A 107,355-nucleotide genomic window follows, 5' to 3' on the forward strand; every position below is an offset into this window, starting at 1 on the left:
ATGATGTGGCGATCTGGCAAATTGGATAAAAAGAGCAACCTTCCCAAACCATGGACAACAATAGAGCTGGCTGTGCAATTAATCGAAATTCAATTACGATTTCGATTATTACACTCCACAATTACAAAATTGGCATAATCGTAAAAAAACGATTATTAATACTAATTTTGAGTTGTTTCGAGGCATGCGCACGCGAGTTACTCCGCCGCGCCGCCCTCTCCAAGCTAGCTAGCTTTTGGACACTAGCCAGCCAGCCAGCTTGCACCCCGCAAGTCACACTGCACACGCTCCTACTCAACGTTTTAACAGAGTAACAGACCTAAAAATGGCACAAGACCTGCCACAGGAACGACTTGTAAACAAGCAAGGCAAGTCGAAATCGCTTATTTGGTTACATTTTGGGTTTGCCGTGGAAGACGGCGAGCAAAGATGTATAAAGTGCAAGTTGTCTCTGCATCCACCGGCAACACAACAAATCTATTCAACCATCGTTTGGTTTACGATGATGTTATGATACACCAAAGGAAGAAAACACAGAGTTAGATCTGGCGTAGTCTGCAACGCAAATCTCTTTATTTTACATACACTACTTTTACTAGCACAAAAATAGAAACCATGCTAAACATTATTACTGTGACTTTAGTTAAATTTCTTGTGTAGTCTATAATATGAAGTCAATTTTTTTTGTGTTCATTTTTGTTTCAAATTGCTTCAAATGCAATTTGCAAACATATTATTGGTCATTTTATTGTCATACAGTTTATATATGGCCTACTGTAATTTAGAAGTATTGCATAGATTAATTACCAGTATGTAACAGTCAACATTTAAATTAGTTTGACCCAATCAGCATATTAAATTGATAATTTATCAGAAACAAATGACTTTAACTTTGTTCACTATGTGTAAATATTACTTTAAAAACAAAACAAAAAGACTCCAGACAAAAATCTAAATGTATAGATGAATAGCATGTCTGTTCCCTCATTTTGAATGCCTTTGACCGGTATCAAAAACAGTCATCACGTTCTAAAAGATCAATATCTTTTGGGCTCAGAAGCACATTGTCAGTTCACACAGTTCGTCACTACGTCAACAAATACAAGTTAAAACTGTACCATGCAAAGTGAAAGCCATGGCTTCTATAGATCCTAACACGGCGCAAACCTTTTAAAATGATTTTTGAAAATCATGGACATTATGTCCTTTGGGCTGAAAAGGGAAAGAACCATCCGAATTGTGAAGGCAACATGAATGCTGCAAGATATATACAGGTATTGGAGCAGCATATGCTTCCATCCGAGCAATGTTTTATTTATTTATTTATTTATTTTTACAGGGACATCCCTGCTTATTTCAGCAAGACAATAACAAGCCACATTCCGCATGTGTTACAACAGCGTGGGACTATTGAGCAACTTAAGTTATTCATCAAGCAAGGATGGGAAAGAATTCCACATACAAAGCTTCAACAATTATTGTCCTCACTTTCCAAAATTGTATTGAATGTTGTTAAAAGAACAGGTACCACAGTAGTAAACATGCCCCTGTCCCAGCTTTTTTGGAATGTGTTGCTGGCATTGAATTCATAATGAGTGAATATATGCAAAAACAAAGTTGATCAGTTTAAACAACATATACATTGTCTCTGGGCTGTATTTAAATAAATATAGGTTGAATAGAATTTGCACATTATTGTTTTTTGTTTTTATTTACATTTTACACAACGTCCCAACCTTGGATTTTTAATTTTTTTTTAGAAAATCTCCACATGCAGCCAGGCTAAGTCTGACAGACCACGGATAGTTCGGGCTGGGTGTGAATAATCCATTACTCATTTTTTGATCATGTCAAATTTGATTGAATTAAGATTTAAGAGATTTTGCTACTTGGTGGGGTAGCAGGCTGATGTTGCTTGAATTGATTGGAATGTAGTTTGATTTTTGCCCTGTGATTGGTTGCCGACCAGTCCACGTTGTACTACGCCTCTCAACCGAAATCAGCTGATATAGGCTTTAGCCAACTCTTGATCCTAATAAAGGGTTACGGTTAGGCTCGTGTCGAGATTGTCGTAAATCAGATTAGCGCAGATGTGGCTGTCGTAAATTAAAAAATAAATAAGTGAATAAAACAGCCCAGCCAATGTTCCTCCTCAGTGCCACACAGGCACCTTGGCACTCTGTACTTGTGTGGGCTTGAAATAATGTGTGGACATGTAAAAGAAGCAAGCACAGAATTTTCATGTTGGGGCCTGGAGCACAGAGGTGTCTCCTCACATTTGCTACTCCGCGACGTGAGCAGTGCAATGATTTCACAAAGACAGCTGTTAGATTAGGCTGCAGAAATAGGAGGCCACCAGATGCAGATTCTAATCTTTTATTAGGATGTGATGAAGAACAGTCAGGGGAAATGGGCAGAAAAAAAATTAGGCACTCAATATAATGTGGTGGTAATTTTATTTTTTATAAGCATCTCCAGGGGAAGTCAACGCAAACATTTTTTTTTTCAAGAATATGTTCTATGCAAGCCCATAGAACAAAAATATTGCGTTTGTGGAATAAGTGTTAATCCACCCATTTTTAGCCATCTGTGGGGGCGGCCATTTTGTCTTCTGTCAACTGAAAATAAATGACATCACAACTGCTCACAATGACCAATCACGGCTCAGATTTAGAAAACAGGTCAGCCGTGATTCGTCGTTGTGAGCAGTTGTGATGTCATTTATTTTCAGTTGACAGAAGACAAAATGGCCGAGCCCAGAGATAGCTAAAAACAAGTGCATGTTGCTGCTTATCTTATATTCCACAAACACAAAATTAATCATAATGCCGTGTTTCAACGAGTGGGCCTGCTGGGAACATATACTTGAAAAAAAAAATTGTTTGGGTTGATTTCCGCTTAAAGTAAAGCAATTAGAAATGTTCAGTTTTGATTACATTTTACTAAAAGATATTCATGTACTGATGCTTCCTTTCTATTTTTGACCAGGTTGTTTGCATTGTGATGGCGCTTATGTGCAGGCGAGGGACAGGCAAACTGCTGTTGTGCTGAGATCAGTGACATAATGGGAACTAGTGAGTAAGGCAGAAGTGTCAATAGGGAGAGGTTCACAGGGTTATATTTAGCGCTGGCATCTACTTGAACGAGTCTGGGGATTACCAAATTATTTATCAATTTGGCACAATTTACCTCATGATGCACAAGATGAAATTCTCACACGCTGAATACAGGCAAACATTTTTGCCAACACATCGCCTTCAAGAAACTATAGCTAAAACCATTGTCAAAAGGAGAGATTATGGTACATGTTTTTTTTTTTGGGGGGGGGGGGGGGGGTTACACAGCACCAAGTGAAACTTGAGTGATATTTAAGTAAGTAAAATAACTGTTGCTGTAACTAACTCTTGAAAGGTTCAACGTCACCGCTAGTCATCACAGGGTATGATAACTTTTTGGTGTGAATTCAAGTCAGACTGAAATGACAGTGTGAATGAATGCTCACCCTGCGGGAGTGCGAATACGCAGTGAGTAAGAGAGATGAGCTGGATGTACCTGTCGCTGGGCAGAAGCAGCCAACTGTATCTGGCAAAATTTCACAGCCTGGTCCAGAGCCACATCCTCATCAACCTGAAGCAACAAGAGCAACAATAGCCATATTAGAGCAGTGTAAGATGCACTTAGGCTTCTTCTTCTTCACAAATCTCTTTCAATGTACTCTTTCTTGCATGTGTCAAATGTACAAAATACAAAACAACTATGGATTTCCAGTTCTGTATAAGAGTGACAATAGTGGATCGATCGGAGATTCACTGGGGTTCCGCACTGTTTGCAGTGGTTGCTCTGAGTGGATGCTAAGCAGCAAAACATGGCGCAATTAGCCGTAATGGTGATCAAACTGCTATAATGTTCCTTTCAGCAGGCTGTTGGATATAGCAGATGTTTTTTTGGGGTTGTTTGATGTTCCCAATACTTTCCACGCCTCACTGAGTATGTACCCCTAGTAAATAGTTTCAAACTTGCTTACATACCTCAGAGAGTGGGTGGCTGGTCATACTATATGGTATATATAATCAAAAGTGGCTGTTCTAAATAATGGGCACATGTGGAACTACTGTAAGGTGCTGCTTGCTGTGCCCACTCGAGTTTGTGTGAGAGAGAAAATCTTGCTGAAGTTAGTTGTTCTCAACATCATCTCACTCTCCCTTCTGGCTACTGCCTTCCCACTCCAGTGCTGTGGCAATGGCGCAATAATTTCTGCGGGGCCAACATTGATCTGCAGCTCAATAAGCTTGTTCTGCAGCCACAGTATTGCACAGTCAGACAACTGTTACAGTCAAACGTGATGCAGTACATCCTTTGCTGGATGGGTGCAGTTAATATTAGGCAGAATTTATATTTGTTATTCTTTATAAAACACTCCATCAGTTTCTGTCCATGACTACACCATACATTTGGGCCATCCCACTTCCATCCATCAATTATCTACGCCGCTTGTCCCTAGAGTCGCAGATGAGCTGATGTCTATCCCAAAGTCACAAGGCCATTGAACTTGCATCAGCAGGAACAACAATAACAAATCCAAATGTATTAAATTGGGTGAAGAGAGAGCAACCACTGAGTATTTTCCATTCAAACCTGTTACATTGTTCAAAAACTGTCAATTGGAACATATTTTATAGAGGTTGTCAACAAGAAGAGGAGTTTGTGAGGAGTAATTTAATCAAAGAGGAGGTCATAAAAGCTTACATGACTTTGGAGAATCAGAAAGAATTATAGCAGAAGCCACACGCTGAATGTGTGAGCAGAGGGAATGTTTTTGTGTGGCACATTTACCTGTTTGATGAGCATGTATGTCTCTGACATTATCTTTTCAATGCGACCTAGGTCATAGGTCATAACTTTCTGCCCTTGTTGCCAAACTCTGTAGGCGTCAAGTAGCAGGGTTTTCCCAGACTCGACATCCTCTAAAAGTTTCCTTTTTCTACAAGGTCTTCGTAGTAAGCCTTGATCAGCGCTGCTCGCTGCCAAAGTGACCTTGCTGGCCGAAGATTGGAGCTGCTGCTGCCTGGAACTAATACTCAGCTCCTCCAGAGACAGCTCTGACGTCCGACTGTTGTCAGTGACTTTTTGCTGGGGCTCTATGACACCCAGCGAGATCTGTGCCTCTTGAGTTTCTGTGGTTGTCGATGGTCTCCTCCAATGTGCAGATTCCAAATCCATTGGCTCCTCTGGCCCTGTTCTGTGCCCCTCACTCCCAGCGGGTTCCAACTTCCCAGGTTGATTGTCGACCTTGCCACCTTTATCTGCAGATGGTGCAAGTGGAGGAATTTGTGGTAGGGAGCCTTCCTTGCGTCCTGTGTCAGTGGTACAAGTCCCCTCTGTGAGCACCGGCCTCTTGGGCTGTGCATGTTTGCTGTCCTCTGAACTTGGCCTGCTGGATGCGGCCGTCGTGGTCATCTCCCCCATGGAGGGGGTCGCCGCTTTGGGAAGCTGCACCTGAAAGACAAAAGAACTACAGTCACAACCAGCAAAAGGAGGTTGTGCTTTTAAGGAAATATAGTAACGTGATGTGTGATTTCTTACCCCACTGAGACTGTTTAGATTGTCCTCCAGGACTTTTACATTGAGGAAAAATGCTCTCTTGGCCAAAACCTGGCGATCAACATCGCGTAAATATTTTCTTGATGGATTTAAGGAGGAGAGAAGGAAGTGAGTGGGAGAGAGAGATGACAGAAGAAATACATAAATGCATAAAGTCAAAAGCAAACACAGGAAATTGGCCCTTACTTTCCCTGGTCAGGGGTTCTCTGCAGCATGAAAGACACTTTGAGCAAGGTGTCGTGATCTTTAAGCTGTGATAGCACCTCCAGCAAGAGGACAATGGATCGGTTCATATGAGATGCAAAACTTCCTGGGCGATCAATCTCATCTACTGGAATACGCCAGATGCCCTGGGGGTGGAAAGGAAATTGAAACAAGGAGCAGAAAGAGCAGTAATTTGTGACTGTGCTACAAATAACTGTTTTGTATGACAAACTGCAGCTTTAATGAAAACACATTGGACATAAACAAGGGGGAAATGGTGTTTAGAGGGAGGTCCCTTGATGCAACTAGTGGCTTTAGTGAGTTGCCTTGTGTTAGAAATGTGCTAGATAAATAAAACTGCCTTGCCTTGCTTGCCTTTATAACCGTAGATGTAAGAAAACCAAAAGACTTTGCGGGGTATGTAGAGTGTAAGCAAACAATCAGCAAGGAAAATATTTGATAGGAAAGACGCAACAGAGCAGAAAGGAACAGAATTAAGCGTGAGTGAAAAACATGGCATTCAAAGAAGCACTAATGAGGGATGGAAAGGCTGCAGGGGAGATCTTGCAGACTGCCTGGACATGTAGGAGGTGGGAGGGAGGCATCGAGAGTGTTTTCTCTGGGCACACATGATAGGAAGCCTCATTAGTTCTCAGTTGTGGCCAAGCAGTGCAACACAGCTACAGAGTGGCGGCCAACAAACATAGGCCATTCCCTGCAGAAGGCGTTGACGTGTCTCTTGCTGGACGAATGCACCTTGTCAGCAAGCATGTGTCTGCTTGGCAGGCTGAATGGCCCTACTTCTATCTAACCTACCGTTTTTTAAATCAATGTAAGTGCAAATGGCGGCCTCGGTTACAGTCAGGAAGCACGCTGCGCAGAGTGCGTATTCTGGCGGCCGAAAATGTGCACGAGGCAAAACAAAGACGATCGTGTGAGGGTGGACCACAACAAATGAGATCTATCAGCTCATGAAGCCCTTGAGAGCCTGTTGGTCCTCTGAACGGACAACTCCAGATGGTCAGTTGGCATTTTCCACGATTCTGGAGGGATATGAAGCGGGAAAGCGCAACGAGGGAAACCTATCAAACGATAATACATATCTAAAGACAAACTTCTACAAAGTAAAGCAGCCACCACCAAAAATGCACAATGTATGAATGTGTTTTGAAAACGTATCATATGTAGTAGCTCTCACCAGTAGCTGTGAATTTTATGCCTGATTTAATCTTCACACATTCTTTGGTGCGTCGACTAATCATAGGATTGAATCTGCAGTGCCAACAATGTTTCCGAAGGCTGAACTCACTGTACGTACATCAGGAAGTATGATGGGCATAGTAAAGTTTTCCCTGCTCAGATTACAAGCACGCAGGAAAAGTATGCTAAGGATACTTTGAACAGCACGGACGAGGATTGTTCAGAGAACCATCAAACCATCATCAACGCAAATCTGTTTTGGGGAATGCAAAGCCATGGCTTTACGAAGATTATTCTGGAGCACAACAGCTAAAGCAGATTTGTAAGACTGAAATGATTTTAAGCATCTTTTTCAGGAGAAAATATAACCAGCGCCAGTGGAGGGACAGCTCTGTTGTGGTGAAGATACCACAGAAAACAATGAGACGGGCAGAGACTGAAGAAAGCAGTGTGTAGAACATGTTCAGAAAAGTATATTTTAAAAGCAAATGCATTGATAGGTCACTGTCTGAGCGTGACAAAAATGAAAACACAGCAAGCTCCCGTCAAGCTTTGCGCATGTGTGTGTCAAATGCAAAAACTTTGCATGTCTTGTCACATGTCTCCAAATGAATAACGTAGTAGCACAAACTCAAAACATTAGCTGGTACAACAAGGGAAAAGTTGGGTGGTCATGTAACTGATAGCAACCAGTGGCAATTGCTGCCGTTAAGCAATCCCGACGACAGCATTCTGCCAGACAGCTATGTGTAAATTGAGGAAGGAGCTATGTTTTTAAACCAAGCTGGTTGTAACCTGCCAATGCTACAAACAATTGTCTGACGCGTGGTACCATTTGTCATCTTGAGCCTTACAAGAAAGAATGACGATTTTTAGATATATTTGCTTTGCATCTGCGCTCACTAATCCCAACTCCAAAGTCTCACAAAACCCCACAACTAAGACTCAGTGTTTCCAAAAGTCTGACAGAAAGCAACTCACCATCCCCAAAGAAGGCTAGTCCTCGTTTCCTATGCTGGTATTTTTTGGAAGGATTCTTGCAGGCGGTAGCAGCGGCAGCATCCCTGGCAGCGCCTCCACCCTAATAGAAGCTCATGTTCGGAGAGCAAGGGGTGGGCTGCATTTGGGTGCGAGGGCAGCGAGAGCTGCAGAGGAGGAAAAGCGGGAAGCTCAGCTACACACGGCAGAACCGACAGAAGAAGAAAGGTAGAACGGTAGCTGCCTTGTCAAGAGGAGAGCCAGCACTGAAGTCAGGGCCTTTGAGCTCAGGACACCGCTGACAGACCAGGAGACTCGGTCCTCTCCTGCCATCTCAAAACAAAAACACCCACGCACTCCAATCTCGACTCTCCCCTGACCCAAGCCTGCTGGAGTTCTCTCCCACCCCCCATGCCCCCCCTCCTCCTCCTGTGCTTTCTCCTGCACTATACACAGTGTACAGCCAGCCCTTGTAGGTCTGTGCCAGCCAATCACATAGGTGGGAGCGGAAAGTCCCGCCTATTACTGCACACCCACACAAACAGAGGAGTGAGAGAGTAATGAGGAAGCAGAACAAGAGCAACACAGAGAGAAGATGAGTGGAGCGAATAACAGCCAAGTGGGAGGGGTAGAGCATGATCATGCTGAAGTCAGAGCAACAGGAAAAGAACATGAGAACATAAACTGGCTGAAAAAGGAACTGAGTGCTACAACAGCAATGCACAAGTGCACACTGCAAAGCTTGGCACACCATGAAAGGCAGAAAACTGGTTTGTATAAACAAACTCCTTATTAACCATGTGAAACAAAACATACGGAACAGTCTTGCCTGAACAGGCAAGAATTCACAGCAGACATCATATTTCCTCGGCCAAGAGCCCTCACCTGCTCCCTTTCAACACTGGCTGTGTCTCTCCAGATGGCCACCGTAAACATACTACACATGCAGAACCTCGTTTATCCTGTTTCCTGTGCGAGCACAGAGGGAAAAAGTGCTGGAAAAGGTCAAGCTGAATCGCAGACAGCCAAGAGAGGCACTGGAATCCCTACTGAGAGCGAGGGCTAGCCCGCTAACATGCAAATCAAAACATTAGAAAAATGTTTTCACTGCTCGATTACCGCTCCCTCAAGAAAGAAAAAAAAAAAAAAACACGGTTCTCCTGGGTGGAGCTCCACCTACGAACACCACACTGCGCAACTGAACACACAAATGTTTGAGTCATACGTCAAGCTGAGGAAAGTATTTCAAGAGTAACTGCTACATGGAACACTGTCGTAGTATTTTACAATAAGGTTCTCCTATTAGGAAAGTTTAAGTGAAGCTGTCATAATCCAAAACCTGTACTAAAGAGATGCTATCAGATTGACATTGGTGTTCAAAATGGGGGTGGAAAGAGACACGCTTTATTTGGTGTTTCAGAGAGGGTAAATGCTCATGAGGGTGGGCTATACAAACTGTGTGTGCGCGTGTGTAAGCATAAAGGGTTGCGTGGTGGTGGGGATGGGTTAAAAACTTGACACCACCGAATCAAATGTGAGCAGGCAGGGCTGATGACTCAATATCACCAAAGCGGAACTATTGTGAGGACAACAAACATTTCATCAATGATGTCTGAGTAAACGACAAAAACACACTGATGGTATGATAGAGCCACTTAAGAGAAGTGAGAGGGCCCACCAACAAGCGATGCACTTCAATCAAATCAATCTGTCACAATTTGGTAGAAGCTCATAAGCAAAGTATTTGGCGAACCTTATTCATATCAAAATGCACGGACAATTACAACCACACCTACGGAGATTATGCCACCAACATACTTTTGAAACAGAACTTGTTCGTATATTCAGAGTCACATTAGTGCAGCAGTGATAAAAATGGGGCAGGCTGGCCTAAATTGGGAACAGACATGTCACCTCACCTTGGCAACGTCATATTTTGTGCATCATGTAGAATTCGTAAATTTGTGGCAGTAGTTGCACGTTACCTTGATGTTTCTGTCAGTTTTCTAGAACAAAAATGTTGTATTAAAACAAAAACACATATGGACTTGTAAGGATGTCAGTAACCATGCTGACTTGCTAGCCGCTCCACAATGCTGACGACTACTCCCATATCAACAAGGCAAAAAAAGTCAGTGCTGGGTAATGACTTGTAATCCTACTTTTGCACAAATTCCATATCCCTCACGACAGTGAGGAAAAGAAATGCTTTGAGAAAGGTGAGGTTACTCTTACCGGTCGATTCAGTGATTCAAGAAAACACATTTGCAATGATTTACTCATTACGTGCTTGCTTTCAGATACACACTAAAGCCTTGACAGTTGGCACAACAGGATGCCAGATTTGCTTCCAAAAGGGGCTCTGCGAGAACCCAAAGGGAGCGAGCTCACTGCAGAGTTCCTGTTCAGCCGTGGCCCACATCGCCTGTGCAATCTGTTACCAGAAAAGGTTTGAGATCTACAGCACATACTACTATATGCAGGATAATATAAATCTCCCCAAAAATCAGACACAAGTGATGGGTATGAGACACAGACGTTTGAGCTTGCATTCTTCTTGCGTTCTCTGAGGAAATAAGTACGCAAGAACAAAATCCAAACCTGAGTTGTTTCTGCACCTCTTTCAATTCAGCGGAAGAGCTGTAAGAACAGACAATAGCTGCAAACTGCATGGGAAGCCAACACAAGCCTTGTGAAGACAGATCATTCACCAATCACCTACTGAGAAATTCCATTTATAGAGCTGCCTATGATCTGTTTTCAGGCCAGATTTCTGAGCAGCCAACTGAATTATGTGAGCCACGGGTGTAAAAAAGGGTAACCCTAATGATATGCCAATACTGTGCTCCACTCACAGCAAACACATGAGCACATCATTAGGAACAAATCACAAGGACACACATCAGTGCTTCACAAGCTCGTCCCTTGAGATTGCGACATAGCTGCAAACATGAGTTACATTCATCCGATGCTGCATTCGACACACCGGCACAACATAATGAGCTCTAATACCAGAGCTGCACGAAGAAATTTCGACTTAATATCAAGATAACTACAACGGTGCTCAATCTGCCCGCCTTGCTTAATTGAAAAAGAAAAAAAATTCTGCCCGGCAGTTCACTACAGCGCCATCTGCTCGATCTGGTGGATCACTGAGCCCACTTGGCGAATATGCAAGTGGACTGTACACCCTTCCACAAGGTTTCACAGTAATCTGTTGTGTAGTTTTTGTGACACTTGCTAACGAACATACAAACTGGTTAACCAGCAAATAGTAATCTACAGATAACCTAGATAGTGGATAGAAGTCTACATAGGCCTGTTAAAATGCCAGGTTTTTGTGATATAAACACAGGTTGACCCATCTTAAAAAAAAAAAAACCCAACAATTTACCACTTGCAATGTGACCTAAAACATCGCTTTTCGAGAGGGGAAACAAAAACAAACAACTGATATAATGTGATTGCACTTGCATCTGTGCACACCGATTCAAAACTGGGGACGTGGCTGTGCTCAGAGTTAATCAAATTCAAACTCAGGTTAAATGGCAGTCAGGAGTCAGGACATACCTGCCACAATTTAAAGTGCCTTTGATTAACCTGGAATAAAGGTTAGATGTTCTAGTAATCTTTTCCTGACATTTTTACTTTTTAGCAGAATGAAGGTTTTGTGCTAATATGAATTGAAACTTCTCCTGATTCCTCAGCCCGAGCTGAAGAAAAACAACAACAGTATTTCAGTTTATTTTTACTTCCCCTCTTGAAAAGACTTCTTTTTTCCCCAGTTGAGTTGTACACGTTCAAGGTCACATTAATGATGAAAAAGTTTGGAAATTATCTAAACATTTTTTTCTAATATCACAAAAAAAAAAAGGCATTTGAACATGGGGGTGTAGACTTTCTATCCAATGAAGCAATTTCAAACTTGGCAAGCTTGGTAAAGGTAATTACTTTTGTTTTACCTTGTCAGAGAGATATTCATTCATTCAGACATTTAACAGTGTGACTGTTGCTTACATCAGGTTGACAAATGTTTCTAGAATTTGCCCTTTTTGTGTAGCAAAATAAACCAAAATAAAAAATGCATGTCTCATGAAGAGTCAGTGCTGTTACATCAATCTTTCTCTGTAGCAGTTAAAAGTGAGCAAGATTATACTCCATTTCTTTTGAGTCTTATGACCATAAATTAAGCCTGCCATTTATATAGATGAATGTTAAATGAGTCAGTGATAAGTGTTATTTACAAAAAGCTAGTAAGAAATGTGCAGTGATGAAATGACACGTGAAAAACAACATAAAATGAACTGTGGACTGAACTTACATTGAACAGGTTTGTCTTGTTTCTTTCACAGAAGAGTCCTTGTGCAGGCATGTGCTTCTGTTGTTGCCATGGGACACTGCTTCCTAGCAACACATCTCGGGCCCACTGTAGATTCTGTGGTAATAAATAAATTAATAAAAAACATGTCTCCATTTAAATAAACACAACATTCAACTACCATCATGTGGATCGCATTCCATCATTACAATAACGTGACGTGATGAATAAACATTTTGCTTGCTGACGTGTTGTGTAAACATCTGCTAAAATCTAAACGCTGCTCATTTACAATCAGGAAAGCCCACACCATCTTCCACAACCTTGAAACCTAAGATGCAGAGAGCTAGGAAAAGCTAAGGTAAAATACCCTCTGAATACCCTAACCCTGAACATTTCAAAGTGTTATAATAATAATAATAATAAAAAAATGTGTATTAGTGGAGTTTTATCTCCATTACAATGGATCAAAGAACAGACAGAAAGGTGCCCCTACAGTATAGCTGAGTACAGCATCTCTGTGCCAAACTGGCTGAAAAAGCATGGTTGTCAACCCACGCATACCTCTACCCACAGAGATTTGGAGCTCACATAGTCTTCTTCAGCAACTAATGTGCAATGAATGAAATCTAATGCAAATCAGAACAGTTGACAGGAAAATGAGGCGGCCATTGCCGCTGATATTGTTACCGATTCTGATTACCTGTAGTCTATAGATAGCTGAGGGTTAAGTTTAATTGTATACTGTGCTGGTAGCACACAATGGGCAGCAGTCATTAGTTAACAAGTTAACAGAGGTGGACTGACCTGGTGGGTTTTGCTGTTGGTGTAAAAGAAAGCCAGGCGGTAGAGACTCTTGTAGTGTTGAGGAAACCGCCCAAGGCAGAGGAAAAGAGAGCGGACGCACATTTCCACCAGCATTTTTTTCTGGTCAGCATGTTCTTCAGGCAGGGCCTTGGGTACCTCGATTACCTCAGCGGGAGGCTCCGGCTTCTTTTTGCCTTCGCTGGCTGGGGTTTGGGAAGCGGACTGTTGAGAGGAAGCTGCTTTTGGAGGAGTGGCTGGTACAAGCACAGGCGGAAGGCAGACATCTGCAGAGATTTTGGGAGTTGAAGCCTCAGGGAGGGTCACCACTACCATTTCCACTATTTCCTCAACCACATTTTCCTCTGTCTGGGGGACAGTCTGATCTCCATGTGACTCTGATGTAGGAAACAGCAAATACAACACTTAGAAGAATGCCCCGTAACACCCCGATTCAGGGTGACTACAGTGGTGAAATGGAAGGAGAATTATTAAAAAAAATAAAGTAGTGTGAACCAAATGAGCATTTCAATACGTGTACACGCATAGTGAGACCATACTGTTAATTTTCAGACATTTTTTTCAGGCTACAAATAGTGAGTCCTAGTATACCTGCGTCCTCGGACGCAGGTTGTCCTTCCTTCACAGGCGTCGTGCTCTCTGAAGACGACGAACTGACTTTCCCGCAGGCAGGTTTGTGGCTACTGTCTTGTGAGCTGGTGGGATCTGTGAAAGCATCCTGGGTGGAGTTGGAGTCAGAAAGCATCACCACCTCGCTGTCCTGACTGCGTTCTGCCCAAAAAAACAACACAAGTCATTTCACCAGTTGAATGGCTATGGATCTATGGAAAATCATGAAAGAGCATTTCAAGTTAATTTTGCCTAACAATTAGCTATATATGGGTCTTTAGTTCAAGTGTGCTATACTGTACATGTTTTCAAGATATTGATGACCTAAAGTCCAAAGTGAGTCACACAGACTTTAAGTAATCACAATAACAAGGAGGTTGTAACACAATGGGTGTTAGGTAGGGTGGGCAGGGTTGGACAGTTTGGAAAACTATGTCAGAGTTCCCCTAAATTGTTATTAGAGATATGGAGAATCATTGGCAGAGAACTGTATATAACCAAATGAGGAGTGGAGGATAACACACACACGGGAATTTTCAAAAGATTCACAGTCATGAGTAAACAGCAAACATCTTATGGCACTGTAGGTGAGTAATTGAAGTTAGAACTGTGCAAATGGGTGCCTCTGTTAAGAATGCACTTCATTACAGAGCTGTTTTCTGACTGAAGACATAGCCTCTGAGAGAGTTTGGTGGGTTTGGAGAGCAGTACCATTCAGGGAAGCCAGCCACATTGAAGACCTGGGCAAGCAGTAATCATGGTCAAACTCTGGTGAGGCTGTTGAAGATATGGGGAGCTGGTTTTACAACAATATCAAGCAGAACTGTACCTCTGAATGCATTTTATACATTACATTTAAAATGCAGACTGGTTATAAAAAAAAAAAAAAACCAAAAAAACAAAACATACATTTTTGACAAATGGGGGCATAAAAGCCAATCCCCTTGTAGAACCCAATTCAGACAATATATTATTTTTTTTTCCCATTTCTTTGCAACAATGACAATAAAGACATTCATATTCTCAGGCAATAATGTTTCTCTATTACACTACACGTAACTTTACCTTTTGCCTTGTGAGCCTGAATCGAGATTGACAATATCATTAAGTGGTCAGTGTGAGCTGAGATCTCACGATTAATAGGACATCTAAGATAAAGCTACGATTGTCTATCAATGTGTTGACACAGACTAAAGAGAAAATAACTGTGGAAAGACAGAGGACAATCATCATGAAGACTAGATGTCTGAATCAGGCCTTACACTCTTATCGCCGGAATGTGCTTTAAGCAGAAAGATTGGCTAATACGTGCATGGTGCCACATTTCCATAACTTCGGTTTCAGTTCTTTGCCAACAACAGACCACCCACTGTTTTTTGAGTTTGCTCATTTGCACTAATTGGATAGCATTTCCAAATATGTCCTATTAGTGCGATGAACACATGAATCACACAGGACAACTCCAGGGAGTCCGGATTTTTAGTCAAGTTAAGCCCACACTGAAATCTAACAAAACACAACTACGTGAAGCACCAGACAATAAGGTGAAGTGTGTTAAGGTTTTGAGTTTACTTAGTACTGAAGACAGCGACCCCATTGGAACTACATGCATATAAATGGCAAAGCAGGTGGTAAAAGCAGGCAGGCAAAAGAGGTAGCAGGCAGGTAGGTAGGGAGGAAGGAAAAAAATCTGGAAAAGGGGGACAAAACTGGCAACATGGGCAATATGGCTGCATTATAAGCACATTCAAGCTTAAAGTGGAACATGGAATTCGTGGTAAGACAGTTTTTTATTCAGTAAAATGATCAGGTCTCCGCCCCCACAGTTTTCCTTGTGGACAAGACCCTTTCAAATATTTGAGACAAATTTTCCTTTAATTACATTGCTTACCTGCTTAAACTATGTATTCCATATAGAAACAAAAATATCTATGCATTGTAATATCTGGATGGCATAATTAGAGTCGACAAATCTTTAAAAAAAAAAGTAAATATAAAGACCATACATAAAGAGTTAGGGTCTTGTAAGCTTGTCAAGTGTATTACTTTTCTTAGAGTGTTTCACAAAAAAACATTTGCATGTGGTTTATTTGTACACACCCTTACACTAAGTGGATAACTTATTGCAACACTAAGATTTTGGACCGTGGCAACCTTTGTCTATTCAACCAGAAGATCGTTTGTGGGGTCAGAGAATATTAATGTCAAAGCAAAAAACGCCCTTTCCTAAACTATCAGACAAAACAAAAGTCAGGAGAAATCAAGGGCCCAAACCCCAAACAATTGATTTGTAAGGTTAAAAGGGAAACTAAACCCAGAAAAGGTTTAAGCAAGAATCATTTCTGTGTGTTGATATTTGTAAAAACACGGTACTCTAATATTGCATTTGTGGAATAAGACTTAAACAGAATAATTAATCAATGAAAGAGGGTGCCATGTTGGGCAGAATAATTATCAGCTCCACACCGGAAGTGAAGACAAAATTACACTAGCACGTTACCTGCTAATATAGCCGGCCATTTACCTGTGCCAGCTGACAGACTTTTGAGAATGATGGATTTAATCATTTGATCTTGTGTAGACCATGGCTAACATGCAAAACGTGCAGCGGTCATCAGAGGAAGTGTAGCCAAGAGTCAAAGCATTGTACATCAACTTCTTGATAAGGAAGGGATCAGGATCAGCTTACAACTCAGTAAGTACATGTAGATGATGATTATGTTTATGATCATGGCTTACTATGAGAATTTTGCACACGGAATCAAGTGAATGTTGGCTGTGATTTCAGAATATTTACTGCCGGTAACTCTATCGTTTTAAGTAAAGTAAAAGTAAAGTTAGAAAAGTGGGCAGGGATTGGCTCAAGTACATCACATTCCTGTGAATTCACAATGCGAGAGTGAAAAGACCTTCAAATGGCAGACCCTAAAAGTTAATAGATTTGGCTTCCCCTTTAAATATCATATTTATTTATTCATCCAGTTTAATTTCCTATTCATTGTGGAAGTGATGAAATGGCCGCCCCAGCTGGGATGGTTAAAAACGGGTGGATTTTGCTGCTTAACTCATATTCCACAAACACAACATTAATAACAATGCCATGTTTAAACTACCGGTACTGAAGAAACATAGAACATCTTATTCCAAAGAATTTAGATGGGTGGGGGTTCAGTCAGTCTAATGAATTTGTTATATATGGTTAAGAAACGATTTCTTTCTTCATGCTTGCCATTTTTAATTTATTACAGTATTTGAATTATTCCTTAACATTTATCTCATTTATTGCATTTTGATGTACTAATCTCAGTCAATTCTATGCTCTTATTAAACATTATTACATTATATTCGTAATGACTCTTAATGTATAGGTTTTTTGTAACCATCTGTTTCTGTATTTGTCCGTTTATTGTCTATGAGCTGCTTCAAATCAAGTGCCTCTTGAACCAATTAAATTGTTCGAACTGAAATTGTGGTTGTAAGCATCGATGGACCAACTATATTAGGAGAAGCAAACTGACAAACTTTTAAAGGAAAGCAAAAAGGAAAAAGCTGTGGCAAGCCACACGCAGGCTTGTGCACATTCCGGCCAGTGTGCCCTCAAAAAGCGCAATATACCGCTGTTTCGGTAATGCAATGTAGGTAGTCAAGTAGACTATAGCCATATTGCCCATTTCACCACATCCCTATCATCCAGTGCAAAGGGTCCATTGTAACTCAAGCCAAGGCCACACAACATGGTGATTATCAAACTGAGAACTCCTCAGTGGACCTCCTGGCCCAGTGCAAAAAGGGCAAAGGGCCCAAGCCCAGAGACAGTGCCTAGGACTGTGACTGTACCATCAGCCTGCTGTTCCTCATGCCGCTGCTGCTGCCACTGCTGCCGTCGGAGAGTTTTGCGTTTGGCGTAATCGTGGTCAAACGGCGTGGCCACGTAGAGCGGGGATGTCACACCTGGAGTGGCACCTGATGGAAGCGAAGAGCTGAGGATGTTGCCTATGCCTACCGAAGAACTATTAAAGTCTTCATCTATCACAGAGGTAGATTTCTCCCTGAAACGAATGAGGAAACATTATTTTTACAATGAAATTTTTACAATGAAAGATTTAATCATGACTGTAGGGTGAGCATCTATGGCAGGCATGGACAAACTAACGCCCACGGGCCGGGGCTTTTTAATCCGGACCGCCGAACTTGTCCAACTAAAAAAAAATAAATCAGAAACATTCAATGATTTCATCTTGTCCCTGCAGCGCCCGTGTTTCCCCAGTAGATGGCGGACTTGACCTTTGTGGCCGGGAGTGCAGTGTGTCTGGCAAGCCACATGCACTGTCTTTCTGCACAAAAGAAATGGGCCTTATCTAGCGATGACATCATTAAGCCACGCAGGGCGCAGGCCATCGCACCCGCTAAGAATACATTTGCGGGTCTGGAACCGAGCGAGATTTGCCTGCCGCCACGCCAAATGAATCCACTTTGTGAAGTGAATTGTAACGATGGTGAAGCCTCGCACTTTCTGGCATGCTTTGGTTGAGCGTGAAGGGGAAGACTTTTTGGCTGCCTCTACCTGGCGCAGACACTACGAGGGCCGTCTTCCCCAAATGAATCAAGTCATGCTGGAAGGTGCGTGGCGTTGCCAGTTACAGTTACATAGATGTTGGGTTATCCAACAATGCTTAGCCATGACCACATTCAGAGTTTCAAATGGGTCAAAATAGCAAAAGCTTGTGGCCCAAATAGTGACAATTGCGTGTCGGGTACATTCAAATAATGAATTGGATCCCAACTATTCTCTTTGTTCTTGTTTGTGTCCTACACTCATTTCATAGTGAAAAATAATAGTTTAATTGAAATTTTTTTGCAGATGTTATCGTTCAATAAATGAACATTTATTGCCACCAATAGAAAAAAAGTACGTAAACATTTGTGATGATTGAGCTTTTGGGCATGGAGTCACTGAAGGGGACAACGCGAGGAGAGGACTTGTATGAACAGGTGTGTAAACGCCGCATCTTGAATATTCATTGACCCAAACGTACTTCCTGCATGAGAGCTTTTTTGCACCTTTGAAAGGTGCAGCCCTCAGTGCAAATTGGTCGTCAATCGGCTTGTTCCTTTGGTGGCGTGTGCTTACCAACGCTTTGGATGCAATGTTCTTGGCCCAGCCACCTGTCAAATTTTAGATCCCAATGTGGCCCGCAAGTCCAAAAGTTTGCCCATGCCTGATCTATAAGATTACTTACTTTTCATTAGACCTGGGTATGCTGGGCATACTCTTTTCTTCCCCTATGGCAAAGGGCCCTGTAGCAGCCTCAACCAGCAAACTGAACAAGACTTCATGGTCCAGATTGGGCTCATTAGCCTGTAGTAGCTTTAAGATGGTGGCGCTGAGGCGAAAGTGCAACTGGAAGAAATAAAGTTAAGTCATCACCATTAAATGGGAGTGTTTTCAAACAACAAAATTGAATACCTCATAATTCAGAACTGCTGGATTAAGCACTCGGGCTGAAATATCAGTATGAACGTGATTTACCTCCAGGGCCTCCATAGCCAGGTCAGGTGGATTGTGATAATGGATTTTACGAGGATACCTGGCAGCCTCTTCATGCAGAAAGTGTGCTGCCTTCAAATCCAAACAGATGACACTCAACAAACCACAAAGTGTGATGTTACGATATAAATAGGTGAAATGGCAGGAAGGGTTCTAGTATGGAAGAGCAAAGTTATGTATATAATGGCTGTGATACAAATTCACTATGCTTGCATAGCAAGCCAGCAAGTTCCTCCCCAATATGCTCCTTACCACCACGACATTGTGTTTGAAATTTCAAAGTTCACCTGCCTCCAACGATTTCATCATAACAACAGTGCCATGACTAATGCTGTATGTTTTTTATCTCTTGGGATAACACACACACACACACGCACAGAAAAAGAACATCTTTTGAGGGGAGGGAAGCAGTAATCTTTCTTTCTGTAGGTGGATTATAAAACAATCTCCTCAAGAGTGCATCCAGTTTAAAAGAATAATTTCAACACTTACTTTCATTTACCTTGTTTTTCTAGTAATACAAACTCTGTGAAATTATTCTACAAATATTATGATAGAATACTATAGAACAAGTATTGTTCATCAAATGAGTGTAGATCAAACTGGAACAATACTATTATTTTTACAAATACTATTCACTATAGTTGACCCTAGCAATCTTAAAAACATTTTTCAAAAAACGCAGATAGACATTGAAAAAATATGTATTCCCTGAAAAAATTTTGATTTTTAATTCTTTTTTTTTTTTTTTTTTTTATCTGTGAATATGCGAATCCGCGAGTGCCGAACAGCAAGTATGTGTGGGTCCTTGGATATAAGCAGGAGCAGTGAAACTCTACAAGTGAGGCTTCCAGAGCTGCTTACCTTTTTGTAAAGCTTCAGATATTCCACAGGCGTCTGTTTGCGTTTCTCTGCTATCTTGCCCAGCATGTAGTGGATGAGCCACTCTTCTTCATCACTGTCCCCCTCACAACGAGAAGCTCCTTGGAAACACTGCGATGCAGTCTCTAACATGGATTCTCTCCTTTCGACCATCTGAAAATAAAGACAGAGCAGAGCTTTAAAAAGTAAATTGGCTCATTACCATAGTTCTCTACAAGGCCTTCATATGAAGAAGCAGATCCAAGTGACATCTCCGTTGTAAAACTGTAAAAATGACAAGAGCTTGTTAACATGCGCCTCACCTGTTTTACCACCTCTGGTGGAAGCTCATCACGCCACTGCTTTAGTTGACGTGAAGCAAAGGAGTGCAAAGCATATGATATGGTTCCATACTCGATCCAGAGTGACAGGTTGGAGCTGTCTATCTCCAGGGCCCGCTTAAAGCAGTTGAGCACAGCCTGTGAGTGTTTCCATATGGGTACATCGCTTTTTAGCTCATTGGAGTTGAGTTTCTCCTGAATACGACTGGCCCGAGCTAAGGCCATTCCTGCCCAGGAATCAAACCTATCCACAAATACACACTGAGCATCACTGCAAGCAAAAGATGAAAAAAAGCAGCAACTACAAAAGTCATCACATTCGGTTTAGAACATTTACTCTAAAATCTTAAAACAATTAAACTTAAAATAACTGACAGCAGCAAAACTACCTACCTGTTCGGACACACACAGATGTCATGCATATAAAACTTCATGGCTTTTGACTGCTCCTTGTTTTTGAAGTGGTAATCAGCCAGCAAGTAGTAGACCTCATTAATGATTGGGGGGGCTGGAGGACTACCCTCAGGAAGGCATGGGGTCTTAAAAAGCAACAAATTCAAAACATGAGAGGAAACTATTCATCCATCCATTCTTTGCACTGCTTATCCCCACTATGGTCGCGGGTGTGCTAGAGCGTATCCCAGTGTGGGGTACAACCTGAACTGGTCGCCATCTAATCACAGGTCACATCAAAGGTGGGCATTCTATCTGACTGACCGACCGGTCCGTCTGAAGAAGAAGAAGAAGAAGAAGAGGAAAAAGAGGAAGAAGAGGAAGAAGAGGAGGAAGACGAAGAAGACGAAGACGAAGAAGAACAAGAAGAGACGAAGAGGGAGACGAAGAAGACCACGAAGAAGATGATGACGACGTCGAAGTCTAAGATAAGGTTTACACGTACAACTTTTAAAAGGTTTTAAGCGGCAGCAGGTTCCCACTTAACAGTTCAATAGACTGGCAAATAAGCGTAGGCAATGTGAAATGTCAAATGTATGTGAGTGTAAAACTGTTTGAGGAGCAAGCTGACACAGTATGCTGTAGATAGTGCACTCCATTTACCATTTTAATCAAATCGGTTCAGATAATGACGACTGGATGGATTTTTCATGTTAAGACTTTTTTTCCCCCGGATTGACGATTGACGGATTGGTGGACCTTTGACATTTACTGAAGGAAGCGTGGTTAAAATAAAATGACGGACTGACCGACAGATGATTACAGTTTGGTTCAGTTTGAAAAAATGACAGATTGACAGATGACAGATGCACCCAGGTTGCTGACGGACCGGCAAATTTCAGTAAAATGCCCACCTCTGGGGCACAAATAGACAAAACAACCATTCACACTCACATTCACCTACAGACAATTTAGAGTCTTCAATGAATCTACCAAGCATGTTTTTGGAATGTGGGAGGAAAACAGAGTACCTTGAGAAAACACATGCAGGCAGAGGGAGAACATGCAAACCCAACACAGGAAGGGTGAAGCCTGGATTTGAACCCACGACCTCAGAACTGTGAGGTTGATGTTCTAACCGGTGGTAGAGGTTTTCTTTTTCAAATACTTTAATTTCGATAATGATTTCATTTTGGAAATGTTGTAGAAATTTTTATACACCATCATTTTAAATGTTTCACATTACACCATTTTATGTTCCATAAATTCAGATAATTTATATAAACAAACTGACCTTTTTTGTCATGCCCTCAATGTATGCTGCAACCTCATCCATGGTGAGGGTGGGAGTTTCACTTGAGGGGGCGATTCCTGCAAACCTCCTCAGCAGATTAGCTAAATCTGCAGATACGGTGCTTGTTTTGTAGCTGTCAAACTCAGGCAGTGACTTTGGTTTAAAATACTGGAACATGAAAAGGGCGTCACTCCACAGCAGCTCAACCTGCAACACATGTATTAGTTCAAAGGACCAGATTAATGTATTCTATTCAATATTTTGAGCTATTCTATTACACCTGACACTGGCAACGCATATTTAATGTGCTGTAACCTTTTGCACATGCGAATATCATATTATGAACAGTTCATTCAAATGTTTCAATTAATCGCATTGCTATACCCAATGGCACCTCCCAGTGGCCTAGCACGCAAATTACAACATTACAACTAAAGACATCCTGGCCAAATTAACATTTATCTCGGTTGGTAGAAACTAATTTAGCTCAGCTGGGAAAAGTGCCTCAAAACTGGAAAAATGTGCCACTATATTGATTTATTGCACTTTTACAGCAACATTTTCACCAAATGGGGGCATCTATATAGGCTACTTATCATAGACGTGACATTACGAGTGTGTCATGCTGGTCCGTTAATCTTTTCAAACACAGACTTTGGTAACGCCAACTTAATTTGGTCTATAAGCATTTTGATGTCACTCCTGACCATACATTTGCATGTCTTAGTTTAGGATTAGAATCTGACCTGTGGAGAGGAGTGGTCTTCAAGAAAGCGGGCTTTGCTCTTCTTACTAGGATAGGCATATAGGCAGAAAAAGCACTGTTCCAAAGCCATTTCCAACTCCTCTTTGTAAGGATGACATATATTACTGGCGGTGCCAGTGGTTGCAAACTCCTTTTCCAAAACTCGAACCTATGGTAAATATGAAACTGCTGTCAAACCCATTCAAATGAATTCACACAGACAGTTAGATTATGTGAAGTCTAGAAGAGTTTTTTTGAAGGTATGCCCAAGCTTACGAAAAACTTGAGCAGTGAACCATCTGAACAGCAACACATGGAGCGGCGTCCAAGATACTCGTGAGCGGTGTTCAGCAGCATAAGGGAGGATGGCAGCATCGGAGAGTCTGAGTCATCTAAAAGTCATGTCAATGCTGTCAAGTCATTGCAACGGCAATGTTAAGAAGGCACAAGCATGAAATCAAAGAATCGGCAAACCTTCATCATCTCCTATAGACATATGTTGTTGAAGCATAGCGTTAAAAGCAGCTTCTTCGTGTTTGATGATGTGATACAAACTAATCCATGGCAGCACAGAGAAGAAGTAAGGCTCTTTGGGATCGTCGGAAACTGTCATGCTAAGGTCGATGAGCTGAAAACACAACCACAAAAATACATTAAAAACCCATACAGACTCATGCCTCTTACTATTAATGTGTCTGAAATGTAATAATGAGTAGTCAAGTCAGTAATCTTCTAACCTGAATAAGATTGTTTGCCAGTCGAGCCATACTGGAGAAGTGGGTGATGTTGCTAAGGAGCTCGCAGTCTTTGGTAAAGCAGACGTCGATGCCCTCCAACAGCTTCGTAATGGCACTGACCCATTCTTCCTTCACAGGTGGGGAGCTGCTTGTAGAAGAGTTGAGCTGCTGCAGAGCTTCATTCAGAGCCACCTCACTTGTCTCTAAACATTGCTGGTAGTCTTGGAGCCTCAACAGCGAATTCTGTGGCAAAATTACACATATCAGAATGGTATCATGTCTCAGCATCCCATGAAGAAGTTTTTTGTTTTTTTGTTGTTGACTCTTGAGTTGCAGCATTATCTGACCTGCAGCAGCAGAAGCTGAGCAGGACGTTCTGGTGCTGAGCTGACAAACTCCAAATGCTTACTCCTGCTGCCGTAATTAAGAGTAGGCTGCAACAAGCGCACAACCGATTCAAAGTCTGCAGATTCAAAGAGACGCTGGATTTCCTCCAATGACTGACAGCGCTCCAGAGACTTCAGTCTTTTGTCAATCTGACCATGGGAAAAACAAAAACCAAAAAATGGAATGAAAGAAACAAGGAGTTTATTGATAAAGAAAAACATATTTTGAGTAATAAAACAGTACACTGACCTCCTCAACAGAGATTGCTGCATCTACCCTTAAATTAGGCAGTTTGATGGTATAATATCTCCCTTCAATAGGCTTGGGTTTGCTCTTCAACAGCCCTGTACAGACATCATAGCTTTCTTGAGCCAATTCCATGTCTCCCTAGAAAGAGAGACAAACTTCCTGTTCATATCTGGTTAAGGCTGAGTTGAAAAAAACGATATACCGGTAGTCTAGAACAGCGGTTTTCAATTTTTTTCACCAATAGTGCTACTCCTGCGAAATATTGTTTTTCAGCAATGTACACCCAAGCCAGCGCAAATTATTTTGGGATGGTGGGAGACTTAAAACATAAGTGCTATGCCATCAGTGTCTGATGTATTACTTTGGAATTCCATTTGTAGTTGTATCGCGAGACTATATGTAAATAAAAAGATTTAACTAAAGAAAGAATTAACCCAATTATACATAAAATAGTGTGTAAAAATGTGTGTACAAAAAAATAAAAATAAAAATGTGTGTACATAAAAATAATTATGAACAGAGTATGTCCTTTGATTTCATAGTAAGGAGCTGTTCTCAAAAAGAAACCATTAACATCATTATAAATAAAAAAACAGATGTGCTAAAAAAAAAAATCTTAAAATGTCTTAAAATATTTATTTAACTCATTCACTGCCATTGGCAAATTGATTTGTCTTTTTACAGTCCAGCCATTTAATTCCAGGAATTTATTTATATATTTTTTCAAATGTTATAGTGTAATAAAGGGTCTGAAAATGTCTGGCAGTGAATGAGTTGATAATTAAAAAAGAAGACTGATAACATTACCTACTGTCAACGCTGAAGATTACATAGTTGCACTGAACTAAGTCTTTGCATTTAGTGAGACACTTGGGCTTGAGCTTCACTGAGGATCTTTGTCATTCTTGGTGGCATGGAGGCAGTTGCTGTGATCAAGCTCTTTTGCATTGATGCTACTTTTTAAATATATTTTTAAATCTCACGTACCCCATGATGTGCCTTCAAGTACCCCCAGCGGTACTCATACCCCCATTTGAGAGCCACTAGTCTAGACCACAACAACAACGTGTACTTACCTGGAGTGCAAGGGATCTAGCCTTCAGCCAGTAGACACGCACCGTGACATCTAACCACTTGTCCTCAAACAGATCTTTTTGGGATGAACCTAAAGCCAGGAGCAAGACATCAGCCTGGAAATGTTGCCCAGGGAATTCATTTTCAGCCGTGTCGTTGCAGGAGCCTGTGCTTCTTCTAGAAGTCACTAAAGAAGAAATAAAACAGTATGTGAAAACGGGCAGTTCCCCGCAACTTCCCATAAGGAAATCACTGAGCTACAGTATGATACCAACTGGACACTAAAATCGTTATACGGTATTTATTTGCAAGGACAATTTTGACAAACCATCCGAAAATCGTCAATATCAGATTTTTTCTTGGGCTGCATGAGTGAGCTGCAAGTAGCTGGTACCTCGCTTGCCGAAAGTAATCTGTTCCATCACCACGTTCGGACAACCCCTTTATCATATGCACAACAGCATGCCCATATGTGAAAGTGCTGACGTTGCAGCCGACCGGGAAGTAAAAAGTGAGGCTTTTCCCACTGGAAAAAAGCCCCATCTTTGCTCATTTAAAAAAGGAAAATCAAGAGGAGACAAGATGTATCTTTAAGTGTTACTATAATAAATGCACTTTATTTATCAAGGCTTCCCCCATTGTCTTCATTCCGTTACTTGTAAAGTTCGCCAAAACAGCAGTGAATCACTTGCCAACCCTTCTCCTATTGGAAAAACTTTCTGATGTCATGACAGCACCCCGTAAAGTAGAATATGTTTCAATCGGAGGGGATTTGTTGCCGTGGCAGATGTCCGAGCATGCACAGCGCTGCCCAGCAACGTTCCATTCTGTGGTGCCGCCCCTCCACATACACAATGAATGGGGTTGACAACCGCGCGCTACAAGTTCACAGTGAAAAGGGCTTTTAGAGCCGCATGAAACCGGGCAAAGAAGAGGCGCATGCGACCCAAGAGCCGCGGGTGGCCAGGCCTGATTATAACGCCTCTATTGTGAAGAATGCTGCAACTTCAGTTAAAATACGTTGCTGGCGCAGACATATCAGCAATATCAATCGCTAGGCTGGAGGTGGGCAACAAATTAGCTGGAGGTGGCCTCCTCGCAATTTTGAATGCAGGAAAAACCCTGAATATAAACATAAGACATTTTACAATACTGTACAATTTAATATTTTAAACCAAAAACGTTTCAAACGTAATGCTTCATTAATGGGTGTTCCAGGTACCCACCAGTCTTGCCTTTGTTGTGCAACCACTGCTCCAACTGCAATTCCATACATGCCAAGCTCATTTCCAACATCTCCTGTACATAAAGAGGCAAAGTATTCACAGATTACAATGTATTCATTGTGCATCGAAAATTATGCATTCAACCATGTTTATGAGTGAGATTAAAGAAATTCTACTGTGCCTGCCTTGGTTCAAAATTAGCCTCACAGTATTTCCAAAGCAAAATTCTCAACTAAAATTTAACAGTGAGATGAATGGAATGATGATGGATGGAAAGAAATGGAGGACAAAAACAAAAGATAACAATGAGAACTTGTAGCTGTATGCAATAATGTATTGTTTTCATTATTTGATTTGTAGCAATTAATTCCTCTTTTGTCATTTACCCGGATGTGCTGGTTACTGCAGTTTCGAAACAAAGGGTTTGGAAGGCCACAGCTGTGCTTTCTCCAAGCCTGGTAGACCTCCAGTACCACAGCAGTCATACCTGGAGGCCACTCTTCCATGAACTTCTGACCCACTGCTTTCAGATAGCACAACATCAGGTCCAGTATTCCTCCATTGTTCATATTTCTAAGAAGGAAGTTATGAACATCCTGTTGCTCTATAACAACAAAAACAAAACAATGAAAAAACATTTTTGTTCTTGAGAAAGATGTCAAGAACATAACAATCCATGAAGGACTAAGTGTACCAGATTCCATGTAATCAACTGCATCAACTGGAACGCAGCTCCCAAGCAGAGGCTTCATGTCATCCTTCCCATCATGCTGTGTCTCAAGATTACTCAGACTCTCATCTTCATTATCAGGATCAAACTTCCTTAGCCTACAAGAAGGGGAACGATTTCATGAATCTGTACAAAAAAAGCAAACCGTTGGCCTATCTATCTTGTACACTGCTTATCCTCACTGGGGTTGCAGCTGTGCTGGAGCCTATCCCAGCTGAGCAAGAGGCGGGGTGCACCCTGGACTGGTAGCCAGCCACATAACCATTCACATTAATAAAACGACATGAAATACAACAGCAGCACATATACGCGATGTGAAAAATAACAGCAATTGTGGTTACCTTGAAGGAAGGTACTTAAATAGCAATTCCTGAAAATCAATCTTCTCTTCCTTTTTGCATTTAGTGTTCCGAACCCGTGCTGAACGTCTCTTGGCGGTTTCAACATTATCTTCTGCTGCACGTTTTCTTTTAGGTGCTTTCTTTGCCTTGTCCATCAGAGAAATGTCCATAGATGTAACTGTGGATGGTGAGGAAATAATTATAATTCACTGTATATTTTTGTAAAAAAAAAAAAAAATCGAAAAAATAATTTTCTTTAGTAAATCATTATTACAAACTTTTTAACTTGGTTTTACAACTGACCGACAGAAGGAGAGGATGTGGGTATTTCCACAATGGTAATTTGGGTTTGGATGGCAGGTTGTGAGAGCGCTGATGGCTCAGGAAGAACAGTCGGTGGCAGAGATGAGCTGGGGCTGCTGCTCAACACCGTCGTCTGGACTGTGCTGATCGGACTGCTGGGTTCAGGCAGGTTTTGGGTGTAGCTTCGGTCACGGTATACAGATAAGTCAATCCTGCGCCCAAGACTTAGACGTGGCGGCCCACATGTGGTTTGATATCTATACATTGCAATTAGGCTTTCACCTACATGTTTCCACCTGTGTTCAGAAAATAGTCCCGTGTCAAATCAAGTTATACAACCTTGTATTAGAGCTGAAATGTTTTACAGAACCAAGGATATGATGAAATTCACTAAAGGGACAAAAGTATTGAGAGTATTGTGACACACCTTTTTTAATGACCAATTTAATGAGAGTTTGGTACTATTAATAGTCTCAAAATATTCAATTGCTGTATGCACTCATTAACCTACGTGTGTGTGTGTGGTAGTCAAATTACAGGGACCGGTATTATTTGAAATAATTTACAAACACTGTTAGGAGTACTCACGAAAGACACCGGATAGGCTTAATCAAGACAAGATCAGGGGCTGGTTCCGTGTAAGAGAGAGCCTGTCTGCGTTTTCGTAAATCCAGAGCCTCTTCCACAATCGATTTGCGTTCCTCTTCCTCCACTTCCACATAGTGGACAGACATGTCGCTGCAAACACCCCAGAGCAAAAAAACGTTTGCAAGTGGCAAGCTACTGAGAGCACTTCCCAAAGAATTTATATACATAAAGTCAGTGCTGGGCATCCTGTCCCGGGGGCGGAATGGTCTGTCCCTCCATCCCGGACGGACGCAGATTTTTGTGACAGAGGACGGGGGATGACACGTTTTAAAAAAGGGATGGACTAAGCACGGGCAGAGGTGGATTTTAGTCGGACCCACTAATCGTCCCTCATGCGTGTGACGTCGTCGCGAGGCGGCCAAAAGTTCATCTCAACCTATTCGGCCAAATGGGCAAACGACAAAAATTGCCTCAGAACGCTTCAAACGCACCACTCGTTACCCAACTGCGCGTACTTTCTTGCATTGGGAACTCCCCGGCGGGAAAGCTGTGTACAGCACACATTCGGTCTGCACGGATAGGAGACTAAAAGGAAGAATGAGAACAAGAATGAGATGAAGAAAAAGAAGGAGCACTAGCGTTTGACCGCGGGAAATTTGAAACCTGAATGCCGCAGCCACTTCATCCGCACACATCGGAGAGGGGCTTTGCTTGGCAGTACGACAACCAAAACAAAAGACGACCGGCAAAACAGAAACTGACCTCTCTCACGTCCACTGCATTGACATAGAAACAATGACCACGGTTAAATAAAGCAGTTATATTACAGCTCTCGACTCGCTCACTTCGTCTCCATACACAAATACAAAGTGTGGTTTGTCAAACCGTTAACCTAGAAGTGGGTGCACATAATAAATAAACCGCCGTTAGCATCCCTCCCGTAGCATCTCTCCCGCGTTTTTTTTTTTTTTTTTGCTGGGTGGAGACGGACGTAAGAACGGAATCGCTTTAAAAGGATGAGAACAGACGGGGTCGGAGGACAATCATTTTTATGAATAAGCACGGATGGACGAGGCTGGAAGGGTACCATCCAGGTAGCGGACGGAGGACAGACCGGCAAAAAAGGGTCAAGTGCCCAGCTCTGCATAAAGTGAAAGACAGAAAAATAAGAGCAGTCACCATCTCTTGAACATCTGCATCGTGTCCCTTTTAAGACTGGCCTGTTCCTCAAAGATTTTCTCCTTCAGCACCAAGCCTTTTGTGTAACAATGATCCTTTTCAAGGGCTTTACTGATGAAGTACAAACACCCTGGAAATATTTATGCAAACAATCATTACTTTAAGGCTTGTATTGTGAGACAATAGACAGCAAACCAGTACTGGCAATGTTTAACATACAGGTATAGTCACAGAGTGTGTAGAGAATAGTGATTAGGTTGTCCAGGCAGGGCCAGTGGTCCGGGTTACACTGCAATCCCTCCTCAAAGGCATGCCGGGCCAAAGGAATGCGCAGCAGTCGCACAGCCACTTGTCCAATTTTGTACCACATGTTCACATCAGTGGAATCCAGCAAAACAGCCTACACGAAGAATGGAAAGAACTATTAACAGAGTTTTTATCCTTTGTCCATACAGATGATTTTTTTGCTGCACAAAGTAATATGTAGCATTCTTTTATTGTTTGACCTCTAAGTAAAACTCCATCGCTGTCTCCAGGTCATCTCGTGATGCAGCCATACTAGCCAGGTTTTTAAACGTGGAATACTTCAACATCAGTCCGGGATGCTTGAGACCCAAGCTCTGATCCTCTGAGGGCATGGCCTTAAATAAAAGACACTGAAATAAGGTACTTCAAAGTCCATTCTAAGAATTTGTTTTTAAAAAGCAAACTAAATTGGAATATTTTCTTTTTATCAAAATCAGATAAAAAAAAAGTCTTGCTTATATTGTTTCTCACATTATAGCAGACATTTCCAGAATTATATGATGATATATTATGGCAGTGTCACAGCAGCTCCTTAGCTCTATATAGACTAAATTGGAAATATTACTACAGTTATGTGAAAGTAGGGCTGTGAAAAAATATCCTATCACGATGTATCGTGATACTATTTATGCCGATACCAAGTATTGATACGCTGATGAAGTATCGATACTTTCGGTACCTTATATTAAGTTTTGCACGTTCTATAACATACTTTTGGAACATTTGAGGTCCCTAAATTGAGCTTTGTGAATGGAGTTTGCTTTATTGCACTCCTGTGTATTAGGAACAGTTACTGGAACAGTTTATGCACTTTTCAATCGTGACACTTGAATGAATGTCAAATGACATTTGAAGTAAAACTCTGAAGACACATGCCTCTGTTTTTAAAAAAAATATCTTTTTATAATATTTAAGTATCGCAATTCGCATCGGATCGCACCCAAATATCGGGATCTCTATTGGATTCGGTCAAAAGTGTATCGTCCCAGCCCTATGTGAAAGCATAAATTACGACCAAGGACTGACAGGGTTCCTACTGTATAGGGCAAGTAAAATTCAAGACATTTTAATTCCATTTGAAATTAAATTTAAGTAAAACATTAAAATGTTCCCATTGCCCCATGTTGTCCAAAGTTGCTCCAGTAAATAATACAATAAAATACGATACAATTTTATTCATATAGCGCATTTCATAACAGCTAGGGCTGTAACAAAGCACTTAACAATACAATAAATAAAACAAAAACAATAAAAAGCTGTGGTACGTGTATTGATAAATATAGACATAAATAATATAGAAAATATAAATATATACAATCATAAAATTATACTTCATGTGTTAAAACATTTCTAAGACTTTTGAAAGATTGATTCAAGACGTTTTTATGCCAATTAAGGCTTTTGACTTATGGATTCAATGCTGTATAAGACGTTTCAAGGATCCGCGGGAACCGTGACCCTACAATAAGTGATGACACTGATGATGTATGTAGCGTACCTCTTTGAGGAGTGGCGTTTTAAGCAACTCATGATATGCCTCAGAAGACTCCTCAAAATTGTCATGTTTCTGCAGATCTAAAGCTTTATGATACAAAGCAAAAGCCTCTGCTTCCTACACAGAAAAAACAAAAGTAAATATCAGCACGGAAGTGTTGGCAGTGGAGGATAAGCAATGTATAGATTCAATGCACCTGAGCCTCCTTTGTTCTACTTTTTTTACTTCTCAACGGGTCTTGAGACTCATCTGCAGCTGTCGATGCAGCGTTTAATGCAGCAATTCGAATCTATGAAAATAAAAGAAACAAGCCAGAAAACAGGACAATCTCACACATAGTTAACTCTGTTATTTCAAGTACCACTTGATTGGTTGACAAAGCATGTTAATGGGGTGTAACAGTTACTTTAGACCACCATACCATTTTTTCTATCAGGGATGATGTGGTATTTGATAACAGACCATCCACCTTTTGGGTTCATCAGCTCCTGATCGGATCTATTGGTAAGTATAACAGCAGAAAAGGACAACAACTGGCAAGGTCAAGTGACAGGTGAGTAATGAGACTACCGTTATAAAGAAGGTGTGCTGGCAGGGGTATATTACAGACGTTGGGGCTTGTTTTCATCAAATATGATCATTTAGAAGTTAGCACATTGCCAATAAGGTTATCTTAACCTTACTCAGAATGCCAGAAGTTTAGCATAGTTAGCTTAGCTTCGCCACGGGATACAGTCGGATTAAAAAGAAAAACACAAACTGTAAATATATCAGATAGAGTAGTAGTTCTATAACTTCATGGGCTGTTAAATGTCTAACGTAATCAGAGTGACAAACCTAAAATGTCCGTAATGTGGGCATACGTGAGTTGGATGTGCTACTGCTTCATTCACTAGAGGAGCCGATCGATGCAAAGCGACTGAGACTTACCATTCATTTCCAGCTCGACGGGAACTATAACAATGTTATTGAACCAAGAGCAGTGCACTCTGAAAACTCTACATGAGAGTCAATATCGCGTACTATTTCAGTTTTGAACTTCATCAATTCATCAGCCTTTGTTGTTGTTCGCGTAAGAAGTGCCACAGCTCGACGTGGGCTACTCACCAGTAAACTCGTCCCTCATTGGCCAATAACGTATTCGCATGGCCAATCACATATTTGCATATTAAACAACCAAGTTTTCATAAATTCTCCGATATGTTTGTAGCAGTCAGGTGTCATTTTTCATAAAGAAATGTGAATTTGTTAACGCCTCTTAATGAATTCATTTGAGTTATTGTCCAAGTGCTATCAACATTCTAAACTGCTGGTTTTGATTACGTTGAGGAATTTATTTAATAAAATATAGATTTCAATAAAGATCTGCTAAAAACTAATAATGCGTCTGCCCTCAAAGGGATCCAAACTGCAAAGTAAACAAACATCCACTAGAGGGCAAACATTGACTGTAATATTTCAAAGAGACTTAAAAGACAGTACAGTGCACCTTATTTGGGATGTACAGATAATTATTTTAATGCAAAATCTTGACGCTTCAACTGCATCCATCATCAGCGCATTTAGTTGCATTTAATGAAGGAATAACCATGTCATTAATAACTACTTTATGTTACTTTCACCTAAACACTCTTTTGCGTGGTATAATAACGTGACAGATACTGAAATAATGTATGATACAACTTGCAGGTTGAGGAGTACCATGTGGTGGTGTGCGATGGGAGGAATTGCACTCAGTGACCCTGCTTGTTGCAGTGCCCCTGCCACTCAACATATTGAACATCCTCACCCCACCTCTCGCTCTTGGCTGAGACTGGCTTGCTGGCTCCATTATCAATTCCTTTTGTCAGCATGCCTGCAAAAAGCAGCTTACGTCACGGTCATTACAGGCTCTATAAAAGCCAGTGTAATGCAGAATCACTGCGCAGTTGACACAGCTACATCACAAGACTCAGAGCAGGTTACCTTGTATCATGACTTCCACCGGCTTTGACTTTTATTTTCCTTCTACTTACAAGAGGAGAACCGTTGTGCGTAGTGCAGGGTATGGATCCAGTGGAGGTATAGAATCAAGGGCTGCATATTCGAGCCACTCTGCCCCAACACCTTATGCATCGTCGTACAGAAGTTTTCCAACCCACAGTCGAGCCACCTCCAGCTCTTTCCTGCTTTCCGCTCCAGCGTATACAGCTGCCACCGAGCTACGCCTTGACCAAGCGGCACAGGTCACCTCTGAATTCAAACGATTAAGGACCCAGGAGAAGGCTGAGCTTCAAGACCTAAATGACCGCTTTGCAAGCTTCATAGATAGGGTTCATGAACTGGAGCAACAAAACAAGTTACTGGAGACTGAACGCCTGTTACTCAGGCAGCGCCAAACGGAGCCATCCAACCTCCGGGCTCAATATGAGCATGAGATCCGCCAGCTAAATGCTGCTGTGGAGGAGGCCCGTTTTGAGAGACAAGCTGCCCAGCACCACAGGGATGAGACAGAGGGCATGCTGAAGAACCTGCAAAAACGCTATGAGGATGAAGTGCTTGGTAGGGAGGAGGCAGAGGGCAGACTAATGGATGCCAGAAAGGAGGCGGATGAGGCAGCAATGGAGAGAAGTGAGCTTGATAAAAGAGTTGAAATTCTGCTTGATGAGCTGGCCTTCCTGAAGCGTCTCTGCGAGAGTGAAATTGCAGAACTCCAGGCCCAAATCCAGTACAGCGCAGATGTATCTGTGGAGATGAATGTAGTTAAACCTGACCTATCAGTTGCTTTACGTGACATTCGAGCCCAGTATGAGACAATGGCACAACGCAATCGCCAGTCAGCTGAGGAATGGTTCTGCAATAAGATGAATGTCATGTCGGTAGGCACTGCTCGCAATACAGAGAGTGTACGTAATGTCAAAGATGAAGCTGGTGAATACCGCAGGCAGCTCAAAACTAGGACGTTGGAGATTGATGCCTGTAGGGAGATAAACCAAGCACTGGAGAACCAATTGCAGGAAGTGGAGGAAAAACAGAGTGCTGAGATTTCTGCACTGCAGGTGAGCAACTCAAAGACAATGATATGTCTACATATTCATTGTATAGGACAAAAATATCTGCAACTAAATATAACATGATTTAAGATGTTGGTTGCTAAATCTGCTGCAAAGTATCCTCCCTAAATTGTTTTGGCATAGGAAAGATTGCGATTTCTGTGAATTATGTGTTTATATTTTTCACCACAGGATGCCATAAATCATCTGGAGGAAGAATTGAGGACAAACAAGAATGAAATGGCTCGCTACCTGAAAGATTATCAAGATCTCTTGAATGTGAAAATGGCCTTGGATATCGAAATTGCAGCCTACAGGTTTTACTCCGATATGGTTCATGTATGTTGCATCGTAAAGAAACAAATGCCATAAATATGTTTCTTTGCTGTCCGTGTTTAATACAATCTTAGAAAGCTGCTCGAGGGAGAAGAAAACCGCTTAGACCGTTGTGGCCAGATGTCTTCTGTTGTTCACTCCCAAGCTATGTTCGCTGGACCTCCTCATGGAAGAACTCTGGTCTCCATGCAATCTCAACTACATTCAGCTGCTCCTGTGCCATACTTATGGACCCCTCACTTGTATAGATCAAGAATCTCCACTGAGGAGACAATATCTGTAAGTAAAGCACAGCAGGCAGAGACAAGCCCTCCTCCGGATGAGGTGGAGGAGGAGGAGGGAGAAGAGGAGGAGGAGGAGCAGGAGGAAGAGGAGGAGCTAGATGACAAGGACAAAGGAGAGGAAGATGAGGAGAGTGAGGATGAAGATGATGGAGAAGGTAAGTATATACTGTACTTATATATATATATATATATATATATATATATATATATATATATATATATATATGTATGTATATTTTTTTCTATATATATATACTGTATATAGTAGACCAACAATCTTGTGGCTGATGCCTGGTTCCTCTCCTCTTGTTCCTCCTTGAAGAGGCTGAGGCAGAAGATCCAGGAAAGGAGGATGAGGAGGAAGGAGCAGATCAAGCTGATACGAAAGAGGAAGGGGAGGAACGTGATGATAAGAAGGAAGGAAGACAAAAAGAAGTGGAAACAGAGGCTGATGAGAAGCATGGAAAAGCCTAGTACTGTTTAGTATGTTTTAGTAACTTGCAGCTAAAGCAACTGCTCTCCTTTGAGACTCGTATATACTGTATCATCCATTCAATTGTAATCGTGAATGTCTCAAGTTGCTGCATGGACAGTATACATTTGAACGCCTTTCAAAGTTATGAGAATGTCACAAGCATCGAAATTATAATTGTGCTTTGTGTAGAGATTTGTTTGCAACATGTTTATGCTTAAGCGTAACCAGAATATGCTAGTAAGATGGTCAGTACTGAATTGGCTAATATGTTCAAAGTGGTTGCTAACTACAACGTGCTGAAATAATAAAGCCTTAAAGCCTTATAAACTGAGAATCTATAAAGTGGTTTTTATTTATGGTTCAACACACATTTGTTTCATCAAAGAAAAGGTATTTTAGTGAACATTTACAGTATTTACTAAGTAAAAATATATTATATATATTTTGCTGTCACTTTTACATTTGCGAACCAACGAGTAATTTTTCTCTCCAAAGGTACATTGTAAATTAACAGGTTACCTTCACCACAGTAATTGAATTTTAATTTGCTATAGTCGTGAGGAGCAAATAAGGTGCTGCTTCTCCTGCGTAACTGAAGCACGAATTAGAATCACTTAATGGCGTATCGAGCACATTATTTCATGAGTCATTATTATTTCGCCTTAATTGCATGTCTTAATTGTCATGCACTTTGAGATTTTGCATGACCGAGCTAAGAAGCATAAAAGAATCAAGTTCTTTGTTTATTTTTAGCGAGCATGTCATTGTCTTAATAAACTCTGAAGTCGACGTGTGATCACTTGCGCTGATGCCGGTGTTTTTCTTGTATGCCACGCCCTCAGCCACATCCCTGTCGATGGACCAGAGTCCAGACCACATTGAAACCTTTATGACTCAGCTAGCCTGCTGCGCCAATGAATCTGGCCAAGTGTCAGCTGTTGCAAGACGGCCAGGGAAGGGGAATTTCATTATTTCATTAGGGAGGGGGACAGAGATAGAGAGGTTGGGATAGAGGAGGAATGACTAAGGGAGGCGCGCAGAGACATATCTCATTGCATTAAACCTTGACAGAGGACAGACTGTTTTATATCCAGTAAAGAGACGCCAGGTCCTCCTTTCTGCAGCGGCTCAGTCCACAGTATACCATTGAAATGAATAGCACACTCAATATCTTCTCTTATTACACCCAGACACTCCATAACAAATGGATACAATGAAAGTTCAATTTGATTAGGTGCAGCACACACTAACATGCATAACAGCGTATATTACCCATACAATAAATATTGAATATTGTCTCCTCATTCTCTTCATCCTCGTTGTCCTTGGCTTATTCCACCCTTAGCAAGAGTGCATTATCAGCCTCCTTCTGTTGCTACAATGTAGCTTGAGCCAGTCCAAAAATGCACTCAATTTAATCATCAGAAACACTATATTCAGTGAGTTTGGCTGCACCCACACTTTTCACTACTCAAAGCAATAGCAATATGGTAAATGTTTTCTTATTGATTAAAACACTCAAGCAGACTAATGATGTTCTTTTGGCTGGGCCCAAATATATAAATTATCCAGCAGACATAGTGCTGAAACAGATGCACACTAAACAAAAGTATTGAGACATGTATCACAGTGTACATAAGGTTGATGAAGATATGTTCGGATGAGTTTGGCGTGGAATAACTTGAGAGTCCTGACCTCAAACCCATCAAGCTTTAGCAACTTTCAGAGCTTCTAACTGGTTACAGTGAGGAAAACAAACACTATAACACAGTATTTACTTCATTTTCAGCACCTGCAAGTGTAGTATACAGCTATGGTTGATCTGCTGAACGTGATGGTATGACATTAGGGACACAGAGCCCTGTAAAATTTTTGTATCACTGGCATTGGGAAAAATCCTCAATCCTCACCCTCCAAAATCATCACTTTTCTGGAGACCCCCAAAAATGGCATAATTCGTTCAACCATTAATATTGCATCGTCAAAGAGAGCAATCCTGTGGGAGCGGGATTTGGGCCCAATCGTGGACATGACACGGAAGTTAAAAGTAAAAGTCTTTATCAATGAAAAATGTGGAGGAATTATGCCTGGAAGAAAGTTTACATCCTCACTCGAAGAAAGTTTGGCGTACTGACAATGTGACAATGTGGCTAATAAACTGTCATGACATAATAAAGGACAAACCATAAAAGGACCGTAGCAACTGCATAGCAACTGATACATCAAGGAACAACCAATCACAACAAATCAATTTTGAGCACTTCAGATTGGTCAGTATTTTGTTAAAATAACACCCACTTGTGGATTGACCAATAGCATAAATTTGTGAAAGAAAGATATGAAATTTACCAAATTGTGACGTTTGAGATTTTGGCCCGACGCCAGCGATATAAGAAAGGTTGCCTCAATTTTAACACATTTCATCTTCATATACTGAGTTTCATGCAGTCCAGATATCATAGGTATGTTCAGAACAGACTAGTTTAAACATTTTATAACACTTTCCCCCATGTTTGCACATGTGCAATGTCATCATTGATAAGGTCATTTGATAGCAAAAAAGATGTGAAGGTGCTGCGCAAAACATTAGACGACGATTACAGGTTCTGTGACCCACAAATAGTTGGCAGCTAATGTTAACAGATTTTTAATGTTACCTTCATCAGCTATAAATGGAAATCATGTAAAGTACAGTACAAGACGATTCAGAAGAAAGAAATACAATGCGTTGAACTGAAGTTTGAAATACAATCTCTATAAGTGAGTGCTAACAATACTGAATCTTATATTGCCTTGCAGTCTGATGCACCCAATAACATTTGAATTATTAATAAAGGTGATACTGAGCTGAAATTGTATGACTTTTGTATCTTGGAAAAGCAGGCCAACTAGCAGTGACAGTGGTGCAAACACAATCACATTGCATTGCTCAAAACAACAACAACAACAGCAACAACTTTGACTCAGCTTTCATTTCAAAAGAAGTGATTTTAGCAGTTTTGTTTTTTTTCTCGGCTGCTGATAGTGTATTACAGCCCTAAAAGTGTTCCAGACAAAGTCCAGACAGTGATGGTGGCAATGCTGAGTGGTTCCACTCAGCCCGCTTTTTTTCCACAAAGAAAAGGAAGTCTTTGATTAACATTTTGGCTCCCTCTGTTGAGCGCAGAGAATCTCCTAATTAAATTGCTCTGCTGACAAGCCTCATGTAAAACACAGGACTGAGACTGTTTGTGTTAAAACACAATTAAATTCTTGAAGATGTTTTGCTTTGTATGGTACCAGGGGCGGAGCCATAACGTAGCTAATGGGTGGGACTGAATATTTCTCTCACTGAGCACAAACCTCCTGTCCTGGCACATCGCATATTCAAATAAAACGACAAACTGAATAATATGAAGAGTCAGATCTTAGACAACCGCAATTATGCCATTTTTAATATTCAATAAAATAAAAAACACATAATTTACTAACCATTTAAAAGTATATCTTTTTTTCATGAATCCCACTGGGTGGGCTGTCTGTCAATCTGGGTGAGCCTGTGCACACCCAGGCCCACCCATGGCTCCGCCCCTGCATGGTAGACATATTCAGTCTTGAAGTGGTCTCGTGGGCCAATTAAATGTGTAAGATTTCTCGTTGAGTCAGATGGAGACAAAAAGGGAGTGTCTTGAAACATTTGAAGCCTGTGAAGAGAGAGATGAATAGTAGGCTTTACAGCAGACAGTCATTATCAAATAACACTAAGGAGGAATCAACCCAAACAGAATTTTTCAAGAATATGTTTCCAGCAGGCCCACTAGTTGAAACACCGCATTCCGACTAATATTGCGTTTGTGGCATATGAGTTAAGAAGCAAAATCCACCCCTGTTTAGGTGGCGGCCATTTTGTCACTTCTGTCGACTGAAAATGACATCACAACTGCTCAGGGCTCAGGTAAGGACCAATCATGGCTCAGCTTCAGAAAACAGGTCAGCCGTGATTGGTCGTTACCTGAGCACTGAGCAATTTTCAAGTGACAAAATGGCCGCCTCAGAGATGGCTAAAAACGGGTGGATTAACTCTTATTCCGCAATATTTATCAGAATGCCTTGTTTCAACTAGTGGGCTTGTATAAAACATATTCTTGAAAACTTATGTTTGGGTTGACTTCCCTATAAGTAAATTGTGACTTACAAGATTTATTTTTTTTAAGAAAAAAAAAAAAAACAGCTGTCAAATGCTGCATGATGTCCCATCTCTGTCCAAAGATGCAGTTCAGTAGTGGCTGAACAATCGTGCCAGATTAGACTATTACCTGATTATTCTCAAGATGAATACCTTTTTTTTTCTTTTTTTCATTCACATCGGTGACAACTTCATATAGGCCACAAAAGGTAGCCACTGCAAGCCAGTTGGCTAAAAACTGGAAAAACTGATGTGATGTATGATGTGTCAAATTTCTGTTTCAACTCCAACATATGATATGACACATACTAAATATTGTCTACTACTAATCCCGTTAAAACCTCATAACTAAAACAAAATGCATCAATCTTGCAGGTGCAGCAATCTAGTTTTGTTGCTAGGCAGATAAAAAAACATCAGGCAACAGACAGGTGCACTGTGTCGCTATAGCAGTGAGCTAGAGCTTCACTACCTTAAACGGTACCCCAAATAAACAAAGGGAGTTATTTTCTAAGAGAATTACCCCTAAACACCATGATTCAGATTATGGTGAACAAAAGTCTGATTTTTGTTTTTGCGCTCATTCGTCATGATCGGGATTCAGATATAGACTTTTTCTATCTACACAAAAAAAAAAACGATTTGACTCAAGTAGGGCAACACATCACCATAGAGTCGATCAGGCTGTTGATTGTGGCCTGTGGAATGTTGGTCGACTCTTCTTCGATAATTGATCGCGCTGTTTCATACGCTGATCCAGAGCATCCCAAACATGCTCATCGTTTTGTAACATGAAGTGGTGTTTGTGGATGAATAGCACAACAATGAGCCTCATGAGCTACACCTCCCAATAACATAACCCTACAGCCACCTTCCGCCACTCGAGCCACAACTTTGACATCAGCAAATTGCTCACTGACACAACACCATACAGGCTGTCTCTCATCGTCACAGTACAGTGAAACCCGGGATTCACCCGTGAAAAGAACAAATGTGAGCATTTTCCCGCTCAAGTTGGCAACCACTGTCTGGGTGTCTGGTCTCATGATCTTGGAGGTGAGGATGCTGGATGTGGAGAGCCTGGGCTGGTGTGCTTACATGTGGTCTGAGGTTTTGCGACTGGTTGGATGTACTGCCAAATTGACTGAAACGTCTTTGGAGATGGTTCATGGTAAAGAAATGAACATTCAATTCGGAGGCAACAGCTCTGCTGGACATTACTGCAGTCAGCATTCCAATTGCACGCTCCCATAAAACTTGTGACATCTGTGGCATTGTGCTTGGTGAGTGATAAAGCCGCAGTGGCCTTTTATTGTGCGCCGACTCAGGCGCACCTGTAAGTGAGATTGATTATTTCTGCAATGGAGAAGTAGTCGCTGAACACAGATTTTAGCAGATTTATGAACTATATTTGAGAGAACTAGGACTTTTGTGGACATACTGTACACAGAAACAATCTTTGAACTTTGATTTCAACTCATGAAAAATGGTGGCACAAACACAATTCTTCATTTAAATTTTTGTTCATTTTTTTTTTGCAATTGAATCCTACTCTGGAAAAATGATCTTTCTTTTTTATGATATATTTTTAACATTAGTACTATCTGCTGAGGAACAGCTAATGATTCAAAATTGGAACAAATTGATTTGAACACACGCTTGCATGCAGTATGTTTGCAGAACATATAGTGTATCATTTAGTTCATTTGGTTTGTTTTATTTCATTCCTGACCTTGTTTTTTAATAGACTTTTTCATCCTCCTGATCTGACATTGTCCTTTTTTACATTGTGTTTTTCGCTCATGCAGAATTTTGAGATTTAGCAGCACAGCGCGGTCAAATGGTTAACGCGCCTGCCTCACTTTTCTGGGGTTCTGGGTTAGAATCTCGGCTCCAGCCTTCCCTTGCTTGTGTGGGTTTCTCTCACATATTCACAAAACATGCTTGTTATTGTAACTGAAGACTAAATTGGCTATAGATGTGAATACGAGTGTGAATGCTTGTTTGTCGCTGTGCCCTGTGATTGGTTGGAGATCAGACTTGGGCAGAGGTGACCGACGAGGTGCCTGCGGGTGAGGGCAACAGGTAGCCCCCAAGGTCAGGACCACATGAGTAGCCCGCAGGCCTGTTCTAAAAATAGTTCACCAGTGATAGGACATTGTGGGTTTCTAGAAATGCTGCAGAAGTGATCATTTTAAAATGTAATCATTGTCAGCATTTTATAGAATAAAGTGTTGCATATTCATATTCTCCTAATTATTATGTGATATTAACATGATGAATGTATTCACATAAATGAATCTTATTAAGTTATTAAAGGTAATTTGACAAAAAACGTGTTATTTTAGAAGTGTGTATCAGACAGGTAGACCTTTGCACTAATCCGTACCCAAGAAGTAGCTCTCAGTTTCAAAAAAGTTGATGACCCCTGGTCTAGGGTGTCCAAAGTCAGCTGAGCTAGGCTCCAGACCACCAAATACCATAATGAGGACATATGCTATAGAAATCGGAAGGATAGCTACTTTAGGTCATTATTTTTAATGCAGCACTTCATGTGACATTAGTCAGATTATCTTGCATAAAATCAGTTATTCTTTTATTTCCAACATTATTGCTAACCGAGCCATCATAAACACTGATGCATCCCATAATATGCATCACATCTGAGTGATACCGTGTATTATTATTATTATTATTATTATTATTATTATTATTATCATTTTGACTGCAGGAAAACGGCAGTAAGTAGTAAGGTTTTGTTTCTAAGAATATACAGTCTGCAATAGCAAAACTGAGTCAGGTGATGGCAATATTGCACCCTTTTTGCGATATTTTTTTTTCACAACCTTGAATGAACTTACATCTTTACATTTTAGGTTTAGCATGAGAAAAGACTATAAATTTGGAGGTGAAAAGGGTAAGAGAACTTTTATACACCCTCACAATAAATTTTCACCGTCTGTAAGCGCCTTCAGATCAGTCTGAAATAGGTCACACAAATCGTATGTATTGAAAAGCCTACTAAAAATAACGCTCAAAAACCTGGGGTTGTGCCAAAAACTTTGGTCTACCAAGTTCATTCGATGTAGGTGGATAGCTTTTCTATGTAACAATGTTGATAGCAAGAAGAATAACATTTTCAAATAATTGTTTCCGTCTTACATTTAAGAGTAGTAAAAAAATGTACAGATTAAAAACATGCTTTGTTTAAAAGCTGTTGTTAAAATGCCCTTTTCAGTTTACATAATGGCTTAATTTCTGAAATATTTTCCATCATGTGTCCATTAGCTTTATCCTTTAAAAAAAAGACTATTCAATAACAGCATCCATTCAGACTTTGCCTTTTTTTTTTCTTTCTTTTTTTTTAACATGCGTAGCCTTCCTAAATGCATTGGCTGTATTTTAAAGCAGACAGATCACTCAATAGACGTGAAAAAGAACTCTGAACTGTCAGAGAGAACAACAAAACATTGGATGACTAAACACCATTTGGCAGCAGGAAAGAAAAACCAAACATATGACAGGCAAACAAAAGGCTAAATGCTCAACCAGCTCTCTGCCAACAGCTGTAAATTATTTCAATGAACACAGAAAAGATTATTGATTGTGTCTGATATGAAATGGCCCCATAATAGACAAGTTCAACACAACTGTTTTGCCCATGCTTGCATTTTCACCACTTTGCTCTGTTGCAGTGGAAATGTATTTCCCATAACACGGAACGGTTTTCCAAAGATTCTTGCATGGGTTTGTCATTATGAGGGTGGGGTATTTGAAAATTAAAAACAATAACCTTTTTATGACCAATCAGAGCCTCAAACACTCTTCCCAGGTAGCAAAAGATGTTAAATCAATGTAGAATTAGGGTTAAGAAGGTTGATTTTTGGTTTTAGTTGAAGACTGATGTTTAATAAACATTGCTTCAACAATATTTTGTCAGCATTTAAGTTTGTGATTCAAAGATGCTATTGAATCTACATTGTATTTTGGTTGAATTAAAAAAATGTAAAGGTCAATGTTTAATTCATGTTGAATCTGTGTTATCTACGTTTGCCCTTCTCTATTTTTCCACTTCAGCGGAGGGAGGTGGGAAGGGGGCATATTCTGAGGGGCACAGGCCTGTTTCAACGCAAAAAGTGTGTGTACTGTATCCCTCTCTCGCTCTCACCCGCTGTCGCTCTCCATATATAAATGCTACTTTATTTTTTTTAACCACTTTTTTTGGACAGATTTTTATTTATTTATTTTTTTGCCCTGAGCACACTGGTGTTGGTCCTGTTTCATGAAACGTTTTCATTTCTTAGCCATTCCCATGCAGTATTTTGATCTCTTCTAATACATTTTTGAATATTTAACATGTTTTCTGTCATAGGTTTTTCATACATTTGGGTAAGGGAAAAGCTAACATTTTGTAGTGGACTAAACCAATGTTTTTGCTACAGCGGGGCGGCATGGCTCAGTGGTAGAGTGGTCATTTCTCTTCTTTTTGAAACTGAGAGCTAATTCTGGGGCACTGATTAATGTGACAATCAGTTTGATACACACATAAGAAATAACAAATTTGCTCAAAACACTTCTAATAATGTTATAATTGTATGTGATTGTGAATAATTAATGAAATTCAGCTACGTGAAAACACAAATCATGTTAACCGAACAGAAGTCAGAACTACAAGAATCAAAATAACTAAACAACCTTTAGGAAACCAGCTTGACTTGGACTAAGACAGCAAACAAACAGCAGCTAGATGTGACAACGACAATGGACTAATAAAGACTGAAAGAAAGCAAGGAACTAAATACAAACAAACTGGCGAGACAATGAGAAACACCTGGACAAGACACAAAATGTTAGAGGGAGCTGATTGGGTAACACAGGGTATTGGGTAAACGAGCACAGGTGGACACAAAAACACGAAACACATACAAAAGAACATGAGGAAAACATGATACTTAATTCTAAGCCAAAATCAAAGACAGATCGGGCGAGGCCGGATCAGAGGTTCTTGGCGGGACCAGTCCGGTGGCCGTCGTGGACACCAGACGAGAGGGTGGAAGTCCTGGCGGCCACACCACATGTGAGGGTGGCCGCTAGTTTTGTCAAAATGCCGAATCCAAATACAATCCTAATATGTCATGGTATCGGTACTACGTGCACGAGCCCGCAGCGTCCACCGCGCATACTCTGCAAGTAGCACAGTGTACCCGGAGACAACCTCCGGCAGTCAGGGGAGCACTCGCTGCGACCCTGCTTACAGTGCTAAACCATTAGTCTTGTTTATGTTACTAAAAATATTTTTTATGCCTTTTTAGAATATTTGTAATTTTTTCATCCCCACAGTATCGAAAATGGTATCGAGTATTTTCCTAGGTATCAATATCAAGTGAAATTTTAGTATTGTACAACCCTAGCGGCTGCAGGGTGTGCACCGCTGGAGCAGGGTCGGAGGGCAGCGGCAGGGCTTGCGCCACCTAAGCAGGTTCAGAGGGCGGCTGCAGGGTTTGTGCCGCTGGAGCAGGTGCCATTGGAAGTTGGTTGAAGTTGCTAGGCGAAAACGCCAACAGAAGTCCATTTAAGATGATAGGCGGACCGGCCTGTAGGCAATTATTATTTGGTCCGTCGGCGGGAAAATGGCCAACCAATCAGTGCGCGCTGTGTGCGGGAGCCCTCCCATCAGCACACTGTTTGGATGACTGTTTACCCGCCTCGGGCCACCAATCAGAAAGAAGCGCTGGCACAGGGCAGCTCTCTATATAAGCAGCCTTTGTCATCAGCGTTCCCAATCAGACAAGTTGCTTGAAGAAGCACAAAGAGCTTCCATTCCCAGCATTTTCAAACGGAGCGCAGTCAGACAAGCGGAGTGATCATTGAAGACATACTACAACGGGCGACGAGGAACCCCCTCCCCCCTGGACAACGTTTGAGGAGAAATAATGGCTGCGTTTTGGAAGCTTATTCCCAGCCTGGTCCCTTACTCAAATCTGTCCCCACCAAGCAACAACAACTCAATATTTTCCTCATCGCGCCATCTAAGCATCGCCGCGAAAATAAACTAATGACAGATTGATGACAGATTACGAACTAAATAAAGGGGTTTCCGTCTATGCTTAATCTGCTATTTTTAAAATTTATCCCGGCATTTGTCGACCTTCAGCAAAATGGGCGTCCGTCAGTGATGGACCGACGGACCAGTCCGTCACACAGATGGAATGTCCAATGCTGGTAATTACAATAAATTACTGCTTTTTTTTCTTTGAATTCATCATCTTATTAATATTCTTCTGTCTTCTAGCGGTGGGCAAACATTTGGTGCATTACTGCCACCTACTGAAATGGAGTATGGGCAGCTGCAAGATGCTGTTTCACAACCTCCTAACCCTACTTTTTCCAAAAAATAAAAATGTAAAACTTGACTCACAAGAACTTCTCTGTAAAACTGTATCTGACTAACACATGATTGTCTCTTTGGGGCACCTTTTGTGCTGCATACAGTCAATGCAGTCTGGGTCGCGTTTCCGTCTCTCGTCAGCAAAACGGGCGTCCGTCAATAATGGACTGTAATGTTTGCTTGGACTTAACCAGGTTACACAGACAGACAAAAATCCACTTTCGTGTGTACTTAGTCCATCTTTTTGTTTTAGGCTGACATTAGTCTATCGTCTACTATCAGCAAAACAGGAGTCCGTCAGTGACGGAGAGACGGACTGGTCCGTCTGGAAATAATTATTACCATTTCAAAGATAACAACTGCCAATAATTAAAATATTCATAAAAATGAAATTAATTGATTTTCAAAAGGGAATTCTGTGTCATTTATCAAATTGTATACATATCTCATCTAAGATATTCTTATTGAAGCAGGTTGTTGTATTATTGTAAGTGGGTTAAATATGTTGCCCCTTATAAGAAAGTAAATCGGGTTGTCAAAATATTAGAAAAACCTCTTAATAAGATGCAGAACATTTGCCCAACATTCCAGACCCCAACGACAGTGAATACCTCTCTAACGGTGGCGACAAATTATTACAGTCCGTTTTATGTCATCCCAATGGGCATCTGAGGTCAATTCAACATCATCATAAAATCATTCAATCGATCCACTTGTACTGTGTGCAAATGCAGCTACTGAATAAGACTTTTCCCCACCTCGCAGTTAAATACTGAGCTCCCCTCCCTCCTGGTTTTCTCAGCCTGCTCGCCCTCCCTCCCCCTTACAGCAAGCATGATGGCGGAAATACTGTAGTAGACTTTGGGACGAGCAGGAAAAGTGCATTAGCTGCCCTCGTTTTTGCATTGTAAATAGTTATTTATTTATTTAGATGATTTTTTTGTTTTTGTTTTCCACCACCACAACGCCATGACACGCTGGGTTCCCACAAAGAAAGAGAAGTACGGCGTGGGTAAGTTTTCCAAACAAGTGGGCTCACGTTTGTTGTGCCGTTTGAAAGTTCGTCGAGTGAAACTTCCAGTAGTCAAGTCACTTAAAAAGAGGGGAGGAGAAGCCTAGATTCTGGTGACTGTGTTGTTGTTTTGTACACGGTGGATGAAAAATAACTCCTACAGATTCCATAAGTTAACTTTACTTACGGTAGTTTCCTAAGGCGCTTTGGAACGATGGAAAAGGATTCAGGATTTCAGCGGGCATGCCAACCATTCTTGTATATAATCTCACCGAGCCAACAAAAGTAACTACAGTGTACACATGGGTTTTATATTTCGTTGAAAGCCTCCTCTAGGGCTCCTACAAAGGCAAACAAAAAGGCAAAGTGGATTGTCGTACATGTGGCAAACTAGGAAGGAGATTGTCAGTCTTCTTTGGACTTTACCTCTCACTGCTTGTAGCTTTCTGTAGGTGTGGCTTTGATACCTGTGTGTGTGCGTGTGTGTGTGTGTGCAGACTGCTCGCCCTACACCCTCAAGGCAAATCTGTGAATCTGTTGTCCGAGGGAGGAATCCTTCTCTATCAGTAGAATTGGTTTGGGCTTTGCACAGGGTTGTCTTAGGTGCGCTCTTCTGCAGAAAAATATGTGCTTTGGAACAGCTGTGTTTCTTATAACAAGAGTCCTTAATGTTCTGAAAACGTGTTATGCATCTGTGCGGTTTGGAGCCCTAAACCTTGCTTATTTTAATGGCACTGCTCGCCCTGCTTTGGCTGTCATTGACCATTCTGCTGCTGTTCCAGCTCAAAAGATTTTTCTGGAACTGTATGTTTAAGTATGGCCTGCTCTGCAAGCTCAAACATCACCCCTTTTTGGTGAGACATCACCTTGTGTTTTGCAGGTGACGTTGAGGAATTTTTATGCTGCTCTCAATTGGCGTGACTCTCAAAGATACAGTACTGCTCTTGATTTTGTCCTCAATGCGGTTCTCCTGCCTTTTGCAGCAAAGAGGACAAGAATCACTAAGATAATTCTTAATCCTCAAAAAAGCCATCAGACCGTGAACAACATCTTGTCATCAGTCTGATTAGTAAGACCTTACCTGATTTTGGGAAACTGCGTTATAGATGAAAGGAGAGATTTCCTTTGATGTTATAGCATGTCTAATACAGGTTTATGCGAGCCATGGCCAACGAATCTTAAACTAACCTATGAAAGTGAACTCAAAATTTCCACATAGCAGTACAGTACAGTGGCTTCAATTAATATTGTTGCTGTTATTATGTTAATTTTCATAATCGGGAACAAACCTTTTCAGTCACCCATGGACTCAATCAAAGAATTCTACTAAAAAATGTGCTGATTTTGATTTTGCCGACAACTTAATAAAATCCAAAATAGTTTTGTATACCCGCGGTTGACATCAAACAGCGAGAGGATATGCGCTTCCTCACGGTCACTCTGACCACGTACCGAGTGTTGCGAGTGTTAAGAACTCGGAAATGCCACCACTCAAAGTTAACGCTACATGACCTATTTTCTACAAACCCTTAAAAACCTAACAATAAAAGACATAACATACCTAGGTCGTTAGAATATACTAATTTTGAGTGGTAAAAAAGTAATATAGTGCTTACATTTTGAATGTGTAGATCAAATTATGCATATTAGGGAAGCAAAACAAAACGTTTTGGATTAAGGTTAAATAAAAACAAAATTAAAAACCCAATACAGGTGTTTAGTTTAGTTTAGTTTTATTTAGCACAGTGCTTTTCCCTTAGTTTACTCATATGATTTCACTTTCTTCTTCTTCAAAAAAGGCTTGGTTCCCAAGAAAAGTGAAATGTGTTTATAAGTATTTCTTTTAGTATTTATAGGTAGTGTTACATAGTGTTAGTGCAACTCAGCATAGAGTATAGTTTTGGGTTCCATTTGAAAATGCATTAAACATTTACAGCTAAAAAAAAATTCAAGGCCACAGTATCGCCTTCAATTTCAATTACTCCATCACTAAAGGCTTTTGCAGACTAAAATGAATGCCCACGTAGCTCCATATGCTGGGTAGTAGGACCTGTCCACACGTAGTTTTTGAGAACGCCGGATATAAGCCTGCGGTTAGCCCTATCATCCACACATCCCCGGAGTTTTTTCAGTGAAAACACAGTGGAGATTTGCGGATATCTCCGATCCGCATTTTGCTGTGGACAGTCGGACCCGGAGATTTACGCCGTCACCGTGCGACAACAATGCTTTGACGTCAATCTGCGACTTTTCATGCGAGTCAACATGGATTCTCGCGGCGCTGCGTTGGTTATAGCCATTCTCAATGCGCTTTTTGCTTACTTATTTGTCCGCAACCAACCACTGCTTCTCGTTGAAAAGTTTAAAAGCAATTCTGACCTCTTGTCGGTTCGCCCCAACGAGTTTGGCGCCGTGTTTTTGGTTTCGTAGAAGTGACGTCAAAGGATGGAAGTTCCTTCTGAATGGACAGTATTTGGTTAACTACTGCCACCCAGAGGCTTGGCATGCGTTTGAAAACGCACTTCCGCGGTTTCGTGTGGATGCGTTTTTTTAATGTGTATTCCAACGTAGGCGGTGGGGGGGATGTACGGTTGTTAAAAAACCCCGGCTACGTGTAGACAAGGTTCATGTGTGACTTCTCTTATCTAGAAACAAGACTATTGATTTATGACCTCATTAAATGCCACCAGTGGGGAACAAGCTCACCCAATAATTTACACTTGTTACATTTGAAGTTACGTTGTTTGGACGTGTCACAATTGCTAACCTGTCCATCGAGCTATCAGTTGTCAACTTTTTGATGATGCCGTTTAGCGAGGAGGCTTCTTTATATCAGGCAAGGCAGACATATTTATCGGCTTGCCTGTCCCTCCAAACAAGCTGTGAAGACAAATCCACCGCTCTACCCCTGCCCGCAGTGCATGTGCTGCTGGCTGGGTTCCATTCACTTGAATGACTCCAGGAGATGAAGAGTGCCTCTTTATCAGGCGTTAGTTTCTTTCTGAATCCTAGCATGTCTTTTTCAACTCAAACTGCAGGGATTCCCTGGTGGTTCACTTGCTTTGAAGTGAGACTGGGGCAGACTTTGTAGTTCTGGCTAAATCTTGTATCCACAGCATCGAGACATGGTCCACATGCGGCATATTCATTATACAGCAGTGTAAAAAGATCAATGATCAACTTAACTATTGAATATATAGGAAAAAAGCAAGAACGTGTTGATTTCTTCGTACTTATTAATGAAATTTGCACTGGCCCGGTTCAGCCAGGAAGGTGAACTTCAGGTGGACTGACACCGTTATTTGGTAGCCCCGGGCCACTATTAAGGTAGAACCCTGTCCAAGAGTGGCCAAGAGCAAAACCCTGGACTATTCTGCAGTGGCCTTCGATGAGCCCTGATGATCTAAATCCTATTGAACAAGACGCTGAAACATGTCATCTGCAGAAAGCACTCTTCGTACCTGAGGCAACTGGAGCAGTTTGCTCATGAAGTGTGGGCCATAACACCCGCGGAGAGGTGCAGAAGTATCATTGAAAGTCACAAAAATAGTTTGATTGCAGTAATTGCCTCATAAGGTTGTACAATAAAATCTTAGGGTACCATTGCTTTTGTCCAGGTTTATGTCACTGTGGGTTTTCTTTCATTAACAGAAGGGTACTCACAAATTTGTCCATGTGTGTATCAGACAATGGGTCCAGGCAGTAAAATAAAGACCAAGTGAGTCATTACCTATTATTGCTGTGTTTGTGCCTCATGTATTTTACGTCAAGCACCTTGTTGGGCAGCTAAGGGGTCGTCGGAAAGATACTGAGTTCATTTGCGAAAATGAGTATTTTCGTTTCAATTTTTATTTCTGTTTACAAAATAATTATTGGATTTTCTGCTACAGAAATGCAAAATATGTAGGTAGCTTTTTAAAAATGGGAGCCCACGGTCAGTGCTCCACATAGTTTAGGTATGTTAAAAAAAAAAAAAAAAAAAATCATACCACATGTAGGGCTGGGCAATATGACTGAAAAGTATATCACGATATAAAAGTTTCATGTTGGTTGATATATATAGAACTTTTTTTCTTTTTTTTAACGATTGAAAATAATGACCCAAAGAAAAATACATTTAGGTTTATTTTATTTTAACATAATACTTAATAAGACGTCAATGTAAGTAAAAACTGGTCGATATAAAGATTAAATAAACTCCATTTTAAAGGTAATGTGCTTAGAAGGGCTGAGAAAACCGTCACAATCTAAGTATTTTATATCAGTCATTTGATTGATTTGATTTTGTTTTAAACCTTACCTTTAAATAACAGTTAACTGTTTTTTGTACATCGTTATGTAGTGTAATGTGCAGTTTGTCCTCCATCAGTGCTTTGGAAATGCTTATTTGCATTAGGTCTTCCCCAAAGCAGTTGTTGACACATATATTAGCCTTCATTCAATGTTCATCAAATGTAAGTGAACGAATACTCTCTTGCAGTGCATACATCATCGTTGACCAACCATCTTAGGACTACTTTATCTTTTTAGCGGACTCATTATTGCCATAGTCCATTCATATTTTACTTGCTTGATTTTACCTTGAGTGCGATGCCGGTGTCGGATAAGGCCAACTACTGCTAGCATGTCAAAGACAAGAATTTCTCTACTTGTACACCATGGCTCCATCCACGGGTTTTTAATAGGGTTATCATGCATAATATAATTTAACTGTAAGAGTTGTACTAATTCGAGTGGTCATTTATTTGAGCAAAGTTACGGCGCTCGCCCGCTGGACGCGAGCATAGCACACGGCCGCCGGGCTGTTAACATCTTCTTCTTGTTGGTTTAAATGCTTCTTCCTCATTGGTTTAAAAGCTGCTTCTTCTTTGGTTTAAACAATTCTTCTTCATGTTTGGGAGGCGGAAGCGCGCTGCCTACATCACGCACCATGCTGCGATCGGGTTTGTTTTCCTTTTTTTTATATCGAACGATTTATCACAGGCATTTTCTACTGTTAACGATCACGTGTCAATCGCAATACATATCGATATCGAATTATCGACCCAGCCCTAACCACATGTATATCAAAATAGAGGAAATCGCTCGCTAGAGATTTGAAATCCAAAGAAAATGAGTCCCATTGGTTAAGGATTAAGGATTTTATGCCAGTTTTTGTGACATGAATTGTCCCAAATGGACTTGTCCAGAAATCACTCTAACTCTAAGGAAATTTGTGTCTGAAACCTGGACACCTGGGTGGAAAAATTCCCATATCTTTCTACTTAGTTGAGCTCCCCCACACAACAATAGGCGATTTTGCATGTTTTTTGTTTTTTCAATTGCTTTTAATTGGGAATGACACATACATCATTGGCGATTGTAGGGGGAATACGCTCCCTCTGTGTAGAATGTATATTTGTATGCTTTGGATTTTTCCAGAGATGGGCACTTTACCCTTTTTTGCCGGTCCGTCCTCCGTCCGTGACCTGGGTACCCTTCCGTCCTCGTCTCTCTGTCCTTATTCATAAAAATAATTGTCGTCCGTCCTCGTCCTTATAAAGCGCTTAAACCCCCAAAACGTCTGTGTACTCATAAACATTATTAAAGAACATTAGCTGGTTAATTTCCTATGCACATCCATTTAATCTGCTGGGAGTATTATAAGTGGATTGAATTGTTTACAACTGTTTAACCAAGATAGCATTTAGCTGCCAACACAAGACTGATGGTGTGGACCGGAGCAAGCCAGGGTCATCACCAGAATATTTAAAGTAGCGTGATAACGCAATACTATTGTGCCTTATTACAAAACTTTTAGGTTATAGCAATAAAAATAATTATTGCAAAATAACGCAATGTTATTTTAGGAGGAGAACGAACGTCTTCCACTTCTGAGTCATGTCTTTCAGTGTATGGCGGAGCTGGCACGACCCGTCAGGTTTTGATAGATTTTTACAGTCTAAAGATGTCCCAGGCAAGGGCATACAAGGGGATAAGGTTTGTAATCAATGTTAACAGTTAGTTGACAAAACAAAATTGCTATGCACCTTCTTCCTCGTCAGTAAAATGGGCGTCCACTATAGAGGGCAAACTATGCCTGTGAGAACAATACTGCAGGGAGGGACCGCACATGAAAAGAACACTGTATAGTGTCGTGCAGGCTGAGTCATGGCTGCTCCGTGGTATCGCGGAAGAGAACAGTGGTCTTTCTTTTTGAAAGAACCCAACACAACACGTCAGCCAGTACTTGACCCGGTTCGGGACGAATAGAGGCCCTGACGAAAACCCACTTCTGTCCTTGCCTTGTCTGTCCTTTTGAAAAGACTTTTTGTCCTCTGTCCGTCCATCCACAAAATGGGCGTCCGTCCAGCTTATGCTCCTAACCTGACGGAAAGGTGACAATACTACATCCCTCGAGCTCGCCTCTGTGGCTCAGTCCCTATCCTCAGTGAATAGGGGGGTTCACTGTACTGTAAAAACACAGGGCACGAACGATGAAACTCTATATAGCAGGGAAACACTGTACACATAGTCTTTCATAGACAAAACTTTGGACGTCTGTTGCTGAGAATCAATTATTCAGTTATAACATTAGTTATCTTTTTATGCCCAGGTGTGACATCCTTTGACTGTTGCCACAGCTACATTGTGATCAGTGTTGGGCATGTTATTTTAAACAGGAATTAGTTATAGTTACAAGTTACTTCTTCCCAAAAGTAACTCAGTTACTGCCTTAAAGAGGTATTTAGTTACTCAGCAAGTAATAAAGATATTTTTCCACTAGGTTCTATTCATCGTGTAAAATATGTTTATAATAGTGAATGAAGAATTAATACAATATATTTTTGGCATTTATTTGACCTCAACAGATTTCAACTTGCCACACGCATAGAAAGGACAATGTCATCTTCCATCTTCCAAACCGCTTATCCTGTACAGGGTTGCGGTGAGGTGCTGGAGCCTATCGCAGCTGACAATGGGCGAAATGCAGACCACACCCTGAACTGGTCGCCAGCCAGTCGCAGGGCACACACACAGACACCGTCACTGAGTGGGAACCGATCCCACACTGCCAGAAATAACAATGTTTTAAATTAAATATTGAAAATAATTATTGCCCGTACAAAGGTGAGACGATTATGTGCACACGTTCGAGTGTTCGATCACGTGCATTCATGCATGGGCTTACTGTAGTTGTTTAAAGAGGGAAATCAACCGAAACATATTTTTTTCCAAGAATATGTTCCTAGCAGGCCCACTAGTTGAAACACGGCATTCTGATTAATATTGCATTTGTGGAGCATGAGTTAAGCAGCAAAATCCACCCATTTTTAGCCATCTCAGGAGGTGGCCATTTTGTCGTTTCTGTCGACTGAAAATGACATCGCTACACCAATCAGACGCCACGACGCTTCACGACCTCCGACGTCGGATTGGTCTATCTAGGCCTTTATACTGATTGTAGAATGGCTTGGTCTCAAGTACAGTAAGAGGACATTTTACTTGTCTAGGACTGTCATACTGATGTTAGTATTGCTGTGTTTGTAACCTCAGGATTTATTTTACTTGTTGATCTGCGCATCATGGATTTCACAGCCAAAGTGTCAGTCATACGTGTCCTAATAGGTAATACAATGACATATTATAAGAGCCCAGGAGCAGGGGACACAAACGCTATTAACTTTTTTGCCTCAGAGATCTGCCTGTGCAAAGGTTTTAGAACTCTCACAGTGAGAGAGGAATGGAATCATTAAATGTTTAGTCAAGTGCTTTTCTTCAGACTAAAGTGTGATTACTTAAGCTAGTCAAAGTGTGCTGTGAAATGTAGCCTCCAGAACATACGTACAAGTTGAGACAGATCGCTGCTCATAGTACTGTGCCCTTGAGTCATGACAAATAGCTAGCTAGGGTTGCTTCTTTAAAATCCGCTTATACATGTATATATTTGCTTGCGCATGCATTCTCACTTGATCGTGCCCGTAACTCTGTCATGGTGGTGGTTTAAAAAGCACAGACAGGGTCAGCTTCATGATAACAGTTGGGCAGAGTGATTACAGGAAAGTTTAGGGTTCACGAATGAGTCAGCTGGGAGAAACTGAACCTACAGGGTATAAATATTGACCAACAGGAAAAATGAGGCCATAAAGCCACAATCTTTTGAGCAGCAGCTCAAGCTACCTGCCACCTTTCTGCTCAGTCTCTTCACAAGACTGTTAACTTAAGGCATAATTCCAAGCACAAAATGGCATCCACTTCACAGTTTACTGTTAGAGAAAAGGGAGAGGGAATAAATCAAAAGATTACTACTACCCATGCTCGCCCTTATACAAAGGGAGTTTGAACTTTGATCCGTTTTTTTATTCTGTCCTTTTAGCAATCTACAATTATGATCCCAATGGTGAACTGGAGCTGTGTTTACAGGTTGGGGACACTGTGCACATACTGGAGAAATTGGAAGGTAAGCGAGCCCGAATGCGCAACAGGCCACGACACATCTGTCTTTCCTGTCTCTGAGCAAGCTGCTGCAGGAAATAAGAAGAGACGTTAAGCTAACTGTTATTAAATATGTTGTGTAATATGAAAATGAGTGTGCAATCTTGCACATTGTCTTCCTGAAACCAAGACCGTCATTACTCCTACAGCCTCTCTCCCCTCAGTGTAACGTGATTCTTTATTCATTTAAATCTCCTCAGGCTGGTATCGGGGATACACACTACGAGAGAAATCACACAAGGTATGGGTATCATTAGCACATAATTTTTCTGATCTTAATGAGGAACACAAAATGAATGGGTGGTTAACATTTCCAAGTATTCCCTAAGATCTTTTCCCAATGTTTTCAGCTATTATCAAAGGAACAAATGTGTTTATGATTACACGAGTCTTGTAATAAGTCTAGTTGCCAGGCCATAGAGATCCACTGTAAAGCTGGAAATTTAAAGTACCCCAACGTTTTTTATTTCAGAAATGTGAAGTATTCACTGCAAATCGGCAAGTGTTAAAAGTTCAAGGACGGTTAAGAAACAGTTGCATTAGCACCACTGAGTAATAAAATAGCCTGTGTCGTCTAGGATGTAATGATACGTTGTTGAAATGAGCTGTCACCTGGATTTAACCCTGATTGGTGTCTGTTTGAAATTGAAACCACACACTTATGTAATGATTGAAGGTTAGAATTAAGACAATTTTATTCAGCATCATTTTCCTCCTTGCTTGCAAGGTGGAATCAAACTTCCTAAAGGTAGACAAAACTGTCACACGATGGTGTTTGGGGAGAAAAAATGTTTGTCTCATACCTTGATTTCCAGTTTTGTATTTCATCTTGTTTAAAATAGGTATTATATTTGTCAGTAAAGGTATTGTAACTATACGTCGATTAACGATAAATTAAGGATTGAGTCATACCTCTATCTGATCTACACTTCAATACACAATTCATTCATTCATTCATTATCCATACCGCTTATCCTCACAAGGGTCGCGGGCGTGCTGGAGCCTATCCCAGCTGTCTTTGGGCAGTAGGCGGGGGACACCCTGAATTGGTTGCCAGCCAATCGCAGGGCACACAGAGACAAACATCCGCACTCACAATCACACCTAGAGGCAATTGAGACAGTCCAATCAACTTACCATGCATGTTTTTGGAATGTGGGAGGAAACCGGAGTACCCGGAGGAAACCCACGCAGGCACGGGGAGAACATGCAAACTCCACACAGGGAGGCCGGAGCCGGGATCGAACCCACGACCTCTGAACTGTGAGGCGGACGTGCTAACCAGTCGACCACCGTGCCGCCATACACAATTCAAATTTGCATAAATAAATAAAAAAAAATTCTGATGATTTTATATAAATTGGATTAATAGTTGACGTTTTATTTTGTGCACATTTATTTTGTATGAATGTCTTCTCGCGCATGCTATATATTTTTTTTTATTTAATCCCTAGCTGCTGAAACAATGCATATTTCCCCATTGTGCCCTAACCTTAATAAGTTATTTTACTTTATCTTATACAGTGTATACAGTTGTCCCTCGCTATATCGCGGTTCACCCTTCGCCGACTCGCTACATCGCAGTTTTTTTTACCGTGCTATTTTGTATGCTGTTTTATACATCTCACAAACCCGTATTGTGTGCTAATTGACTGCATCTGTATTTTTTACAGTGCAATTCAGCATGCTGTTTTTACAGCATTTAAACCCCGCATTGTATTCTGTGTCCTGATTGGCTAAGTTACTGTCGACCAATTTGAAGACATCTCCGTGCCATGTCTCGCACAGACTGCGTTCGGCTTACTAAATTTAATTTAGTGAGGGAGAAGAGGAAGATGAGGACACAAGTGTCAATAAAGATAGGAGCATGAACTTACACTTGATTGCTTGGCAACCATGGGAGCTGCTGCAAGAGGCGGGAGCCTTTCCTGTTTCGTTTCGTTTTCAAATCTAATCGAAGGTGGAAGGAGATGTCATTTTCTTCTCATCTTCACACCAAAGAGCGAAAAAAGAGTCAACAACTACCTATAACTATGTTTGTTCCTCGTCAAAGGAGAGTAGAAAAAAAAACGATACAGGAAAGCCGCTTCAGACAGAGGGAGGACAATCAGGGGCAGCATGAGATACAGACATTAAATCGGCATCCCAGAGAACGTTTCATATATTGGTGAAACAATGCAAAATATGTGGTGATAATGGACAGTTAATCTAATGTAAATCATGCCAATTGTAACAATTGCTCAAAATATGCAAATGAGTGTCCATCAGTTTCGGTATACGCGGGACCCCTACTTCACATTTCTGCATTGAAACTTTGGTGTCCTCAACATTTTCAGTTTCACCTAGTTGGCTACTAGATGATTATAAGATGTTCAAAGTCAAGCATGAGTGACCAACAAATTGCGAACATCAGGATGAAAATGTACATGCTAGAGAGAAATCGTTTGAATAGTGCCAGTGACCATTGTCCAGATAAAATGAAAGTGTGTTGAATTGTTTTTCTACTATTTTGGGATCATTAAAGTGTTTGATTCTTTCCTCAGGGAATTTTTCCCTCTTCATACATTCACTTAAAGGAGGCTTCAGTTGAGGGAATAGGGTAAGATCAGTCTATTGTCTTTTTTTTTTAATGATACATCTTAATTTGGTTTTCAGCACCGCTAGTGACATACAAGTGCATTTATAATTATCTCAAGTGTAGGTTCAGAAATTCTTTTCTTGGCTGTGAAAGAAAACCATTCATCGATTTATCATATATACAAATACTCTTGTCCCTGTTCAAATTATACGATACGCTCTGTGAGCAATGAGCCACTTTTCCAATATCCTATTATTCTGCTTTTGTGGCTGTTAGCCAGCAGGAAATAATTATTCCAGCAGATTTACCACTGGTGCAGGAGCTCGGAGCTACTCTGAGGGAATGGGCTCAGATATGGCACAAGCTTTTTGTGGTAGGTACACTCTTTCTGTACACATTTGTGTACACTTGGAGTAAATACATTCCAGTTGCAGTGTTACAAGTTTATCATTTTTTTTTTGTGACAGGCAAACAAAGCCTCCATGTTCCGGAGTGTTCAACAGATGGCCTACAGTCTTATAGAATATCGATCACAGATAGTGTCAGGAACACTACCCAAGGATGACCTTGTAGAACTCAAAAAGAAAGTCACTGCCAAGATTGACTATGGAAACCGGTATGAATCTTTTTGACTTGCTCTCCTACCATAATTTGTCCAATGACACCATTGTAAAGTGTCTGACAATCTGTTAACCCATGTGGTACTGTGCCGCTCAGGATTCTGGGCTTGGATCTGGTTGTGCGAGACGAAGCGGGAAACACACTGGATCCTGACTTTACAAGCACTGTTAGTCTGTTCCGTGCCCATGAGACTGCATCCCGTAGTGTTGATGATAGGATACAAGAGGAGAAGGCATGAGCATTTATTGTTGATCATGTTATTTGAATATCTGTGGAACAAGTCTGTTTTTGCGAATGTTTTCTTTTTCTTTTTCTTTTTCTTTTTCAGACACGTTTACAAAATCTGGAAATGAGGCGCCAGGCTTTGTTTAGTTCTGTTCACACCTATAGTCTCCTCATGAACCTGAAAAACTTTGTATGCAACATTGGAGAAGATGCGGAGCTGCTCATGTCTCTTTATGACCCAGATCAGTCAGAATTTATCAGGTTTGCTCCTCACTTCTCTTAGAACTGTATAGTGTAACGTCAAGGTTACTTTTGACTTAATGTGGATTGATGACAAACGGGAGAATGTGATTCTTTTTAATGGTCTAAAATGTGTCAAAAACTGATGTGCTAGAAAATGACTTACAATGTAAAATTGACTGGAATAGCTAATTCCTCTCAAATGGACATAATGTACACGGTTCATAATTTAAGACTCAAATCTGCCGCATCTTCTAGATTGTAGATTCCTACCTTGAACAATCTAGGATAATCACATGAATTGCTATGAATCAGCTTATAAAATATCAGAAAGGTTATGAGCAGTATCGTCTTTATCACTCTAATGTATAGTGGTAGCTCTACTTACGAAATTAATCGGTTCTGTAAGAAATTTATTTTGTAAGTAGAGACGCGTTTTCCATGTAAATGCCCTAATCCGTTCCAAGCCCCCCAATATTCAGACATAAATGTTTTATAAAGCATAAAAATGCATGAAAACATGTTACAATTAGATTATTGCACAATAAATTAGAGTTGTGCATAATGTAAAAAAACAAAGAATAGAGTAAAGAATAAAAATGATGATGGGTTACCTTTTAATTGCTGTCCTCATCGCTTTTTGCCCTCTTTGGTTCATGTTCTCTCGCAGAAGTGTTTTTGCCTGGCGTTTTGTAAACAACTGATTTAATAACGTGGCGACTGTCGATACATTACGGTCATATTCTTTGGCGAGATCAAACAAACTTTTCATACTTTTCTATTATCTCTTGCTTTGTTTGTATGGACAAAAAAACAATTTTTTTTTATCTGCATTAATGGTCCCATCCCACAGCTATTTTAAAAATCATTTCGTTTATAATCTTTGATGATTGGGCCATTTTTCAAGCTCTTTTAGTTGGCATGTTATTGGTGATGCTCAGAAGACCTTGCGGCCACCCAGCGAGCACTCTGACACGAATTGACAAGCACGAAGCCAACCACCCCCATCTGGTTCTCATTTGTACTCTGATTTTATTTTATTTTTCAATCCACTTTCATGGTGACATCTCACATCGCAGCCACCCAGAGATCACTCTGACCAATGACCAATGTGTGTGTCTGTGTGTGCTTGTCACTTAAAACCTGCTCAACTGCTCTGATTTTGGCATCTGATGAATTTTAAAAATTTTAAAAGGCACACACCGGTAACTGCTGCTCAGTCATTTTTCCAGAGTTGAGTGGGTTGGTAGCAATCACGGAGTGAATAGGTACTTGAGTGTCGAATCTACGCCAAAATCGGATTCACTCATCTTGCAAGCTTTGTGCCTTTTTATTAAATAATTCGTTCACGTTTTCCCACGTGGTCGGTGCCTGTCACGGCGACAATCCCCAAACCAGCTGGTGGACACCGGCGGTAAGGGATGATGTCAAGCTGAAGAATGTGGCCTTCGGGGAGTTCTGTGGGGGGGTGCTTCGGGGGTATGGGGTACCAAGTCCCCTAATATGGGCTGTTCGGTCCCTGTACCACCGATGTCAGAGTTTGGTCTGCATTGCCGGCAGTAAGTCGGATTAGTTTTCAGTGAGGGTTGGACTCCCCCAAGACTGCCCTTTGTCACTGATTCTGTTCATGACTTTTATGGACAGGATTTCTAGGCGCAGTTGAGGGGGGGTCCGGTTTGGTGGCCTTAATATTGCATCTCTGCTTTTTGCAGATGATGTGGTACTGTTATCTTCATCAAGCCGTGATCTCCAACTCTCACTGGAGCGGTTCGCAGCCGAGTGTGAAGCAGTAGGAATTAAAATCAGCGCCTCCAAATCTGAGACCATGGTCCTCAGTCGGAAAAGGGTGGAGTGTCCTCTCCAGGTAGGGAATGAGATCCTGACCCAAATGGAGTTCAGGTATCCTGGGGTCTTTTTCACGAGTGAGGGTAGGATGAGCGTGAGATCGACAGGCGGATCGGTGCAGCGTCTGCAGTGATGCGGACTCTGTATCGGTCTGTTGTGGTGAAGGAGCTGAGCTGAAAGGTGACGCTCTGAATTTACCGGTTACTCTACATTCCTAACTTCACCTATGGTCACGAGCTGTGGATCTTGACTGAAAGAACAAGATGCCGAATACAAGCGGCCGAAATGAGTTTCCTCCGCAGAGTGTCTGGGCTCTCCCTCAGAATTAGGGCGAGAAGCTCAGTCATCCGGAAGGGACTCAGAGTTGAGCCGCTGCTCCTCCACGTTGAGAGGAACCAGATGAGGTGGCTCGGGCATCTGATTAGGATGCCTCCCTGGTGAGGTGTTCCGGGCATGTCCACCGGCAGGAGGCCCCGGGGACGACCCAGGACACGCTGGAGATGTCTTTGGGCTGGCCTGGGAACGCCTTGGGATCCCTCCAGAAGAGCTTGCAGACATGGCTGGGGAGAGGGAGGTCTGGGCTTCCCCGCTGAAGCTCGAGCCTGCATGACCCAACCCCGGATAAGCGTTAGAGGATGGATGGATAATTCATTTATTGATTCATTTATTCAGATTCACAGAACATTGAAAAATATATATTTCAAGCAATTAAAAAGTGATTGCCATAATACAGTATGTCTATATTAAATCCCAATATAAGGACATATTTGCATCACATAAGAATGTGTGTGTTTGTTTTTTTATTTTATTTAAAAATGCAATTCCTGAAGTAGTCCTTGTTTAAATTCATGCAGCGAGAACTTCCTGGTGCGGTGGGACAGTATGGGGATGCCAAAAGAAATTGAAAAACTCAACAACCTGCCAGCACTCTTCACGGTAAACAAATCCCAACCCATTGAATATTAACTTCAAGATCAGACTAATCTGAAAAAAAACTGCATGAAATCTGCGATAAGGAGGACAATTTTCAACTAAATAGCTGCTTGCTTCCTGAATGTTTAACCGAGCTATTATTCCTTGCACATCTTTCACTAATAAATCACAATTTTGATATTTGTATGCATGCTTCAGCTGTTATTGCTAAAGGGGAAATCAACAAAAACATATATTTTCTTTGTGCCCCCACTAGTGCCAAAGGCTTCAGGTAACAACCAATCACGGCTCAAAGCCAGAAAACAAGTGAGACATGATTGGTCATTTCCTGAGCCCTTAGGCACTGTGATGTCATTTTCCGTCAACAGCAAGTGGCAGACTGGCCGCCCCCTACGATGGATAAAAATGACTAAGTTTTTCTGCCTAATTCATATTCAACAAACCCAATATTAATCAGAATGTCGTGTTTAGACTAGTGGGGGCACATGGAACATGTTATTGTCACAACATTTTTGACTTGACTTTCCCTTTAATGCCATTCAAGTTCAATATTGGATCAAGACATTTGTGCCCTGATGTCCTAAGAATGACATCAAACATTTAATGCCAAAGCTTCTTAAAGCAAATCATGACTCACTAGACCTATAAAGTCATCCAATCGATGAATACAGATGCAGATGGAAAAGTTCAATTGTTGTGGGTTTCATCACCAAATATTATCTGCACTCTAACTTCTCTGATTTAGAGACTACTGTTTTCCAACTAATCTGCACCCATGTACTGTATCTATTGTTGGTTGACTTTTTTTCATCCAGGAGCTGAGCAGAAGTGACCTGATGAGGCAGCGCCTCTTCCTGGTGTGTCAGATCATCAGAGTAGGAAGCATGGAGCTCAAAGAGGGGAAGAAACAAACAGGTGGACTAAGGAGACCATTTGGTGTGGCTGGTGAGACACATTTTCATACGGTCTAATACAGTATCTGTTTATTCAATTCAGAACCCCTTCAGCAATGAAAAGTGGCATTTCTTTGTCCTGCGGTACCTTTTGAATTGCACTGATTTATAAAGTGAGGGATCCATGTGCTGAATTAAATAGCAACATCTGTTTTCTGACCTAGAAAATGCAGGATGATGTCAGGAAATGAGTTGAGCAACAATCTTTTTGTATTTGGCCTGATGATTAGCCTATTTGTGGAGAAATGTGTTCTTCTCAACAAATGAAGTGAAAGCACAATCAAAAAAGTGTCTGGTTCAGAAGCACCATTGCTCTGTGCCAGGAAAATACAACACATTAAGAAAAGACCTCGATAGAATACACAATTCTGACCCATCACAATTTTGTAAAATGGAGATCAGGGACACTCTGCTGGAATGCTTTGGCCGGCTGTTATGTCGATTTTTGAGCAGGCAAAAAAAAGAATGTTGATTTTCATATTTTTTCATCATGGTACAATTAGAAAAAACAGATTAAAATTGTCTTAAATAAATACCTTTATTTTAAACATTGGTAGAGACACAGGCCTGATCATTACTACATAAGATTTCCCTTTAAGTGCTCTGGGAATAAACCTCCACTAAAATGTGTGTGGCTGTGGGGGACACTCCATCGCAACAGTTAATAGAGAGGATTAATCATCGTCCAGGACAATCACTGTAAATTGATTCTTTGTAATAGTAATTGATTTTATGCATATGGAGTAAAAAAAAACCTCACAAAGAGGCCAAAATTGATGTACTATTTGTAGCTTAAGGCAGCCTCCTCCTTATTAGTTCTGGGTTGGGTTCATTGATTAGTCAATTTGTGTATTGCTTGTTGACGGTGTGTATTATGTGCTGAATTTTTACCAGTAACCATACTTAAAAAGTCTTCATCTGGTGGAAAACTGTCAAAAGTAAAACATACATTTTCCTTGCAGTATCAATCACACACTGTCGCCGTCACCTCAAAGAAAAGCTACATTTGAAAACTGCAGGATTCAAAACATTCAGTCTGTGAGTGGCAGTTGCAATGATGCTGGTTCCCGTTGTCAGGGAAAGGGTCCACTGAAGGGCACAGTGCAATGAACCTAAAAGCTAACACATGGCATCCGTGAAATTATAGCCGAATATCAAGATATTCTCTGAGTGTTAACGTCACAGTACCTCTAATCATGGCTGGAGGCCGGAGGCCAGTGTGTTTGCGTGGCACTTTCGGTCAATTAATAGATATTTAATATTAGTTTTCTGAAAATAATTAATACGTGAATACATCTCTTGTACAAAAAAAATGTCGTACACGCACGTACCCAAACGGATGCACTCACGCACACACACCCACACACCCACACCCCCCCCCCCCCCACACACACACACGCATTCACACACATTGGTTAATATGATATGGGAACTAGTTGTGACACATAAGTGCACTCATGTGGTCACTGACTGTTACAGCATCTTGCCTATCCTCATGCTGTCAAATGACAATTTTGTCAAGAATCAGCCCACTGACCGGCATCATTGATGGCTGTAGTCTTTATAATTTTCAACGTTTCAGACAGGGGTACAGTATGTGAGCAAATTGCAGGAGCTATGTGGAAACATTTAATAATTTATTTCCAAGATGATTAATAAATATTCACAGTGATTTCATAATTAAAATCAATAAAATTGTGTTTGTGTGCTACAGGGAGACAATAACCTGTGGCAAAGCTGTCTCAAACTCACGATAGGTGCGTGTCAGCCCAAGTGTCTCATTAAAGCGCAGATGACTGATCAAAAGGAATATTGAATATTATTGTTAAAGAGATCATCTGGCCGCGATGGTCCATTTTTCACTAACAAGCTCAATTTATTTATTTTTTTTTCATCAGGAAAATGATATTAGTAACACCTTGAATAACACCCATTTTTAATGAGGAATATTGCCACGCCCTCCTCTCTACCCTCCATGTCTTGGTGGGAGTCACGCGAAGGACTGCAGACTATTTGTCCATTCAAAATTATTATTCATACATGGCTAATATTGTCAAAATAATGGCGATCAATCGGCCCCAAAATGTATGTGGATATCTCTACCTAGAAGTGTTAATTTTGACAATATATTTTTATTGAGTTTTAGTTATATATAGTTATATATATATATATATATATATATATATATATATATATAGATATATAGATATATATATCGTGATATTAAATTACCTGTATCAGGAAATATGTTTTTGTCTATATCGTACACCTCTCCATCAAACATATGTATCAACATACAAAGATGTATACAAACACAAGCAATTGTTTGAATGCCGCTAGCATAGAATGCACGGCGGGTTTCAAGCGCTCTTAGTCTTGTTGTTTTATTGTGTTACTGTTACACAAGAAATGTTTTGCATTTATTAAAGTAGGCTACTGGGGGCTGTCTTTAATTCTTTGGTGTCATTGCAGTGATGGACATAACAGATATCGCTCATGGCAAAACGGATGATGAGGACAAACAGCATTTCATCCCTTTTCAGCAGTGAGTTTATGTTGTTACACTTCATGCGCCTTTGAATGGTTCAACTTTGTATTAAAATGTCACACCAAAAACCATAATGGTTGCTCAACTGTTAACATTCACAGTCAAAGGGAGCAAGCTAATTTCACCGTTTTTAGATTGGTAAAAATAGCACACATCCTTTTTTTTTTTTTTTTTTTTTTTTTCTTTTTTACAAATAACTCACCAAAATAGAACACATATCCCCTCCCTCCTCCTGCTCCTGGTAGGGTCGCACCTTGGAAAAAAGATCCTAGGTGATGGACCAGACAAAGGCTGTGTCCAAATTCACAGGTTGCATCCTCCGAAGGCTGCGTTTTTGCCGTATTTTCGGCCGCGTAACGTCACTTTCCGCGCAACTCGACCGTACTCGGTGTCCAAAATCACACAGACGTGCGGCCTTTGAATCCAGCCTCTAAATCTGGCCTTCGTTTTCATGGAGGTGGGCCCTGAGCGGATTACATATAAACATTAGGTTTCTGATTAATGTATCAACATTTATGAATATGCCGTCTAGCCAACAGTATAAGAGTAATAATATAAAATGTATTTTTGTTCAGAGTTGCTGCGTCGGTAACACTTAAGTATTTTGAGTGACACGTCTTTTACCTTGTTGTGAAAACATGATATTTTGCCTGAAGGCTGCTTTGGAGCAGACATTCGTAATGCCCACATTGCTCTGCTCTTGCCCCGTCTGCCGGAAGTGCTCTGCTCTTGCCCTTGATCTATGCATGTGTTCCGTGTTTCCGGTGGAGGGTTCTGCTTCAGAGGTCCAGTCAGAAGCGACGTGTTGCTGGACAATTATTTTTGGGCAGTGGTGATTTACTTGACTGGCAACTCTCCTGCAAGCGTTATTTTGTTGTGAACGGCTCCGATTGGTCAATCGCCGTAGTGAGGATTTCTTTGCCTGCCGTGAATTTGGTTCTTTTCGCTTGATGTGTTGGATGGCGGAAATCAGTTCTTTTGTCGTGAGTCATGCACGTTGCGTGGTTCCTATCTTGCTTCACCCCCTTCTGTTTCTTTTCACAAAGTTTTCTATTTCTGTTTTTGCACTGAAAATAGGCTCTTAGCTGCGTTACCAGCCGAAACCTAACCATAACCCTCAGAGCAGTTAACAGGGGCATTCACACGTTTCTGGACTGCTTTGAAGGTTCGCTTATCTCGAGTAAGTAAGTTCATTCTAGCTAGGTCTATCAGCTTTTCCATTCTACAATCTGTGTTGACAGGTTAATAGAGACATAAACTGATTGTTCCCGATCTGCTGAAAATAGAGCGAATAAGATCTCAAAATGTAACTTGAGCACTAACATTGCTGAAGTATTTTTAACTAATATGTAATGATATTGAAATGACTGTATACAATCCAAAGAATACTTGTACGTTTTGATAATGTAATGGTTTTGTTGTCCTTAATTAATGTATGTGACCAAATACCTGATTTTTCATATGGCAAATACACTTTACAGTACCAGCAAGGATCTGAGGGGGCTAGAACTAGGCTAAATTCATAAATCTGAAATACCTGTAATAATGCAAGAACATAAAATAAAAAATATAAAATACACATTGATTTGCTTCACTGTCCGCTACATCGTCCACCGGGTCACAGGGGAAGTGGTGGCTCTTCGCCACTAAGACCCAACATTTCATGAGACCTTCAGGCAGTAACCTGGGATTTTGCAGGGCTGGCAAGGCACCAGCCTTTTCAAGTGCTGCTGGGGCACTTGATGGCTGCTTTCTAGAATAGTCCTGTTGTAAATAAACACAAATGCATGCAAAAAATATATTTTAAGCAGAAGTCAACCCAAACATTTTTTTAAAGAATATTTTCTATGCAAGACCACTAGTTGAAACAAGGCATTCTGATAAATACTGTGTTTGTGGAAAGAGTTATTCCACTCGTTTTGAGCTGTCTCTGGGGGTGGCCATTTAGTCCTTTCTGTCGACTGAAAATGACATCACAACTACCCACGGCTTAGGTAACGACCAATCACAGCCCGCCTATTTTCTGAAGCTGTGCTGTGATTGGTTGTTACCTGAGCCCCGGGTAGTTGTGATGTCATTTTCAGTCGACAGAAGTGACAAAATGGCCGCATCCTGAGGTGGCTAAAAGGGGTGGATTTTGCTGCTTAACTCATATTCCACAAAGGCAATATTACCGTATTTTCCGGACTATACGTCGCTTCGGAGTACAAGTCGCACCAGCCATAAAATGCATAATACAGAAGAAAAAAAACATATATAAGTTGCACTGGAGTATAAATCAGCTAGCTGGCTGGCTGATGATGCACTACCACAGCCAAGCACAGCACCTTTCAAAGGAACAGTACACTATTTTGTATAGATGGATTGATAGACAGTCAAATTGGCTTTTTATCATACTATTTTAATTACTTATTTAACACAACATTAGATTTCAACCGTTTAAATGATTCATGCATAGTAATAGCTTTTAGGATTTATTTTTATGTTTCTTTATGTGGGTTACAATAACGTGAAATGATAAACACTACAGGTTATTCTGCCCGTTGTAAAGTCAATATGTAATGCAGGTTTATATGCAGCCTTAGAACGCCCTCCTGTGGTTGTTTGGTGTCTTGTTTGCTGACCTTGAAAAGAAAAGGAATACGATATAATGTGTTAATAATTTCACACATAAATCGCTCCAGAGTATTACAATGTTCTAATGCTGCCACCCATCGACTAAAATTGCTCTTTATTTTTATCAACTAAAATTGGACTAAAACTAAAGTCCAATCAGATGACTAATTTATGACTAAAATTTTTGTCAAAAGACTATAACTAATGCCCTGCGATTGGCTGGCAACCAATTCAGGGTGTCCCCTGCCTACTGCCCAAAGACAGCTGGGATAGGCTCCAGCACGCCCGCGACCCTTGTGAGGATAAGCGGTATGGATAATGAATGAATGAATGAATGAAGGGCGGCACGGTGGCCGACTGGTTAGCACGTCCGCCTCACAGTTCAGAGGTCGTGGGTTCGATCCCGGCTCCGGCCTCCCTGTGCGGAGTTTGCATGTTCTCCCCGTGCCTGCGTGGGTTTTCTCCGGGCACTCCGGTTTCCTCCCACATTCCAAAAACATGCATGGTAAGTTGATTGGATACTCTAAATTGCCCCTAGGTGTGATTGTGAGTGCGGATGTTTGTCTCTGTGTGCCCTGCGATTGGCTGGCAACCAGTTCAGGGTGTCCCCCGCCTACTGCCCAAAGAGAGCTGGGATAGGCTCCAGCATGCCCCGCGACCCTTGTGAGGAGAAGCGGTACAGATAATGGATGGATGGATGGATGAATGAATGAATGACTATAACTAAAACTAAATTAAAATATCTTGTCAAAATTAACATTGATCTGGGCTTCACTGCTTAACTCATTCACTGCCACACATTTTCAGACCCTCTTTTACCCTAACATTTGAAAATTTAACATTTAAAATCTATATAAGTTCCTGAGATAGAATGGCTGGATTGTGTAAAGACAAACATCCATGGCAGTGAATGAGTTAAACTGCTGACCCGCGACCCGACCTTGGATAAGCGTAAGAGAATGGATAGATGGCTGGATATATGTGTACATCGCTGGCATCGGGCCAAAACCTCATAAGTCAAATTTTGGTGAATTTCATATTTTAAAAAAAATCTATACTATTGGTCATTCCACACGTGTGGGTGTTATTTTTATTATTGGCCGATCTAAAGTCTTAAAAATGGCTTGCTCTCTTTCACAAAACAATGTTCATGGTTGAACAAACTTGCCATTGTAGGAGTCTCCTGAAAAGTGACTAATTTGGAGATGCAAGGTTTTGGCCCGATGCCAGCGATACATGTATGTGTATGTACTGCATATGTATGTATGTGTATAATATTATAATGATATATATTATATCGTCGCTGTCATGTGAAAAACACTTATCTCCATTTAGTTTCATTTTCTTATTTTTACCTGAATCATGTTTCCGCGTTACAGACATCGCATTAAAGTGAAAATTAAAAGTTTCCAAAATTGGAGATAAGTGTTTCTCACAGGACAGCGACGATATGTTATATATTAATTTGTCATACGCTCACTTGGTTTTTTTCACTGAACAGTCGACACAAAATGATAAAAACAAACCCGAAGGCCTTATATTGCCTTGGCTGGAGTTTTTTTTTTTTTTTTGTCCATTTGTTTGCCAACTATCAGATGTATTGTTGCAGTAGTACTTGTTTTTACTTATTTTCACTTTTATGTACTTTCTCAGGATAGCAATGGAGACCTACATCCGTCAGAGGCAGCTGATCATGTCTCCCCTCATCCCATCTCGAGTCATAGGAGAGAATGAGCCACTCACTGCTGTTTTCAACAAAGTCATTGCCACGAGGGAGGTCAATCACAAAGGCCAGGGTAAAATGAAGTACCCACATAGGTTCTATCCCCTGTGATTTTCGAGCTTGTTCTAAATTCACCTTTTTTTTGGAGGGAAATAAATCATGTGAGGGTCTAAAGTGTATACGTTTTTGGTGTCTGCCTCCTTGATTTTCTTTTCATATTTGCTGGCAGGGTTGTTTGTGACCCTCAAGCTTCTCCCGGGGGATCTTGCACAGGTCAGAAAGGACTACCCACACTTTGTGGACCGTAGCACCGCCATTGTCAGAAAAATGGGCTTTCCAGAAATCATCCTCCCAGGTGGGTTCATTCTTAGTTTGATCTACATACGATAGAGTCATGGCCATTCGAATTGCCTACAGAACTGCAAGTAGCGTACATAATTTGTTGGGGAAATTTAACTGATCATCTATTCTCCTTTCTCCAGGTAACGTGAGGAATGATATTTACGTAACCTTGCTGCAGGGAGAGTTTGACCGTGGTAAAAAGAAGACACCCAAGAATGTGGAGGTCATACTGAGTGTGCATGATGATGAAGGCAATGTCATGGAGGTAATATTGGTCACTGAAGAAAATGCAGTTTTTCACCAACACAACATTTTTTTACTTTTGTGCAATATTGTAATGGTATTTAACAATATACAATGACAAATTCCATAGAATACCTTTTGACCATATCATTTTAATTCATTATATATATATATATATATGTGCGTGCGTGTGCGTATGTATGTGTATATATGTAAAATTAGTGCTGTCAAACAATTACAATTTTTAAACTAATTAATTGCAACATTTTCCATAATTAATCGCGATTATTCGTAATTTTCAACTACAAATCTTTACTTTAGTAAAATCTTGGAATTAATACGGAGACTAATTTAAAGTATATCTTGATTTCAGAGACAGTTCCTTTAATTTATTGCTTTCACTTGTTATATTATTGCTGTTTTGTTGTTGTAATGTAAAGTGCTTTGTTACAGCTGTAGCTGTTATGAAATTCGCTATATAAATAAAGTTGTATTTTATTTTATTTTATTGTCTGCGATTGGCTGGCAACCAGTTCAGGGTGTACTGCGCCTACTGCCCAATGACAGCTGGGATAGGCTCCAGCTCGCCCGTGACCCTTGTGAGATTAAGCAGATAGGATAATGGATGGATGGATTTTATTGTATAAAACACAACGCTTGAGCAATACAACAAAAATGTACGGCTAATATGGTATTTGAATTTGGCTTTTCAAATTGTGCAAATTATTTTGGATTTCTCCAATGAGCAGTCGAGTAACTTTTTAAATTCAGGTTACCCAAAACCTGCAGAATTTGAACTCCAGTAACGTTTTAATCTGTATGCATGTTAAGTCTATACCTGCCACCTATTAATGTTGATTTCAATTTTCATTTTATAGAAGGCAATATTTCCTGGGGCTGGTTACGATGGTATCACAGAGTACAAGTCTGTCATATACTACCAGGTGAAGCAACCCTGTTGGAATGAAACAGTGAAGGTAAGATTATGTCATGGACCCATAATGCACCATTGAACATGACATCCCATGGCTCAAATTCATTTGTGAAATGGATTTACTACAGCTCAGTGCAATGAAATAATCTTTAGGAGAGATACCAAGCCAGAATATGCTTATAATGGAAATCTGCATATAAAATAATGTATTTTTCAGCCGTAATTCCTCAGATTTTGTCTACTCTCTGCAAGGTGACTATTCCCATCGAAGACGTTTGCCGCTGTCACTTGAGGGTGATGTTTCGACATAGATCCTCCCAGGACTGTGAGTCACTGTGACTTCTTCTGTGACTTATGACAAACACCCACGCGTAATCCCTCCACCATGGTAAATAGAGCTCTGTATCCCTCAGCTCGGGACAAATCAGAAAAACCCTTTGGCATGGCCTTTGTCCGCCTAATGAGAGGCGATGGAACAACACTCAGGGACGGAAGGCATGAACCTATCGTCTATAAGGTAGTCTCCAAGGCTTGTTCTATCATGAAAAAAAAGCACATGCTTTAACGTTAATCTATGTGCATAAAAATTTGCACAACAGACAGCATGTAGATTGATTCATTATGGAACTCTCCTTAATAAGTATGAAATTAAATATCCATTGATTTATTTGCCTCAAGAGTCATTCCCCGTTTTATGAATTTCTTAGGTTGATGTGAAAAGGGCAGATGATGCCAAGGTTTATCTGACAATGCCAGGGACCTGGGCTGAAGTGGAAGAGAAGGAGAAACAAACAGGGAAGCAGTTCCACCATTCAGGAGTGATCCCTGTCACAAAGGACAGCTTTCAGATTTCCACACTTACTTGCTCCACTAAACTCACTCAGAACGGTATTTCACAGCACTTCTTTTCACTCTGTCTGATAATAATCAAAATATATCTTATTCACAAGTAATTTTGGAGATTAAACCAATTTAACATTTGAAAGATGCTCAACACGGCTTTACACTGATCAGATTGACTGCTTCAAAACCGGTCGATATTTTGCATTTTATGCAGAATCGCTGATCGACTGTAATAATTTGCTAATTTGACCTATCAATTACGTCATTGGATCTACGAAATAGAACATTACAGCAAACACAACCTCCTTCACTCTGGGCTAGTTCTACGCTGCCATAGTGCACATGTGAGCCCGAAAGCTAATCTATTTTTAGCCTTGTCTGGTAGTGGAAGTTCCACCTCCGCACCCTCAACCATCCAATTACAAAGTAATTGCGTTTGCATATTATTATAATTATTTTTTGACTGGTAAAAAGTCTGAAACCAGTAGGCAGGCGTGCAAACACGGAAACAGTTCCGTTGTTGACAAGACGCTCTAAACCTTTGCCAAACAAGGATATGAGATATACTGCGGTCATACTGAATGTGAGCTGAGCTATTCTTGCGACGTGATTACATATAAAGTCAATACAGTTTGCATGGAACCGGCCAAATCTGTACACCTACACCAGAGCCAAATAGCTTTGAGAATATGCTTCCTACGTCATATACATGCCAGGTAAAAAGTGGACAAACAATGTAGGACAAAATATTCATTGGGGTCTAATTATTTTTGTCCAATGCATTTTCTTTATCAGTCCGCTGATAGTGTAGTGGTACACACGCCTGAGTTGTGTGTAGGCAGCGTGGGATCGATTCCCGCTCAGTGACAGTGTCTATGTGTGCCCTGCTACTGGCTGGCGACCAGTTCGGGGTGTAGTCTGCCTTCGCCCATTGACGGCTGGGATAGGCTCCAGCAACTCCCCGCGACCCTATATAGGATAAGCGGTTTGGAAGATGACATGACATGACATTTTCTTTATGGCGACGTTCGACTGTAGAGTAAATATACAAGTTGTTTAAATATATTGCTCCATCTTGTGATCCAATCAATGATCAGATATGTTTTTTAACTCTCTGATAGCAGATCGACCCCAAAAATCCCGATTGTCGTAATTGGCGCTCCAATGAATGTTAAACTGATGTGTTCACAAATCTTTAGTTGATCTTCTCGGCCTGTTGAACTGGAGGTCTAACCCAGATGATCTTGACCAGATCCTGAAGAGGCTGATGGAGGTTGAAGGCGGGGAGATAGTTAAAGTAGGTGCTCTGTGCTACTAATGTCACACTAAATACTTAATATGGTGCTATATACAGTATTATAGACAGCTTAAGAGAATTTTTAATGAGACTTTTCAAATAAGCTTCGGGGGCGGTTCACAGTTTCTCCAGGATACGCTTGATGCTTTGTTCAACATCATGATGGAGACTTCAGAAAAGGACACCTATGACACACTGGTGTTCAACGCTTTGGTTAGTTTTTGATATGGAGATGACACCTGCTACCTTTTGGCAAGATTGCACTTCATCACACAATAAATTTATATTTTTTTCAGGTCCTTAACTGGGTATCTTTTTTTTTTCTTCCAGGTTTTTATTATCACGCTGATTGGTGACATTAAATTCCAGCACTTTAACCCAGTCCTTGAAACCTACATTAACAAGCACTTTAGTGCCACTTTGGCTTACATGTGAGTCCCTACCATCTTGAATTACTCGCAATGTGACACTCCTGATTTGTGTGATTACCCACCTACTTTACAGGGTATTTGTCAAAAGACCTAAAGTCAAGCTTATTTGCATTTTCAGGAAGCTTACCAGGGTGCTCAACCACTATGTGGGTCATGCGGAGGAGCCTGTCCTCACTGAGAAGCTCTATGCGGCACTCAAGGCTCTCAAGTATTTGTTCAGGTTCATTGTCCAGTCTCGGATCCTCTACCTGAGGTATTTAAGGGGTGCTCATTCTCCCACTGCTACTTTTGTTTTAGAGGATTAGCGTGTAATGTGATCCACCTTTTGTAGATTCTATGGCAACAGTGAAGATGGGGATGCTTTCTTCAACTCGATTCGCTCTCTATTCCTGTCTTTCAACACTCTCATGGACAGACCACTTGATGAGGGAGTGAAAATAAAGGTTTGAGCTTATGTCGTTATATTGTTTTTTTGTTAATACTGTTAAAAGCTGTAAGTTAACGTAGCATTCCATTACTATATGATTAGTCAAGTTAGGGCCGTGACGCACTGAGAAATGCGGCAGAACTCCACTGAACACTCTGGGCTGGGTTCTTGTAGCAGAGCTCAGATTCTACACAACATGCTGTGAAATGCCGCAAATTATAGCCAATCAAAATGCACACAAACTTTCACAGAGGTGAAAAATCAATTTCCAGATTTTAAAGCGAGCAATGCACAGCTGCCTGCAGCACGTGATAGAAATACAGTATTTACTGTGCACATATATTGTCTTTTACAACAATACTTGACCAAATTTGTAATTTGTTACAGTATGTACCTGTGGATGAAATAGCCAAGGTTCTGGGAAAAATAAACGCAAGTAGCACACATAAAGCGGCAGTTACATTGAAGTGAATGGGAGCAAGCTCCGATTTTTTTTTTTTTTTTTTTTTCAGTATTTCCCCATTTTTCGTCCTTGTCATCACCTATGTCATCCGTCTGTAGCAACCTGCGTCTTCCTTGACTGACACACTTATCTTTTATAGATTAAAAAGGTGATCCAGTACAACATATTGTATGGAGAGCCTCAGAACGTGATATAGGCTTGCACAGTTCACATAGCAGGCAATCCATAAACTAAATCGTCTAATGTTCTATGATGAGTGGCCAACTGTCATAGCAATCGCTATTAGCAAGTCAATATTCTTTTGTAGGTTGTAGGTTTCCTCCTGGCCTTGTCAGCCAGGTAAAGAAATGCTCTGCTACGTTATAATAGTAAAAGTAATAGAATATACACCTTGGTTCAACTTGATGAATTTGACTGCACTTTGTATTTTCAGGGGGCGATATTGAAATACCTCCCCGGCATCATTAATGACATCCAGTCTGTGTTTGATCCTGTGGAGTTAAGGTAATTCTCAAGGGGGCTGCATAACTTGCAATATTTTTTCTATTGTGAATTATTTCATTTTCTCTCAATCCTGCTACTCTAAGGTCAACAGCACATCATGTGAACTGTATGTGTTTGAGACCATTACAACATAGGAAGTGTACTCTCATTTTACAGCATTCTGCTTGCAAAGTTTATTGAGAGCATTCCCGACTCGCAGCTTGTGCGTCAGAAGCTGGGCTGCATGTGCAAAATGGTGGAGAGTGACCTTTTCATGCAGCCAGGTAGGGTTTTTTTTTTTTTTTTTCCTCCTTAGCTCGGAGCCACATTATAAAATTTCACACAAGATGCATTGAAAACACAAACCACTGCCTCATGCTCATATGAAATCCCTACAGGGACTAGAAATGGAGCATGTCATACTGTGACCACATTTCTCTGGTTTGTTCCCACAGATTGTCGAGATGTGCTTCTGCCACTTGTCAATGACCAGCTGAGTGGGCAGCTGGATGATCACTCCAGTAAACCCGACTACGAGGCCTGTGTCCAACTGCTTAGCACTGTGTTGGACATTGTGGATCGCAAGGACGTGGTAAATAGTCTCTCCAACAGATCAAAATGGATGGCACCTCAGGATACATTTACATAAGCATCTTGTCAAAATAAGATTACGAGCACTTGTGGCCGTTGTTTACAGATATACAGATAGAAGACACAAAAAGAAAAGCCTAAATAGTCAAATGCTGCAGATTTTGTGCATAATGGAATGGCTTTGGTGTCAAAACCATAAGTCCATATGAATGCAGCGAGACAAGCATTTACACTAATGCCTCTACACTAGTTGCTTCCTATCGAATGAATACTGACACGAAAGCATGTACACGCATACAAAATGTATTTAATTTTGCTGTTGCTATACTTTTGCTCCTTCTTATGATCTCAACATTTGAGGGAAGGGTTAAGGTTCCGTTACAGGTTAAGATGGGCAGCGGCCAAAGGCTTGGACCTTGACAGTTCGAAGACTGGCTATTGAAACTGGCTCTTGGGATGTGGAACAACACCTATCAGGCAGGGATTGGGGCTGAAATTATTGGCCCCTGGTTAGGTGCCTTTACAATGGGGTTCCTCCCTGTAGACAAAAGAGTAGCCTTATTTCCCCTTAAGAAGATGGGGGCGGGGAGGGGTATATATTTGTTTCTATTTGTATCAAACAGCTCAAAGTACCCACCCTTTTAGAAATCTTTGCAATTGTTCATTGCGCCTTCACTGCTCTAAACATGGCATTCTGATTAATATTGTGTTTGTGGAATATGAGTTAATATAACAACCAATCACGATTTACCTGTTTTCTGAAGCTTAGCCATGATTGCTCGTTATCTGTGCCCTGAGTAACTGCAATGTCATTTTCAGTAGACAGATGTGGCAAAATGGCCGCTCCCCTGTGATGGCTAAATCAGGTCGAATTTTCTGCTTAACTTATATTTCACAAACGCAATATAAATCAGAATGCCTTGTTGCAACTACACTGTGCATCATTTACTCAATTTTATATTGTCCAATGGTTGCACGAAAAAAAAAAATCTGAATCCAAATAGAAGATTGCACATCTACTTTAAAAATGTATATGGATACAGATGATTTTACTTTGCGCAACCACTTGACACAATTTTAAACCATTTTTTTCAGTGTAGCGGGCCTGCATAGAACATATTCTCGTATAGAAAATGTTTGAGTTGACTTCCTCTTTACTCAACCGTTTTGCTTTTTTGACATGATTTAACCGGTAATAGGTTACTAGTGAAATCATGTAATTTTTAAGCAATCCTTGCAGATTCACATTTTTTGAAAATGACATTGTGTTTATGTCCAAATTTGAATAGCTTAGGTTCTTTATTTTCCTATTTTCCCATTTTGACAACCATTTTTTGTTATTTTGTTAATTAGTATATTAATAAAAAAATGATTTCAGTATGACCATTTACATTAATATGTGAAGTTTTATACAGATATTTTGAGAAATAATTAAGTTATACTGCTTTACTCTATTCTGAAGGAGTTTTTTGACCAGATGTTCTGTATCTGATCAATCAATCAATCAAATTTTATTCATACAGCACTTTTCACGCATAAAATGTACCTCAAAGTGCTGTACACTAAAAACATCAAAATACAACATAAAAAGGAAAACTCGCTCCCCCCACACAATATACACAAAGACAGATATCCACAAGCACACTTGCCCTCACACACGCACACACATATAACATGAAAAGGAGGCATGGCAGGGCACAGAGAAATCATATGAGGAAAGAGTACCCAAGGGAAGCTCCTCCACACTGAGAGGAATGACACAGAGGCCCCCTTGAGGAAACACTGGAGCTAGTATTGAAAACAATAAGATAGGATAGAAATAGTAAGAGACTAAGAGCAATTATTTAAAAGCTAAAGTAAACACAAACATTTTTATTTCTCTGTAACCCATCATTGTGAGTTGTACTCACCTTGAATTGGCCATTGCAGCCAAACTTTTCATTTTGAAAGACCTGTCTTTTTTTAAATAATCTTGTCACGTTGCTACTTCTTGTAACAAATTGTGCAGCTTGTTCGATTGCCCTTTACGATTTCGGAGGGAATTTCTAGCTCCAGTCGAAGTCCAAACTTGGGTGAGGTTTTACAAAAGGAAGCTCTTTCACACGTTTCAGAGGTCAGGTGACTAGATATGTTCGGGTTTGATTAAATGACTTGTTCGCCATTATTTATGAGCGGAACAGTGTGGGACCAAATTAATGGGTTGTTCCATGCCGAATCACCCCCCCAAAAATCTGAAAGTTTTAACCAAGCAGATTTTGATAATAATGGATTTTGATACAGTTTTGAAAGTGATCGCACAACAAAAAATCTCAAATTTTAGGTAAATCAGAGCAGTTGTTTGGGGCAGGGATCTACAAGAACATGTTCAAAATTCCCTTGCGACAAGAAAAGTACAGGCAAACTTCTGGCGACGGTTTGGCGAACATTTGCGACCTTGCAAAAACCCTGACTAACTCTGACCTGAGTGCGCAATTTTCTTGTTTGCCAATTAGTCGCAATTGTTCGCCCCTCAGTTTTAGGGCTTTACGGATGGGATGTGTGTAGCGCTTCTTCCAGTCTTATTGGTACAACCATACGCCACACACTGGCATTTTCGCCGTAGAAACAGAAAATAACGTGAAAACGCCATGGATTAATCAATGTTTTAAAGTTAGGCACGCTTAGCGAGTGGCAACATAAGATGGCTGCCGATGGCTTCACTTTTCACTACGGCAAGTAAGCGGCATTGTTTGTCTATTCATATATAAATCGGTGGATGTTGCTCACCATGGTCCAAGGAATGGTCAGGAAGTTTGTATGAATGCTCAGACACATGGAAAATTAGAGGGAACATTGCATGCAACCACAGTATTTTCAACTAAATGAAAACTTCTCTAATGCTTTAAAAGAACATGTGTGAACATGTGATTGCATTTGTGCAGGGTCCCACCAGGGGACATGTTCAGCTGATAATGGAGCGCCTACTTCGCAGGGTTAATCGCACTGTCATAGGCATGGACAGATTGTCCCCACTCAATGTAAGTGTGATGTTACTGTTGGAATATGTTATGAAGAAGTGCAGACATTCATAGCACTATATGTTCTCTTTATAAAAGGGAAAAATAAACCACATAGTAACACTTAACATTTGCTTGAATAAAACAAACAATATGCTCATTTGTGTTAGGGTTAGGGTTGCTGAAGTAGCTGTGAATTAATGTAATGTAACAATTAACCTTCTCTGTGACAGGGCCACTATTTATCCTGCATGACAGCAATCCTGAAGCAGATGGATGACATGCATTATGCCCACTATATTGGCACCTTTAAGACGAGACAGGATATCATCGTAAGTGTCGCGGTGCTGCCCTGGTTAGTTGCAGCATGCCTTGGCCTGTAACAACCTGGAAATAATGGACATTAAACCATCCAAGCCACTTTGTACTCCTATAGAGAATATTGATTTTAAACGTATCACGCAATTGTTGCGAATGACTTGATGAAGTCAATGGTCCTCTAGTGGTTGGAACATGATGAGTGCCTGACATGACCAATTCTGTCATTTTGAATTTACTGTTCTTCATCTGGCGTTTACAATGAACCTTCTCCTATCATCAGGACTTCCTCATGGAGACATTTATCATGTTCAAGGACCTCATGGGGAATGTCTTCCCTGCTGACTGGATTATTATGAACCTGGTGCAGATGCAAGTCTTCCTGAGGGCCATAAACCAGTATTCTGATGTCCTCAACATGTATTTCTTAGACCAAGCACATTTTGAGCTACAGGTATGTTTGATTCCAGAGCTGAGCATTTTACTGAAAATTGAACGTCCGTTACTCGTCATCCGTCTGCAGCGTGGGTACCCTTCTGTCGTCCGTCATTCGCCTTTTTTTCAGAGGGGGTAGCCTATAGGCCGGTCCGCCTCTGATTTTAAACGGGCTTCTGTCAGCGATTCCGACTGCAAACCTCGACAGAGAACCACCACCCCACCCCCGCTGGCCGTCATTTGAACAGAAAGAGTGTCTCTCTCCCCAACAACTCACTATTGTTTCTCGCCATGATCGCCGCAGCCATCGAAGCCTCGCCGCGAATAATGCACTAAAGATGGACTGCAGACAAAAGACGGATTAAATACATGGGCTTCAGACTATGCTTAGGCCGTCTATTTTAAAATGTTTCCCGCCATTCGTCAACAGTCATCAAAACGGGCGTCCGTCATAGGCGGACAGACGGACCGGTCCGTCACATAGACAGAATGCTCAGCTCTGTTTGGTTCTTTCAATTTTTTAAATCACTGTTTGGTTCTTTCAATTTTTTGAATCAAACAGAAACTAATTATGTATCCCATTATATGATTTAGTATTTTAATGAAACCTATGTATCCTTCACAGCTGTGGAATAGCTACTTTCATTTGACTGTGGCATTCCTCACCCATAAGACACTGCAACTTGAGTCCTTCTCTCAAGAGAAACGCAACAAGATACTAAACAAGTGAGATTTTTGTATTCATGTAGTTTATGAATTTCTAATTACACAATTCAGGGCGCAGTTTTATTTGGGGCATTTTCACATGCTTAAATGTACACTACCCTCAAAGTACAGTATTCTAACAGTTGGCACAATTCCACTATTTTTGTCAAAAATAATTAGGTTTGACATCAACATGAGACACAATCAGCCTTGCAGCTTTTACTCACATGGACAAAGTTGTTGATACTGTGGGCTAAATAAAAATAAATCCTCAGTGGCTTTAATCTTGACTAATTTATGACAGATCTAGTCCATGGTTTGATAAATGCATGATTGACAACTTACCCATTGGGTTAGGGTTAGGCCCATTCCAAAAGCTCTCTCTTGGAACACAAATTGGATTGGAATTAATTTATATCTTTAACAAGGAAAATATGTGCCAAACCTATTTACATTTGCAACAGATATGGTGATATGAGGAAGACAATTGGATTTAAGATCAGAGATATGTGGTACAATCTTGGTGAGTATTTATTTCCTACCATATTGTCTTTTATCATATTTTTGTCAAATAATTTGGTGCTTTCCCAAGCAGAATAACAATGTTTTTATTGTTCAGTTTCCCTGTACTGTTTTGTTTGCAGCATTATTAAATTGCCCTACGTTTGTTGTAAAATGAAGATGCAGCTTATTGCCTTCTCAAATTATACTCTTATTCTTCTGAGTGACAATCTCTTGTTGTCCTTTAGGTCCCCATAAAATGAAGTTCATCCCATCCATGGTCGGACCTATTTTGGAGGTCACTCTGGTACCTGAGCCAGAGCTGAGGAAGGCCACAATTCCCATCTTCTTCGATATGATGCAGTGCGAGCACAATTTCAGCCCCGGGCGCACATTTGAAATGGTACAATCTCCAATCTTATGCTCTGTGTGTTTTCTTTAAATACCATCAAAGTTTTGGGATACATCACTTGTGGTCTGTTTGACTCTGTGCTTTTAAGTGCCTGCGTTTTTATCAGAACAAATACAACGATCATTTCACCAAGAAAGTATAGGAAAATGATGATACAATTTTTACCCATTATCTTCTTTTCAGTTTGAAAATGAACTGATAACAAGACTGGATCAAGAGGTTGAAGGAGGCCGAGGAGATGAGCACTACAAAGTCCTGCTGGAGAAAACGTAATTTTATTACTTATCTTAAAAGGCAAATGTTTCCTTGCTAGCAGATTTTCCTCAGTAACTGAATAGACTTATATTTGGTCTGAAATTCTAAACAGAGGGCTTACAGTTTTTTTTTGACGGACCCAGTAGGTCAAGTCAGTCTGCAAGAATCAACCAAAAAAAAACGTTGATTGTAACTCCTCCGTCTATTAGAAATAACGCTACAGTAGTAATAATGTTTAAGTCTTTCAGATAGAGGTTCAGTGCAGCTTCTTACAGGCTATCTGATGAAAAACCTTATGGGCCAACAGGTTACTGGAGCACTGCAGACGCCATAGATACTTATCACAGTCAGGTGAGGAGCTGGCGCTTCTGCTGAGCAGCCTGCTGGAGAATCTCCTGGCATACCGCACCATCACACATGATGAAAGCCCTGAGCATCGCATGAGCTGCACTGTCAACGTTTTGGTACGGCCCACTCCTGTGTTCACTAAACGGCTGACAGATTTGTGCTTGTACCTAAGCAGTATTCGTCATGACGTTAGTTTGCTTTCGCTTTCAGAATTTCTACAAGGAAAAAAAGAGGGAAGACATTTATATCCGGTAAGACACGCAGCACTGTTGACATCTGAATTTTTGATTAAATGTTCCTTTTTGATGTGTTCTTATAACTAGGTACTTGTACAAGCTGCGGGATTTACACTTGGACTGTGAAAATTACACAGAGGCCTCCTATACCCTGCTGCTACATGCTGAATTACTTGAGGTCTGCCACATTCCGATCTTACTTTGAACATTTTATTCCCTCATCTGATCTATTGATTTTGTACCAGTGGTCTGACAAAACCTGTGCACCTCATTTGATTCCTCGAGACGGGAAGCATGTGTGGACCCAACAGGAATTGAAAGAAAGACTCTTCCAGGAGATCATATGTTATTTGGACAAAGGCAAGGTGAGTATTGCTCGTTCTGCCACTGTGCTAAATTCACTAATTAATTGTTTTTGCATAATTAATTGAGTTCTTGAATGAATGTTTGAAACTTAAGTTTCAATATTTCACAAATCGGCTTCAGGTTTCTTTTTTGTGTTATTCAAATATTGCACACTAGGGCTGAATGGTTTTTCGTTTTCTTGATGGAAATCGCTATTCCAGACAACGCAATGAAGTGATCGCCAAATCTTGTTTGTTTTCTACCCACAATTTGTTGTATCACTATAATCTCACATATGAACGCAGCAAATAAGATACTCTTCTAAAGTCTAACTAATGGAAAACAAGAAGAAGCGTAAGCATTCAACACCGAGTAAGTGGCTTGGTGGGGTGAATCAAATTGAAATCGTAATACCTGTCAGAAAAATTGCAATTCAATCTTTTCCTGAAATCGTTCAGCCCTATTGCACACTGTTGCTTATCAACGGTTAGTCTTTGAAGCAATTTGCTATCTAAGGGATATACATTTTGCCAGATGTGGGAGAAGGCTATTGAACTCGGCAAGGAGCTGGCCAAGATGCACGAGAGCCACATGTTTGACTTCATGGAGCTCAGCCAGCTGCTGGTAAGAAAGCTCTCGTGTGCATTACATTTATGCCCTGAACCAAATTCAAATTCTCTGCTACAGAAAACTAATCCAAAAATAGAATAGCTAAATGTATATGTAGATGTGTGTGTTTTAAATTTCCCTTTACACTGTAAATGTGTGTAATGAATAATAGTGGAAATGTGTTTCAGCCTGCAAGAGGCTTAGTGCAGTTAGTTAAAAACAGTGAAAGCATGCATCCGTGCGTGTCAACACAAGCACCCACACGATTTCAATGTATTTTGAAGAATCCAGTTATATTTATCAGTATTAGCAGTTTAGTGCAATTTTGGTCTAGTAGTGCGTTGTACCTAAAGCGAAACATCGTAGTTGTCATGGAAACACTCATCATTTTGATCACCATGGCACCAGTAGTTATTTACACATATGTGTATATGTATATATGTGTATGTATATATGTGTATGTATATATATGTATGTGTATATATGTATGTATATATGTATATATGTATGTGTATATGTATATATGTGTATGTGTGTATATATGATTTGAGATATGAGTGTTTTCAGTTATAGGCATGGTCCAGGGATAAATTAAGCTTGTATCTCAAGGCACCACTGTACACATCGTTATTCGGTAAACACAAGCAGAGAGACAACATATGTCAAAAATTGTGTTATGTCTTGCAGAAAAAACAAGCAGAGTTCTATGAAAAAATAATGCATGCCATGCGACCACAGCCAGAGTACTTTGCTGTTGGATACTACGGCCTTGGATTCCCTTCTTTCCTCAGGGTAAGAAATGTTGCTTATTTCAATAAATAAACATGCTACGTTATTCAATATACTGGCTCTTGGAACCACTTTTTTAAAGTTGTGCAATAATGTTCTTATCAACTTTTTGATGAGTCAAGAACCATGTAACAATGACTTCAATCAATACTTCAATATGTATTTTCTCACCTCCTTGAAGTGCAAAGTTTAGTTATTCTTTTTTGGCGGCCTTTGGTTACACCCATAAAAAGTTGGTGCAATCCGTTTCTGCAAGACAATACTAGTTTGTATTACTTCTAATGTTTCTTTTTCATTCCAGAACAAGGTGTTCATCTACAGAGGCAAAGAGTATGAGTGGCTAGAAGACTTCAGTTTAAAGCTACTTTCTCAGTTCCCAAATGCCGTTCGCATGACCAGCACAGCGCCCCCTGGAGACAACATCAGCAACTCTCCTGGACAGTGTATCCTTGAATTTGAGAAAACTGTGGAGCTCACTCAGTGTGTTTAAAATGTCTGTCCAAAATTAGTCCTTGGGAGCTCTTTAAGAAACCAGGACCTTTTTTGGAGAAACAGTACTGTACAATGCTATGAAACAAAAGAAAAAGCAGCACTCCGTTGCGTTTTCTTTACATTTTCTCACCAAGTTTATTTTTTGTTTGTTTTTTTGGCAGTTTATTTTGTTGATGTCTCTTATGTATGCAATATGGGCCCTATTCTCATATTAGCTTAAGTCAGAAAAGATGTGCAGCTGCACTTTTTTATGGCTGCACGCACCACCGTTGATCTATACAATGGCATCTCCCCCCCGTTTATTATTGATGGACCTCCGAACGTGTTCAGTCATGACCAGAATATTCTGATTAAGTTTCTTTATTGGATTTATTTCATACAGGAAAAAAAGAAAACTTTGTTCTCCTGAAAAGTGTAGTGTAGCAGAGCAGTGCGCACATCCAGACTTGCGACAACACATCCGATGTGTAAGGTATTTTCCTATTGAAAGTGTCCTATATTTTTCAAATGGATTTCAATGATATTCACAAGTCTAAGGAAAAATCAATGCTCTGTCAGTCCCAGACGTCACAGAATCACACCACTTTGTTGGTTGCGCACAAATTTCCAGGTTATGCATGGAGAAACCTTTCAGGTGTGTCAGGAGCTTGCGTGTAGATGAAAAGTGTGTAAGTCCCCCCCAAAAAAAAAGGCTTGCCGTGTACAGGAGAATATAGCCCTATGCTGTTATAGGCTTCAGGTCCTTCGATGAGTAATCTTATTTTTTTCAGTCAAAACGTATAAAACAAACCAGCTTTTGATCAAGCCACACATTCTTTAAATGAAAAGGCAGTCCTGATTCACCACAATTTGACTGTCATTCCACAGTACTACTTATCTTTCTCCTTAGCCGAACTTCAGACATCCAGTGTTTTACAGTCAAGCCAGTGCTCATTGTACCAGAACAGTTTAAAGACAAGGGTGTTCCGGAGCAGATATTAAAGTGATTAAAAGTTCCTTTAACCACCATGGAATTTGAAGGTCTTGCCACCAAATCACTGTTCTCTGTTCTTGCAGTTATTACCGAACCAATGAAGTGGACCAATTCCAGTATTCTAGGCCCTTCAGAAAAGGTGAAAAGGATCCCGACAATGAGTTTGCAGTGAGTGTCTGTTAATGTTCTTATTCATCTCATATTTGAAGTCATGTCCATAAATTCTCTGAAACCTATAAACAACCCTGTTTGCACATAAGTCACTATTTAAATGCTCCGCTACAGACCATGTGGATTGAGAGAACCACTTATTTTACTGCCTATCACTTCCCTGGAATTCTGAAATGGTTCGAAGTCAAATCTGTCTCTGTGGTAAGAAGCAGCATCGGATTGTTTTCCAGTTCAAATTGTGAGCATTCCTAACCTATTTCCAAAACGCTCTCATGATGGGCAGGAGGAGATCAGTCCTTTGGAGAATGCCATAGAGACCATGGAGAAGGCCAATGAAAAGCTGAGTAACCTGGTGCAGCAGCAAGCCTGTGATCGCTCGTTGTCCATCAACCCTCTCTCCATGATGCTCAGTGGCATCGTTGATCCTGCAGTCATGGGTGGCTTCTCCAACTATGAAAAGGTTTTCTTCCACGACACTGCTCACCGCATATGCTCTGTGATTTTAGCTGCGTCTGGGATCAGGATTTGTACATGTGCACAAGTGCTAAAAATAATTGAATTGTAAATGCATAACTGAAAGATATTTAAAGAGAAAGAAAGATATATATATATATATATATATATATATATATATATATATATATATATAGCCTCCAGCACACCTGCGACCCTCGTGAGAATAAAGCGGTATAAATAATATACATTCCTTCTATCCACATTTCTATCCATTTATTGTACAAAAACAGGACATTATTTTAAATTGACAGTGCAGGAAATGTACAAACAAATATTAGGATTCTGTTACTGGATTGTCTCTAGCATGTGTAGTCAGGCCCACTCCTCCATAAAAATAAAATTTTGCTTGGGGCCCCAATTTGATCAGGGGTGACCCTGTGTGCAGTGTTAAGGAAAGGAGGAAGGGAAGCGACACCGCGCACAGACTGATCTCTAGTTGGCTGTAGGCTGCAAAGTACGAGCTGCGAGTGATTGTTTTTTGTGATCGGCCATGAAAGCCATTGATCTACACTATGCCGATCACATACTTTTCCACGGAAACAAGCCGATCACAGTTGGTGGCCAATCAATCAGAGCACCACTGCAAATAATACAAATAGTGAATCTATGTTTTGTTCTTGAAGCACTTTGAAGTCATTTCAAATGCCCCGACCAACAACGCCCCACCCCCCGCTTCCCATTTAATAGAGAGGTGAAGCGATGTCTACTCTAAAAGAGCCCTTATGCACCTAAAACATAGTCGTCATCCGCTGAATGCCAAATAAACCAAGTGGCGTTGCTAGCAGTCAGTTGTGCAGAGGACAAAGGTGTGGAGAGGTTTGCCTGCATGACGAGTGGAAAACATCATCGTTGGGGTTTGAAGATGCGCCAGCAGCATTATACCAGTCTGCTGATTCGGACACAATTGTGTTAAAAAAAAAAAGTCATTGACGAAATTGCGTTCCACCGCTAGTAAGTACAGTACAGATTAAGTTGTATAAATTAATATAGGTCTCATTAATGGTGAAACAAAGTTCTGAAATGGTATGGTGAGTTTAATCATTTAAGTTCGTGTCAGGTATCTGCTGTACATAATAGCCTAGATATGTTCTCGTGAGTGATGTCACGTTGATGAACACTAGTTAGTTATTTCGGCTATTATGCTAACTATTCTTGTGATAAAACGTGAATGTGTATTGTATGTATTGTTTGGCTGTTTAATTGCTTAATACTGTGAATTGTAATGTTTAGGCAAATTGTTAACTAGTAGCTATGCATTGGATGATGTTGCTAGGTTATTCTTTGTCTGTGTTGTTGCAGACCACATTAAATAGACGTGTCAAGTGGAATACGGGCCTGTGTTTTTTGACAGGAGCACCCGCATCCATAGTCAGCTGGAGACATCAAACCACTCATATGATCCTCTCGGTTTACTTCACATTATGCACAGTTTATATAATCTTGCAGCCCGAGTCAACCACAAAATTGTTTCCAGTTTGGCAGGAGAAATGCAAACGTTTCACAAGACGGGCAGCGGCTTCTTCTCGGGTCATAAGCGGAAGTGACGTACGAGCTGCCTCGCAAAAGTAGCAGTAATGTACTTTATTTTATTTTTTATTTAGTAACTCTGAACATAAAAACACAACAGCCAAGGCGGTGACAAACATCGTGGCAAAGAAATATATTACAGAAATATAAAGAGTGACATCATCAGCAGGCTTGAAGGACCCGATCCAATCTGGGCATTTAAAAAAGTTTCAATGAACATTCTATCAGTCCGGCCCTCGGCTTGCAGCAAACATTTTTATTTAACCCTCCGTCCATTTGACTTTGACACCCCTGCTATACATGGTCGTTTTTATTTTTAAAAAACGCCTTATTATACATGGTCGTTTTTAAAAAAACAAACAAAAAAACGTCTTACTATACATGGTTGTTTTTTACAAAAAACGCCTAACTATACATGATAGTTGTTTTTCATAAAAAAAAAGCCTTACTATACATGTTCGTTTTTATTCACAAAAAACGCCTTACCATACATGTTTGTTTTTTTTTCCCAAAAAACGCCTTACTGACTTATTGATGGCCTCAAGCCTGCCCTGTTCACAAGGGAACTGCTGTAGCTTATTTGTTTTTATGTTGAAACATACTGCATCTAGTGTAGCTTGTGGCAACATTTGAAGTGTGCACATGTATGACTCTTTAAAACTGTCCACCCTCTTTAGGCCTTTTTTACTGACACGTACATCCACGAACACCCGGAAGACCATGAGCGTATTGAGGTGCTTAAGCACCTCATTGCCCTGCAGGTAAATCCTTGCACCAGCTTTGTCACTGACACAGGTTCTAAAGCATAACATGTTGTGTAACGCTTGACCGCCGGTCTTGCCCCTCCAGATCCCCGTCTTGGCAGATGGCATACGCATCCACGGGGAGAAGACGACAGAGCAGCTGAAGCCCTTACACAACCGCCTGGTTACTTGCTTCCAGGACCTTCGGGAGAAAGTAGAGAAGCATTACGGCGTCATAACCTTGGTGCGTTGCCAGATGCAAACTCAATTTTAAAGGAAGAAAGACGCCAACACTGTCACACCGTTCACATTCAAAGCAGTGAACATCATTTTAGTCCAGGCTAATATATTTTAGTCAGTGTTTTGCGACTCTCCTTTTTTCCCCCCATCAAATGATGCTTAATCCTATTTGTGTGTCCCAGCCCTGCTCTCTCGCAGAGAGAAAGAAGAGTCGCGTGGGCTCGGTGGTGATGCCCTACATCCTGTCCTCCACGCTGCGCCGCATGTCCACTGTTTCAACCCTCTCCAATGCCTCCTCAGCCCTCTCCAGCGGCTCTGCGTCCTCCGACGGACCCTCGGGCATTTCCTCCCAAGAGTCAGTCCCTGTACTCCCTCCTTGGCCCCTTTTGTCTCCCTTAGCCAGTGTCTGTGTTCCGACTCACTGATCACGGGGGCAAGCCTCTTCATTGGCTGACTTTTGCCTGGTCTTAGCTCCACACTTTTTCATCCTCCTGCTTCTTTCTTTTTCCCCTTTAATCACAAACAGTTCCTTGTTGTCCCGCCCCAGTGATCGGAGGACTTCAGTGTTGTCCCGCTCAGAGGAGGACAACAGGATCGCGAGAAAGAACAGGAAGGAGTGGAGTGTGAGCAAGTCACAGGTCCTGCTGGAGAGACAGTCGGATGCAGATGAGGTGAGTGCTCGTGTTCAGAGCTCTTCCTTTTTTCTTTTTTTAATTTCGGGAACCAGTGCCATAATCATATTGTTTATTATTGTTATTATGTTATGTAGTTGTGAATTGGGAGTAGCTCAATTTCCCCGTCTAATGAAAATTCTCATCTTTGTTTTTAATCCCAGAGTCCTGCGGAGAAGCAGCAGAGGCCCAAGAGTTTACAACTTGGTGACAGACGACTGACGCTCTCCTTGTTCCAGGGTGTCTCGTCCCAGCTCAGCCTGTCCAACCCACTCAGTCCTTTACCTGCCTCTCCTCACACGCCTCTCACACCACGCAGCTCAAGTACGGAACACAAACCACCACTCTGACACACAAACACCACACTGCCTGTCATCATTTAATTTTCTGTCAGTCACGACGAATATAGCCACCTTGGGTAAACGCATTCTGCTCGAAAGCCTAAATTAGGCCTCACACATATGCATGTGCACAGATGCATGTCGTTTGGATAGAGATCATTTCCTCTCTTATGTGGTAGGTTTTTCATCACTGCTCAGCGACAATGATGCCAACACCATTGACACCCCAGGGACCCCCCCACCTATGCCTCCAAAGAAACACCCGCATGAGATTGACATCTCCGCGTTCTCTTCAGAGGTGCATCTGCTCAAAGCAAATGCCATCCCACCCACTAATGCATATTTAATGGCATATAAACGCAAATGTATTCAGAAATATAACACCAGTCTCTCCTTCCTTGCAGTTCATTCCTCCGTTGCCAGTGAAAATTGATAGCAAGCCTCCGCCGCCGCCTCCCAAAACCCGGAAGTCCATGTTCCCCTCATATGAGCACAGCCCCCAGTAGGGCCACACAGACCATAAAGCTTCTTGCTCCATGCGATGCTGTGATAAAGTACTGCTTCATTTGTGAGACGGTGGAGCGCCACAGTTCACAACAGATGCAGGATCATCTAAGTCATGTATTTACAAGACTTTGGGGTCTTTGAGATGTTTCTCATGCCAGGTCATTATTGATGCCAAGCCGCCAGTTTTACAGGACTTTTCACAGCCCTCAATGAAAGATGTAGTGTGGAATACTATTTTGGGTCACACCAATTATTTTTTTAAATTGTTGATTTTATTTTATGTTGCTTTTTTTCTCGATTACAGAGAAAAAGCTTGATGCTGCTTAAACGCATTCCACATTTTAACAGGTAAAAGCTGTATTACATACTTAACGTTAATCATGAGCAGGGAAAACGATTTAGATGTAACTGTGTGTTGTAGTTAGTGCGTCCAATTACGGTGTGGGTGTTTGAGCTAAATCTTTATGTTTCAGAGACACTGGATGGCATTATTGATTGTCCTGCGCATTTGTTGTTGTTTGTTGATGACATGAATACTGCAATTGTTCGCCTCCAAGCAGCATCATGTTGGTGCTTTTTTATTCACAGGAATAGTTTGACATTATTGTGGGAAAAATGTTCTTTCTTGAAAACATCAATATGTTCTACAGTACGTTTATGGAGCAAAAACTCATGCCTGGGCCGGTTATTGTTGCTTAGCATTTGACTGAAAACAGGGATGCCTGCTGATACCATGTGAATATTCAATTTAATTTCTGATTTCGTGTGACAACGTTAATGTTGAATAGACCATGCAAGTCGAGCTACAGCTGTGCCACTCCTGGAAAAAAAAAAAAAATTGAGTATTATATTGATGTATTATGTGTTTGCATCCATATCTTTTACCCAGCTGTTTTTCAGAGTTAACAGGCTCCCCGCTGCATGTATGCCATACATTTAATATCAAACTATTCCTTTGAAGAATCCTAAACACTGTATGGTACAAACACGGAGGCCTTTTGAAGTTAAGATTTATCTTCATGTCTCCATGAATTTCCTGTTTATTCCTGAAATTAACTTATTGTTGTTCATTGAATTTCAATATGTCTATTGTATTGCACATCCAAGTATGTAAAGTAATGCTTTTTTTATAGCTTATTATACATTATCATATCTTTCAACATGTTGTACATGAATTTGCTGCCTAATTGTGTGTGCCTTCAGATTGCCATAACAATGCCATGGAAACAACGAGAGTTGTCGATATTTACATTTAAACGTGTTAGGTTTTAAATAGTTTCAAAAGGATTTGAATTTTTCTACTGCACACATTGATTTAAATTTTTCTACTGCACACACAGATGAATAAATATTTGAACAAACATTTCATGTAATGTTTTTATAAGCTTATGTTGAATGCATACAATTAAAAACTTTCTGCGAACTTATAAACACGTCTCCCTACTCTGCCGCTGTTACCATGCCAACCTCAGTTCTTCATTCCTGTTCAAGGTTACAGCATGCTGCCGCACTGAGGCTGATGTGTTTCAAATACAATTAGTGTAGGGGAAAATGCTGCCGGTTAAGCTAACACTAATCTACAAGTAGCTCCTGGGGAAGATGTCTGCAGGGAAGAGTTTATGGGGTGATTGTTGGGAGTTGTTTGATGGTTCTTCTCTCTATAAATTTGGATTGCTAATGGCCTATTCCTTCATGTCAGAATGTGCCACAGGATATCACCTTTGCTGCATTTCTTACGAGAAACAACTAGTTGAGGGGATTTTCTCCCATGCGGAAAGGGTTGTTGCCCTGGTTTTATTTGTAGCCCCGTGCACCTGAAACGTCATGGAGTCCGCCACCTGCATTCTCTACTACTACACTAGTAACTTCCTGCCGTCGGCAATCTTAGGATATCAATCTTAGCCCAAGGGCAGAACGGATCATGAGGTAGCGTGGCGTGGCAGGCTAGAAGGTCAGGGCTTGCGGGAATGTGGCTGTGAAAGGGGCAGCGTTTACCGTCCTTTGCGGATCACTCGGGTATGTACAACTTTACTGGGTGTAGTTTATTTGCCATGTCGATCTTGAACAACTCTTTCATTAAATTACATTTTGAATCTATTAAATGTTTGCACGTGATAGTAAAATCTGTGTTTTTAACACAACCAAACTCATTGTAATGACATTTAAATAACTACGACTGTGTGAATAATCTAATATACGATGACCAGTCATAACGTTACAACTTTCACAATAATTGTGTCCTGCTAGTATCAAATAGTGATGCACTGACAAATCAAATGTTCAATTTTGATACTCACTGCCACAGAGGTATTCTTTGAGCAATGTTTATTTTGGCTGATGCTTGAAATGGTGTGGAACTTGGAGCAGTGTTTGAATTACCAGTCCACTGCACAAATGGCATATTTGCAAAAGACCCGTAAAATACTGAGAAAACAGCTCCATTTTGGATATTATTATTGGTTGTGTGTTATTCTTTTGAGCCTCAGCGAGGCTCAGCTCCACTCCAACGGATAAAGACAGTAAATGATGGAGGCTGTGGCATTGGTATGATTGAACTGCTCTCATCAAAAGAAAATACGGCCTTCCTTATTTTGTCCATTGGCTTGCTGAAGGCATCGCGGGCGTTTGGGATTATCTCATCTTTGAACCTCAGTGGTTGGTGCCACAGGGTGTAAACCACTTCAGTAAGGCAAATATGTTTTATTTCCTATTTGTAGAGGGGAGATGGCATGCTTGGCATGAGTGCACTTTTCAGGAACACCTAGAGTCCGTCACACACACGACCCCGCTATGGAACATTTACATCTGCTTTCACTGAAAATATCTACACTGCACGTTTACGTATTTTACTGCAGAGGTTGCTGACCTGAACTCTTGAACCTTCTTTGATTTAAACAACTAATACTGAAAAACGACTCGGGCTCTGGGTAGCTCATGTTTTACTTAATATGCTCTGTGTCCTCAATGACATATGAATTTTTCAACATTTTTGGAGGGGACTAACACTGTCCGCTATGCTACGTGCCTCACCGTTATATGTTCCAATGAAATATTTACATTTACAAGTTCTGTGCGATGAGCATGTGATCCGAATAGTGGACACTTAATTTGCTGGCTGTGACGTGTGCACGGCAGATCTACTCCCTGCAGATTGTCAAGTTTCAAGCAAAACGTGAACTGACATATAGTCACAGAGCAAAAATAACTATGCGCAGACACATCATTTCTTAATCTTAATCACACATTCACTGTTTGCGCTATTGTAATTGAACTCAACTCTCGTGAAATACAAGTTTTTGCCCAGATGAATATGGAGTGACTGCTAATTAGATCAATCCATCCATCCATTTTTTTTTTATACCACCCATCTTGTTCATTCACGTGAAGCTGGCGCCAATCCCATCTGATTTTGAGTAAAGGTACATATCCACACACAACCTAAAGTGATCTACTGCAAACTACACACAATAAAAATGTTGTGATATGATACACTGTAAAAAAAAAAGTCGTTCAACATAAGAGCCTTTTTTTTGAGAATATGCCATGATGCACAAAGTTCGTCACACATACGGTGTGTGTTTAATCAAATGAAGCAACAAAATTATACATTGTACATAACTTATGAATACAAATTGTTACAACATAACAGTACGAGTTCTTGCCACTGAACCTGTTGTGCAAGCAGCAAACTAATATTACTCCATATTCATGCCAGTGTGTATGTTTTTTAAACATCCAACTTAATTGAATGTGTTTTCACAAACAACCTTCTGTTCGGAGAATACAGAATGTTGGCCTCTGACAACATAGTAAATTATATAGGATGATTTTTTAACTAATGCCCTTCAGTTAAATAAAACAACAGGTTTGTCTCTAGGACACAAACTTCTACTTTTTACAGCATATGTGAGAAGAAAATACCAGTACGTGTTTATGGTGAAAACAAATTTAAAGCGGAAGTCAACCCAAACAATTTTTTTTCAAGAATATGTTCCCAGCAGGCCCACTAGTTGAAACGGGGCATTCTGATTAATTTTGCGTTTGTGGAATATTAGTTAAGCAGTAAAATGCACTTGTTTTTAGCCATCTCTGGGGGTGGCCATTTTGTCTTCTGTCGACTGAAAATGACATCATAACTGCTCACAACGACCAATCACGGATGACCTGTTTTCTGAATCTGAGCCGTGATTGGTCGTTGTGAGCAGTTATGATGTCATTTTCAGTCGACAGAAGACAAAATGGCCACCCCCAGAGATGGCTGAACAGAGATGGATTAACACTTATTCCACAAATGCAATATTTATCAGAATGCCCTGTTTCAACTAGTAGGCTTGCATAGAACATATTCTTGAAAAAAATAAAAGTTTGTGTTGACTTCCCCTGAGCATTCCGCCTATGTCACGGACTGCTCCGCCTATTCGCCTATGACGGACACCCATTTTGCAGGCGATAAACAATAGATGGGAAACTTAAAAAAATGGGCAGCCCATCTATATAATGGCCTATTTTAAATCACTGGATTGCAGCATACATATTTGCTAGAAATATTGCTAGAAATAAATTGGCCCTTCATTCAGGTCTTGATCCTTGTAGGGGTGCTGCTGGATTGTTGTTTCTGCTCAGGCACCTTGAGACATGTCAAACATGGATACGCATCCATGCAGATGTTAAATTCACGGATGAGAGCTTTCCAAAGAGATTTTTTCCCATAGATCAGCACCATGGCAGAAACCGTGGTATAGACGGATGTGAAGAAAAACGTCAGCGTGATGGCGTTCTCGTGATGCACGGCTATCTGATAGTTAACATACAGGTCGACCACGAGGAAGAGGAGGAAGGCGGCCACCAGGGAAAGGGCCATTTGGATCACCCTCATCTGAGTGCCCAGCTTGGGCCCGTGAGCGCCGTTGGTGCTGGCCTTCATGCGGCGGAGATGCACCGCCAGGTGCACGGAGATGGAGATGCAGCATTTCAACATGAACATCCCCGGCAGCACATCTGCAAGGACCAGATAGAGGGCCTCGTAAATCTTCCCAGGCTTTGTGTCGGGCATTAACACCCCGCAGTCTTTGTCATTCGTGGTGTCATTGGCGGGGTGGAAGACCACCAGCATGGGCATGCAGGTCCCAAGGCCACTCAGGGGGATGACAAAAACAGCAAGTGTCACATGCTTGATGATGGTGGCCTGCATGTGTGTGTAGCACCGGTTGGGCGCGCTCACCAGCTTGGTGCTGTAGTAGAACGTCAGGAAGCTGCTGTCCCACATGATGGTGAACTTGAGACTGAAGGTGATGACCAGCATGACGGCGTAGGGCATCTGGGCCATGAGGCACTTGCTGTCCACCTCGTCCATGCTCATCCAGAAGTAGCAGACGAGCTGGTGAGTGATGTTTGCCAAGGACAACGCCACGATGATGCTCTCGCTGGGGCTCCACTGCTTCTTCTGCTTGCAGTTGTACACGCTCATCAAGAAAATGTACGAGTTAAAGAAGACCGTGGTGACAGCTGACATGCCCGTCAAGAGCCACAAGGACATTTTGTTTGTCCCAAGCATGATGAGAAGCCTTTCCCAGCCTTTAAGGACAAACCCTCACATTTACGCCACTGTAGGAACGATCTGCCTCCTTGTTGAGTGTTTCTTTTGATCAGGCTAGTCCAAATCTTTTGTCGTAGTTTATAAATGCAGCAGCTGTAGCAAGGCTTTGTTTTTATTATCACTTTCAGCCCTGCTTGCGTTCTGCCTACATTTCCCCCACAATCCTTTTCAACACCTTTGGCTCTGTCTGGAGAATCCCATATTTGGCTTTCTTGATCCAAGTGTTAATCCTCACCTCAAGTCGTCTGCAGAACGCACACAGCAAGGTGACGCTCTCGAGTGACGCGGATTTATACGTCCGAGCATGACATGCGATTTGCATCATCCGTGGCCACAGTCAGGAAGTGATGAGGGTGTATTTGCATTCGCGCGGCACGCACAGGATATGTGCTTAGTGGACTTTGCCGTATTCTGATCGATGCACCACCGTGGCTCAGTGGGACTCCTCATGCAAGCATATTCATGCAGCCTGGCCACATATTTACAAACACCAGCCCACACACCGACACTCCTATTTGCATGGTAAGAAAAGCACATAACCTTTCTATCACCTTGAGGAGTAGGTTGAGTTATTATGGTTCTAATCGAGGGGGAGAAGGATTCGTGCAGCTTTGTCAACTCTTCTTATGCATGCGCAGTCAAACAGATCTCAAGTTTCACAAGAAATTGATATTCTCACTTTCTCCTCGTCACTGATAGTGTAGTGGTACACACGCCTGAGTTGTGTGCGGACAGCGTGGGATCGGTTCCCGCTCAGTGGCGGTGTCTGTGTGCGTGTGCCCTGCGACTGGCTGGCGACCAGTTCGGGGTGTAGTCTGCTTTCGCCCATAGTCAGCTGGGATAGGCTCCAGCAACTCCCTGTACAGGATAAGCGGTTTGGAAGATGACATGACATGACACTTTTTTCTCACAAAAAGCAAAGACAGGAAGGTAAATTCCTGATAAGTAAAGTTTGCATGGTTCTCTATTTTTTCTACGCCCCCCCCCCAAAAAAAAAACAACGCACTGAGCTTTTTCCATTTACACCGTAGTTGCACCACCGTAGAGTGAAATTAGAAGGAAATGAGCTTTCTGATTGAAGTTGCTAGACAAATATTTGCAAGCACTCACCTTCATTTCAACACTTCTTGGTGGGTTCATTACTGTAGATACTTCTGTGTGCACATTCAAGCTCTGAAAACACTTTTTTCCTACACGTACACCTTTTACCATTTAAATTGGGCAAACAGCAGGGGGGGGGCTTTGAAATGCAGAACTAATGCAGAAGATGGCAGTGTTCAAGTGACTTTAAAGTTAAAACAACAACAAAATAGCGCTTCAGGTTAAGTTGGACACATTGAATCATTTAACTTGTTGGGAATATTGAATATGATTCCAAACAAATGTCCATCATCCATCATTTATTGCGAGGGTTTCATTCCAAAAATTACCCACGATAGGCGAACTCGGCTAAGTAGATGTTGACATTATTGACATTTATTTTTTATTATTTCTATGATTTATGCTTCTATTAAACCATTACAAACCCACCACATTTCCCACCAGTGGTGTTACCAGGATGCCAGGTGTGGGTGGGCATTAGTCTTACCTGGGGGGGGTGCAAACAAGTGCTACAATGCTCAAGTAGGTCAAAATCCAGCGTAGCGCTGCTGCACCTTAAGAAGTGTTTTGTTTTCTCCTTAATTGAGATAACTGTTGTTTTGATTTGGGCTAAACAAATAAAAGTTGATTTTGATTTTTTATATCACATTCATCAGAACTACATCCGGTTTTCTTTGGGTGAGCAGAGCGTGTCCGTGGGTGGGCACTGCCCCCCCCCCCCGGTAACGCCCCTATTTCCCACCCTTCTACATGCCTGTTACACTTAATACAATTAATTATAAAATGCAAAATGAATAAATACCGAGCTGCAGATTAAAGGTTACATGCATAATTTCTGAGCCGAGTGCGCTCGGAACAACAGATACCCGAGGATGAGGACGATGAAACGTCGGCTAATAACTCGATTAAAGTTGTTTTTATCTTAAAATGGCTTACCTTTACCAGAATCCTGCGTCGCATTGTAGCCATCGGTACAATCCTGGTGGATTAATGCGCCTTTTAAATCCTTGATGCTGTTGTCCAAACCGAAAGTTAGTTGCCATGACTCCCGTTGCCAAGACGTTGCTTTCATCATCTTCTTTAAAAGACAACAAAAAAGAAGCACTTCTTCCGGAAATACGCGAGTAGTCAACTAACTTTCGCTTTGCACAACAACGACGATTTAAAAGGAGCATTGCTCCATCAAGATTGTACTGAATGGTATTATTAATACTAATACTGATTATTATTATTATTATTATTATCATTACCTTGAATCATGATAGTAGTATAATAATATTAATCTAATTGGCAAAACATTTAAAATGAATACTGTAAAACGTTGTCTGAACAGCAAACAGTACCGTATATTGAACAGGTACAAGTACTCAGTATGCAATGGTACTTTGTATACATTCATAGAAGAGTACTGGCTTCATGTTGTGATTTTCACTTTAGTAAAGGATTCCTCCTCCAACACAGCTGCCTAAAACGTGTCAGGACAGATTTTGCCGCTGAGGGTCCTCATGTGCCCTCCATCCTGCAGCTATTATTAATTCAACATACACATAAAAAAAATGTGATCAGGCTCAATGAAGGCCTTTTGAAGAGAAATTGGTCCATAGGCACCGTGATGCCTTAACCGAGTGGCAAATGAGGGTTAGTGCCCCAACTAGCCATTAGACTGGAAAGTAGTTGACCGTTTGCTGTGCACATGCACGGCAATGGTGCAACACGCCGGCGTGCAAATGACATTTTCCAAAAGGCAAATACAAGGCCAGAGCAAAGCAACTGTCTGGCCTTGTTTATGCACATCGTCACAATTTTAGATGGCAATTTGTTTACAGCAGAATGACATCTGCATGCTAATGCATTGCTCCAGACGCTCCCAAATCGCTTGTTTTTCAGGGGCCAGTCCGAGGATGTAAAGTGTCATATCTGGCGGTGAGTTAGATTTCTGAGCGATTAGGTCAGGAAACCCAAAGTGGCACATTGACAGTATAGAATTCCTCTCTTGAGCTTGTTTAGTTAAAAAGCTATTTTATTGTGCTTACCTATTGATCAAAATGGATTGAACTCGCTTTACGTCATGAAAAAGGAAGCACTCAAGCACAATACAAACAATCTGTATTTTAAAACTTGCATAAATCAGCGCTATATAAACTTAATATTGAGATGCTTTCCACACCGACAGTAATACAAAATTTAGTGCATCATGAAGGACATTCAGTTCAAAAGATGAGGTCCGATTCTATTAAAGTCATGTAAGTATCTGCATATTATCAATATGCCTTCATGGTTGTGTTTTTTAAGAGTCTGCATGGCACCATTTGGCATGGCAACATTTCTCCAAGATCTTTCACACTTAAATCAAAAACATGTTTGACATTTACAGTACAAAAAAAAAAAAAAAAAGTGTTTCTTATGCTTCGTTTCAGAAGTCCATTTGGTATAAATTGTAGTTACACGGGGTAACCGTAGCGATGGTCATATTTGAGTGGCGGAAGAGGCTTCCTCACTGAAGCGCTTTGTTTTGAGGCCTTGTCACTGTTGCTGGGGTGGCTGGCATTGGACTCATTGACACTGGGCAGGCGGTTCCCCACCGAGCTGTAGGACACCCCTTGGTGGGTGCGGTAGCCCAGGACAGAGCGGTAACTGGAGTTCCTACTCGGGGGGCGGCTCTCTGGGGCGCGGGTATCCTCCCTGAGGAAACACAAAGGTCTCACTCAGAGAATGCGCTCTGAACGCTGTCGACATGCCCCCGAATGCAATACCTGATTTCATTGGCAACCTCCTTCTCGTAGCGTAACTTGAGGCAGCAGCAGACACAGAGCCAGATGGACAGCAAGAGGAGGAGGAGGAGGAGCAGAGCACCTATCACAGCCCCGACTATGACGCCCACTTGATTGGTGGCTGGAAGACAGGATGTCATTTAACTCGACACGCTTTTGTCAGACGTTCGCCGACTGGCCACAGCGTGAGGATCACTGCGCACAATCTAATGAGATCCAATGCAAGAGCTGATTTTACAAAGATAATCAGGCTTGGTATTGATTGACACTCTCAGAGGGGTATTAAATGAAAAATCTTTAAAGTGAACTTTTTAACTGCTTGTTTACAAATAGGTGGGTCTGCAAATGCCTGCAAATACATCAAGTGTGAAATTTAAAAAACACAGTAGAGGTGCATGATTAATCGACAACTAATTGATTAATAATGAATAATTACCTTTATAATCAATGAATCGCTTCAATAGCTTTTTAATTTAAAATTGTCCAAATCCTCGCTATTTCAGCTTCTCAACAGTAAATACGATTTCCGTAGTCCTTCATATAAACTACGGCTGATCATCTCTGTGTTGAAACAAAATGAGACATTTGCTTTTACTTTGGAATATAATGATCAAAATTGATAACTGAATCACAAATAATTTTTTTGTGTGAATTTTTACACTGTCAATTTGAAATAATATCCTGCTATTGAATAAAGGGATGGAAATTAAAAATTGCTTTTAAAAATTCTTATTAATTGATTAATTGACAAAACAATCAACAGATTAATCGATTATTACAATAATCACTAGTTTCAGCCCTACAACCAAGTAAATATATCATCGCATTTCAGAAAACGTGTCCATAAGCAAACCGATCTTCAGTCCTGCTTATTTACAAAGTAACTGCCCCCACCACAAAGACACACCCACGACACGATCAGCTAGAATGGGTGAAAATCCAGAGCGACTTTCAAGAGACAATGCGAAATGCGATGCCCCTGCTATTGCGTCAAAGCCAAAGGGTAAGCGGAGCTGCATTGACATTTGTTTGATGCACTGATTAATGTTAGCTAAGAGCGTTATCTTATGATATCTTAAGTTGCTAATGCGGTGGTGATGCATTTGTGTGTGATATGCCGACATATCAACGGCTTTATCGCCACTCCTGATCGACACGGCAAAGAAATCTGTATTTGGCGTTGAGAGTATAGAGGCGTGGGTATTAAGTCGCTCACTTGCATGAAACAGGGCCCTCTCAAATGCGCAGAGTTTAGCATAACAAGAATTAGGATTAAAGTATGCTCTAGTTCTTTATCCTTGGAGAATTATGACAAAAGTCCCTTTAAAACAATCGAGAGCCGTTTTGAAAAATCATAAAAAACAAAAACACTTTCAAGTAGCTACATGAGTTAACCAAGACAAAAGGCAGCATTTTTGCATTTTAAGATGTTCCCGAGAGGTTCAGAAAGTCAAATTAGGACTGATGCTCTGCTTTACTTACGGCTGTGTGCCCGGAGAGCCTGTTTACACTGAGCTTTGCCAACGGGGTTTTTGGCCTCACACACGTAACTTCCAGCATAGCTGTCTGAATGGTTCTTGATCAAATACTCCCCAGTCTGTGTGTCTGAATAAGAGACATCCCGGAGGAACATGTAATTAAGACAGCATGATTCAGCTGTGCTGCATTTGGACTTCCAGAAAGTGTCATACTTAGTGGCACGGCCACGGGTGGTTTTGCACCACCACTTTCTCTTGTCCACGTATAGGTAAGAGGAGAGGATCCCTGGTAGGATTTGCAACGGAGAGTGACCGGACTGCCTTTCTCCTCCTTGCCGTCAATCCAACATTTTGGCACAGACGGGGGCACTGGTGAGAAAAAGGAAATCACGTGTCATTGGTAGCTGGAAGACAAAATGCGGAGACAACTTTAGAAGGGCATTCCATTAGAGTGAGAAGCGAGTAAATGAACTGGTAAAACCGGTTGAGGAAAATTCTTTCTCACCCATCACAACAACAGTTACTTTGCGCATGTCGACGCCTGGTGCTTTTTTGACTTTGCACTGGTAGGTGGCCGTGTCGGAAAGCCTCAAATCGGACAGAGAGATGGACGCGTCCCCCTGCTTGGGGTCTCCAATGAAGCTGAGCCTGCCAGAGAGGCTGGGGTCATAGTTGTGTATTCGGCCTTCCGTATAGGCCAAGATCTGACAAACAACATTGAGTGATGACGAAAGAGCAAAGCGGGTTTTACTACTAACACAAATCAATGACATCGGACGGCTGCAAAGACATAAAACATTCCTCTCTGTGTTGTCAGAGTACGCCTACCAGTTTATCTTTTTGCGTCATGTCTGGGCTGACGTTGGACCACTCGATGTCCAGCTCGCCAGTGTCTTGCAGCCCGGGGGTGTAGGTGCACCCGAGCAGGACCTTTTCGCCCTGGGCCTTCTGGATGGTCTGCGGGCCCGTGGATGTCACCTGCATGGCCTGCGTCACATCTGTGTGTTCGCACAAGTTTGAAACAAGACTCGTTTTGTCATTCCGAATATACACCTGTCGCTAGCAGATATTTGAACACTTTCTAGAGCAGGACTCGCCAACCTTTTTGAATCGGAGAAGTACTTCTTGGCTACTGATTAATGCAAAGGGCTGCCAGTTTGATACAAGCTTCTGAAATAATACAATTGTTCAAATTATGTTGAATGGCCTAACTGATTTAATCAGCTAAATCAGCTAGGTTCTTTAGAAAGAGTAAAAAAAAATTGGCATTAAAAAAAAAAAGGCAGATATTTCATTTATTACTTTTAAACATTACAACAAACGACAAAAATAATGACAAACAAAAAATGGCAGAAAATGCTCCAATTTTTGCTGATTTTCCTTTCTGTTGTGTAAAGTTAAACAAATACTTAAAGTGCTGTAAAACAGTCAAATGTTTTGCCGGTTATTCATATCTTTATTGTTGTAAGCATTAAAAGCGGTAAAATTTTATTCACTACATTTTTTTAAATGAATTGTAACGATTTACTGGCTTTCAGACTTTTATTTTGCCATATTTTAGCATCTGGCTAAAAAAAAATCTATATCGTCTGGCTATAATTAGTATAATTACTGGTTTATTTATGTGAAGACACTGATCATGTGAATAATTTCTCATAATAATTAGAAAACACATAATATCAATATTATTAACATTTTATCTCTATGAATGTCTGCCAGCGTTGACTTTTTGAAATGATCACTACTACAACATTCCTGGGAAATCACAATTGTCCCATCATTGGTGAGCTGTTCAAACAGGCCTGTGAGGTCATCATGCGGTCCTTGGGGGCTACCTGCGGGCACCATGTTGGTGACCCCTTACAGTTTCTCCCGGAGGGCCGTTATGACTGTGATAATCATATTAAATGTATATTATTATTCAATATCAATTCAGTCAACTGGCCACAAGTTTCAACACAACCAACTTAATCCTACATTTGAAGAACAAGCAATTGGAAGACTATTGAATTTACGAGGCTCACTACATTGAAGCAGCAGCAACAATGAATGTATTTTGTATTTTGAGACGGCTTCTTTTGATCTGTTAAAAACTGTGTTACTAAAAGCTGTTTTTTCAATTATCTTTGTGACTGAGTAATTGTTGTATTGTGCCAGCAGCGGTTTTGGATTCATGCTTTTCAAAATATATATCGATTTTTGTCATATTATTTCGTCAATAATATGGCTGTTTTTTTTCCAGATAATATTGCATAATAGCAGTCACCATAAATAAGTGGGAACATATAGGCTACAGGTATTCCATGTGATCGGAATCGGTATCGGCCGAGCTCACTGATGCATGATTGGTATCATCCATCCATCCATTATATATACCGCTTATCCTCACAAGGGTCGCAGGCGTGCTGGAGCCTATCCCAGCAGTCTTCGGGCAGTAGGCGGGGGACACACCAATGATTGGTTGCCAGCCAATCGCAGGGCACACAGAGACAAACATCCACGCTCACAATCACACCTAGGGGCAATTTAGAGTGTCCAATCAACTTACCGTGCATGTTTTTGGAATGTGGGAGAAAACCGGAGTACCCGGAGAAAACCCACGCAGGCATGGGGAGAACATGCAGACTCCACACAGGAAGGCCGGAGCCGGGATCGAACCCACGACCTCTGAACTGTGAGGCGGACGTGCTAACCAGTCGACCACCGTGCCGCCCATGATCGGTATCAGTGTCATAAAACCTGATCGGAACATCCCTAGTTGAAATTATCTCGTATAAAGATTCCCTACACACAGAGTAAAATATTTCATGATGTTATTATTTCTTGTATAGGCGTGAGTTTCATTTTTCAACATGAACTACTGAAATGAATTAGATTTTCTGAGGTATTGTGTTTTATTGTTTTAATGAAATGCACATGTGTGTGTACACACAGTATATGTTAGGGGTGTAACAGTTTTTGTATTCGTCCCGAACCGTCTCGGTACGGGCTTCACGGTTCGGTGCACGCAGTCACACGACAAATACGTCTGATGGGGCAGACGGATGGGGTCTGATCTGCATGTCAGACGCTTGCATAGTGTATTTCAGGGGTCACCAAGTCCAGTCCTCAAGGACACCTAGCTATCCTGCATGTTTTCCATCTCTCCCCGCTGCAACACACCTGATTGAAATGATCAGCTCATCAGCAAGCTTTTCAGAAGCCTGCTAACAATACAGATCATTTGAAACAGTTGTGTTGCAGCATGGATGGAAAACATGCAGGATATGTGCCCTTGAGGAATGGACTTGGTGACCCCTGGTGTATTGTATATACGTATAGTATAATCAGCCGGGAACATTTCGGCTTCCGTACGGCGCCGATGAGGTGCGGGGCTGCGAGCGGTGGAGAGAACAAGAACTGTGTGTCGGCGTTGTTGAACCTCCGTTCGGTATGTTGCAGGTAACACTTCTAACATGCTAACATCACTCCGATACAGTTACCGAGGATCGAAAAGAATAAAGCCGCTCAATACCAACAACTTATCCCCGCTACTTTTAAGCAGCCTGGAGATGTGAAAGCAGACAGAGCCAAAGATATTAGTGATCACTGAAGCAATCGGCATACACATAGCAACATCTATGTGCCCATATGCTTTAGACGAGGAGCCGAGCTTCAAACGTTTATTAAACATGTTGGAGCCCTGTTACAATGTTTCATCCCGGACGCAAATTAGCATATTAGCATATACAATCGCACAAGAGTCGTTATAAGAGCTGTGGTGGAGCTGTCCTCTGCTGCGCCGTAACTCTTAAAATGAAGTTAAAAGTTACTAGTTGGCAATTAAGTGCTACCTGACTTTATCTTCAACCTCATTCTATCCATACAAGAAAGGGTGTTTTCCTGTATTTAATCGTTTTTATTATTATTAATATTATTATTATTATTATTATTATTATTATTATTATTATTTATGAACAACCCTAATGCGCAGGTTTTTATTCTATTTTGTGTTTTTATAACATGGAAGGTTTATAGCAAATTGAATTGTAACTTGTGCTCTGTTAAAACAAAATGTAAAAAATAAAACTAGTATTATGCTTTTGAGACTTATTGCTGTACCTAACCCGTACCGAACCGTGACCCCCATACCGAGGTACGTACCGAACCGTGACTTTTGTGAACCGTTACAGAAATATGAAATAGATATTTTAAGTGACAGTATTTTGTTGTCATTATTAGGCTGATTTATTTATACACCATGAAACGCAATTCTTGTTGTAGTTTGTCGAAGCCAAAACCAACCGTAATGTAAAACTAGAGGGAAGAAAATCTCTTTAAAATGCATGACCATTTCCGCTTAATGGCATTCAAGCTCAGGGATAATGCTCCTAAAAAGAGAGCAGTGCTGCTCTGAAAGTAATTGGCCTCCATACTGAAAGTAAAGCATTCAAGGGTTTGTTAAGTTTACATAACAACCTATACCATCTCAGTGCATACATTCTTTGTAATGTCCAGCATTCATAACAATCAGGAGTGAATTAATTTCAAACCCTGAGCTGCTCTGGCCTTGCAAGCCTGCAGCCACAGCCGGCATCTTGAATCAACATTTTACGGAGGCAGAGACAACGGCACTGCATGAGCACATTTAAACTTGGAATGTTGTCATTCATCTTCGCCCCATTTTCCCATTTAGATGTTTCGACCTTGGCTAAATTTCGTAATGGAGAATGCTGATAAATTCAGTCGGCCCCACTGTTGACACCCCTCGCTGTTAAATCTCCTCACAAACACCCTGAAGGCACCTTAATGCTATCGCCACAAACAAAGTACACTGAATCATTCATTAGAGCCTGAAAGTGACAAATGTGATAAAGGCATTCTGGGAAAACTTCAGATTAGTCAGTCAAATGTTTACAGCTGGAGAAGCGCCTCTCCCCGCTTTTGGCAAAATGCTGTCGTTTCAAGATGATGTGTTGTACAAGCACAGAGGCAGCTAAACATGTCACAGAAGGCAATTACTTAAAGACTTGACAATATTCCAACTCACTGGGATTGACCAGCCAATAGGGACGCTGCACTAATTGATTCACAGTACATCCAACTGAATAAGGTGATGCAATATAAAGACTTTGGGGGTTGAAGCTTGGACTCTTGCTTTTCTTTGCTCACTTAATTGTTTTTAAAGAGCAACAAAGGGATTCTGACTGCCATGCGACATGATATTGTTCCCACATCATGCGTCATTGCACATCTGCAACGCGGTCGATGCTGCCTTTACTTTTCGACCCCCCAAGTGTGCACACTTGGCGACCAACTGTTTGTCATCAGCGGCGCGGGGCCTAATCAGACTGTTATTGTTTCAAAGCCAGTTGAATGAATAAATAGAATAGGCTCATGAGTTTGAGGAGAAAATCATCCGACTCACCTGTCTTCAGATGAACAGTAACCAGCAAAAACACAGCAACTTTCAGCCCCGGCTCCATCATAAACCTGAGCGCAACGAGAAGTGGGAAAATTGTTTTTAGAACGTATCCTCGTGGTACATTTCGATGCCTGATGTGTCACTCGTTTAATGTTTTCTTGTCAACCTCTAAAAGCTTCAGATATGACTTTTAAGAATCCTCATTACAAGCTGCCACAATTTGCCTTGTTGCTCTACTACAGCTAGACGCCTGAATAAACCCGAATAGCAATGCTAATCAAACAGAAGTAAGGCAAACTTGCCTCTTAGGTAAACACAGGCACTTTATAGTGTGTTGTATTCTGCAGCAGCTGCGGAAAGGTTGTAAAAAAAAATTATAATAATAAAAAAAAAAAACTTGTATGAGCACTAACGTACCATTTAAGACAGAAAGCAATCCCAAATGAATGTTGTTTAGGCCTGGCAGTGGTTCACTTGTGCTGAAGTGTGCTGATCGAGCTGTCAGGTGAAACTGCTGAAATAACTTTGACCACACCCTCTCTGTCCATAGGGCATCTCGTGACCACTCCCACACTCTTATCCAAGAAACGTTTGGATTGGGTGGGGGTAAAATACAGCGAGTGCTGAATTATTAAAGCTAATCAAAACTATTCATCAGAAAGCAGCGTATGAAATGAGTTTCATTTGTCTTCTGTCGGTGTTTCTTGTCTATAAATGTATTCTGCGCAGGGGGTGACGGCAGAGATGAGTAATTGCCTGTCACGACATTGTGCACGCACACAAGTATGTTGCTGCACAAGTTCTTGTGCCGATCATGTGTGAGCTCTGATTTTAACAGCT

At 41.0% G+C, this 107,355-nt stretch overlaps 5 protein-coding genes across 12 annotated transcripts in view; 2 read left to right on the forward strand and 3 right to left on the reverse strand.

The window, feature by feature from the left end:
* Nucleotides 1-32,644, reverse strand: part of cabin1 (calcineurin binding protein 1) — a 43,275-nt gene extending 10,631 nt beyond the window's left edge. For 2 of the 7 annotated variants that reach the window (XM_086030939.1, XM_086030938.1), the window contains exons 1-34: nt 32,463-32,644; nt 31,954-32,030; nt 31,729-31,821; nt 31,536-31,649; nt 30,238-30,372; nt 29,951-30,131; nt 29,732-29,861; nt 28,553-28,702; nt 27,965-28,260; nt 27,662-27,839; nt 26,977-27,418; nt 26,591-26,663; nt 25,367-25,551; nt 24,291-24,428; nt 24,002-24,190; nt 23,655-23,897; nt 23,392-23,545; nt 23,194-23,309; nt 22,919-23,086; nt 22,173-22,379; nt 20,879-21,024; nt 20,468-20,729; nt 20,148-20,318; nt 19,266-19,355; nt 18,976-19,136; nt 17,573-17,784; nt 14,447-14,512; nt 13,718-13,897; nt 13,109-13,503; nt 12,305-12,418; nt 5,788-5,951; nt 5,584-5,680; nt 4,834-5,496; nt 3,553-3,627 (exon numbers count right to left, since the gene is read on the reverse strand). In XM_086030939.1, the coding sequence (XP_085887065.1) occupies nt 3,553-3,627; nt 4,834-5,496; nt 5,584-5,680; nt 5,788-5,951; nt 12,305-12,418; nt 13,109-13,503; nt 13,718-13,897; nt 14,447-14,512; nt 17,573-17,784; nt 18,976-19,136; nt 19,266-19,355; nt 20,148-20,318; nt 20,468-20,729; nt 20,879-21,024; nt 22,173-22,379; nt 22,919-23,086; nt 23,194-23,309; nt 23,392-23,545; nt 23,655-23,897; nt 24,002-24,190; nt 24,291-24,428; nt 25,367-25,551; nt 26,591-26,663; nt 26,977-27,418; nt 27,662-27,839; nt 27,965-28,260; nt 28,553-28,702; nt 29,732-29,861; nt 29,951-30,131; nt 30,238-30,372; nt 31,536-31,649; nt 31,729-31,821; nt 31,954-31,956 (5,991 nt within the window). In that variant the 5' untranslated portion in view covers nt 31,957-32,030; nt 32,463-32,644. The remainder of the gene's footprint in view (nt 1-3,552; nt 3,628-4,833; nt 5,497-5,583; nt 5,681-5,787; nt 5,952-12,304; nt 12,419-13,108; nt 13,504-13,717; nt 13,898-14,446; nt 14,513-17,572; nt 17,785-18,975; nt 19,137-19,265; nt 19,356-20,147; nt 20,319-20,467; nt 20,730-20,878; nt 21,025-22,172; nt 22,380-22,918; nt 23,087-23,193; nt 23,310-23,391; nt 23,546-23,654; nt 23,898-24,001; nt 24,191-24,290; nt 24,429-25,366; nt 25,552-26,590; nt 26,664-26,976; nt 27,419-27,661; nt 27,840-27,964; nt 28,261-28,552; nt 28,703-29,731; nt 29,862-29,950; nt 30,132-30,237; nt 30,373-31,535; nt 31,650-31,728; nt 31,822-31,953; nt 32,031-32,462) is intronic. The other 5 variants (XM_086030941.1, XM_086030943.1, XM_086030942.1 and 2 more) reach the window with 5 other exon arrangements.
* Nucleotides 32,645-33,459: 815 nt separating this feature from the next.
* On the forward strand, nt 33,460-36,160 carry neflb (neurofilament light chain b). Its single transcript, XM_086030936.1, has 4 exons — nt 33,460-34,570; nt 34,757-34,881; nt 34,975-35,339; nt 35,507-36,160. Exons 1-4 carry the CDS (start codon nt 33,506-33,508, stop codon nt 35,656-35,658), a joined length of 1,707 nt encoding a protein of 568 aa, XP_085887062.1. The 5' UTR covers nt 33,460-33,505; the 3' UTR covers nt 35,659-36,160.
* Nucleotides 36,161-47,023: 10,863 nt separating this feature from the next.
* Nucleotides 47,024-91,596, forward strand: dock5 (dedicator of cytokinesis 5). The gene is made up of 51 exons (XM_086030992.1): nt 47,024-47,224; nt 55,581-55,664; nt 55,900-55,940; nt 58,243-58,298; nt 58,554-58,650; nt 58,745-58,893; nt 58,995-59,130; nt 59,227-59,384; nt 62,063-62,144; nt 62,957-63,086; nt 65,567-65,639; nt 69,912-70,054; nt 70,211-70,336; nt 70,464-70,588; nt 71,445-71,543; nt 71,753-71,825; nt 71,914-72,017; nt 72,208-72,388; nt 73,543-73,640; nt 73,764-73,853; nt 73,971-74,071; nt 74,190-74,324; nt 74,403-74,514; nt 75,395-75,465; nt 75,622-75,728; nt 75,900-76,036; nt 78,957-79,052; nt 79,265-79,363; nt 79,633-79,803; nt 80,410-80,510; nt 80,954-81,012; nt 81,239-81,393; nt 81,586-81,671; nt 81,965-82,121; nt 82,216-82,256; nt 82,329-82,419; nt 82,487-82,606; nt 83,121-83,210; nt 83,883-83,987; nt 84,286-84,427; nt 85,377-85,458; nt 85,533-85,617; nt 85,735-85,821; nt 85,904-86,080; nt 88,341-88,424; nt 88,513-88,650; nt 88,829-89,001; nt 89,173-89,317; nt 89,482-89,641; nt 89,838-89,956; nt 90,063-91,596. Exons 1-51 carry the CDS (start codon nt 47,182-47,184, stop codon nt 90,162-90,164), a joined length of 5,616 nt encoding a protein of 1,871 aa, XP_085887118.1. The 5' UTR covers nt 47,024-47,181; the 3' UTR covers nt 90,165-91,596.
* Nucleotides 91,597-94,738: 3,142 nt separating this feature from the next.
* tas2r202 (taste receptor, type 2, member 202) lies at nt 94,739-95,719 on the reverse strand. The gene has a single exon (XM_086031727.1). The coding sequence runs from the start codon at nt 95,717-95,719 to the stop codon at nt 94,739-94,741; it is 981 nt and encodes a 326-aa protein (XP_085887853.1).
* A 3,232-nt stretch (nt 95,720-98,951) lies between these two features.
* vsig8b (V-set and immunoglobulin domain containing 8b) lies at nt 98,952-107,092 on the reverse strand. 2 transcript variants are annotated; one of them, XM_086032162.1, is made up of 8 exons: nt 106,933-107,092; nt 106,519-106,583; nt 101,940-102,109; nt 101,617-101,815; nt 101,325-101,480; nt 101,116-101,238; nt 99,616-99,754; nt 98,952-99,544 (listed from the first exon to the last, which is right to left on the reverse strand). In XM_086032162.1, the coding sequence occupies exons 2-8, from the start codon at nt 106,577-106,579 to the stop codon at nt 99,304-99,306; spliced, it is 1,089 nt and encodes a 362-aa protein (XP_085888288.1). In that variant the 5' UTR covers nt 106,580-106,583; nt 106,933-107,092; the 3' UTR covers nt 98,952-99,303. The 2 variants fall into 2 exon arrangements, with proteins under 2 accessions (XP_085888288.1, XP_085888289.1); XM_086032163.1 differs by lacking the exon at nt 106,933-107,092 and adding an exon at nt 106,818-106,907.
* Between the last annotated feature and the right edge of the window lie 263 nt (nt 107,093-107,355).

This window comes from Filicampus tigris, chromosome 5, assembly GCF_054856515.1.
Source record: "Filicampus tigris isolate MCC_2025a chromosome 5, RoL_Ftig_1.0, whole genome shotgun sequence".
NCBI classification, from domain to species: domain Eukaryota; kingdom Metazoa; phylum Chordata; class Actinopteri; order Syngnathiformes; family Syngnathidae; genus Filicampus; species Filicampus tigris.

What these genes read in the sequence shown, in the direction of transcription:
- neflb (XM_086030936.1), top strand. Translation starts at nt 33,506, where the DNA reads ATGACTTCCACCGGCTTTGACTTTTATTTTCCTTCTACTTACAAGAGG. An exon ending in ATCGAAATTGCAGCCTACAG is followed by an intron (nt 34,882 to 34,974) that starts GTTTTACTCCGA and finishes ATACAATCTTAG; the next exon opens with AAAGCTGCTCGAGGGAGAAG. An exon ending in GGATGAAGATGATGGAGAAG is followed by an intron (nt 35,340 to 35,506) that starts GTAAGTATATAC and finishes TCCTCCTTGAAG; the next exon opens with AGGCTGAGGCAGAAGATCCA.
- tas2r202 (XM_086031727.1), bottom strand. Translation starts at nt 95,719, where the DNA reads ATGCTTGGGACAAACAAAATGTCCTTGTGGCTCTTGACGGGCATGTCA.
- vsig8b (XM_086032162.1), bottom strand. Translation starts at nt 106,579, where the DNA reads ATGATGGAGCCGGGGCTGAAAGTTGCTGTGTTTTTGCTGGTTACTGTT. An exon ending in GGCTCTCCGGGCACACAGCC is followed by an intron (nt 99,755 to 101,115) that starts GTAAGTAAAGCA and finishes CCTGTCTTCCAG; the next exon opens with CCACCAATCAAGTGGGCGTC. An exon ending in GAGGTTGCCAATGAAATCAG is followed by an intron (nt 99,545 to 99,615) that starts GTATTGCATTCG and finishes GTGTTTCCTCAG; the next exon opens with GGAGGATACCCGCGCCCCAG.
- dock5 (XM_086030992.1), top strand. Translation starts at nt 47,182, where the DNA reads ATGACACGCTGGGTTCCCACAAAGAAAGAGAAGTACGGCGTGG. An exon ending in CATACTGGAGAAATTGGAAG is followed by an intron (nt 55,665 to 55,899) that starts GTAAGCGAGCCC and finishes AAATCTCCTCAG; the next exon opens with GCTGGTATCGGGGATACACA. An exon ending in TATGGCACAAGCTTTTTGTG is followed by an intron (nt 58,651 to 58,744) that starts GTAGGTACACTC and finishes TTTTTGTGACAG; the next exon opens with GCAAACAAAGCCTCCATGTT.